The sequence below is a fragment of the Sorex fumeus genome, unplaced genomic scaffold (assembly GCF_029834395.1).
Source record: "Sorex fumeus unplaced genomic scaffold, SorFum_2.1 ptg000122l, whole genome shotgun sequence".
Taxonomy (NCBI): domain Eukaryota; kingdom Metazoa; phylum Chordata; class Mammalia; order Eulipotyphla; family Soricidae; genus Sorex; species Sorex fumeus.
Window position 1 is genome coordinate 18586647 of NW_026606179.1, and position 137085 is coordinate 18723731.

The following is a 137085-nucleotide window of genomic DNA, read 5'->3' on the forward strand; positions in this document are numbered from 1 at the left end:
CAAACTCGAGAAATGGGACAAAGGGATCAGATGTGGGTGGTCATAAGAACTGGAATATTCATGAGCATGAAGTGGGGCGTGGCTGCCAATAGAAATCAGTCCATGGTGGTGCAAAACGCTTCCCAGAACCGCCAACTTAATCTGTTCCAGTGTTAGCCTTAAACTTTGTCGCAAGTTTCATAGAGCCAAAAACCCAGAAGAATCCCAGGAAGGGATGGGCGGAAATTAAGAGGGGGTTAGAAGACCGCGTGTGTGTTGTGTGTGTGTGTGTGTGTGTGAGAGAGAGAGGGGGGGGGTACTTGAGATGTAATGGTAATGACTAGATAGGATAATATGAAGGGACAGGTGGACGCATGGAAGGGTGAGGACAGTGAGTGGGGCTGACAGAATGGAAGCTAAATGGGGGGGTGGGGGGTCTGGATGATGGATAAATGGGTTAGCAATATGATGAAGAAAGTCAGGCAGACGGGTGGGATAAGAGAAAAAAAGGCCAGTTACACTTGCCTTGCACCCTGCCAACTCCAGTTTGAATAATACTGGCTCTGCACAGGGTCCCCTGAAAACTGCCAGGAGTGATCCCTGAGCACAAATCTAAGACTAAGCCCCAGGGTACCACTGGGTATGTGCCTGCTCCACGACCCCCCTTCCCCCCCCGACTTGTTCCAGAACGGTACAAGAGACATAAATCTAAATCCTTGAGATTCATTAACAAAATATTAATGACATCCCCTTCCCCATCCTGCTGGCTATCAGGGGCCACTCACCAAGCTGAGCCTGGGCACTGGACAGCTACTGCTGTTTTCAGGCTGGGGCTCAGTTTTGGGGGGGTGATGTTCTGAGAGTTGGTGGCATCTCGCAGAAGTCTTTGCTCTCCGAAAGACCTGGCATCCCGGCTCACGTGTGAAACGGGGCATCGGGAGGCCCCTGGGCCCGACGAAGGCCCACTGAGTCCTGGGCAGGGGCCAAGAGGGCAGGATGGTTCAGTCTGACCTGGGCCTTGGCTGGCCGAAGCCGCCCCCCACCCCCCACGTGGATGCTGACTGTGGTGGCATAGCTGAGACGCCGGGCGGGGGGTGGAGGGGGCTGAGGCTGTGGTGGAGGCGAAGGTGCCCGTGAAGTGGGGGCTGAGGACCAGGGGCCCCGGGGGGCTGGAGGGGCATCTCCCCCAGGGCCTTGCCGCCGTGCCAGGCTCTGGCTGATGTAAGAAGCTGCCAGGTATCTTGAGAGCGCGGCTGCACTGGGACCCAGAAGCTGACGGGTGGGCAGCGGGGGGCTGTGAGGAGGGGTCAAATCTGAAGACTCTGACCTGGCAACAGGAGAAGGCAAGTGACACCCAGGTGTGGACAAAACCAAGGAGGGGGCCACTGGGCTAGAGGCCAGACCCTGAGTGTCCCGGGAGCCTCCTTGCCCAGGTAGCGATATGGTGGTCCCTGGCCCATGGGCATTCATGAGGCCACCCTGATCTGACAAAGAGGACAGGTTAGGACCATGGAGCTCTGTGGGGCTTTGCTCCTGAGGGAGAGGGTCGGCAGCTGAACCCTGGCTCTCTGGGAGGTGTCTCTCCTTGGGCAGAGGTGGGGATGCTGGGACCCTAATGTCCATGAGGCCTGGTGGTGGGGACACAGGTGTGGCAGCTAGAAGTGGACCGTCCGGGGGGTCCCGGGGCAAAGGGAGCGGGGCACTGGCTGGGGTCAGACAGTCTAGAGGGTCTCTGTGTGCAAGTAAAGGACAAACAGCTGAAACCGGGGTGTCCGGGAGGTCATGTCCTAGCAGTGGGCTATTGGCTGCGATCTGAGGGTCCTGGCTATTTCCGGTCTCATATAAAGGGCTGCTGGGGTGGCCACACATAGTGGCCGGAAGCTTGCGGTCCCCAGGTCCTACATGCTGCATTACTAATGATGGGTGAGTTGGGCTCTGGCTGTCTGGGGGCCCTTCATGACGGAGCCCAGGAGTGGGGGACAAAACCGGGACATCAGCACTTTCAGGCGTGGGCACAGCAGGGGCTGTTGGGGCCTGGAAGTCCGCAGGGCACCTTTGTTCGGGAGCGGGGGCAGCACCAGATGCCTGCGCCTCCCCTCGGTCTCTGTGCTCAGGTGGAGAGGCAGCCGCAGGACCCTTGATTTCCATGTGGTCTCCTTGCTCGGTGACAGTTGTCACAGTTGGACCCTGGACATCCGGGGGTCCCTTCTGCGCAGGCCAGGGTGTGGCAGTGGGAATGCCAGCACCGCACATATGTCTTTGCTCAGGCACGGGGACAGCAGCTGGAGCCTGTGGGCAACCCCAGTCTTGCTCAGGCCGACTTGGAACTCTTGGCCGTGGGTTCCCCTGGCAGCCTCCCAGATTAGACAAAGGTACAGCAGCTTGAAGGCGGACAGCAGGACCCAGGTGCACGGACGCCTGAGCGCAGGCCAGCGGGAAGGCCAGCTCACACACCAGCACGTGTCCAAAGGCAGGCAGGGGTCCTGGGTGCAGAGAGAGGGAAAGGTGGCTCAAGACAGACACCCCAGCGGGGACCCCTCCCCTGACCACACACACCTGGACCTTACCTGGCTCGGCCTGCTCTGGCGTCAGGCAGGGCACGAGCTGGGGCTGCGCCAAGGCCCGAGGCCGGCGGCGCGGTGCATTGGCCGAGGCCCGGGTCTCGGCCCGCTGCATCTGCTGGATCCGCTCGCTGTAGAGCCGGGCCAGCTCCCGGACACGGGAGCTTGAGGCTCCCACCTTCCCGCTCCCGCCACTGCCCCCCAGATCCGAATCTTCCAGGATCAGCAGTGGCTCCGGGAAGCCAGGCCTGGCCAGCTGCCCCTGCTCCAGCGCCCGCCAGGCGCTCCGGATTTCCGAGCAAGAACGGAACTCCAGCTCCTCCGGGAATCCCTCATCGCGGGCGCCATCCTGGAGCTCGAATGCGGGGAAAGACACCCCTTCTTCTCCTTCCTCACACCTGGCCCCATCTCCCGAGGAAGGCTCGGCCCGTTTTCCAGAGCCACTTTCAGGGAATGGGTCTCCCCTGCTGGCTAGTGCCTCCCCGGGCTCCTGCAGGGGGTCCTGAAGCCAGGAATCTCGGGGCTGGGCGGGAATGCTGGAAAGTTCGGGAATGTCAGCTGCAAGGCGGGGCATTGGGGGAATCTCAGCCAGGCCAGGAATGTCGGGGAGGCTGGGAATGTCGGGCACTTCAGCGGCACCTGAACTGTCCAGCCCCTCCAGGACATGGAGTGGGGAAGGCTCCCGTTCGTCCAGCTCTTCCTCCTCCTCCTCCTCCTCCTCCTCTGAAGAGTCTCGATCCTGCAGGCCTTGGAATGGGAGGGCACCGCCTGTGCCGGGTGCTGGGGGCTCTCCGAGCAACTTGGGGAGGTCGTGGGGAGACGATGGCTGGGGACTCTGGGAAGAGATACACAGTCAGGGTGCGGGATCCCAACTTCTTGGTCTGTGCCTGCCCAAGCTGAGCGTCCCAAGGACAGCAGAGACAGTGTAGTGGGGAAGGTGTGGGCTTGCATGCAACTGACCCTGGTTCAATCCCAGGGAGCATGGAGGGTCCCTTGAGCACTGCCAGAAATGACCTCCAAGCAGAGCCCTAAGCACTGCCAAGTGTGGCCCAGACCCCCACTTCTCCCCTTACAAAAAGGAAAAAAGAACAGGGTGATAGAACCCCCAGCTCACCCCCGGATCCCGGAGACCTCGCTGGTTCAGCAGCTCAAGGATTTCTTCTGTGATGGATGTTCCAGAGGGGTCGAGCGAGGGGGGGGCCGTGTCTTCCAGGTCTTCGGAGGGGCCAGAAGCTGCAGCTGTTGGCTGAGGACCCAGTGGCGGGTACAGTTCCCCGTCACTGCCAGCATGCTGGGAGAAGCAAAGAGTACTGTGGGCGTGAGTTGACAGTCCTGGATCCTTGTTTCCTCCTAGGCCCGGGAGGTCAGCCCTAGCCCCTGCGCTTCCTGGTCCTCAGACCTTAGGCCCAGGGAATGGGACTCCAGGCCCCTCCTCCCTCAGATCTTAAAGCACAGGGCTGCCCATCCCAGGGCCCATTTTGCTCTTTTACTTAATATTCTTGATTTTGGGCCACATCTGGTGACGCTCAGGGGTTACTCCTGCACATAGGAATCATTCCTGGCAGTGCTTGGGACCAATATGGGGTGCTGAAGATCGATCCTGGGTCATCATATGCAAGCAAGCGCCCTCCCCACTGTGCTCTCCAGTCCCTGACATAGCTTACTCTTCTTTTTTTTTCTCTTTGAGTCACATCTGGTGATGCTCAGGGGTTATTCCTAGCTCTGCACTCACTCCTGGTGGTGCTCAGGGTACCATATAGGATGCTGGGAATCAAACCTGGGTTGACCTTGTGCAAAGCAAACACCCTAACTATTGCTCCAGCCCATACATAAATTACTCTTACCTTAAGCCTCTGCTTGGCTGGAGATGGAGATGTGAGGAAGAGAAAAAGATCAAGTGGAACAAGTGTTACTGTTATTATTATTATTTCTTTTTGCAGAGGGAGGAACATGAGCTACACCCAACTTGGTGCTCGTGGACCATGCAGTGCTGAAGATAACCTGGACCTCCAGCATGCAAAGCATGCACTCAGCCCTTCGAACCCTCTCCCAGGACCCCCAGTATTACTGAGTGTTGCTGAGGAGCTGCTACTGTTCCCCCTGCCCCATAAGACACTGGACACCCCAAGACGTGAGACAGACGGACATGGACCAGGCTGGGCCAAGTGGTCACTTACTGTTCGGAGGAAAAATGACAAAAGGGTCTTTTACTGGCTCTGGGGGGTGGGGGAAAGGACATAGTGATGTCAGGGGCCCAGCTCCCAGCCTAATGTCTGCCTTTTGTTTTTTTTTGCTTTTTGGGTCACACCCGGGGATGCACAGGGGTTATTTCTGGCTCATGTACTCAGAAATTACTCCTGGCAGTGCTCAGGGGACCATATGGGATGCTGGGAATTGAACCTGGGTTGGCTGCATGCAAGGCAAATCCCTACATGCTGTGCTATTGCTCCAGCCCCTCCCTACCTTTTATTTGCTATTTATTTTTATTTGGGGGGGGGGTAAACCCAGCTGTACTCAGAAAACTCTAGGTAATGCCAGGGATACTATATAGACTGTTAGGGATTGAACCACTGTCAGCTGCGGGCAAGGGCCTAAACCCTTGTACTATCTCTCAGGTGCTGCAGTTGTTTTAGGGGCGATCCCCACACCTTGCTTGGAAGAACAAGCAGTGATAGGGATTAAGCCCGGGGTTCCCAGTATGTGGACCCTGAAACACCTCCCTGCCCCACCTGGTTCACCCCTAGGTAGTGAGGGCTCACCAGATTGTCTGCGGCCGCGGCGGATGGAAGAGGGTCCCGGTGATGGAGCTGGGGGACAGGCAGGTCAGGATCCCATTACAAAGGCTGGTTTTAGACTCCAGAAGGGGAGGAAGGGGGTACTGGGAGGGGTTCTACCTCCTCTACCTGTGTTCCTTCGTCCAGGGGTGAAACTTCTAGCATCTCGAGGTCGGGGAGACCCAAGTGGGGGTGTCAGGGGCTCCGGGAGGGGTTTGCTCTTAGGAGCACCTTCAAGGAGAGATTTGGGATCAACAACTTACTCTCTTTTGGGGGTACCTGGCTTCCAAACCCTCCAAACCTAAGGTTTCACTCACAGTGAAGGCTGTTTTCAAGAAGAACTTGTTTTGCCTGAAAGACACAAAGATGAGCGTTGGGGGCAGGTATCTGAGCACCCCACCCCAGTCCGAGTCCCAAAGTGACAAGGTGGGGAGGGGTGAAGTAGGCGAGAGTCAAATCCAGTAAGTCTAATACTGCAATTTTTTTGATTTTGGGGCCACACCTGGCTGTACTCAGGGTTCACTTGCTGGCAGGGTTCTGGGAACCCTGGGAAATGCAGGGATCAAACCTAGGTCAGCTGCATGCAAGGCATGATAATTCCCTACCCTACCATCGTTCCACCCCTTAGCACTGCAACTTTTCTGAGTTCTACCCTCAGGATATTCCAAGGCTGTGGTAGGGCTTTCTGCACTCCAAGGAGCCTCCGCCTTCTGTCCTTTCCTCCCCCACAACCCCCACCCCAGCCCTTGTTACCTGTCCCTGCTGTGGCAGGAACTGTACCTTGGCAGGGATGGAAGCGGGGTGGTTCTCAAAGAAGAGGCGCTGCAGACAGTGGATCCAAATCCTCTTCTCCTCTTGGTTCTTGGCCTGGGCGTGGGGTGGAACCAGAAGCAGACGTGAAGTCTGGGAGCTGGGGAGCCCCCACTAGCCAACTACCCAGTTCCCCCACCCCCATCCCTGCTCACCTGAAACAGGTGTCTGTGTTTGGGAATGGTCAGATCAGACACCTTGAAGCCCAGAGGGTCGCGCGGGTTCTCACTCACACTGAGGTTGCAACACTGGATGGGGGGGCACAAGAGCTCTTAGGCTGCAACATGTCCATGGTGTGTGTCTGGGCCCTCCCCACTAGGAAGCAGTGCCCAATGAGGATCTATGGTGGGCTTCCCTCCCCCAATGGTCCTCCCGTGATTCCCCACGAACACACCCCCACCCCCAACCCACCATCCTAATTGTTCAGTGCTCAGGAATCACACCTGATAGGGCTTGTGGGGATCAAGTAGGGGTTGGTAGCACACAAGGCAAGCACCTTAACCCTGCACTATCTCTTGGGCCTACTGTGACCCTTTTATGGTTTGCTTTTTGGGCCACACCCAGTGATGCTCAGGGGTTAAACCGGGCTCTGCACTCAGGAATTACTCAGGAGACCCTATGAGATGCCGAGGATGGAACTTGGATCTTCCGGGTGCACGGCAAATGTGCTCCCTGAGATTCTACCTCTCCAGCCCCCCACGGTGGCCCTTGTAAGCGGGGTTGCACTGCTTTGCAGACCTTGGCCTCCCCCACCATCCCCTAACTCACAAAGATGTGGCCCTTGTAGGTGTATTCCGGTCCACGGCGCTTGGCCACCAGCAGCATCCGGGAGAAGAGAAAGAGTAGCCTCTCACCGCCTCGAAGTCGGGGGCCGCCCCCTCCGCCCCCTCGGAACGCTCCCTCCAGCACCAGCTCCCCGAAAGCACTGAGCTCCGGCCCGGTCCAGCCACAGAGCCGCCGCTGCACTTCCTGCTGGGGAATCCGCCGGGCGCAAACCCGTGGGTCGAGACGGGGGTGGGGTCAACAATGGCTTGCAGGTGAGCCCACCCTCCAAGGCTGCTCTTTAGCGTGGTTCCCCCAGTCCCACGCCCACGCGGCGGCCTCAGCCCATCCCAGGTCACCTGGAGGCGTGCCGCATGCTCCTGCTTGCGCTTCATGTCATTGATGTACCAGGCCACCGCGGTCATGGACACGATGGCCTCCTCCACCATCTCGCGGCCCCCCGCACCTGGGCCCTCTGCCCAGTGTTTGCCCAACTCCTGCCAGACGGTCCCGGGGTGGTCCAGGTGCACGAAGCCAGGAGAACGAGAGAAACACAAAGGAAAACGCTAATAAGACTCAGAAACAGAGCAGGAGGAGGAATCAATCCATTGGGGTAGCCCCAGCCACAACCAAGAACCCACCCCCAGGGCAGCCCATTTCCAGTCACCTGGTGTCACGTGACCCGCAGTGCTCCCTGGATTCATGAGCCAGAGGCTGCTTACCCAGGCCCCGCCCCCAAAACCCACGTGACCACAGCCCCGCCCCGGCCCCGCCCAGGGCTCAGGCTGACCTGCAGCAGCAGGTGGTACTTGAGGATGCGCTGCACAGGTTTCAGCAGGAAGCTCTGCAGAGGCAGCGAGTGCTGAAGCTGGGCCTGGCGATCCTGCAGCCACAGGGCTGCTGACGGAGACAGCGACAGTTCTCGGAGCAGGGCCAGGGAACTGCGGGAACAGCACAGGTCAGGGGGCGGTGGACGGGATACAGGCTAGGGGCGGTCAGTGGCTGTCAGTCACCTGGGCCAGGGCCCTCAAACCTCACCTCGGGTAGTTCATGCAGTACAACGTGTAGATGTCAAACTCCTCACTCTGCAGGTGACACGGGAGTCAGGGGGGCAGCGAGCCGGAAGTCCACAACGCGGACCCCCCCACGCCTGCTCCCCTCCCTGCCCCAGGCCTCTCGCCCTGGTCTCACCCACCCTCAGCACGAAGCACTCGGCAATGCCCCCAGCACCGCTGCTGCCCTCCAGGTCCTCCAGGAGTTCACTGTGGGGAGAGCGCAGGGATAAGGGCACGCCCTGCCCCTGCAAAGCCCCCATTCCATCAGGTATCCTAGCAGTACTGGCTGTCCTGTCTAGGGGAGGGTCCTCCCATCACTCCAGAGTGAGGTCAAAGGTGCACTTCCCATCCCTTCTGAGCATAGGATTGGGTCCCCTGGGAATGGTGGCGCCATGCCTCTCTGAGGGGGGATGGCACCAGATCCCACTGGCACCCCCAAGCTAGCCCCCACTCTCAGACCTCCTCCATCACCTCCATCCCCAACTGTGTCCGACATGATCCTCCTCCTGGCTGACCCAGTTTGTCCAGGACAAGCTGCCTCACCGAGGCACTCTCACACCTGCCCTGTCACAGCACAGAGGTCCTGTCCCCAGACCCCACCCCTGTCTCGGTCCTCAGCGACCTCACTCTATGAAGTGCTCAGCCCTCGTCAAGACCCGTGCCCCATGATCCCACGTTCCACAATCTGCACAGAGCATTCTGGGGCCCAAAGCTTGGGTCAGGACACAGCCACCTCCTGCCCCCAACAGCCAGCGCCCCTGACCTGCTGAACTGGTAGATGTCTTCGATGTTGGCAAAGAGTGTGCCCACCTGCTCCGTGCTCAGCCCCAGGACCCCACCATCCAGCAAAGGACCCAGGTAGTCCTGTGGGGGTGATTGGGGTTAGGGGGGTGTGGGGCGTCCCCCTAGGTCCCCCTGGGAGGCCAACCGCCCAGCCTTACCTCCACGATGCTACGCAGGTCCCGCACATAGGCCCGCTCCGTCTCCACAATCTCCCGGGCCACTCGCTCCAACCGCGAGGGTTTTGCTGAGCCCTGGGTCCCCATGGGTGACAGATGCAGGCGGATGGGGGGTCCAGGCAGAGGCTCTGGTCTGGAGGCTGAGCAGGTTGGGGTGGGTGCGGGGGCTGGGTCCCCCTCAGAGCCCACAGTGCTCAAGGAGGTGGAGCTCCCAGAACCTCGGGGGGAGGCCATGGCCGCTGTGGCAGGGGCTGCTGGGGGCAGGAGGCAGGAGGTCAGGGATCTGTCCTGTGGGGGGAAGTGCTCAGCCCCCCCACTCGCCCATGACCGTCATCGTCTTCCCACAAGCTCCCTTCTCTCCTCAGCACAAGTTCGCTCCAGTCCTGTGCTCATCCGCCAGGGTGCTCTGTGCTTCAGGCCCCTAATCCACCTCCAGTGGTAAGCCCAGGAGATCTTTATTAACATGCCCGCCTGCCTTGCTCACTGCCCTTCATGCCCTCAGGATGAGAGTCCAGACTTCTTGGGCCACAGACCCTCTGGCAAGGTGGTCATCAGGGCCATTCTTGTCACTTCTCCCACTGCCACACCATCTGTCACCCTTCTTCAGCACCCCTGCCAGTTGCTTAAATAAAACAGTAGCTTCCTCTCATTTCTGGGCCTTTGCACATCCTGCTCTCTCTGTGTAGAAGTCCTCCCTTCCCCCTTCTCCCCCCACTCATTCCTAATCTTTCCCTTCTCCAGTTAAAACGATGAAGCCTACTCCAGGAAGCCTCCCTGGGGAATCTCCCAGATTAGGCTTCCACCCACTCCACCCCCACCGTTTTAACTGGTCCTGGGTCAGACATCCCCCACGGGCTGGGGTTGTCACCATCTGGGAATGGGCTCCTCTCTCCCACGGGACTTGAAGCTGGGTGGGGTGGGAGAGGGGTGCCTGGGGCTTCTAGGTCATCCCCGTGTTGCCAGCGTTGCGGGCACCCGGCTGGCCCCAGAGTGGGTGGGTGGGGTAGAGCAGGCTCCACCCCTCCCGGGCAAACTCACCTGTCCGAGTGGCACCCACGGTGGGGCAGTCACACGCCGGACCTCTGCGGCCACGCCCAGGGCTGAGTTTGCACAGGCTCAGTCCACGGGCGCCCTCGGGCATGGCTGGGTGGCAGGCAGCGGTCTGTAGAGAGAGGCCCTGCTGGGATCCCGGGACCCCTCCCGCCGGAGGCCTCTGCCGCCCAAACGCACAGATGGGGTTGGGGGGGGGGGGCGGCTGAGAATTCCAAGTAGGTTCTTAATCCCGCGGGGGTGGGGTGGGGGGCGGCGGGTGTCCCTGGAACTAACCCCTGGGAGACACGGAAGCGAAGTGCGAGAAAGAGAGGTGCGGGACAAGGCGAGCCCGAAGAGAAGAGGAGCTGGGAAGGTGGAGACAAAGAGAAGCGAGGGGCGCAGGGGGGTCGCGGCGGCGAGGCGGCGGCGGATCGGGGGCCGGCGGCACCGGGGTCCTGGGAACGTCGGAGCTCGGGCTGCCGCGCCGGCCGCGGGGCCGGGCTGGGAACTGCCGTGGGCGGGAGGCCGCGGGGTCCCAGGGGAGGGCGGAGGAGGTCGGGGGACCGGATGCCAGGGTCCTGCAGACGGAGCCCTACCCCCCCGGCAAAGGCTGCGACTCGGGGCGCCGGCCCGAAGCGCTCGGGACCCCCGGCCCGGGCTCGCTCGGTCGCTGCGCGGCCCCCAGCCCCGCTGCAGCCCCCGACTCCCGCCGGCGCCTGGGCGAGCCCCCCGCCGGCACGCCCCCTCATTGTTCCGCGGCCGCGGCGCCGCCCCCTCCCCCAGCCCATCGGGGCCCCTCGCTTCCCTTCTCACCTCCCAGGGAGTCGCCAGCCCCAAAGCGGGGCCCGCCCGGAGGCGCTTCGCCCCTAACGCGGTCCCCCGGGAGGCGCGGAGCGGGACTCCCCGGTCTCTGCAAGTCAGGGGTGCGAACTTCGGGCTCCGGAAAGCGGAATCCGGGTCCCTTGAAGAAGGGGTGCAGCGGCCCGAATTTCTTGATCCTCTAGGAGGGAAATGCTGGGAGCCTGGACTGAAGCCCGGGGCGGGGGGGGGGGCGGGTTCGCTAGGAACCCGAATTCCTGAGTCTCCTAACTAGGGTCCGGGGCTCCGGATTCCTGAGTTTCTCTAACTCCAAGGGCAGGGGATAAACCGAGCGTCCCAAATTTCTGGGGCCCCTGGAAGTGGTGGCCGCTTCGCCTCCTGAATGGTTGGGGCACTACGAATCCATCTCTCAGGTCCGCTACTCCGGGAGTCTTGGATTCGAATTTCGAGGAACCCTTGGAAAAGTATCTCCAGTCTGGGGTCCTGAGTTCTTCTAACCGGGTGCAGAAGGCAGTGCCTGCGGGGTCGTGCGGGGCTGAAGCCCGGGATTCCCGGCTCTCCGGGAGGGGGCGCTGGCACCTGGCTATCTGGGGTCCTCTAGCCTGGACTTCGGGGTCTCAGGGCGCGGTGCAGAGAGCCGGAACGCCGGAGTCTAAGACTCTGGTGGACCCCTCCAGCACCGGATGACTCGGGGCTCCGGTGGCGCCACATCTGTGGAAAGATTGTCGGGTCCCAGCTGTGGGGCGGGGGGCGGTCGTCTGGGGCTCCCCTCCCCCCATCGCCACTCGGGCTCATATCCTGTTCCCGCCCGCGGGGGTGGGGAAGGGCCGCCTTCCGGCAGCATGCCAAGAAAGGGTTAAGGCCCCGCCTCCCGGATACTGAATATTCATGAACGGTAGAGCACACCCCCTGTATTCCAAATGCCTCGCTGCTTTCCTTTTACAGCAAGAGTCTCGGAGGCGTGAGAATCAGCAAGTGACAATACTCTCTCCTATTGGCTAGCGGAAAGATTTTATTTGCATATTCAAATCCAGGACGGAGCTGCCGGAAGAAGTCACGTGGCTAGAAACAACTGAAGGACCCCGCGGAGCAGGGGTGCGGCCGGAGCTCCAGTGGCGCAATCGGTTAGCGCGCGGTACTTATATGGCAGTGCGAGCGGAGCGATGCCGAGGTTGTGAGTTCGATCCTCACCTGGAGCACTTTTGGTTTTTACTTTCCTGGTGTTTGAACAGTTTCTAAATCATCGCAAACAACTACATAATTTTAGTGGAATAACAACAGTCTTTGGAATGTTCAGATTGTAAAGACCTGTGAGACTGGAGAATTATTTTCGAAGGGTTGTTTGGTGGTAGGTGCTGTTTCCATTTAAACCACCAGGGGGTAGTATCGCCCCTTAGATGCTTGGGCAACTAATTGGGTCTGCAAATCTCGGTTTAGGACCTGTGGATGTGTCAAGTTGTGTCCTAGGCAAACTATGTATGACGCTACCTCTTTGTAGTTTTCTTAGCCTTGGCGCTCCTCCTCCTCCTCCTCCTCCTCCTCCTCCTCCTGTTTTATTGAGATGTAAATTGGCAGGCAACAGTAGTCTAAGGTAGAACTATAATGATTTGTGTATATTGAGAAATGATAACTGTAAATTAACAGCAATGACCTCATTCATTTTTCTTTCACGTCTTTAAGTTTTTAACTCTCTTGCCCTCGCCTTTTCTGAATTGTCCCTCTCCCCCCCCAACGTAACTTTTTCCTCGTCGTTTCTATATATTTTTTCCGATAAATATTTTTTAAGACAATGTGAACAGTTTAAACTTTGTTTAAAGTTTAGGGATGAGTACACAGTAAGAAAACAAAGCAGAGACACTGCCCCTGAGGATTTGACAGTCTAATCAAAAGGGAGGTCGGTTGTGAGAAACATGAAATACTCTTAGGTGTTAGCTGGTAATAAAGGTCATGGAAATAGTAGAGCAGGGTAGGAAGGACGGGGGAGTGGGAGGTGGGGTGTGGGTTGTATTAACAGTAGTCCGGGACCATCTATCTAAAGAGACATTTGAACAGATCCCGAGAGGGGTTGTGAGTCATGGGGACACCTGGGGGAGTGTTCCAGTCAGTGCAAAGGCCCTGTAGCTGAAGCCAGTCAGCTGTATTAGGGGAAAGAACTAGGAAGCTTGTGTGACTAGAACAGAGTGACTAAAGGTGGGAGCCAGGCTAGGTAGGAAGTTGGCTTTTATGGAAACTGACTCAGGCTGTGTGATAACAGGTTCTCTGGGGCTGTCAGGTGTTGGCATCACTGCTCAGGGCCCTGAGACCAGGGAGGAGCCACCAAGATGATTCAGGTGGGAGAGGAGCTCAAGAGGACCGGTGGGGGCCAGAAGCGGGGCAGGGTGATTATAGGTCTGTTTTTGTTCAGGGGACAACCAGTGGTGCTCCTGGGCAAATCCAGGGCTGTAGGTGTTTGTGCCTGGTGGTGCTGGGGGACCACACAGTGGTGGGACAGGGTTGGGGGGAGGGGTCCTTCCAGCCTGTAGCATGCTCTCCCATCCTAAAGCGAGACATTTTTGTTTTGGGGTCACATCCAACGATACTCAGGGGTTACTCCTGGCACTCAGAAATCACTCCTAGTAGTGCTAGTACTACTAGTACTAGGGGACCATATGGAATGCCAGCGATCGAACCCGGGTTGGATATGCTATTATCTGCTATTATTATATGGAATGCTGGTAGTAGGGGACCATATGGAATGCCAGCGATCGAAACCGGGTTGGCCCCGTGCAAGGAAAACCCCCTACCCGGCTGTGCTATTGCTCTGGTCCTAGACTTTCCTTTTTTTTTTTTTAGAAAAAAAGAGGAAGAAAAGGAGTGATAAGACTTATTTTGCAAAGGGCCAGTGTCCTGTTCTTGCAGCAGTGTAAATGTTTCTGTGGTGTGTAAATATCTCCAGCCCCGACCAATCAATGTCTTGGGGCTCTTGAGTTTCCTTCTCCAGAGTCCTTTTCCCACAAATGGGGCTGCGGGGGAGGGGGGGGAGTAGTTTCTTGGAAGAAAGCCAAGGGTAGGGCCGGCTAGTGGGCAAAGGGCAGGGGCCCAAGAGGTGTGGGAGGGCCAAAGGCCTGCGGAGGAGGGAGAGGGAACCCAGGGGAGCAGGAGGAAAGGGGAGTAAGAGGGGGAGGGGAAGTGGGGAACTAGAAGGGAGAAGTGAGCTGAGACGGCTGGCTAGGAGCTGGCTAGAAAAAGGGGAAGGGGAGTGGGGTAGAGCGGCCGAAGCGGGGGGGGGGGTGAGTTGGCAGGAAAGGGTCGAAAAGGGGGTGACCGGGAAGAGTTGGGAGAGGGGGCGGGGGCGCGGAGAGGCCAGGAGAGGAGGAACCGAGGGGCGAGCGGGGGCGCACTAGCAGAGGGGTCGAGGGGGAGGAGGCCGTGGCGGAAGGGGGCGGGGCGGCTTCCGGGCGCGGGGCGCCGGGCTCCCCCCGCCGCAGGGTGGTTCCCGCCGCCACTTGCCATGTTTGGTCCGAGGACGCGGCTCCGTGGGGGGGGGGGGGGGCCGCCCCGACGCGCCCGCGCCCCACGCGGCCCGGCCCGGCCCCGCCTGGGACGCAACCCCTCGGGCGGCCCCGGCTCGGAAAAGCCCGGGTGCCGTCCATCGGAGCTTCTCGAAGGCCCAGCTCGCGCGCTTCCGCCGCTCGGGGGTCCCGGAAAAGGCCGCGATCCCGCAAGGTCCTGCGCGGCCGGGCCCGGGGTTCGACGTCCCCCACCCAGAGCCGGGCTGAGATTCCAAGGGGCCGAGATTCTCGGATCTGCGCGCACAAGCCGGCGGGCCCCTTCCCCACCCCGGACGCCCCCACGCTCTGAGCCCCCGGAGGGCGGTCCGCGAAGGCAGGCGGCTGGCACTCCCCGCTCCCGGGCCGTCCCCGCTTCCGGGGCGCCCCCTCCTCCCGCACACCCCCGCCGCGCCGGACCCGCCCCCGCCGCCCTGGGCCTGCGCCCGGGCACATTCCGTCCTCCCCGCCCCGCCCGCTCGGCCCCGTGGGGACGGAAACATGCCGTCCCCGCCCGCGCGCTGGGTCAGGGAGCCCGGCGAGACGGGCGCGCCGGCGCCCCCCACGCCCCGCGAACTGGCTCTCCCGGTTCCTACCGGTGACCTCACCTGGCCCCGCCCCCTCAGGTGAACGACCGGGGCCGGTGACGTCACTTCCTGCCAGGTAAGCGCGGCGCGGCGGCTGGGCTGCGCGCACGTTTGCAGGGTCCTGCCTCAGGTGGACTCTGCACCGGCCGCGTCTCTCCCTTACACTCCACCCTCCAGCCCGTCTTCCCACTCCCTCCTCCCCGCAACCGCCGCAAGACCAAGAGACCGACTTTCTACGCAGTTTTTATTTAAAAATTCCAAGCACACAAAAATAAATTTCTGAATATATATTACTTAATATATTATACCACATAGAATAATTACTTCATCGTTTGCAATATTACAAAAAAGGGAAGGAGAAAAATACAATGGAGACAGACGACCCAATATATATAAATACTATAAAATTTTTTTAGAATAAATAAAAGTCGTCATAAATAAAGGGTCTAGTGGCTGGGGCAAAGGACGGGGAAAAGACTTGGCAAAGGCTTTGGCTACTTGATTTCGGAGGGAAATTTGAGCACCAGGATTCTGCATTCTGGGAGGCTCAGGCCTTCTGACTGCGGATCCTCGGGGGCACGGAGGCGGGGGCCTCGGGAAAATTGGGGGGAGGGTTGGGGACAGTGAGGGCCTTTATTCACAGCATTGGGCAAGGAGAGTTCTGGTGCAGGGAGAGAGAAGGTTCACTGCCACCCTGGAAACTTGCTACATTTTCCTCAAAAGGACCCCAAGAAAGATTCCCGTGAACACTGCAGGAGGGACCACGCTGGGGGCCTGCCCCAGTGTGGGCGAGGAGAGGGCTAATGCATGGGGGAGGGGAGGCTGCCTGCTTCTGAGCTCCTAAATCCAAGATCTCGGAGTGCAAGAGATGCCTCCCCCCTCCTCCTCGAGCTCCAACTGCTCAGTGGTGGGCAGGCTCCCGTTCACTCAGAGACAGAGATCCGGTTGAAGATGGGGAGCCGCCGGGCCGCGGGGGTCTGCGATGGCCCGAACACCCCAGCCTCGAAGACGGGCGAGTCGGAGCCGCCCAGGCTGCTGCCGCTGCTGCCGTAGTCATCGGGATCCGAACCCAGGGAGTGTGCGGAGGGGCTGCGAGGCAGGTCGCCCACGGGTCCCCAGACGCTGGTAGTGGCGGCCCTTCGGCAGGAGGGGCAACAGGCTGAAACAGGGTCCCTCCGGGTCACGGGGGTGCCGGGGGCGGCAGAGAAGGCAGAGGGGGAGAGGGGTAGGTCCCCGGGGGGTGGAGGCGGGGAGCTGGGGGGCGAGATGGACAGGCCCGAGGGCGGCGGCGAGCCCCTGCGGACAGAGGGCAGGCCCGAGAAGCTGACGCTCTGGCGCAGCACATGGGGGTGGCCGGGGGCCGCCAGGTCCTCGCTGGGGTTGTGGATGAAGTGGCAGCGGGAACCATAGGGGCAGCGACCCTGGAGGTAGAACTTGTGGCAGAGCTCCGTCTTGTACTTGGGGTGGCGGTTGGCCTGGCGCAGCTCCCCCAGGCCGTGGGCGAACTGACACTTGGACCCGTAGCGGCAGCGACCGCTCTCTGAGAAGGTTCGGCAAAGCTCCGTCTTGTAGCGGGAGGAGGTGGTGGGGGTCGAGGTCGGCGAGGTGGGCGAGGGCGACAGCTCAGGGCCCGGGCGGGGAGCCAAGGGTTTAAAGCCCGGGGGAGGGGGCACCCAGATGCAGCTTCGGCCTTCCACCAGGCTGGTGGAGCGGCCGGGAAGGCGGGGGTTGACCCCCGAAGCGCTGGAGTCGACCGAGCTCCAGGGTCCCGAGTTTGCCCACGTCACTGCACTGGGCTCCGTGTCCCCGCTGTCCGATGGCAGGCCAGGGCTCAGGGACAGAAGGCTCTGTGGGAAAAGGGATGGGGTTAAGACACCGAAAATGCAGGGGTGACGCTCCGCCCCAGCTGCAGGGCACCTAGCAGCTTGCCAGTCCGGTTTGTGGGTTCCGGGCCTGAGCCCCACCCGCCGGCCAGAGAGAAGGGAAAAAAAAAAGCCCCCAAAGAAAACATCGCTGGGTGCCGAATCACCGGGAGCCTGATCTGGCTGGGGGTTCTGGCTTAATTAACAAGTGTAACGTATCCCCTAGGGATCCCGGCGACCCGGATAAGGCCGAGGACCCCAATGTCCGGGCACCACCACTGCCCTCGGCTTTGGAGCGTCGGGATCCGATCCCGGGTTTCCAGTTTCACAACTATCGGAGCGTGCAAAAAAGTTCAAGCGAGGAGTCCGGATCGCTCGGGTGGACGACGTCCCGGGAACTTCCTCTGCGCGGGGAGCCCAGGGGCACCTTCCCCTCACCCTCCTCGCGCCCCAGAAACGCCTCGGCGCAAAACCGCGCCCTCGGCAACTGGGGGGTAAAAGCCAGGTGCGGGGCCACTTCCGCCTGCGCTTGCGAACACACAGACCGCCAGTGTTCCAAGCCCCAGAGCCGCCCCCCCCCCCCGCCCTGGCCTCGCGCTGGCAAACTGCGGGCGCCCCTTGCACCTCCCCCGAGCGGCACCCGGGTTTGAGAGGGGCAGCGGGGAGCCCCCGACTGGCTAAGTGGCCAGTTTCAAGAATGTGAACGGGGGAGCCTAGAAGTGGGGTGGGGTGGAGGGTCCCGTCCGGGGCCGGAGTTCGCAGCCCCAGAGCTCTCCCAAGTTTGAGAAGGAAATCGGGGTGCGCGGACCCCGGGGTGCCTGCCGGCGGGGACTCACCTCGTAGATGGCGGCGAGATCCATGGCGGCACGGACGGCCGGCAGGCAGACGGGGGTCGCCGAAAGTGGGAGCGCAGGACGCAGGCTGCAGCGGCAGCGCCCAGACGGCGTTTTTATAGCGGCTGGGACCGGGGCCTCGGGGCGTTCCCGGGGCGGGGCCAAGAGGGGCACTTCCCAGTCCTGCTCCTACCGCTCCGGGCCCGCCCTTTCTCCCCCTCCCCACGCCCAGTTCCCCACTCCCACCCTAGCTCCGACGTGCAGGAACCCGGCCCACGGGTGACCGCGGCCCGGCGGGGCGGGCCCGGGGTTGGGGTGTCGGCCAGTTTCAAAGTTGGAAACGGAGACCGAGGAGAAGGGAACTGGGACGGAGGTGGGGGCAGGGCCCCCGGGGGAATTGACAAGGGCAGAGGCCGAGAGGGCGCGCGCTGGGGAGGCCGGCCGGGCCAGGCGGGGGTGGAGGGCGGGGCAGAGACGTAGAGGGCTCTGGGGACAGGAATGGAGTGAGCGCCCGAGAAAAATAGACACACACACACACACACACACACACACGGCGGGGCGTGGGGGGGGGGAAGACCGGGTGAGCAGTGTCAGAAGGGGTGACTGGGAGTTAGATGAGAGGAGAGTGGCCCAGAACGGGGCATTTGGCAGCGGAAAAGGCTGGGGAGAGAGAAAAAGGAGAAAAAGAAGCAAGGAACACCCAGGGTAGATTAACAGGCGCGAGAGGTAGGCTGGGGAATCTCTTCTGGCGAGATTCCCACCTAGTCTGGTGGGTCTAAAGAGACCTAATCACCCACCTAGTCTGGTGGGTCTAAAGAGTCTGGAATCACCCACCTGGTCTGGTGGGTCTAAAGAGACCTAATCAATCCAGATCTCAAGACCTAGCTGCCCCTTAGTGTGTTTTGGGGGTTTTATTTTGGGACACACCGTTGCAGTGCTCAGGCTACCCCCAGCTCAGGGTGTTCAGAGGCGGGTGCAGGGAGGACCCGGAGGCCTGCAAAGCATGCACTCACTCCAGCCCTTAGCACCCTCTCAAGCCTGCCCCTCATCACCTCATTTCCCCTTCACCCCCCAATCCTGAGATTGGGGTGCCAGATACCTGGAGAGACTGTGAAGAGGCCTCATTTCCCAATTCCTGGGCTACCTACAGTCCCTGTATCTCCTGCAACACCCTTGACGTTGCTTCCCAGACATTAGCTGGTGTTCTGTGAAACCCTGTTCCAGAATGAACCCAGGAGGTGGTACTGGCCAGTTTGATATGAGAAAACCCAGGCTTGGATGGAGTCAGTGACTCTCCTAGTTCCCGTTAGGAAATGCAGCTGCCTGTTGACACCAACAGGCCCTTACAGGCCCGTAAGACTCTGCTGTTTGCCCTCCAAGAAAAATTCAGCCCCGAAAGGGGACATTTTATGGTGGTGGAGAGCTGCCTTGTTAGAAAGCAATTATGAGATGGAAGAAACGGGGTGGAGGATTAGGTCCCTTACAGAGGAATGTTTTTATCCAGAGAACTCTGTGAATGTGTTGGGTTCTGGCCCACCTGGGTTCATCTCTTATTGTCCTAGGCTTGCCCTGTGTGAATCTAGTGGGAAATGTGGTAAGAAAACTTACTTCTACCGACTCCTTAGCTGCTCGGAGCAAAAATTATGGGGGCAGGGGGGCAAGAAATCATGAGCACAGAAGCGTTGCAGTTAGTTGTAAAAGTGGAAAGTTCACTCTTGCCGTGGCTGTGGGCTTGCACTGAGGTGGGGAGATTCTCCCAGGCATGCAGACCTGCCTCGCTGCCCTCTGACAGAGCAAAGGGGAATCCCTAGTGCGACGCTTTCTGGGGCCGGGCCGAGGGGCCTTCCCGGCGGTCCCGTGAGCCGGGCGACCGCAGGCGGCTCTGGCACGGTCGCAGCCTCCCGCTCGCCCGTGACTCACCCGCACGGGGCGGGGGAGGGGAGGCTTCCTGGAAGCCGTGACGAGGAGGCGAAGCCGGGACGCCCGGGGTTCCTCTCCAGTAACCAGGGCTCCGGTCGTCTGTAAACAGAGGCTCGAGGACTTGGGGGGGCAGACGGGGGAAAGGGGCGGAGCCTGCTCCCGCCTCCCGGCAGCGCTCGCGGTTCGCCTGCCACGCAGTGGGCTGAGCCGGCGGGAACTGTGGGAGGTGGAGTAGGGCCACCCCAGGGTCCCGGGAGTCCGGGTCGGCTGCGATCCCGAAGGAAGGTGGGGGCGGGGGGGTCCCAGTTTCGATTCCCAGCGGCCTGGGAGCGTTTCCCATCCCTGAGTCAGGCCGACCCCGTCCCCTTTCCCATGTGCTGAGTCATCGCGCCTGGCCTCGGCGGATCGGGACTCGCGATCGGGGGCCTGGGGGCGCACTCACGGGGAGGCGGGCGGGGGGAACGCACACAAGGGCCGACCACCCTCTGAAACAGACGCTGCACCCGGACGCCCGGGCCCAGCCCCTTCCAGGTCTCAGGGTCCGGAGTCCACACACCCACTTCTATTTGGAGACTACGCCGGATCCCGGAGTCGGGGTCCCGCCCCGCCCGGCTCTCCCCGCTCCCCTAGAGAGGCTGTGTACCCCACCCCTCCCCCCAGTCCTGGCCGCGGGCATCCCAGCCGAGGAGGAAGTTCGGGGCGCGGACTCCTCCCAGCTCCCCACGTAGCCAGCGGGAAAATCCGCGGTCCGGGCGGCGGCCGGGAATCCCCTCTGGAATGATCGCGGGGCCGGGGCCGTGCGGGGTCCTCGGAGCCGGGCGGGGGGCCGGGATCCGGCGGGCGACGGGCGGGGGTAAAGGGGCGGAAACCCGAGAAGCTAAAAATACGGCGGGCACTTCCGGCGGGGGGGAGGGGCCCCAGTGCAGTTTCCAGAAAAACAAGCGGGGACGGGAAACGCGGGGGTGTGGGAGCCGCTGGAGCCCGGTCGCCGCGGCACGTGCGCGCGGAGCGGGGCGCGCCGGGGCCGCGCTGCGGGGGCCCGGGCCGGGTGGGGGCGGGGCGGGGGGCGCAGAGGGGGACAGTTGAGGATCCGCTTGTGCCCGGCTTCCTGTGTGGATGCATGTGCGAAACCGCCCGTGCCGGCCGGCCTCGCCTGTGTTTACTTGCATACATCTGCGTGTGGGAGTGTGGGCGCCACTGGAAAGGGACTTTGAGGTGGCCTTCGACAGAACGTGTGACTTACACCCCGAACTGCTGGCGGTGTCCTGCCAACCGCGGTGGCATCTGCAGTGACTCAGGGCGAGTGAGGCCTGCAGGGACTGGGGAGGGGTCCGTGCCCTGGGGGCAAGTTTGAGAGTTGCGTGTGTGTTGCCACGCGTGCAGCTGGGGACTGGTGCTCAGCAGTCACTGTGTGTGTGTGTACGCGCCCACACGCGCGCCCAGCTCAGTGCTGAGTTGTCACTAGGAGTGTGAGTGAAAGTGTGTTGGGGCCGGAACTGTAGTACAGCGGGTAGGGCGCTTGACTTGCACTCAGCCAAACTGGGTTCTGTCCCAGCACCCTTACATGCTCCCCTGAGCATTGTCGAAGTGATCCCTGAGCAGAGAACCAAAAGGAACCCGGGAGCAGCGCAGGGTGTGGCCTCCCAAAATGTGCGCGTGCGCACTTGCCCGGGATCCTGTGCGGTCATCATGTGGGCACTACTGTGAGTTTGGGTGTGTGCATGCACAATGGGACTCAAGAGACTCAAGCCTTGTCACCAGGTGTGTGGTGCGTGTTCCCTTGTCTGTGGCCTTGTCTGAGGTGTCCCTGGGAGGCGGGCGTCTGGACGCGGTGCCTTTGTGGGCTGGTCACAAGGCACTGTGGCTGTGAACTTTGGTTCCTGACGTCTGGGAGCTGGAGGAGGAGGTGCAGGCGGCTGCCCCCCCCCCCCCCGCCCCCCGCTGCGGTCTGTGTGCCTGAGACACATGCAGAGAGCCCCAGCTCACACCTGAAGGGCTTATCTCCTGTAAGTTGTGATAATCAGGTTGGGCTGAGTCAGCCAGGATGGGCAAAGTCTGATGGGGCCAGAGATAGCGGGCTAAGTGGTGGTTGGCTGGAGGGCTGTTTGATTTACATCGTAGGGTCCAGGATCCTAGGAGGGGGTGGTGTTTGTGCAGTTCCCGCAGAGGGGGCAGTGTGTCCACGAGCCACTGTCCCTTTGACCCCATGAGGCTGGGCCATGTCTGAGTTTGTGTATGTGCTCAAGACTGTCCAATATTCCTTTGGGTCTTAGTATCTTGAAAAAAAAAATGCTCCCTGAGGGCCAGAGAGTATTTTCCTTGCAAATACTGACTGACCCATATTCAATCCCTGGCACCACCTAGGGTCCCCCAGCAGGAAGCCATTACACTGAAGGTGTGGCCCAAAAATCAAGCAAAGAGAAGGAAAAAAAGGCTCTTAAGATGACTTGCTCCCACGTCTTTATTTTTTGGGGGGCCGCACCAAGTCTTGCTCAAAGGGCTGACTTCTCTGCACTCAGGAATCACTCCTGACAGTGCTTGGGACCATATGGGATGCGTGGGATCAAACGCAGGTCAGCTGCGTGCAAGGCAACTGCTCTACCCACTGTACTATCTTTCTGGCCTCTGCTCCCCCCCCCTTTTTTTTTGGTCACACCCGGCGATGCACAGGGATTACTCCTGGCTTTGCACTCAGGAATTACTACTCCTGGCAGTGCTCAGGGAACCATATGGGATGCTGGGAATCAAACCCGGGACGGCTGCGTGCAAGGCAAATGCCCTACCCGCTGTACTATTACTTCAGCCCCCTGCTCCCACATCTTGACCCACCTCTGGTTCTCCAAGTTATCCTCTAAATGTCTGTGGGCCCTGGAAATCCCTAAAACCGAACACCTCTCCTTCAAAGCAATCTCTTAATCCTACCTTCTCCCAATTCCCATCTCTGTGACCTTGGAGCATGATTTTGGGCTACACCCGGAGATGCTCAGGAACCTGGGTTGGCCACGTGCAAGGCAAGCACCCTTCCTTGCATGCAAAGCATGTGCCCCAGTCTTTGATCCATTTCCCTGAGCTCCCCTTATAATTTTTTAAAAAATCATATTTCTGAGGTTGAAGAGAATAGCACAGAGGGTATGGTTTTGGCTTTGCTTGATGCCAACCCTGGTTTGCATCCTTGACACCATACATGGTCTCCACCAAGCACTGCCAGGGGTCAGAAATGGAGAGATACTAAGGAGGAAAGGCTGATTCAGAAAGATGGAATACAAAAGGAACGTTTTCATCTAGATAATGGTTGAAAAATTCCAACTCCCTGAGCACAGAACCAGGTACAATACTGGGTGTGGCCCCCAAACCAACATCACCCTTCACCATCATCTATAGAATAATGTAGAGACAAGACAAAGGAATAGAAGGTGTTGAACAAAATACATACCCCTGGGGCCTTGAATTTCTTCTTTTTTTTTTTTTCTCTCTTTTTTTTTTTTATTGAATCACTGTGGGAAAGGTTACAAAGCTTTCAGATTTAGGTCTCAGTCATGCAAATATCAAACACATTTCCCTTTACCAATACTTATTTTTTACCATGAAGAACCCCAATAAAACCCCACCCCCCCACCCCTCTCTGTCCCTGTGAGGCAGATGAATTCTAGTTAACACTCTATCTGCTTTGATTAGATTCATTGTTTCAATAAAAGATTCACCACTATTATTTAGAGTTTACCCCCCCCCCCAAATCAGACATGCTGAAAAAGCATTGTGAAGTGATTTGCTTCCTACAGCTGGGTTCAAGAATTAAATGTTGGTTTTGGATTTCTGCTATTTTACCTATTGACCCTGGAAGTATTTCTACTGAAAGTCAGATAGTTAAGAAATTGGTTTCTGTGTTCTGGAGTCGTGGCCGTGCTGGAGAGCCGAGGAGCCTTGAATTTCTAAACTGATTAGTGATCTGTGAGCAGAGTGTGTGTGTGGTGGGGGGGAGTGGGGAGGATGATGATGATGGGATTGGAAGTGCCATAAGGCAGTGGAGAAGTTCATGTGGTACTTTGGGGGTGGTAGGATACAGTGACTTTGTAATACCAAAAACTGTCAACACTGTTAAACCTCATTACCTAACCTACAGTGATAAGTTTAAAAAGAATCTTGTCTGATTTGCCAGTATTTTTAAACCATGTTACCTTGGGCCAGAAGGTATACAGCAGGTATAGTATATAGCAGGTATAGTATACAGCTGTACAGTATACAGCAAGTATAGTGTACCCCTGCCAGACCAGTGCAGACTAGTACACCCTGAGCACAGCTAGACTGAATTCCCTTTACTACCCAACCTAAGGGCTGGAGCGATAGCACAGTGGGTAGGGCGTTTGCCTTGCACGTGGCTAACCCGGGCTAGATTCCTCCGCCCCTCTCGGAGAGCCCAGCAAGCTACCGAGAGTATCTCGCCTGCACGGCAAAGCCTGGCAAGCTCCCCGTGGCATATTCGATATGCCAAAAACAGTAACAAGTCTCACAATGGAGGCGTTACTGGTGCCCACTCGAGCAAATCAATGAACTATGGGAGGACAGTGCTACAGTGCTACCCAACCTAAACTCTGTGGGGTGATGTTGGGGTTGGAACTTTTTTTTTTAACTTTTTTAACTTTTTTAATCACCATGAGATAGACCATTACAAAGCTGTTCATGATTGGATTTCAGTCATACAGTATTCCAGGGAGTTGGAATTTTTCAACCATTATCTAGATGAAAACCTTCCTTTTGTATTCCATCTTTCTGAATCAGCCTTTCCTCCTTAGTATCTCTCCATTTTTGGTTTGGTTTGGGGCCACACCCGCGGAGATAGGGGCTACTCACAGTTCAGTTAACCTAGCAACCAGTCCCAGCAAGTCCCCTCCCCCAATGGCCCAGGGACATGCAGTTCTGACCCTTTGGTGGCCTATGCCTTAACCCTAGTACTGGAGATGAGACCTAGAGGCTTGAGGGAAGTGGCAGGGTGAGATTAGAAAGATAATGGCCTAAACAAAGTCTCTAGATGGGATATTCTGAATGGGAGAATAGGCCCAGGATATGCTGCAGACAGTCCAATGGGCAGGGGTATGCACAGGATAAACTGAGTTCCTGTTCTCTCCCTACACCAGACCCCTCCTTTGTCTCACCACCTTGGGTGCCTTAACCCAGTGCGAAGTGCTCGCCCAGGCCCTAATTAAGACACTTTATAAGGATGAGGGTTCTCTTCCCAGGAACCCCCAGACCCCAGCTTCCCTTCTTTAGCTAGTTTATGTTGAATTTGGTGATGTCGCTTTGTCCTCTGCTTTCTTCTTTTGGTTTCTGGGCCACACCCAGTGGGGCTCGGGGCTTACTCTTGGCTCTGAGTTCAGGGATCACTCCTGGCAGTGCTTAGGGGGCCATACGGGGTGCTAGTGGGTGTGTGTGTGGGGGGAACGACATACTCTTAGCTCTGAGCTCAGGGATGGCTCCTGGCAGGGCTTTGGACCACATGGGGTGTCAGGCTCCAACTCAGTTCAGCCATCACATGTTAAGGCAGTGCAAGTTGAGCCCCTCCCCTCTCCTCGCTTTCGATCCAGTGGATGAGAACCTGAGCGCTTTGGAACGTTCTCTCGGGTTCTCTCAGTTTCTGATCTGGTCAGCTTTCTTTTTCTTTCTTCGTGGACCTTGTTACCTGACACACTTTTCTTCATACTCTGCTGTCTTTCATCGGGATGCTGGCTCTGGACAAGGTCTGACCTCATGGGCTCTTCAGTGAAAGTGGAACAGGTTCAGGGGCTGCATCTTCCTGTGTGCGTGTCCCTTAAACTATGCCGCTGTCACCCCAGCACCCAGCCAGTGTCTCCCTTGATGTAGACCCCAGTACTACTGGGCGCTATGTCACAGGTGCTGGGGTGTCAAGCTCCACTGCACCATGCTGTAAAGGCCACAGGGCCAACTGCACCTTTTGTCTGTGCCCAGGCTCAAGGTGGGTGCCTGGGGCAGGAGGAGGTGACTTTTTTGTTATCTCTAATCTTTTCTTTTTTTGGGGGGGTCCACACCTGGTGGTGCTCAGAGCCACTCCCGAGTCTGCACTCAGTAATCACTCCTGGCAAGCTCAGGGAACCTTATGGGAGATGCTATTGCTTGGTCCCTGGTTAGCTGATCATTGAGCCCGTTGGCAGGCAATAGCTTGGGCTTTATCTGGAGATTATGTCTGAAAGTATGGAGGATTGCAGCAGGGCTGACCACACCTCTGCAAACCTCACTAGACTTTAGGCCCTAGTGAGTCCGGCAATCTGGAATCTGATGAAGTTATTCAGTAGGTGTGATTCAAGTCCCTATCCATGGCCCTAAAGGTGGGGCAGTCAGTAGGGAAAATGGACAGAGACAAGGGCAGAAGGCTGGAGGGCTCAAGGCCTGGGACTTTGTCTGGAGTGATAGTACAGCGGGTAAGGTGCTTGCCTTGCATGCAGCTGACCCGGGTTCAATCCCCAGCACCCCATATGGTCCCTGAGCCTGTCACGATGGATCCCTTAGCTCAGAGACAGACAGAAACCCCATGCACTGGGTGTGGCCCAAAAACCAAAAGTGGGAGGCCCTGGTTTGATTCCCAGCCCTGCATGGTCCCTGGAGCACCGCTGGGAGCAAACCCTGAGCAGGAAGCCAGGAGTAGCCTCCAAAGCTGAAGCGTGGATGCAGCAGTGCTTGGGCTTCTGGGAAGTAGCAGCCCCACGTGTGAGTCCTGCACCATGTGCTGGCACTTCAAGGAATGCACCCCCAGCCGGGCAGGTGGGAGCGTGGGCTCGATGGGCCTGGGGCCCAACGCCGCGGGGTGCTGACTTGGGAACCCCGCACAGAGGTGCAGGGGTGTTCATCCCCCCTACCAGGTTGAGTCACCAGCTGCTCTCAGCCAACAGCTGGGCCGTGGCTCCGCCCTTCACTTGCCCAGGCCTGAAGGCCCAGGCTGTGCACCTAAGGGGATGCTGGCTCCAGGCAGCCAGGAGCCTGATGCAGTCTCCTGCTCCCCAAGGTTAGCTTCCCGTAACTGAGGCCCAGGCCCACTGGGGTTCTTCCCCAGGAATGATGATTCACCCTGGCCGGTGGCCTTTTCACTTCTCTTTTGGGGCTAAAAATACAGGGACCCAGGCACCCGGCTGGGCCTGGCTTCACCCACTGATTACACAATGCCCCAAGTCTGAAAGCTGCTGACGCAGGCGCAGGGCATGAAGGGGGCCTGGCTTGTTCCCTACCAGGGTGCTGAGGTCAGGGCCTTGGTCCCCTGCACTTCCCCTTTCCTGGGTCAAGGGAGACAAGGAGTTTGCAGAAGATCCTGGGGTTTAGCAGAGCCTTCTGAAAAATAGAGCTCCTTCCCCTAGTTGCAGGCAAGTCAGGGTTTTTGGTTCCCAGAACCCGCTCCTTCACATACAAAATGTCCTAGTGAGGACATGCGTGCGGAAGGCAGCAAGAGGCTGGAACGTGTGCCTGGCATGCACAAAGCTGAGTTAGATCCTTACCATTGCCTCCCTCCCGTCCCTCTCACCCCCCCTCCCCGACCCAGCACCACCTCACTGGAGTTCCCCTAGCACTTCAGGGCCAGGCGGTGAACCATCAGGCCCACACAGCTGGGCCAACTACCCTGGGAGTGCCCTCAGCACCCCCTAAGCACAGCTCGGGGCACTCCCCAAGAAGAGAAATATTACTGGCAGAGATGACCCAAGAGAGGGCATACAGGTGCGGGTGTGTGTGTGTGTGTGTGTGTGTGTGTGTGAGAGAGAGAGACAGGGCCAGAAAGAAAGCTGATGGGCAACAGCAGTGAGCAAGTGCCAGAGAGGGGCTTGAGAAGCAGTCAACCCCACTCCCCTCAAAAAAAAAACAAAAACTAAAAAACAACTAGGCAGAATCTGAAAAGGACTGGGGGAAGGGCCCTAGTGGTGTCCACACCCAGGTCAGGTGGGGGAAAACCCTGGAACAGAGGTCAACAACAGTCAAGGTTCAAGGTCCACCCAAGGCAGCCAAGTGGGGAGCAGCAGGGCGGGGCCACACCCTGGAATTCCCTGCGGGCCTCTGCTGCCCCCTGGTGGAGCTGGCCATAGCACGCAGACAGGAGGCCAAGCAAAGTTTTGAGGTCCTTTATTCCCCTCTCTTCGCCAGCCCACACCCCACCCAGTCCCGTCCCTCACAGGGTGCCCCCAGGGCCGCTTGGTGGCACAGGAGTCTTGCCCGTGACCTTGTTGGCACACTCCAGCAGGGCCGTGTGAATGTCCTTGGCGCAGGCGATCTGGGTTTTGATGACCGCCAGATACTGTGGGTAGGGTAGGCTGTCCGGTTGTACTGCGTCGGGTTTGGTGGCAGTGGGCACCAGCGTTGGGGAGTGCTTGGCACTGTCGCAGCTCTGTGACAGGCACTCGTGTGCCAGGCGCTGTGGGGAGATGGGTAAAGTATGTGCTCCTTCAGCCTCGCTGGTGCGCTACCTTCTATCGCCGCCTGAGGTCAGTGAAGGCAGCTGCTTAGGCCCTGAGAAATGCGCGCGCGCATGTGTTTCGAGGCTAGCCTCCTGGATGTGTGTGCCTGTCTGCCTGCCATGTGGTGGGAGCCTGGCCTGGTGCCCGCCAGTAGCAGGGCGCCTCAAGTACTGCTTGTTCCATCCCAGACCTGTCTCCTCCTTAGAAAACTGGGCCTGGAGGTACGGACCGCGTTTGCTCTCATTCTGTGGACGCTTATCACTTCAGCTAACTGAGCAATGTCACTACTATTATTACTTTGGGGGCACTCAGGAGGTCTGGGGTCCCCCACAAGTGATTCTCACCAACTGGGCCCATCAGTCCAGCACAAGGGCCCGACGAGGCACTGAAGCTCAGGCCTGGTGGTGCCAGGGACGCCTAGGCCCCCCCAGTGGTGCTTACACCCAGCAATGCTCAGGGGATCCTGAAGTGCCAAGTATGGAACACAAGTTCGATTCCTGGCGTGGGCCCCAACAGCAGTACCATCTCTCACCCTTCTGGCAATGACTTTTGAAGTGCCAGGTGTGCACGCACGGTACTTTACCCAAGTCACATCCTCCACTTCACTCATCAGGGTCATCATCCCAGACTACAAGTACTCCTCCCTTGTTTTTTCTCTGATAGCAATTTCTAGGCCTTTCTTTGGGAGGTGGGTGGACACTGAGTCCAGGGCTTCCAGCTCCAGGGCCTGCACCTAGGTGCTCTGGCTCTGCCCAGGCCTTGGTTGTACCCATTTCCGAGACTGGCTCCTTCCTCTCGGGCTTCATTCTGAGGTCCTGGGGCTGTACCCCCCACACAGTTCAGTTCTCCCCTCTGAATTAAGGATACCACATCTGCATCCCCAGGCTCCCCTGAAGTTCTGAAGCTCTCATCCACCCCTCACCTCAGGGAGCTCCACCCCCACACGCCCATCAGTGCCCCGGGTGCACACAGCCTCCTAGGACTCTGTCTATTCCAAACCATCCTCGGGGAAGCTTAGCCTATCTTGATCACCAGCCCCCTAGCTCTGAGCCCTGAATGTTGGGCCAAAGAGTATTACTGGGAGAGGTCCTTAGGCCTTCTGAGCACTGCTTGGGAGACTAAAATCCAAAATTCTCCCCTGTGAAAAAGTGCTGCAAGACTCTTTTTCAGATCTGAGTCACACCCTGGCCAGACTTTTATACTGTTCCCAAAGGAACAAAAAACAGTCATAAAGGGGGGCTGGAGCGATAGTACAGTGGGTAGGACGTTTGCTTTGCACGCGGCCAACCCAGGTTCGATTCGCAGCATCCCATATGGTTCCCTGAGCACCGCAGGAGTAATTATTGAGTGCAAAAGCCAGAAGTAACCTCTGTGCATCACCGGGTGTGACCCAGAAGGAAAAAAAAAAGATAAAAAAAAAAAAAACAGTCATAAAGGACCAGGGAAAATACAGAAGGGAAGGTGCAATCATGGGTACTGCATAGTTCCCCCAAGAACCGCCAGGGGTCACTCCTGGCACAGAACCAGGAATAACCTTTGAACTATGTGGTCCCAATCTCCACCCTCCAAAATAAAGGGATATTTTTAAATTGTTCCTTCTGAAATACTTTTTTATTATTATTATTTTTTTGCTTTTTGGGTCACACCTGGCAATGCACAGGGGTTACTCCTGGCGGTGCTCGGGGGTCCATATGGGATGCTGGGAATTGAACCCGGGTCGGCCATGTTGGCTGCATGCAAGGCAAATGCCCTACCCTCTGTGCTATTGCTCCAGCCCCCTAAAAAGCATACTTCTTTATTATTATTATTATTTTTTGCTTTTTGAGTCACACCTGGCGATGCACAGGGGTTATTCCTGGCTCTGCACTCAGGAGTTACTCCTGGCAGTGCTCAGAGGACCATATGGGATGCTGGGAATCGAACTCAGTTCAGCCGCGTGCAAGGCAAACGCCTTACCCGCTGTGCTATCTCTCCAGCTCCTCTTTATTATTTTTTAAAAATCTTATTTGTTTTGGGCCCACACCTGGCTGTGCTAAGTGCTTATTCCTGGCTCTGCACTCAGGGATCACTTCTGATGGAGTTTGGGGGACCAAATGAGAGTGCTAGGGAATGAACTAAGGCCGGCCACGTGTAAGAGCTTCACCTGTCTTACTATTTCTTCAGTCCTGGAATCTTTAAAACTTTAATTTTCCAGTTCCAGGAGTCGAATCAAGGCTGGCCGACCACAAGACAAACTCCTTACCTGCTGTAGTATCTCTCTAGCCCCGAAACACTATTTTGACCTATAACTGAGCTTTCTGTTGTTTATTTTTTTCCTTTTTGGCTTTTTGAGTCACACCCATAAATGCACAGGGGTTACTCCTGGTGGTGCTTGGGGGACCATATGGGATGCTGAGGATCGAACCCAGGTCAGCCGTTTACAAGGCAAACTGCCTTACCCGCTGTACTACTGTTCCAGGCCCACTACTGCGTTCTTGTACTCAGTTCCTGTGCTATCTCTCTGGCCCATAATGACATTACAGGAAATATATGTCATGTCTGTAGTTTACATCACTGGTTTTTGTTTTGGGGTTGTACCCAGTGGTACTCAGCATCAGGGGATTATATGTGCTGCCAGGGATGGAACGATGTAAGTTCTGTCCTATTTTGTCCTGTCTCTTGGGCGAAGTGTCAGTGGTCTAACCATGCATCAACCATTCACACCTGCACAGCTCCATGCACTAGTACCTGGAAACCACTGGTTTACTTGTTTACATTTAGGATTTTTATTTTTTGGGGGGAGACCACACCCAGTGATGCTCAAGGGACCTTAAGTGGTACCAAGGATTGAACTTGGGTTTGCTGCCTGCAAGGCAAGCTCCCTACCTGCTGTACTGTGGCTCTGGCCTACACGTCAATCTTGCAGCCTCTATGCAGAAACCCCGTTTTCCAAAAAAGAGATGCAGAGTTGACAGCAGGGGCTGGTGGTGTAGGTCGCCTCAGTTGCTGTGCCCTTAGTACTGCCCTCTTCCATTTCCCACGCAGGCCTAGCTCAAATGTGCTCACCACTAATGGTCTTCCTGAGTCCTCACCCACCAACCCCACTTTCCGCAGGATCAGGTGCTCTCATGGGGTTTCCTGGGAGTCAATCCTGACTTTGCAGCCTGTGTTTGCCCCAGGCAACGGTAGAATACATCTACCGTGAACAGATGTATTTGTCTCATTCTAGCAAACTGGAAGGTCAGCAAGGACCGGAGGATCAGAGTCTTCGACCATCCGGTGAAACACAGATCTATTTTGTTTATTGGGGATGGGGGGGGGGGGTCACATCCAGTGGTGCGGGGTGTGGGTACTCCCTGTTCGGGGGACCATGTGGAGGAACCCAGGCCTCCCACATGCAAGGCCTGCTGACTTCGCCTTTGAGCCTTATCCCCCAACCCAGGGAAACACGGGTGTAGCCTGCAGGAGTGTCTGACTGGTGTGTGGAGAGACTGAATGAGGTGCTGGAAGACCCCGGTGACTATGGCAGGCATGTAACCACACACCCCTCTGAATGTCTAACAAGGCTCTTACCAGGCAGAGTTCCATCTGGTCACAGAGTGCGTAAAACTCCTCCAGACACTTGTCAAAGCGCTGGATGGGTCCATCACTGCTCTTTCTAAATGCCGGGAGAAGAAGGTGACTGGGGATGGATCTCCCACCTCTGGGACATCAGTGTTTATCTAACCAAGAACCTGTCAGGAACCAGGCAAGGGCTTAGCAGGCAGGGTCTGAGTGTGGTTAGGGAGCTAAGAGGCAAGGTAGGAAAAGACTGGGCGTGAGGTGACAAGTTTGAAAATCAAGGAAAACTGGGAGGGAGGGTAAGGGAGGCGACAGGTTTCTGAGTGGGGTGGACAGGATGATATTTGAAGCACTACACTTACTGTCCATTGTCAATGTTAGTGTTCTGAATCAAGTTCTGGGCAGCAACCTTCATTAAGGTCTAGTGAAAAAGAAAAAAGTGATGAGAAAGGGAAGTGGGGAGACTTTTGGTAAACCTGTATGCTTAAAATCCACCCAATCGGAAGAAACCCTGTCTTCACCTCACGTTCCTTCTCCTGTCACTCCAGAAGTGACAGTCACCTACAGCAATAACCTATATTTCCCCCAGAGGCTTGCTCTCCCAATGGCTTCTAACGGTTATAACTTTATGAACATTCCTTAGGGTCCTCCCTCACGCACTAAATCACGACCAGATCTCTACAAAGTGCCTCTTTTCAGGCTACAACGACGAGGGCTTGGTTTTTCCCTCGAACTCTCGCACCCACAGCTCCGCTCAACTCCATCAGCACTGATCCCTCCTCGCACGGCCAACCCTGGGGCTTCGCTTCCGCCTCAAGAAAGAGGCCCGTAACCCCTTCGTCTTCTCTAGCTCCCTGACCCCTCTTACTCTCTCCCTGGCTAGACAAGACCGTCACCCGCGCTGGCGTCAGAAGCCAGATCCTGCTCGCTCGCCTTCGAATTACCTGTAGGCTCTCCTTCAGCTGCGGGATGAGCATCTTATAGCGCTGCACAGGATCGAAGTCCTGTTGCTGTTGTTGTAAGAGTCCGCTCTGGGCAGGCCCCACCAGTTGTGTCGGCGGTTGCGGTTGCTGCTGGGTACTCGGACCCCCAGCCGAGCCCGGACCCGACATGCCAGCAGCAGCGGCGCTGGTTGAAGGCTGTGGCTGGGATGCAGCCATCTTCTCCACTTCGCGCACCGGAAGCACGTCACGCCAGTGTCTTAGCAGACTTCAGCTTCTTCAGTTTTAGGCCCGGTTTACAGGTTAGCCCCGCCTCCCGTCGCATTCCACCAATGGAAGGGAAGAAGGCCCTCGTGATTCGCGCTCCGCCATGAGACCGATCCACCAATCACAAAGTAGTTTTTCCCTCTTGCCCCGCCCTTTACCAGCCGCCCACCAATCCAGGGGCAGCCTCTATTCGGACTATATTTCCCCGAAGCCCTCGCGGCGTGAGGCGGCTCGTCCGCGTCCTCCGCTGCTTCGCGGCAGTCGGTGCCGCCTGAGGGTTTACCGGAGTGTCTCTCTCAGAGCTCTTCTCGGTAACCCACTTCATCCTGCCCTTATCTCCGCGGAAAGGGCCCCGAACCGTGCCTCGGAGCGAGCGTCCACCGGAGTTGGCACGCCCCTCCGCACCCCGCTGAGGCTCGGCGAGGACCCGGCCGGAGCTGCCGTCGCCTCGTCGCCATGGCGCCCACCATCCAGACTCAGGCCCAGCGGGAGGATGGCCACAGGTAGGCGCCACGCCGCGTGACCGCCTTGCCCTCATGGAGCTTTGCCCAGGTATAGGCGAGGCGGGGGGTTGGACGCGGGTGTCTGCTTACGACGTCATCAGCGACCCCCCCCCGCCAGTTCATGACGTCAAGCCCTAACGCCGTAACATCTGAGCAAAGGGGCAGGTTCAGGACGAAGCCCTTTGGCAACTCTTTGGAAGGTATTGCATGTTGATCCCTCCACACACGTATTTTTCGGGACCCTTTCCAAAAAGCCCAGCGAGGTGGAGGATTTGATAAAAGCACCTGAAACTGTCCCCCCGCTCCAGCTTTTTTTTTTTTAAGCGATTGAGCGTTTGGCTTGCTTCATTAACGCGGTTTGGAAAACTTCCTCCAAGAGGAACTCTCCGTTTCCCCCAAAGCACTCGGCGCACCCCGACAGAGGGGGATTAACTTGTCACCGGCTCCCTTTTTAAGGCTCTGGAGAGGTCATGCTCTCTCTCTTTCCTCCCCGCAGGCCCAATTCCCACCGCACTCTGCCTGAGAGGTGAGTGAGCCCCAAGCGCATGGGTCTTGGAGGGGTGCTGGGAGAGGTTGCAGCAGGGCCGGGTTTTGAGCCTCTGTTCCCAGGTCTGGAGTGGTCTGCCGAGTCAAGTACTGCAACAGCCTCCCTGACATCCCCTTTGATCCCAAGTTCATCACCTACCCCTTCGACCAGAACAGGTGAGCCAGAGATCCCTGATGAGGGGCAGGGCATAAACAACAGCCAACAACTGCCTTGGGGAATGTGCAGGCCCTGAGGTCAAGTACTTACTGGCTGAGTGCTCTGGAGGGTCTAGGACTGACCCTCACACACAGTGGGTGTCTAACACGGTGTTCATGAGTGTTCTGTGTTCACGACACTTGGTGAGTGTTCCCGTCCCTTTCCACCTGAGTGTGGCTCCAGCCTGGGGACAGTATTGTGTTCTCATGGAGTTTAAGTGGTGGGGACTCAAGGAACCCGAGGGGTGAAACCCTAGTGGCTGCCTCTCCACTCAGGTTTGTCCAGTACAAAGCAACGTCTCTGGAGAAGCAGCACAAACATGATCTTCTGACTGAGCCAGACCTGGGGGTCACCATCGACCTCATCAACCCTGATACCTATCGCATCGACCCCAATGGTGCGTGGGGAGGCGGGGAGGTCAGGTCAGGTCTGACATGCCACATGTCAGGCCAGGTCTCCTTCATGGACTTTGTGTCCCCACTGCTCTCCTCTAGTACTCCTAGATCCAGCTGACGAGAAGCTTCTGGAAGAGGAGATTCAGGCCCCTACCAGCTCTAAGAGGTGAGGGGATGCCAAGTGAGGATTTGATCAGATCGCTCTCAAAGCAGGGGAGTGGTGGGGTCCTGAGGTGCCTGATCCTTCTGGCTAGATCCCAGCAGCACGCGAAAGTGGTTCCATGGATGCGAAAGACAGAATACATCTCCACTGAGTTCAATCGTTACGGCATTTCCAATGAGAAGCCTGAGGTCAAGTAAGTTGTAGCAGGAGGAGGGAAGGAAGGTGACTGCAGGTGTATCCACTGGTCCCTAAAAGCTTTTCTTTTCCCTCCTAGGATTGGGGTTTCTGTGAAGCAGCAGTTCACGGAGGAAGAAATCTACAAAGACCGGGATAGCCAGATTACGGCAATCGAGAAGACTTTTGAGGATGCCCAGAAATCAGTAATGAGGGCTTTGCTTGGGAGCAGGCAGAAGTGTGGCTCAGAGCTTTATGTCCTGCCCCTCATCCTATTTTTGTTCCCTCCAGATATCCCAGCATTATAGCAAGCCCCGCGTAACACCTGTGGAAGTCATGCCTGTCTTCCCAGACTTTAAGGTCAGGGCCCAGGGCAGGAGGTGCAGGGAGATCACTTAGAGTCTCTGCCAGTTTCAGTCTAACCTGTGCCGTGTATCCTCCCACCCCCCGCAGATGTGGATTAACCCATGTGCTCAAGTCATCTTTGACTCAGACCCAGCCCCTAAGGACACAAGTGGAGCTGCTGCACTGGAAATGATGTCTCAGGCCATGATCAGGTAAGTGGCTGTATTGGTCCATCCTGCCCACTTGCTCATGGGCCCTTTGTCTTCACCACACCTCCCTTCACCATCCAGGGGCATGATGGATGAGGAGGGCAATCAGTTTGTGGCCTACTTCCTGCCGGTGGATGAGACACTGAAGAAGCGAAAGCGGGACCAAGAGGAAGAGATGGACTATGCCCCAGATGATGTGTGCGTGTGGGGTGTTTTTGTTCTGGGGGATTGGGAAGTCTTCTTCCTCATGGAGAGAAGTGAGGCTAATCCTATTACACTCCTCATTCTCAGGTATGACTACAAGATTGCTCGGGAGTACAACTGGAATGTGAAGAACAAAGCTAGCAAGGGCTATGAGGAAAACTACTTCTTCATCTTCCGAGAGGGCGATGGGGTTTACTACAACGAGCTGGAGACCAGGTGCTCAGTGCGCGCCAATCTGAGAGTAGTTTGGGCCATAGCCTCAGGATCCAGACCCTATTTGAGAGCCAACTTGGAGGTTATTTATGCTTAAGGTGATCACTGTCACATGCGTTTCTAAGCAAGAACAGTGTAAACTTGCTTCTGCACCTAGTTTTTTTTTTTTTTTTTTTGCTTTTTGGGTCACACCTGGTGATGCACAGGGGTTACTCCTAGCTCTGCACTCAAGAGTTACTCCTGGTGGTGCTCAGGGGACCATATGGGATGCTGGGAATCGAACCTGGGTCAGCCACGTGCAAGGCAAACGCCTTACCCGCTGTGCTATCTCTCCAGTCCCTGGACCTAGTTTCAATACAAAAATCCACAAAGAAAATCCTTGTTGCTAGAGAACATTTTTGGGGAGTTTTTTTTTGGGTCACAGCCAGCATTGCTGGATACAATGTGAACCAGGGTGCCAGGGATCAAGTGGTACTTACTCTGATCCTACAAAACACTTTTTTAGGTACAGTTTTTCCCATTATTAAAAGACTTCACTGAGGTGTGGAGAGCAGAATGTAAATTTAAAAAAAAAAAACATCTTTTTCAGTGAGCGTCTAGGTGCCCAGTTTAAAAAAATGTGAGCCTCCTGGGGCTGGAGAGTGGAGAGTAGAAACCCTGGCCTTATGTCCCAATGACTGACTCTAGGTCAAGCCTCCCACACCATGTGTTCTTTTGGGCACTGCCAGGAATATCTGCACCCACCTCCAAAAGAAGGGGGAAATGTGACCCTGTAAATGTGACTGCTTAATCTCATGATAGATACAAGTTTACTGCTCTCTTGGCCTTTTGCTGTTAAGGGTTGCAAAGTGACCCTGAGATTTTTTTTTTTTTTTTTTGGGTGAGGCCTGGCAATGCACAGGGGTACTCCTGGCTCTGCACTCAGGAATTACTCCTGGCAGTGCTCAGGGGACCATATGGGATGCTGGGAATCAAATCTGGGTTGGCCGCGTGCAAGGCAAATGCCCTACCCGCTGTGCTATCATTCAGCCCGACCCTGAGGTTTTTTTAAAGCAGAACTCACAAATTGGCCTAAGTCAAGCAGGAAATGTAAAAGGTGGTCCAGTGGGCTATTGTTTTTAAGCCAGTGTTTCTGGACCTTTTTCCAACCATGGTCCCCTTCTGACCTTGTTTTTCCTTTTTGCATTCCCATCCTCCTGCCCCAGTCCTACTAGTTGGACCCTTCGCCTTTTTTCTGAGCCCCGCACCATGTATGTGATTTTCACGTGTGGCCCTAGGTTGAGAACTGCCTAGTGGGTCAAAGTCTAGTTCTTCAATATGTAGAAACCCAGAAATACATGTTTTGTGGGTTTTGTTTGGGGGCTTAAAGGACACTGCAGTGCCAGAGCTCCTGTGTGGCCCTCCCACTTAACAAAGACGTGCACCCACCTTCTGGGCCATCTCCCTGCTCTATTTTTTTTTTTTTTTTTGCTTTCTGCTCATATCTGGCAATGCACAGGGCTTACTCTTGGCTCCATTCAGGAATTAATCCTGGCATTGCTCAGGGGACCATATGGGATCCTGGGGATCAAAACTGGGTTGGCTGCGTGAAAGGCAAATGCCCTACCCACTGTGCTATCGCTCTAGCCTCTCAGTGGTGTTCTTAAGTAATGGTGACCAGCTCACGTTAAAATACACATTCTCCATATGTGTGTACGTGACAGAGATAAGCTATATGAAGTGTGGGACAGCTAAGCAACTCTTATTTGGGGGCCATACCTGGCTGTATTCGAGGCTCTGTGTTCAAGGATCACTCCTTGGGGTGAGCATATGCCATGCTGAGGGAACTTGAGTTAGCTGTGTGTAGAGCAAGGCACTTATTAGGTATGTGTCCCCTACTCCTGCCCCAGTTCTTAAAAGTTGTGCCAACACTACCTCTGCAATGCCCCCAGTGTTGTAGTCACCCTCATTTACTTGACAACCTAGTTGGTTCCAGCGTAAACACGGATGTAGGGAAAAACAGACCAAGTCAGACCAGTTCATCCCACTGGACATCTTTAACTGTATTCCCACTCCCACCACAGGGTCCGCCTGAGTAAGCGCCGGGCCAAGGCTGGAGTTCAGTCGGGTACGAATGCTCTGCTTGTGGTCAAACATCGGGATATGAATGAGAAAGAACTGGAAGCCCAGGTAACTAGCAGTATTGGCTAGCATGGAGGGTGGTCTGTGAGGGGGGAGGGAAATCGCCAACTCCTGTCCCCCTACTCTGCTCTCAGGAGGCACGGAAGGCCCAGCTAGAGAACCACGAGCCAGAGGAAGAAGAGGAAGAGGAGATGGAGACAGAGGAGAAAGAAGCTGGGGGCTCAGGTAACAAGGGCAGGTGGCCACACCCTGGAGTGGGGAGGCTGGGCAGGCAGACAGGAACTGAGTTTCACGTCTCGGCTTCTGCACAGATGAAGAACGAGAGAAGAGCAGCAGTGAGAAGGAGGCCAGTGAGGACGAGCGCTCAGAGCACTCTGGCAGTGAGAGTGAGCGTGAGGAAGGTGACAGGGAAGAGGCAAGCGACAAGAGCGTGAGTGGCGAGGAGGAAAGCAGTGAGGATGAGGCGCGAGCCGCCCGGGACAAGGAGGAAATCTTCGGCAGCGATGCAGATTCGGAGGAGGATGCGGACTCGGATGAGGAGGACAGAGGACAGGCCCGTGGCAGCGACAATGATTCTGATAGTGGCAGTGATGGGGGTGGCCAGCGCAGCCGCAGTGCCAGCCCTTTCCCCAGTGGCAGCGAGCACTCGGCCCAGGATGGCAGCGAGGCGGCAGCGTCCGAGTCCAGCGAGGCTGACAGTGACAGTGACTGAGTCCCAGGCTGTAGGCTGGCACCCATGCAGGAAGGCACTTTGCCAGTTACTTGCTTGCCAGCCCTCGGTGGCATCTGTTTCCCTCCCCTGAGCCTTTGTTAATAAACTACACTTTCCCTCCTGACCCCCAGTGCTCATTCCAGGGGCCATTAGCCTGGAACCCCTTCCCCATATCCCACCCCCAAGCCACCGCAGGTGGCCTAGGCTCAAGACGAACCGCAAGACAACAGACGCAAGGTCAGCAGGTTTTCCATGAAATGCAGCATAACAAAGGTCAGAATTGGTTTTTTTTTTTTTTTTCCAAAATAAGCCCAGACCATTAAACAGTGAAACTCCAACAAATAAGTCTTCTCCAACAGCGAGAAAAACTGTACAGTTACTCAAAGCTGATTCTGCCAGTGGGGCTGGGGCCAGAGGGATAGGCGAGACCATGGCGAGAGGCCAGGGGCTGGAGAGGGAGAAGGTGGGAGTCCTGCCCATCAGAGTGGGGCCGCCTGCGTCCTGCACACTCTGCTGTCAGGGGGTGGGGGTGGCCCTGGCCTCCCGCTGTATGGCGGGTGCCCCTCACCACCTCCGGCGCCAGGCCACAGCCACTGATGGGGAGTGAAGATGGGGCTGGCTGGGAGGTGGTGAGGGTCCCCAAGACGGGACACCCTGCTGATTCCAAAGGAGGTGGCCCCTGTCCGTCCCACTTCCTGGGGGCTGAGGGGAATGAGCAAAGGCACAGAAACATGGGGGCCGGGGCGGGGGACTTGCATAGGTTGATGAGTGTGCAAGAGGTACATAAATAAACCTGACACCCCACCCAGCCCGGCACTGGGGGAGGAGGGGACCTAGAGCGTGCCCCCGGCCCCCCCATCCCCTGGTTGCCTCCCCTCCCTGGGCTGAGAGCTGAGGGAGGTCCAGACCAGGAGAGCAGAGGCAAGATGGTCTGGGAAATGGGCGGAGTGCGGGGAGGGCGGTGGTTTTCAATTTTTTTTTTTGGTTTTTTGTTTTTTCCCAACATTTTGTATCTTTAATAACATACACAATGGTTACCAGCCATATTCATAACAAAAGTTATTCATAAAATGTATCTAAAAATAACATTTTTTTCCTTTTCGGTGTGAAAAGCTTGAGAATGTCCCAGTGAGGTGGAGGGGGAAGAGGGGTTGGAATAAGGAACCCTGGCTCCCCCACCACGGCCTGAACCCCCAGGGCCTCTCCACTACTTGGACCCAGCACAAGCCCTCTAGGGTCACGGGGACCAGCAGGGTTTGACTCTGGGCTGGGATGAGTCTCTGGGTTATGCTATAGTGTTCAACTTAGTGAGGTCGTGACAGCATGGGGTAGAAGGGGAGGCTGAAAGAAAAGGGGAGGAAACCCCAAAACCAAACAATCCCCTTTCCCTTATTCCTAACCCCCAAGCCTTGGCAAGCAGACCTGGGGGTGGAGAAGGGTGTGTTGGTGGGGGGAAGGGGACGTTAAGGCAACAGACTTGACCTCACGGGCTGCCCTGACTCCCCACCTTTAACCTCTGCATCAGGGGAGCCAGGGCTGGGGGAGAAGGGAAGGGCTAGGGTTTAGGGAAGGGGGCTCTGCCCACTCCCCTTGGAAAAGTCAGGCTCCCCCAGCCACTTGGTCGGCTCAGAGAGAGGCCTGGGGATTCTAAAAATGAGAGGGAATGATCAAGAGAAAAACCGTTAAGAACTATATAAATATGTATCTTAAATAGGCCTAAGAAATTAATTGTAGAGAGCCTCTGATAACAGGGCGAGGGGAGGGCTGGGCAGGGGCTCCTGTCCTGGGGAATGACGGGGAGGGCAGGTGGCCGCACGCTTCCTCCCTCGGACACTCGGCAGAGCAGAGCAAATCCCGAGTTGGCGCTACCAACATCAGAAGGTTGGGAGCAGACCCCATGAGACAGAGTCCCCGAGTCTCGGGGGAGGCTGCGCCCTAGGGAGGGACAGGTGGCCAGGCAGGCTCAAGGGCCGTAGAGGGGCAGGTAGGGGATGGGGATGGGAAGGAGAGGGGCAGGCCGTCTGGCCGCTTCCTGCCCCCTTTGTCCTGGTTGCCCCCTACTGCCCTGGGCCTCAGCAGCCCCCTCGACGGGCCAGGGAGTGAGCAAGGCATGTGCCAATGTTAAACAAAAGTTAAGAGGGTGAGAGAGTAGAAAAATATTAGAATGTATAGCTGAGCCAGCCCACCCTCTCACTGTCGCGGAGAAGCCCGTTGGGGGTTTGTCCCAGCCCGCCGCCCAGGGAGCCTATGGGTGCGCTGGGCTGTGGGTCCCGTCAGATGGTGGAGGTTTTGTCTGTCCCATCTGTGGTGAGAAAGGAAGGGAGCAAGATCAGGAGCTGATGGGCAGCCCGAGAGAAGGCGCTTAGTAGCCTGTCATCCCAGCCAGGCCCTCCCTGGAGGCCGGCCTCCCCTGGGGACCCCTTAGGAGGACCCGGGAGTTGCTTGGTTCCAAGGTGGAGATGCTGCTGGGTCAGGGAAAGAGGAAATGCTCACCCCCCAAGGCGTGTTCTGTCATGCTCAGACACAGAGATTCCAGAGTGGGGTTGATCTCCAGGTCAGGCCCAGGGACCGGGCAGTCTGGGTGAGAGAGAGGAAGGCCGTGAGGACAGGGCTGGGGCGGAGCGCAGAGCTGGAAGGGCTGCGTGGGGGAGACGGAAGCGCAGGGTGAGAGCAGCAGAGCACAGGAGGGTGTGCGGGAGAGAAACAGGCGGACTTGGCAGGCAGAGAAAGCCGAGAGGCACAGAGGAAGTGGGGGAGCAGCGGAGGGAGCGAGCATCCTGGAGGCCACACAGGCTGCGACTATTTGGGACGCACACTGCACGTTGCCTTGGGCACAGTCTGGGCATCTGCCTGGGCACTGGGCAGCCCTGTGCTCCTTGACTGGTGGTCCACTTTGTAGCTGGAGCAGAAGCTAATGAGAACCTCCTGAACAGGAAGGCCTGAACTTGCTGCTGGGGGCAGGATGTGATCCGACAGGCCTCAAGAGCGGAAAGCTAGGACAACAGCCATGGGACTTGTCCTCAGACCTCCTTTCCCGAGGCCTCCTGGATGGCCTCTGGAAAGCAGCCTCCCTTCCTGACTAATCTGATGCCTCTTCCCAGCACCTTTCTCATGGTCCTGGGTCTAGGAGATGCTGCTCCCACTTCCACTCTAGACAATGAGCTCAAACCTCATCACTTAACAAAACTTGTCTTTGAACTTGCTCTGAGTCTGCCTTGACCTGAGTCTGCCTCTTGACAAATGAGGCGAGACCCACACCAGTTCCTCATGTACGTATGGAAGGAGCTGGTTTAAATGCACTGCCAGGAAAGCTGTATGACAGTTCAGCTCACAGCAGACTGGCGCAAAAAACTCTAATCTTCTGTTCCTGTACACCCAATTCCTACCACGTGCTAAGGCCTATGTAAGGATGCACGTGAGCTCTGGGCTCCCCGCCTGTGATAGGTGCAGCCCTAATAAGCTCATAAACAATGGCTCCCTGGGCCAAGGATGTGGTTTTGGACATAGGTACAGGCCTCACATGTATGAGGTGCTAGGATCCATCCCTGGCACCACAAAAACACATCAGACAAAAATCCCTGGCCAGGGAGATGGATCAAAGGCTTGGAGTGCACGCTTTGCATGCCTGGGTTTGGTCCCTGACAAAGTGTTCTCCAGGGCATCACCAAGAACACCTGAGCACTGCCAGAGGTGAGAATGAAAAAGAATCATCACCAATCTGACTCAAAACCTCAAGGTCAAATCCGAGTTCCTTCCAGATCCCCTACTCCAAATCTAATCCATCCCGGTGGTCTCATGAGCAGGGGCATGGGGTCCAAGAACTGCACCCCTGCTTGCTGAGAAGGCGGGCCAGTGCCCCTCTCTCTGCCCCTGGCCCACCCTGCCCAGTCTTTATCTCTGGGCAGACCTGTGAGCAAAGGGGAAAAACTCTTGCACCACAAACACCCTTCAGCATAGGCACCCAATCAAAGGGCTGGAATCAGAGTCAGCCCTTGGATGGAGGAAGGAGCAGGGATGGAGAGGGGAGACAGGACTCCCTTCCATGGCAACACTGCCTCCCCACTCAACCCCTTCTCAATGGGACATGTGATGAGTCTTCAGAGAGGTGACAGACACCAGCAGGGACACTAGAAGCATGAGAGGGGGCAAGGGAGGAGTGCCAGAGCACGTACATATAAAGGCAGGACCCAAGAGAGAAGCGGAAGTGGGAATGTGGGAGAAGGGCACGCATTTGTGGAGAAGGGCGTGGGGGGCGTCATCTGCCTCTCCATGAGCGTGCATACAGACAGGATGGTAGCAGGAGGGCAGAAGAGAAGGGAAAAGTCAGCGAAGTGTTTTGTCGAGGCCCCAAGACAGGGCCACTGTACCTGGAGGAAACATGAGAACAGCTTGGGGTGCCGAGTGGACCGGGAGCGAGTGGGTGCGCTGGACAGAGCTGCGGCTCTGGCTGGGCATGCTGTTGCTGCCTCCGGGATTGGCAGACCACAGGTTCTGTAGGGGCAGGAGAAGTGAGTTAGGGGGCCCTGGAGAGCACTCAGGGGCTGAGTGCAAAGGGCCAGAGCACCCTATACTGCACGGTCCCCAGCATCCATTAGAGCAACTTGGGGGCACTGTGCCAGGAAGAGCCCCTAAGCACTACTGTATGTGACCCCCACAACAAACAACCAGAAGCACCACAGAATCAAAAGGTGAGTGTTCTACCATTGAGTTATATCCCACGCCCAAAGCCAACCAAATTCAAGAAGCAAGCAGAGGACAGAGGGGAGAGGCTGAGGTCCAGATGTGAACATGCAGACCAACTCCCAGCATGACTGTCCCAGCCCCATGTCCACCTGCCTCTCTACTTCTGGTCGGCTCACCTGTCGGCCCTGGCCCCCAAGGCTGGGGCTGGTGAGGGCATGTCGAGGGGAGATGCCCCCAATGCCTGAGGGGCTCAGAAGGCCTATCCTGCTGGGCGGGAGGGCCCGGGGAGGCATTGGGAACTGTCGCTGGGTCCGCCGGACTACCCCCATCCCCACAGAGCCAGCTATGGGAAGTGAGTTGGAGCCGAACGCCCAGCTGTAAGAGAACAGAAAGGGCACATCAGTTTTTGGGGTGGGGAGAAACTCCTTCCATCTCTGTCCTAACAGGCAATACAGAACAATCTGAGTGAGTTCCCTGTCTGCAGCGTCCCAGCTCAATCCATCTGCCCCCTAGATGGAGACAGAGTAGGGAACACAGAGGTTTCCCTTAGGGCTGTCAAAGCAATTCTGGAGTCTTTGCTGTCTGGGATAAGAAGGGAGTCCTCAGCCTACTGCATACCGTGGGATGGGAAGGCCCTGTAGCTGATTTTGACGTACTTAACCTCCTAGAAAGAACATCCCGATTTTCTTCTGGGAAAGTCTTCATGAGTGACTTTCTCACTGAGGACACCAGGGTTCCCAGCCCATGGAGCAGTCAGATCTCAAGCACGGTGTCCCCAGCAGGGCTGTGGTAGCCTACCCTTTCTGCTGCCGGTAGCTCTGCATCTCCAGCGCCGCCTTGCGCGGGAAGGTTCGGAGCAGCTTCAGCACCTGCTGTTTCCAGGACAGCAGCCGTTTCTTCTGGGTCTCCGTGAAAGCCTAGATTGGGGAGAGGTGGTAGCTATCAGATACTCAGCTCACGAAGGAGGTGAACTGGGCACAAGGGGCCTATAGCATGGTGGGGTGCAGACAGACATCAAACCGTAACCAATCAGCACCATGAGGTGGAAGCAAAGGGAAGCCCCTGGCACCAGACAAGGGGGTGCGGAACGGACATGTGTTTGCTGAGAGGGGAACTGTATGAAGGCCCCGAGGAGCAGCAGCAGCAATGCTCAGGGCCTCGCTGCTGTCAGCACAGTGGGAAGAGTCTGGAGGACAGGAAGGGGCTCTCGGGTCCAGAGTGGGGTAGTGGGGGGCCCATTTTCAGGGAGCTTGGAACTAAGCTCACCTCATGAGTCAGGCACTTTTCGATGAGCTGGAGGTAACTGGTGATGTTCTCCTCGTCTGGCCGGGACACCAGCAACTGGGTGCACACTGGGGGACACAGGAGATAGGAGATGAGTCCCTGCCAGACGTCTACATTCTGCAGGTATCCTGGCCTCAGTCCGAATGGCATAGGAGGAACTACCAGGCTGGCTGAGTCTGATGCTATGCCAGGCCCAGCATCTGGCACAGGGTGGACATGGTGCCTGGCTGAGAGAAGTGGAAAGCTGCCTACTGTGGACCCTTCCCATGGTGTCCTCTGTCACAACACCTTCTGCTGAGACTCCCAAGGCAGTAAGGCACCATCCAGCCTCACTATCAGACACTCTTACAGACCCTGTATGTCCCAGGGACTTCTAGAAGCCCTGTTCCCACCATCAGATCCTGCAACTCAGTTCTGATCCTTAAAGCCGAGGTGCACCTGGCTCCAGACATTCCTGTTCTGAGACTCACCTTTGCCCATCACCCGTGTAAACTGGCTGGGGATGTCCCCGTCAGCGACGGGAGCTGGGGCCGGCTCACTGCCATCTGTGGGAGCCGGAGCTGGTGGAGGGGGATAACTCTCTGCGGCTGGAGGGTCCTTGGCCTCAGTGCCCTTGTCTGCACTGGAGTGAGCCAGGGAAGGCTCAGCGCCCGGCAGCGGGGGCTCCCCCCGGCCCCCATCCTTGGCAGCAGGGCTGGCAGCAGCGGCCACAGTGGCCTGGAGCACACTGTAGGCCTTGATGGGGGTGATGATGATCTGCTGGAGCTCCTGCAGAGCGCTGCGCAGATTCCCGCCTTCCAGCACATCCTGTGGGAGGACAGGGCCAGGGTCACAGGCCAACCTCCCCAGGAGAAGGCCTGACAAATGGGGTGAGGTGAGGCTTCAGAACAGGCAGAGCCCTGGGGTCCAGCTCAAAGAAGGCAGATGACGGTACAGAATGTGTATATTTCGAGACACATGTATGTATATATGCACACAAAAATTCCTTCTTCCCTCTTCCAGGTGAGGTCTCAAAGGCATTCATGAGCCTGAGAAGACAGTGCAGTGGGCAGGGAAGGAACTTGCCTTGCAGGTGGCTGACCCAGGCTCAATCCCCAGAAACCTACAGTCCCTGGAGCCCCATCAGGAGTGACCCCTGAGTACAGAGCCAGGAGGAAGTCCTGAGCAGCTCCAGGTATGGTCCCAAAACAACAACAAATTAAGTGTTTTACTAGGACAGAACCAGAGACTCATCTCCAGACAGTGAGGGGACAAGAAAGATCAAGCATCAAGCACTGAACAAATGGAGGCAGGTAGGTGATCTAAGCAGGGAGAGAGGTGACGCACACAGAACATGCTGCTGTCCTAGCAAGGGCAGTCAGTAAGGAACCAGATGGGGTGAGAAGGAACTCAGTCCCAGAGAAGTCCTGAGATTGACCAAGACAGGCAGGGAGAGGAACTTCTGTGCCACAGGCAGCTAGCCCTGGGATGGAACCTGTTTTGGTCCCTGGGGCTGGGGAGGGCCATAAGGAGAGGCCAGCCCAGGATCGAGGAGTCATCGGGCACCAGAGGAGAAACCAGGGTCTCACCTTCTCCAGGGACTTGAGGACACTTTGTCTCTCACGCAACTTCTGGATGCTCAGGGCTATCTTGTGGCGGGCACCTTTGGTGACATTCTGAAGGGGAAGAAGGGACAAGCAGCTGAAAATAGGAGACTGAGGTACCTAGGGGCGCACCAACAAGGCCAACAAAACAGGCAGCTTGGGTTGCCAGGGCCATCTGCGCCAGCTCCCCCCAGGCTCCCTGGGCGTCACCTGAGACTCCAGGTGCTGCTCCGTCAGCGTCATCATCTCCTCATAGCTCATCTGGGAGAAGAGGGCTGCGTACTTATGTAAGCGGAGGCTTTTGAGCCACGTAGGGACATCTGCGGGGGAGAGGCATCTAGTCAGGGACGTGGGGACATGCAGGGGAGGGGATAGCCCAGGCGTCCCTCTGGGGGTGGGAAGCAGCTGCACATTCCCTTTGACCCTCAAGCCCTGCAGAAGCCTTCCTCTAGAGCAATTCCAGGCTGATTTAACCTACCACCTTTGCAGAAAGAGGTTGCTGTGTCCCCCAGAAACTTCCCTTCTGTAAGCAGACAAAGAAGTATCCCCCCACCCTCCAACTGCACCAAGACCTCCTCCTTCTACTCCCTGGGATCATTCCAGCGACTCCCAGAAGCACCGTAGAGGGTACCTTTCATGCCACTGCCATCCTCCTGGAAAGTGTTCCGGCTGGAGCCCTGCTCCTCCGTCTGCTCACTGCCAGAGGAGGCCACGCTGCTCTGGGGTGAGAGGGGTGCGTGGTCGGGCGTGGTGAAAGCAGCCCGGGCCCCAAGCTCCTCTGGACTTGGCCACTCGCCAGGGGCCTGGGGGCTTGTGGGGATAAGTGACATGGAGCGCTTCAGCGGGCTGGGGTGGATTTGGCAGGGGAGACCTGGCCAGAGGGGGAGAGAGGCAAGAGGTCAGGCGTGGGCCAATGATGATGTAAGATCAGGCATACCCCCACCCGCCCTCATTTGGTGTCCCAGAATCCAACAAGGTCAAAGAACCCTGAGATGCCAGGGGATGCGCCCACCAGATGTTTCTCATTCCCTACTCATCACCCCATCTCAAGCCTCTGGCTATGTCTCTGAACTTCTCCATTTCCTCTGTGGGGCCCTGGTTCTGGTGACCCCTTCCTCAGCCTCCTTCCATTCTTCCTCCTACAGTTACCCCACCTCACAAAAACCACACAGATCCCTCTAAAAATGGAGACGGACCCAGTCATCACCTGCTTAACCTACCTGTGGCTTCTCTTCATTTTGAGGGCAAACTTATAACTCTTGGTTGAGGATGTGGCTCTGTGGCCAAGTCTGCTTTACAGGCAGAGGAACTGGGCTTGGACCCCGACACTGCAAAATACCCTATCCCTAACCCTTCCCCGTACACCTTCAAGGCCCAGCAGGACCTGACCCTGTTCGTACTTCACCTCTCCTCTCTGACAAATGATCCTTCAGTTCAAGTCGTCACAGACTTTGTCAACGCCCGTCTCCCCAAATGGCTCACCTTAGCAGCCTGTTCTCATTTTGGTCCTTGCTTCCTTCTTCCTGATCTTAGCTAATGTTTCCTTCCTGTCTCATCTCAATCAAGTGTTGCCTCTTTTGAGGCCTTCCCAGAATCCTCCACCAGACACTGCTGCCCCTACCCCAATCCTGGCCACTCTATCTGATCAATGTTCTTGTTTTGTTTTGTGGCCTTCTGGGTCACAGCCAGCAGTGGCTTCTGGCTCTGCACTCAGGAATCACTCTTGGCAGTGCTTGGGGGACCCTATGGAGCGCTGGGACTGATTCTGGGTCTGTGTGCAAGGCAGAAGCCCTATCCAACATGCTTCTCTTCAGCACCCTGATATCGTCTTATCTTGCTCATGGCACCTATCACTACCTGACTCTCCAATCTCAGTCCCTGCTGACCTGATGCTTACTCCTGCAGCAGTAGACAGTACAGTACCACCTCAGGTCCCACACTGCTGTACCCTGAGCAATCACCGTGGGTCCATTCATACTCATTCAGTCAATGGACCAACTACATAAATTACCTCCTTACCTTCCCTGGCAACAGGCTGCAGATTCCTTCTCTAATGTGCCCAAATCAGGGTGGATCCCAGCCCTTTTCTCCAGGACGGCTGGCAGGCACCATTACACACTCCACTCCCAAGGGGTACAAATTACCCCACTTGATTTGGAACCATTCTTGGCGTACACAGGTGCCCACCAGTTCCCTGAACTTTCCATGTTCTATTCCCTGTCTGCTGGCTGCTTCAGCCTGCCTGCCTGTGCAGCATTCTCTCATGGCTCCTGCCTTACATTACCAGGATTCAATGCTGTTGCCCCCAGTTTGCTGCTCACTGACTCTCCCAGCCTGTTTTCTCCTGCACTGGACCCTGGGCAAGTCTTCACAGTCATTTCTGCCTGCCCTGGATCAGGTACAAGGCAAGAGACCCAGGAACCACCAGTTTCATTATGGTTTTTGGTACTCCCCAATTCTAATGGGGGCTGGAGCTGGGCATCTGTGTGTGTCTGAGCTTGACAAAGGGCACCCACAAACATCCCGAGTCAGAGAAGAGAAGGAACAAGGCTTTAAGTCTTCTTGGGTAGGTGAGAACATCAAGGTTCCAGGAGGGAATCCCTTTGCCCCAGTTCCCACAGGGAGCTGGGAGGAAGCCATAGCAGCTCCTAGCCTTGTCTCTGCTGGGAAGGACAGATTCCTGCCGTGCGCCACTGACCCCAACCTAGGCCAGACCCCAAGGAGCTTCACTTCATCTGCATGATCTATGCTCTTGGATGGGAGACATCTGCCAGGGAGGACCAACTTCCAACCTGCTGGTGGCATCTGGGGTCCTCAGGGACTTTTCCAAATCTCTGCATTACCAGAAAGCTCAATTGAGGCTTTAGGGAGTTGGGGGATCCTTAATAACAGTCTGTCTTGCCCCTTTTGAGCCAACAGGCAAAAGTGACTGACAAGGCAGGACATTATCTGGATTGGAGTGACGGGGCAGCTCCTGTGGAGCCCAGCGTGGCCCGGCACTGGGGTGGAGGCAACAACAGCCTGAGAACTTAAAAACAGGAATGCTGGCAGTGATCCGGGATTTCACACTCTCCAAGAAACCCTGGTCTGTCCTTGGCAGCACCCCAAACCCACCCTGCTTGCCTTTATAGGCCAATCCTTTCTCCCCACTCAAAACTATTTTAATGGTTTCCTGTTTCCTGCAACTGCTTGAAACTGAAAGGCGTCATTCTACAGTTCAAAGCCCCTCGACCGCCAAATGTGATCCTGAGACACTGCGATCTGAGAGTCAAGGCGGCTCCAAGTCAAACTGGGGCTCTGTTGCCCATTCACTGTATGATCCTGGGTGAGTTGTTCATCTACCACCCTCTCCGTTTCATGGGAAACACAAGCAGCTGTGACTGTTACTACTCATTTAGACCCTTGTACTTTTTTTTTTTGTCATACCCTGCAGTGCTCAGGGATTACTCTCAGGTGATGCTCAAAGGACCATTTCGGAGGCCGGGGATCGAACTGTGGTCAGCCACGTGCAAAGCAAGTGCCCTACCAGCTGTATTCTCCTGCCCCATCAAATGCCCTTCTGCAGCTCCCTGCCTTTACATATATACTTTATCGTCTGCCGAAGTCCAGTTCCTTTCTTGCTTCTGGTTCAAAGCCCCATATGACATATTTGTGATCGGGGACTGAAGCCAGAGCTCTCACATTCAAAGCAAGCACTCCAGCACCTAAGTCATCTTCCTGGCCCCAGATCAGTCCTTCAGGAGCTGCTGCTGCCTTTATAGGGAGCACTGAAGGTGTGGAGAGGGAAGAAACATCTGGGTGAACTATACTGCTAACTCCTATCCCTTGCAGAGGTCTTTACAGAGCACCTGCAGGAGGGTCACTTTTAGATGGTTACAAGTAGGAGCTGGGGACCCCGATATCACTGGATTTCAGTTCTGACAACTCCATTTAGGCAAGCGGCAATTTTGTAACTCCATCAACAATTTAGAGGTATAAAGTTCTCAGAACAGTTCTCAGCAGAGACTGGAATCTCAATGTATTTTAATAGAACTGCCATTAATAAATCTATCCTCCAAACTGGAAGCCGGAAAGTGTGGTGCTTTAAGACTTAAAGATATGAGGGGCTGGAGCATAGCACAGTGGGTAGGGCCTTGCACGTGGCTGACACGGGTTCAATTCCCAGCATCCCTATTGTCCCCTGAGCAACGCCAGGAGTAATTCCTGAGTGCAGAGCCAGGATAAGCCCTGTGTATCGCCAGGTGTGACCCAGAAAGAAAAAAAAAAAAAGAAAAAAAGATATGAGCTTGCAGGGTCAGGGAGAAAGTTCACAGGGCTCAATTACATGCCTGGCAGGCACTAGACCTTAGGTTCCATTCCAGAATCACATGGTCTGTAGGTTCCTCCAGCATCGCTGAGGAGGCTCCTCCGCCCAGCCCAAGTCCCTAAACAGAGGATCTCAATTGCTGTTGCCATAGTTCTTGCAATGCCCACAGCCTCTGCCTCTCTATTCTGATCCTTGCCAGTGCCAAGATGGAGGAGGTGACCAGGACAGCTATAGTACTTGGGGAAGAAACAGCTGCCCAGGACAGCTGATGCATATATACACAGTGCCAAGGCAGGCATCACAAATCCAGGACCACCCTTACCCACCCACATAAGATGCTGTTTCACCACCACCCGGAGGTTCTATCCTGGAAAACTCTTTCCTTGAGTCAGGGCATTCCACTGTAGCCAGTCCTGGGAGAGCCACTTTTTATCCAGTTCATTTCAGCCAACATTCAAGAAGTCATAAGAAAGGCTGGGAGGCAGAACAGTGGTAGAAAGCACTTTCTTCCCATGCACGTGTGCAGCCCTGAGTTCAAATCTGCACACAGAAAACAATAGGTACCAGAATACCAGCTCTTCTAGAGCATCACAGCCTCCAACGTGCTTACAAGAAAGCCCTTTTGAAACCAATTATTTGACAGGATGGTTTAGTGATCAGAGCGTCAGAATGCTGAGGTCGGCACCCTACTCAGTTCTTCCCTTGTTCCATGTGACCAGAAGGTATGACCTTGCTTTTTTAGGTATCTTCATCTGTGGCAGGAGCCCAAGAAGCATGACAACAATTAGGAGGAGGATTAACTGAAACCATGCCTGAAAAGTGCTTACAGTAGAGTCCTCAGTATGGTCAACACTGAATAATGTCAGTGACTATTACTAAGCTCTTGCAGCGGGTATTAGGCCTTCTAGGCTCAGTCAGATTTCTCAGAAGTCCATAAGCTGAGGCCAGACATAAAACTTCAGAAAAGGGAGGGGGAGGTGGTTTAAAGGACTGGAGCGTCAAGCTTGATCCCTAAGTGTTTGTTCCACCCCAAACCACTGGGATAACTCTGGAGGCCCATAGCACTTTGAATCTAATTTCTAACCCAAAAATATGAAGTTTTTTTTTGTTTTGGGGGGGGTACACACCCAGTGGTGTTCATGGTTTACTTCTGGCTCTGTGCTCAGGGAACCATATGGAATGCTGGGGACTGAACCCATGTCAGACATGTGCATAGCAAGTGCCTTACCTGCTATACTATCTTTTCAATCCTTTCACTTTTATTTTAAATGCAACAAAAAAACTTGTTGACTTTGGGATCTACCAATTATGCCTGTTAAGTGAAGGCTCTCTGCATGCCAGATCATCCCCTCAATGTGCCCCCAGAAGCTGGGGCCCATAATGCCCTGCCTGGACCTTTCCCCAGAAGCATAGCCTCCTTGTACCCACCCTCTCACCTGCATTGGCGTTGCTCCCAATACTGTTGATGGCTGGCGGCACCGAGCTAGGTGGGTGAAAGGGCACATGTCCATTTTCCCGGGGTGGCTTGTCCTGCCAGCCTGGCCCAGCCTCCCCAGGGCCCAGCTCTGCAGGACCCCCCCACTCGTCAGAGCCCTGGCGTGAGTGGTAGGTGGGCTCGGGCCGGGAGCGGAATCCACTAGCCAGTCGCTCTTCAAGGTGGCTCAGCCAGAGGGCAAGTGCATTGCGGTCCTCCAGCGTGGTGGCTGGGTGGATGAGGGCATAGGAGAGCAGCTGGCGGCTCTCCTCAATGAAGGCATTGCTCTCGATGGAGTAAGCCAGCACCTTCTGCAGCAACCTCATGTACTCCGACTTGGCTTCCGTGTTGCCTGGCTGAAGGAGGGGCAGGTGGGACAATAGGAGAGACACCACTTTCTCTTTGGACTCCTGTTGCCACTGGCTGACGATGGCTGTGGAGAGGATAACAGAAAATGTTAGGGGCCAGGCTGGGACCTCCTGGCAGCCAAAAACTGCCTACAGTCTGCTCCCTCAGCCTCCCTTTCTCCTCTTATAAACTGCTGACCTTGCCCTCCACACAAAGGTGAGCAAACATACCTTGCTTTGGGTCCTTCTTCCTGGTTCTATCCTCTTCCTCTCCCCCCCCCCCCCCTTTTTGGGACACCCAGCAATGCTCAGGGGATACTCCTGGCTCTGCACTCAAGGAATTACTCCTGCTGGTGCTCAGGGAACTATATGGGGTGCTGGGGATCAAACCTGGGTTGGCCTCGTGCAAGGCAAATGCCCTACCTCTTAAATTATTACTCGGGACCCTATCCTCCCCCTCCTCTCAAACCCAAACCTGCGGTGACTTCCCCTCAACCCAGCTTGTTGATCTGCAACCTGAGCTCTTCCTGTTGTCCCCATCCCTCATTATCTGGCTTCAAAGCCTCACTATCCCTTTTCTTCCAAGATTCTGAACTAACCAGCCTCCTTCCTGATTTGGAGAAAAACAGTGAAATATAGCAGTTAGTAAAACAGTCTCTGGGGCCTGGGGGTGGCTCAAAAGCAAAAAGCACTGCCTTGTATGAATGAGGTCTCAAATTTGATCTGGCGATTGCCGTGACGTACCTAGGACCCCTGTAGCCAACTAGAGTGTGTAGTCTTGGAGGCTGGAGCAATAGCACAGTGGGTAGAGCATTTGCCTTGCACATGGTTAACACGGGTTCAATTCCCAGCATCCCATATGGTCCCCTGAGCACTGTGAGAAGTAACCCCTGTGCATCACTGGGTATGACCCAAAAAGCAAAAAAGCAAAAAAGCAAAAAAAAAAAAGAAAAAAGTATAGTCTTTAGCATGTATGTATGTGAGCCCTGATGTGGGAGTTAAGTCGGGGAGGTAGTGCAAAGGCCTGGAGTGCACATTTTGCACTGGGGAAGCCAAAGTTAGTTCCCCAACACCACATGGTCCCCCAAGTGCCTGCCTCTGTTTGTGGCCTCAAAACAAAACTTAACAAGAACGTAATTAAGAATCTGGGTCTGCAAGCCCAAGTGTGACCCACAGCCGTCCCTGTGAGCATGCTTGTGAGCCCAGAGATCTCTGGAGAGGACCACAACCCAAATGTGTGTGAGCACAATGAACCGAATGTAACTACAGCCAGGGCGCATGTGAACACTGCCACTAAGGGTGGCTGAACCCTTGTGCTTGCAACAGCAACAAAGGGGAGAAGAGGCTGGGGTCCAAGAACCAGATGGTCTAGATCTCCCTCAAATTTATTTTGGGGGGATTGTGTTTGAGCCACACATGGCAGCGCTCAAAGAATATTCCTGCCAGTGCTGGGGGATCATATGGTGTTGGAGATCAAACTGGGCCTGGCCACATACAAGGCCAGTACATTAATCTCTACTCTCTCAGCTGCCTGGACCCACCCCCCCCCCAAGCTTTTTGGCTGGACCTTGGGCAATCAATCACCTTGAACCTGCTCAACTACTGAGCCACATCCCCAACTACTGCTATTAATTTTTGCTTTTTTGTATCACAGCCTACAGTGCTCAGGGTTTACTACTGGCTCGGTGCACAAGGATAAGGCTCAGGGGACCATATTGTCCAGGGGATCAAAGCCAGGTTTCTTGCATTCAAGGAAACTGCCTTAGCCGCTACACTAACTCTCTGCCTCCATCCTCCCTATTGCTATTTTTTGTTTGTTTGTTTTTTGTGTCACACCCGGGTGTTGCACAGGGGTTACTCCTGGCTCATGCACTCAGGAATTACTCCTGGTGGTGCTCAGGGGATCATATGGGATGCTGTGTTGGCCACGTGCAAGGCAAAACGCCCTATCCGCTGTGCTATCGCTCTAGCCCCGTTGCTAATTTTAAACCGGTCTGGTTCTCAATTCTTTCCTCCAATCTGTCCCAGTCACCCAAATGGATTTTTCTTTCCATAGAAAACCAGTATGGCATATCCTGACGAGGACTTTCAACCGCAACCAGTAAAACATAGTAGATGTAGGTTCCATAACTCCGAGACCAATGTCACTTTGATTTCTAGTGCATTCCCTACCTCCCATGCCCCAGGTAAAGATTCAGCTTAGGAAACCCCCATCTTCTCTGGGCCTCTAACTTTCAACAATCTGGCTGAGAGCCAAGGCTATAAACGGCAATGACCTCTTTTCTCCTATCTAAATCCTGCCTTTAGGAATGCCTGAACCCATTCCCCTTTGGGGACAGGTCAGTCCATGATGGGTGAGGTGATGGTAACTCTTTCCCACCCCATGGTCTGCAGACCTGGTTTCCTTTCAACAACCTCAAGAAATGAGGTCCCAAGAGTAAGGTTTCAGGTTGGCCACATAAAGGTAGCCTTGAAAAAGAGCAGGCAAAGGTCTAATTGTACTCCTTGAAAAGCTTGTTACAGTGTATGATGGGGAAAACCTGACAGGGATCAAGGGCTGAGGCCAAACCTGCCTTTACTGTTGGCTAGTTAAGCTCATGCCTGAGTCACAGCAGTGACCTGTAGACACCCACAGTGTCTTGCATGCTCACTGAGAGGAAGCTGTGTTATCTTTAAGACACTCTTGCATGCAAGAGTTAGTATAAGAGCTTAGGCAGTATCCTTGCATGCAAGAAACCTGGCTTTGATCCCCTGAACCCAATATAGTCCCCTGAGCCCTATTCTCGAGCAGAGCCAGGAGTAAACCCTGAGCACTGCAGGCTATGAAACAAAAAAGCAAAAATTAATAGCAGTAGTCTGGGGATGTGGCTCAGTAGTAGAGCAGGTTCAAGGTGATTGCCCAACACATTGTTCTCCAGGAGGAGCTGCTGCGGGACTGGTGTGGTCCTGATGGGGGAGAAAGGAGCTAGTCCTGAGCAGACAGAGCGAGTACCCCACACAGGTGGGTGTGAAAAATCACACAGCTACCTCTCACTCAGCATGTGATTCTGAGCAATTGAGACTGTATCACTCAGCTCCACTTGTACTATCTGTGAAGTGGGGCTCAGAAATCCTTCTATCTAGTGTGGCCATTATGAATTAAGAGGGACCAGAGGTCCAAATCAGTTCTCAGTAAACATAAGTTGCTATTTCTAGCACTAAGGTTATTATGTCTTACGGCAACTCCTTCCTTTCAAATACCAGAGATTCTAAAGGCATAAGCCAACACCCCACCCAGAAAACAGAGAGCCTGGGAAGGGGGATATGTTGAAGGAGAGTCTCAGAATTTCAGGCATGAAGGTTTCAAGTGAACCCCAATCTGGTCCCTCTGTATCTGATGGTGTCAACCCAATCTCTTTGGGACTAAAGATTCCAAGGTCCTCTGGTCAACCTCCAGTCACATGAGCTGTGCATGAAACCCTTCTGCACACATTTTCTCATCACCTGTTTGGAAATTTTTGCTCAACATAAACATCTACTTCTGCAAGTTTGGTGGCTCTAAGATATAGACTGCATCCAACTTACAACTCTTGCTCACAGAGCCCACATACACTTGGCCCAGGGTCTCCCAGAAAAACTGTTTTAGGGGTCCGCAACTTGTGGGCCAGCAGTAGGGAGTCTGCCTTCCATGAGTGAGCCCTGGATTCCAACACGGCATGTGCACACACATGCATAGTGAAAAAGAAAAACAAAATACTATTTAAGTATTCAGCAATGTATCCACTTACTCAGTTACCTGAAATTTATGACCTGCCCACAGTACTGGCCAAAACGAACACTACTGTACATTGACAGTAATGGTACTGGTCATACTAGCTGGGTTACCATTTCCTGAGCATTTGCCATGTGCCAGCAACCTTGCTAAAAACACAGTCATTTTTCATCCTCATCTCAAACTTGGAGATCCCAGTCTTGAAGAGGAAGAAAAGATTTGGGAAGATGAAGTCACTTTACCAGAGTGAAAGAGACAAGCTCCTGGATATGCCTGCCTCCGAAGTCATGAGAAATGAACTCTCAATCCTCTACTACCTCTCCTTTCTTGCCCTGGATTTCAAGATCCCCTTTGGGAATTGCACCGAGGTCAGGCCACCTCCCTCTTCCAGCTGTTTTCCCTCCACACAGCTCTCAAGGACCAGGGAGCTGTTTCTTTGGTCACTTCTGATCCAAGACCTTTCCCAGATGGGCGAGGCCTTCCTGACTGCAGGAAATTCACCTCTCCCACTCCATCAGGCACTGAATCCCAGGGAAAAGAATTCCCTGGTTCCCAGACTCCGTCCCAGATGTGACCATGCTTGGACTCTGCTTCCTGCACCATCAAACGGATTACGGGCTGCTGGGGAGATTTGGGGGAGACAATGCACACAAAGCACCTGACAGAGGCAATCTGGAGCAATTCCTTAGTGGCTTATGACTCAGTGGTTACTAGTTTTCTTCTTCCTCCTGAGGCAGAGTCAGCCTAGACCTTCAGTCAGACCCCAATATTCTCAGTCACTGCTGTTTGGGCCACGCAGGGTAACCAGAGGCATCTGGGACAGAGAGAAGCCTTGTCTAGTCCCTCCCCCACCTCAGAGTACTGCCAGGACCCCACGGCCAAGGGACACAGCTTCTCCTCTGGTACTGCCAGGGGATGCGACAGAACAGCCCCAAGGGTTGGACTCAATGAAGGACCTTGTTATAGAGCAGAGAAAGGGGAGACTGATTTTGGCCCACTGGAGGCTGCACTCGGGGAAGCATGTATTTGTGTGTCTGAGAGACAACTGGGGTGGGGAGGATGGGCCTCCCATGACTGGGAAGCATCAGCAAGCACTGGAACTGCTCCAAGGAATTCGTGGAGCCTCCGGCTCCTTGGGGTGAGCCCAGCTGGGGCTGCAGATGACGGGTGGGGATGGAACTTGAGTTTCCTGCCCAAATCAGAAAAGTCTGGCGCAGAGCTAAGACACAGCGGGGGCCCACTGAATACCTGCACAATTGAACCCAGATGCTGCTCTGGAAGGTGGCAGTGTCTGAGGGTGGGGGTGGGGGTGACACAGTACACCCTCTCCATGATCCCCCGACTCACTGCACCCTGTTGCAAGGCCTGACACAGCATACAGAGTAGGAGCATAACTTCACATGCAATCTAACCCAATTTGAATCCAGCCCTGCCTCCAACACCTGGGCAGCAGCACAGTGGGCTACTTCTTTCTTCTGTCTTGGTGCCAGGGAAGGAACCTGAGGCCTTCCAAGTGGGAGACAGCACTGTCCTTCTCCCAGGGTCTGTCCCTTAACCTCGTCTCCTCTTACAGACAATGCAGGTAAGTAAAAGCCCCACCTTATGGCAGTGTTATCAGGATTCAACTAGGCAACCATACACAGGCCCTGGCATATGGGAAGGGACCCACGCTTCCCCCCTTACCCCCAGGGGCCACACTGGGCGATGCTCAGGGCTTACTCCTGGCTCTGTGCGCAGGGATCACCACTGGTGGGGCTCAGGGGACCACACGGGGTGCTGGGGACAGAACCTGGAGCATACAAGAAAAGCACCCAAACTCTGTACTATCACCCCACTCCATAGACCCCATACACCCCACTGAACTACCAACTGTGGCTCCCTTACTGAAAATCTAGAGACAAGTCCATTTCAGGGCTGGGGAAGGCAATTCGGTCAGCTGGGCACATGTGGGCCTTCCCCTCAAGATTCCCGACAGGGGTGGGAATTTCACAGCAATTTACCAAAAACAGACACTTCCTTGGCTCCTCTGAACCAGAGGCACACCAAGGAATGATGAAATTCTGGGGATAGTGGCTCGGGAGAAGGGCTGGGAACATGCTGTGACGCCAGTGGCTGTGTCTCACCCACGAAGTCCGGAACCCTAAAGGCTGAGAGGATGAGGGAAGCTAGGGGAGGGCCTTCCTTGGCCAGGTGACCAGAGCTAAGTAGGTCATGACCCTGAGGCCTGGCAAACCGCAGGAGCCAAATATATCTCAGAGCCTGGCCAAGCAAACCCATTTTTATGTGCTGCGCTGTTGCAACAATTGTGGCAGCCTCAGGCATCCGGCAGAGAAACTGGGGTTTGGCTTCGAACATACCCTTCTCTGCCTCACCCCAGCTCACACAGAAATAGGGAGGGGAGGGGGCGCGCTCACATTTTTGTTGGATGAACTGTGTCAGTAGAGCTTGAAAAAGGAGGGTGGAGGCCTCCAAGCTGAGTCCGGGTGACTCAGCCCCGTCCACCTCCTGACCTCAGTTTCCCCACCCAGGGTCAGTAAGCCAGGGAGGGAGGGGCTTAAACCTGCGGGACCCTCTGAGTAAGAGGCCAGGAGGAGAAATGTAGGGAAGAGGGCCCAGGAAGCTCAGAGGCAGGGAGGGGAGGGAGCCTTAACTCCCCCAGCCCCAACCTGCTAGTCTGAGCAGGCAGCAAGGCCAGCAGCTCTAGCTCTGGCTCTGGCTCTGGCTCCTAAAAGGGAAGGACCCACAAGATGAATGCACAGGGGCAACAACCAGGATAAATCTGGGATTCCACTTTTCCAATTCCAGAAATCTGTATGTGTGTGTTGGGGTGCTTTTCTGTTCCTGGGTTTGTCTCAGATTCTGCTTCCATAAAACCAACCATCTGGTTAGATTCTCAAGAGGAAGGGCAGAACCCCAGCCCAGAATGCAGAGAACCCGTTCTACAGAGCCCCTCTCCACTCCACAGTGTCTAAATGCAAACAAGCAGTTGTCCCTTGGATGCACATAAGAGTCACTTAAAAACTGCCTGTCTCTGGGGATGGAACCCAGGCAGCTGATATGTTTTAGAAACTCCCTGGCTTTTCTGACACGCAGCCCAGAGTGGAACCCACTCACCCAGGTCAAGTCCTTGGCACCCCCTGCCCTTTTGGAGGAGAAGGGTGGAAGACCAGCTCTACCCCAAACCCAAACCTGAATGAACCCAGAGTCTTTCTGGGAGAACTGGAGGAACAGGGCTGTTGGGGTGAACAGAGAAGACAGAGACAGAGAGGAGGTGCCTCACAGTTCACAATCTGAGAATCCAAAAACCTTTGGCTGCTCTAATAGGTGGTTTGGATGTAGGGGCTGGGCAGATTCTTTTTGGGGAATGGGCAGGGAAGGGAGTCTGTCCCATAAAATACTAAGAATTACTGCTTTAGAACAATATGCTGGTAAGCACCATGGCTGTGATGTTGGTTGACTCTATACATTCCTCCAGAGCACCAATCCCCCACTGTCCACATCCCAAATCTTCAGGCCCAATAGGGTCGTGGTTAGTCCAGGTGCCAAGTGGGATTGGTGGCAGAATTGGTCCTAGACCTCCCTGGTGTCCTGCTTCCTACTGTCACAGCCCGATAAATGACTCATCCAACAGAGCACCTCTCAAACTGCCTGCCAGCACAAGAAACCAGGGGCTTGTCCCCAGGATTCTGGTTCAGTGGGTCTGGGTGCAATCTGGCTTTTAGTGGCACCTCTGAGTCCAGGGGACTAGGAAGTGCTGCCAGGCTGGGTACCCCAGGGAATGAGGAGGTGGAGGCGAAACTATGGGAGGATGCCCCAAGCCCAGGAAGAAGTGTCCTTCTTCACAAAGATGGAAGGAGAACAACTCTACTTGAGACTGGGCCAGCCTGGAGCAACCCAACTCCTCAGTTCTGGAGCCTCCATGCCTGCGAGGAAGGACCGCGGTTCTTAAGCTATCTTCTCGCTATCCGACATGGGCTGGGCATCATGGGCATCACTGATTCAGAGACTCACTCATCAGTCAATTCATTTCAAAAAAATTCTCCACCCTGATTAGGTGCTACTCCCAACACGTCAGTGCAAACCATCTGGGAAGGACCTCAGGACTTTCTTACCAGTGTACTGTGTCTAAGGCACACGAACTCTTCGGCCAACCGCAGGGGAATCTCTGGCACCAAATATGGTCCCCTCAGCACAGCTAGGGTTCACCACTCCTGAACACATATGGGTATGGCCCAACCCTCTTTCCCATGAATAAAAAATAAAAACAAAGTATACCACGTTTTTCAAGTGCAATGCAGTAAAACCAAACATTTTGATTAAAATTTTTATCTGGGGCTGGAGCCAAGAGCACAGCAGTTAAGGTACTTGCCTTGCACACACCTGACCTGGTTTCAATCCCCAGCAATTCATATGGTCGTCTGAACACCACCAGGAAAAATTCCTGAGTGCAGAACCAGGTGTGACCCAGAAACAAGACACAACAAAAAAAAATTTTTTTCCTATTCACTTACTTGTTTGAGGGTCACACTCAGTGATGCTCAGGGTCTACTCTTGGTACAATACATCAGGGTGCTCCAAGGGCCCATGGATGACTAGAGATAAGATCTGAGGCCTCACACATGCAATAAGGGCTCTAGTACTGAGCTATGCCCCTAGCCCCAATGACAAACCACTTAAAACTTCACACTAGCAGTTCTGAGAATCCTAGGAATGTATTCTAGATATGCTTAAAGGCACCCATGACAGCACTGCTTAGAAGAACAAGACCAGACCACCATGGGACGAGAGCCTGCTGGACAGGAGGCAAGAGCTCTAAAGTCAAACTCCAGCTCCACCGCCAACCAGTCACATGATCCAGGGAAGTGCTCAGTCCCTTCCAGTGAGCAATGTGGGAACAGCAGGATCTACTTTATGAGGCCCTGGGATTCATCTCTAGCACCCCCCATCCCCCAAGTAAAGCACTGCATGGTATATAAGAAGGGCTCTGTAATACTACTCCCCGTTCTTCCAATGATTAATGATTAAACAATGAACTAGAATGATTTTCAAGCTAAGTGAAAAATGTAAATTGGCTAATGGCCATGTATTTCTGCTTTGCTCTCTGTTTTTTATTTGTTTTGCTGGGGGGGGGGGTACATCCAGTGGTGCTCAAAGATTAGTCCTGGCTTAACACTCAGGAACCACTCCTGGCAGGCTTGGGGGACCAGGCGGGGTGCTGGGGATTGAACCTAGATGCGCTGTGTGCAAGACAGGTGCCTTATCCTCTCTACTATTTCTCTGGCCCTCTGCTCAAATAACTACAATGCTTAAGAGCTGGACAGAGAACATGAATGCACAGATTAGACCAAGAAACACACACAAATTGGAAATGCTGTCTGGGAGATTTCACTTTCCATCTTTCATATGATTTGATCGTATAAGCTTTGAAAACTAAAGCAAAAATGAGAACACTATAATATACAGAAATCACCTGGCATCTCTGTGATTCTGCTATGTATGTACCCAAGATGGCACCCAGCACTTATCCCACCTGTGCTTAGGATGGGATGGTGGGAATGACACTGGCCTATCCCCAAATGAGTCCCTGTTTTGGAGACAGAGTCATACCACAACCTTGGACTCCCACAACGAGGGTCAAAATAGACCCTGGTGCCCTTCCTGGGCCCAGGTGAGTTCTAACTGTTCACTGTCTGCCAGATTGGGACTTGAGCCAATGCAACTTCCAGCCTGAAGAACTTTCTCTACAACTACCTCTCTGGATTGTACAGCAACACCTAGTACAATAAAGGCATTACCAAGACAGGTTGGCCAAAGGAGGAGAGAAGCCAGGTAGTACTGTAGCACCCCATATCCCAATCCTAGCAGCCTAATAAGGGCTGGAGCGATAGCACAGCGGGTAGGGCGTTTGCCTTGCACGCAGCCAACATGGCCGACCCGAGTTCGATTCCTCCGCCCCTCTCGGAGAGCCCGGCAAGCTACCGAGAGTATTCGATATGCCAGACACAGTAACAACAAAGTCTCCAATGGAGACATTACTGGGCCCGCTCGAGCAAATCGATGATCAACGGGAGGGCCTTTACCTTTACCTTTACCACCTATAAAATGAAGATATTAATAGTTCCTATCTCTTTGGGGTTGTTGTGAGGACTAAGTGTGTAACCAGTAATAAAAACATTTGAGGGGAGCCAGAGCAAGGCCTCAAAGGGCTAGGTTTTGTTTTGGGTCATACCTGGTTATACTCAGGTGGGGGCCCATATGGGGTGCTGAAGATCAAACCCAGTTGGCTGCATACAAGGCAAATACCCTACTCTCTGTACTATTTCACTCTCCAGCTCTAGAATGTGTACTTGATACATGGGAGTTCTGGGTTCAATTTCATGTATCACATGATGTCCCTGAATATTGTCAGATGCAGCCCTAGAGGTCCCCAGTGCTGCCAAGATGGCCTGGGTAAGCCCTGGCACAGTCAGGCCTGAGCAACACCACATCCTCAGGTCCTCTTACGACCCGTTTACTACAGGCATTATCCTGAGAATTTACCCTAGAAGAGATAATACTAGGGATTTTATTTTGGGGGATTTTCTTTTTAATTTGGGGACACACTCAGAGATGCTCAGGGGTTATTCCTGGCTCTGCATTCAGGAATTATTCCTGGAACTGCTTGGGGGATGATATGGGATCCTGGGGATCAAACTGGGGTTGGCCACGTGCAAGCATGTACTATTTCTCTGGCCCAATACTTGGGATATTAAAAATAAAGAAACCAAGGCACAGAATAGCTGTTCCTTGGTTAAAATGCAACTGGAGTTAAACCAAGACAATCTCACTAGAGAGACCAAAGCTCGTTGCTTCCACACTTCCTCGACAAGTAAAGCCAGGGCTTGGCTAGTTGGAAGGTTTGGGTGTGATTAAGGCACACACTGCATGGAACCCTGGGGTCTCCCTCCCTTGTTAATTTTCAGGTATGTTCCATTCTCCTCTAGCCTTAAACTCTCCCACCTGTCCAGAGGCCTGAATGGCTTCATTGGTGCCTGAATGTATGTTTCAGGAATGCAGTTTCTGTCCTGACTCCTGCCACAGATCAGGGTCTAGGGAGAGGTTCTAGAAAAGCTGGGTTCACCCACCCAAAGCAACATCACTGATCAGAGGCAATGCTGTGCTGAGTGCTCAGTGAACTCATGAGATAAGAGTATGTATAAACTCAAAACTCCCCAAGTTGTTTCTGGGAGCCATAGTACAGTGGGTAGGGTTTTACTTTACACACGATCAACCTGGGTTTGATCTCCAGCATCCCATAAGGTGCCCCAATTACTGAACCAGCAGTAATTCCTGAATGCAGAGCCAGGAGTGACCCCTGAGCACCACTGTGTGTGGCTCTAAAACAAACAAACAAGAAACAAATCAGTTGTTTCTGCTTTTACTTTTTTTTTTTTTTTGGTTAAAAGGGCCAGGTTCAATCCCTGGCCCCCCTTGGTCCTCTTAGCACCTCGAGGAGTGATCCCCCAAACACCAAGCTGAGAGGAGCCCTTGAGCACTACCGTGTGTGGCCCCAATCCCACACCCAAACAAAACAGTGTAAGGTAATTTGTGAGATGTAATATTCTTATCTACCTCCACTGTCCTGGAGCTTGAGAAACAAATCAACAAATGCTCACATTCCCTCTTGTAAGGGATGGCAATTCTCCCTCTATCTAAACACTATGCACCACTCCCCTCTAACCTTAAGCCTAACCCAACCCTAACCCTCCTCCCCCCCTCAATTTCCCCATTGTATGCCTGGGGCTATCTGGCAACACAGCCCTAGGAAGACAGCTTGAGAGGTCGGGATGCTCCCCCCGCCCCATGCTAAGCTGAACCCTCCAAGCCCCATTTCTGGCACCACTGCTGGGCTGGTGTCCCTAGCCATCTATTCTCTGTTCTCTTCCAGGTCTCCCTTGGGCAGCGCCCATCTCCAGGGAAAGGAGACTCACCAGCACTGTTGGCCTCCGACTCCAGCAGGTGGATGTCATTGCAGTCCGCCAGAGAGTGCTCCAGGCAGAGCTGCAGGAAGCGAGCCTGGGTACGGGTGACCCGCTTCAGAAGCGACAGCAGGGCCACAGTCTGCTCACATTCATTCCAGCCCTTGAACCAGCCAGCGAGGATGCCCACCTGGTCTCGGAACATCATGGTGCCAGGCCTGGGGCCAGGGTGGGGGGGACGGCGGTGGCGAAGGCCAGCGCCGTCACATGGTCTCGGCTCCGGGCTCCTGTTACCTCTCCTCTGAGGGCCAGGGCTTGAGGACGCTCCCTGGCGCAGTAGCAATGGGTGGTGGGGGGAGGAGGAAACCGGCTCACATCGGGGGAGGTCTGGGTCCAGCCACGCCTCTCCAGGCTCCTGGAAAAGAAAGCAAGGGAGTGAGGACAGGAGGGACAGACCTAGCCTGGTGGGTGGAGGTCAAGGGACCAGATGGCCTCATGCCATCCTTGTGCCTCTCTCACTTCTCTGCCAAGCTCCTGAGAAAATGAGGAAGTCAATGGCAGATGTAAACTTAACTTTTCCTCCAGCCTCCAAATCCAGAGAAAAGGTGTGGCTGAGCTAAGTCCCACACCAGCAGATACTGTCCCTGAGGCTGTGCTGCCAGGGGGCTTAAGGGAGTGGACTTTCCAGAAAAGGGAGCAAGGAGGCTATCCACTACGGGAAATAATCTGCGTTAATGGAGATGTGGCCTCAGGTGACATGACTAAGCAGATGCTTGACCCTAGCACACAGTCTGACCTTGCTAGTCTCTGGTCACCTCTGGGAGCTGGAGCATGACTGCTCACCTGCTAAGAACCCCAGTGCACTCTATTTCCTAACACCGGAGCTTTCAGGGTGGAGAAGTGGCATGAAAGGTTGAACTCGGACACTGCATGCTGAGTTCAATTCTTGGCACTGCATGGTTCACACAGAACCAGGAGTAGCCACCCTCCCCATAAACCACTGGGTGTGGCCCCAAAACAAAACAAATTTTATTATTCCTAAAACGCAGAGATGGGGGCTGGGGACTTGATGCAGTGGTAGGACACTTGCCTTGTATACATGTGTGAGGCTCTGGGTTGAACCTGAGACTGCCTGGTGCCCGAGCACTGCTGGGAACAACCCCTCCCGCCCCCCAGCACTGCCAGGTATGGACAAAAGCTTAAAAAAATAAAAAAAGGGGAGGGGTTCTACCAGTGCCTGAGCCAAATTCAATCCCAGCACTAGACGGCCTCCCAAGCATCACTGGGGTGTCTAGGGTGTTTTCTAGACTATAGAGCCCAAACAGTGCATCCTCAAGCCCTAGCATTGAATCACTGACTCAGTTGGCTGGCCAAGAGAGTGGAAATGGGCCCCACGCACCACTTGGGTGGCTGACCACTCCCCAAAAAGTCAGGCTAGGATGTAGGTGGGTGGAACTGTGACAACTCTGAGGACTGCATACATGTGAACTACCTGACCAGTGATTTTCTGGTGCCTAGGGGTAGAGGTGTGGACAGAGGACTTGTCCTTTTGCAACAGGTGAGGAAGCCCATTCATCCACCCCAGTTCACACAAGGAAATCTCTAAAATCCTGCCCATCTCTACTCTGTGTCAATTGCTCCATGCTTCTTTCCCTGAGCCAACCTCTCTGGGTTAGGAGGTTCCCCTGGCAGCCTGTCATCAGACTCCTGAGCCAAGAGACTACCAACCTGAGCAGGAGATACCTCAAAAGCCACAAGCTCCCAAGGGAAAATTAGTACCACTTCCTCTTGGGGACAGGAATCCTGCAGGACCTCTCCACCGGTAGACAACAGGCCCATTCTTTGGTATGCTGCTTTCTGGCCACTCCTCTGTAGCCTTCTTAGTGTCTTAAGCCCCAGGTCTCCCCTGACACCTCCCGTCTGTCATGCTTGTGACCAGAGCCTTTGACTCCATCCCCCTCTAGCTTCCAAGACCAAGAACTGTGTACAAAGACCCACTGAACCTACTGGGCTCTGGTCTCAGTTAAGGAATCACAGCCAGCTCCCTAAACTTCCATGCTAAGGAGGGTGGTGGGGACCCCTAACAATGGCTGGGACTCCCCTAGCAGATCCGGTGGGACTTGGAACAGAACAAACCGGCCCATCCCTCAACCCAGGATACAAGTTGAAGGATATAGATATGAAGCGGCAAGGAGAAGAGAATAAAATGAAACCTTGCTCCAAGTTAAAAAAAGGTTTTCCAGAATTTTTTTTCTGGGGGGTGGGGCCACACCCATCAGTATTCAGGGGTTAATCCTGGCTTTTGTTCACGGATCACTCCTGCTGGGCTCAAGAGGGCCATATGAGGTGCCAGGGATCAAACCTGGGTCAGTAGTATGCAAGACAAGCACCTTACACACTGTATTATTGCTCCAGCCCTCCCAGAAATTTTTTAAATTGTTATTAGACCATGGCCCACAGTGCTCAGGGAATACTTTGAGTTTAGTGCCTGGGAATGACTCCTGGTGGTGCTTAGGAGATCATATGTAGTGCTGGGGAAATCAAACCCAGGTTTCCTGCATTCAAAGCATAAGTTTTAACCTACTGAGCTCTCTCTCCAGCCCCCAGAAAATATTTCTGTAAGAAACACTGCTTCCAGGGGCCAGAGAGATAGTACAGTGGGTAAGGCTCTTGCCTTGTACACAGCCAACCCAGGTTCAATCCCCAGCATTCCCTAGAGTTCCCCAGAACACTGACAGGAGTGATTCCTGAGTGCAGAGCCAGGAGTAAGCCCTAAGTATTGCCCAGTGCAGCCCCACAAAAAAAAAAAAAGAGAGAGAGAGAGAAAGAAAAATAATAATAAAAAAAAGGGGACTGGAGCGATAGCACAGTGGGTAGGGCGTTTGCCTTGCACGTGGCTGACCCGGGTTTGATTCCCAGCATCCCATATGGTCCCCTGAGCACCGCCAGAACTGATTCCTGAGTGCAAAGCCAAGAGTAACCCCTCTGGGTGTGAATCCCCCCCCAAAAAAAGAGAACGAGCTACTGCTTCCCTGACTTAAAATCCTTCCCCAAATCCACCCTCCCCCCCAAACACATATCCCATCCCTACTTTTGGATAACACCTGGTGGTACTCAGAGCTTACTCCTGCCTCTGAACTCTAATTACTCCTAGTGGTGTTTGGGGGGAAATTTATGGGATGCAGAGAATTGAACTTCAAGAGATCTGATTATCCAATCAATGTAATGAGTCTTCATTATAGTAATCTTGTTGTATATATTTTTTTCTTATGCATTTGGTACCCACTGATACTGCTAATGTCATACAACGTCCAGAACAATTATTAGCAAGTAAAGGTGGTAAATCCCTGTTTTTTTAAAGAAAAAATAGCAGAAGGAGGTGAGAGCAGCATCACACTAAGATTACTACAAGTCAGGGGAGGAGGTAAGTGAAGGCACAGTGTGCAGTATGGAAATGGGATTTGGAACCATCCTAAGAGAAAAAACTGTAAGGCACTGAAGAAATTTTCCCCAGGCACAAGAAGTCTCCAGGGAAAGGCAGAAGTGACTCTTAATACCTGAAGGGGCAAGCCCAAAGATGACTGTGAGATTTGTTCTTTGCCTCCAGATGAGAATCAGGGGAGAACAAGACCAAGTGAGGAGCAACATAGGAAGTGAGAAATACTGAAGGTAAAAACAATTCCCTTCTAGAAAGTGAATTGGGGTGAGGGGTGGGGTGGTGTGTTGGGGGATGGTGGTTGGGAAACAGAGGACACTGATGATGAGAAATGTACACTGGTGGAGGGATGGGGGCCAGATCACTGTATGATTGAAACCCAATTATGAACAGCTTTGTCATGGTCTATCTCATAGATAATGTGGAATTCATGCCCAATTCAATCAGTTTAATCAATGACTGAATAAATAGCATTACTCCTACATAATAAAAAAATAAAAAAGTTAATTAAAAAAATTTCTCATTGTATAACTGAAACCCAAGAATGAAAGTTTGTAAGTCTGCAACTGTACCTCATGGTGTTTCACTAATTAAAAAAAAAAAATTCCCTTCTAGTATTGTCCCAGTCACTAGGTCACTTTGCTCTTTCAATCAACTTCCCTTCTTTGATAGTGTGAGGTAAGAAACTGGATGGACATAATCATGATAAAAGGGCAAGACCATAGGCTGAAAACAACTGATGGGTAAAGACTGCTTTCAGGTAATGCAGACTCTGAAGGAATGAAACACTGGGAAGACATCAATCGGAGGTGATGAATAAACTGGGGGCATACAGTATATAAGGGTTATCTTACAGAGAAGGAATTAAATTTTTTGGGGGGGTGCGTCACACACAGCGATGCTCAGGGGTTACTCCTGACTCTGCACTCAGGAATTACTCCTGGTGGTGCTTGGGGAAGCATATGGGATGCGGGAATTGAACCTGAGTCGGCTACTTACAAAGCAAATGCCCTACCTGCTGTCCTATCACTAGCTGTACTATCAAATTAACAATTTAGTACCTGCTATACTATCAAATTAACAATTCTTCATATAACTCTGTGCTCTTTCAGTAGTTCCAAGTGAATATATATACCCCCCCATTTTTTTTTTCGCTCTTTCAGGTCTCCCACACAGCACTTAGAGGACCCAGAGATCACTTCTGCTAACATATGGACTGATGCTACTCTGGGGCACCTCACTGATGCTCATGGGATCATGTGATACTGGAAATTGAATCAAGGCCTATGCCTAGACTCAATATAATATTCTGTTCATTTTTTAAGTGAAGCAAATAGTGGGTTGGTTCTCTTTTTTGAGGGATGGGGAGCACATCCAGCGGTGCTCAGGGCTTATTCCTGGCTTTGCACTCAGGGATCACTCCGTGGTGCTGAGGACTGAACCAAGGTCAGCTGGGTGCAAGGGAAGCACCCTACCCACTGTACTATCACTCTGGTCCTTGAAGCAAAAGTGTTTTAGCTTTTGGGTCGCACCCAGAGTCTTCTAGGCTGGGATTTCTCCTGAATCTGCAAGCAGGGATTACTCCTGGCAGTACTCAGGGGATTCAGGATTAAAACTGGGTCATCCGTGCACAAGGCACGGCTACTTACCTACCCACTGTATTATCTCTCCAGCCCCCCCGCCCCCAAAGCAAAAGTGTTTATTTAAAGTTACTTAGAAATATGAGAGGGGAGAGAGAGAAAATATGTGTTCAAGAAAGAAATCAGGATTTTCCAGTGTTAAAATCAGCAAGCAAAAACAGACAAGGGCTGGAGCAATAGTACAGCGGGTAGGGCTTTTGTCTTGCACATGGCCAACCTGGGTTCGATCCCTGGCATCCCATATGGTCCCCCAATCACCACCAGGAGTAATTCCTGAGAGCAGAGCCAGGAGTACCCTTAGCATCACTGGGTGTGACCCAAAAAGCAAAAAAAAAAAAAAAAAAAAAAAAAAAAGAGACAGACAAGTGAGATATGTCTAAAAGGGAGAACACAGATGTGAAGAGCAAGTCTGTCATTTGTGTGTGTGTTTGGGGCGGGGGGGGGGGGGTACTCCAGTGTCCAAGGTGCCCAAAGTCCCTCCTGGTGATATTCAGTCAACCAGGTACAAGATTCAGTGACAGAGCCCAAGTGTGCCTTCCAGGTTTTGAGGTACTGGGGGCCTGCAGAACCATGCCAGGCAATGCTCCTGGGCCAAGTGGTACAGCGGACTGACTGAACCTGAGTCACAGGGTCCTAACCCCCTGTACTGTTTCTTCAACCCTACTTTCTGGCTCAGTGAGAAAAGACCACCCAAGATTATTGATGTTTGCCCTGGATGCAGGATGTTTGAGTGGTAGCTCATGTGCCTGAACAAATCAGTTCCCCTTCCCAGCCCCTGCATTTTATGGCTTTCGGTCCTGAGGAGAGAGCAGCTGCCTCAACATAAGGAAGGATTTTAAAATAATCTATCTGTCCAAGAATGGAACTGGATGCCAGGGGAGGAGGTAATGAGCTCCCTTGGCTGCTGGAAGTGGTCAAGCGGAGGCTGATGAACATCCCTGGGAGTGGGAGGGATTCCTTCACTGGGTGGCACTCACAAGAGGACAAGTTACTATTTCTGAGGGAATGCTGGTATAGGGGCTTTGAGATGCCAACAGCATTTACAGCAACAAGATGACCAAATCCACACACAGACCAGTAGAGAGCACATACTTTCTCATTAACTCTTTTACTGGGCTGTTAAATGTCCTAAGCAATAGCCTGCATGCCTCCTCCCCGCCCTCCACCCCACCCCCATTCACTAGTGACTAAAGGATCAAAGTCGATCCTTAGAATGGGAGGGGGGCACAAAGAGGAGGATGAGAGAGGAAAGGGGACAAGAAGGGCAGAGGAGGGAAGGGAAAGGAGAGAGATGAAAGAGAACGGGAGAAGGCAAGAGAGCTATCAGTCTCTATTTAGCTCTGATTAACCATTACCACGCAGATTATGGTCTAGTATTTTTAGTTCTGGGGTTGCTTTTTTTGGGGGGGAAGGTGGAAGAGTTGTGCTCAGAGGTGCTCAGAGCTTACTTCTGGCTCTGCATTTCAGGATCACTCCTAGCGGGGCTTGAGGTGTGGTGCCAGGGATCGAACCCGGGTCAGAGGTGTACAAGTCAAGTGCCCTATCCACTGAACTATCACTCTGGCCCCTGTTTGGTCTCTTTTTTAAGCTGTTATTTTGGTTTGGGGGCTCTGCAATCTGGAATCACTCCCAGCAGTGCTGACAGGATCATATGGGATGCCAGGGATCAAATCTGGGTCAGCTGCGTGCAAGGCAATCACTTTACCCACTGTACTATCTCTCTTACCCCATAATTTTTTTGTTTGCTTTTGGGTCACACTCAAGGGATGCTCAGGGCTTACCCCTAGCTCTGCACTCAGGAATTACTCCTGGCAGTATTCAAGGGACCATATGGAATGCCAGGGATGGAATCCTAGTCAACCGCATGCTATCTCTGCGGCCTCCAATCTCATCTTATAGAGGAACCACAAATCTGGATATTAGAATAAATATCCCTATTTTTATTTTATTTTGGTATCTTGGCTATACCTGGTACTGGCAGGGGTCACTATAGGCTTAGTACTCAGAAATTGCTCCTGGTGTACTCAGGAGACCAAGAGGTGCCAGAGATTAAACTTTATCAAAGCATGTGTTCAGCCTTTTGAGCTATTTCTCTGGCCCAATCCTCCTACTTTTTAATTTTTTAATTTTTATTTCTTGGTTTGGGGTCACAACTGGAGGTCCATGGGAGCCGAGGATCCAACCTGGACCTCTCACATGCAAAGCTTGTGCTTAGCCCACTGACTAACTCTCTGACCCATTTTTTAAACGTTGGAAATAAGTTCATACTGAATTAGCAATACTGACCCACTATCCAGAACAAACCCTGGTGGTCCTCGGACCGAACAGACAAAAACAGCGAAAAACCCGAAGTCAGGCAACTATCCTTCCCTCAGGATTTTCTGATAAACACACCTATAAGCTAACCCAGTACACAGAGGTAATCATTATAGAGAAACCTGGTGCATAAAGAAGGACTCAGATAGGGGCTGGAGCAATAGCACAGTGGGTAGGGCGTTTGCCTTGCACGCGGCCGACCCGGGTTTGATTCCCAACATCCCATTCAGTCCCCTGAGCACCGCCAGGAGTAATTCCTCAGTGCAGAGCCAGGAGTAACCCCCTGTGCATTGCCAGGTGTGAGAGCATCCCGGGGGCTAAGATGTGCCTCAACAGCAGATCACATGCAATGCCCTGGGTTCAATCCCAGGTACCACGGGATGGGAAATCATCCCTAAAGAAAGAGTTCCAAGGACTTCTGGACAAAAGGACGCTGAGTCTGGACAGTTAACTAGTGAGGAGAACTGAAGGGCCAGAAGCCTCCAGTTCAGTCCTCGTGACAGGTTGTGGTGGACCTGCTTGCCAAATGTTCTGTCTTCTGGCCACAACTCAGAGGTCCTCTGGCCAATCAACCATCATTCTTGGCCCTAGGAGCACACATAGTATCAAGCCTGGCCTAGGAAAGTCTTCTCTAGATGTCTGTTGGAACTACTGAGGAAGAGAAGTTCTCAGGGTTACTTTATTGATACCATCTCTTCTGATGCTACAGGCTGCCACTTCTGCCACCTCACAGAGAGCCCATCTCAAAATGCCATCTGTGCTAATGAGAGTGGCCAGAGTAATATAGTACAGCAGGCAGGACACGTGCCTTACATAGGGCCTACCTGGGTTTGATCCCTGACACCCCATATAGTCTCATGAGCCCTGCTAGAAACCGGGAAAAAGAAAGGAGTAAGTCCTGAGCACTGCTGGGTGTGGCCCCAAAGAAAAAAGGTAAAAAAGGAAAGATAAGCCTATTTACATCACTTAAGGCCTGGACTCCATCTCACCCCAGCCTCTGCAGTTCCAAGGACCAATAAACTATTTTTCTTTTGGGGGGAAGTACGAAAAGGGGAAAACCACACCTGTCAATGCTCAGGGTTACTCCCAGTTATGGGCTGGAGCGATAGCACAGCGGGTAGGGCGTTTGCCTTGCAAGCGGCCAACATGGCCGACCCGAGTTCGATTCCTCCGCCCCTCTCGGAGAGCCCGGCAAGCTACCGAGAGTATTCGATATGCCAGACACAGTAACAACAAAGTCTCCAATGGAGACGTTACTGGGCCCGCTCGAGCAAATCGACGATCAACGGGAGGGCCTTTACCTTTACCTTTATGTGCTCCTAGATCCCTCCTGATGATGCTCTAGGGATCACATGTGGTGCCAGGGATTGAACTGGTGTCAGCTGCATTTAAAGCAACTGCTTTATCTGCTGTAGTACCTCTCTGACCCAATAAATGTTAGGCTTGAATTTGAGTTTGGTTTCAGCATGCCAAGTTGAAAAATCTGGGGCCAGAGTACAGTGGGTAGGTCATTTGCCTTGCACGTGGCTGACCTCAATTTGATCCCCAGCACTCCATATGGTCCCCAGAGCAAAGCCAGGAGTAATTCCTGAATGCAAAGCCCTTGCGAGCATCGTGGGGTATGAGCCAAAAAAGAAAAAAAAAAAAAGTCGAAAAATCTTGACAATTCCCATTCTGTTTTGTAGAGAATTCCAGTCTCTTCACCATGTTACTTCAAATTATTCCCTGACTTTGAGTAAAGTAACCAGAAGGGGTCTCTTACGGCAAAAGTGTCTCAAATAGGGCTGAGGAAATAGCACAAGTGGTAGAAAGGTGTCTAATGAGTTTGATTCCTGGTACCACATGGCCCCCTAAGCATGGAGAGGCCGGAACATCAAACCTTCAGGCTGCACAGTTGGATCAGGTGAGATGCTGGGGACCTCAGCAGTAAAGCTCTTGCCTTGAATGTGTGAGGACCTGGATTTCATCTCCAGCTCAAGGGGGGAAAAAGAAGTTTCCAACAGCCCACCAGTACTGCTATTATATTTGAGGGGGACAAGAAACCTTTCTGAGAAGAAAGGTGGGATAAGAAACCAAAAAAAGGAAAAACTGGGGGCTAGAGCCATAGTACAGTAGACAGGGCTTTTACCTTGCATGCAGAAGACCTGGGTCAGAACCCTGGCAACCCCTGAGCACTGCCAGGAGTAAGTCCTGAGCGTAGAGCCAGGAATAACCCCTTAGCACTGCCAAGTGTTGTCCCAAAAAGCAAAAAAAAAAAAAAAAAAAACAGGAAAAACTACTGCCCAGGGCATGCTCCTTCCTTGGCCCCAAGCAGCAGGAAGGTGCCCCAGTCAGGTGCTGATGGAAGTCAGCTCTCAGCTCCCATTCAGAAGCAGCCAGTGAGTATGTATGACCTGCTTGGAATTTGGGCTGATACTTACTTGCTGTGTTGACCTCTGGCAAGTAACTCAGTTTCTTCCACAGTGAAACTTACAGTAAGAATGAAACAATGTACATAAAAATGCCTGACATGACTACATACATCATGTAATGTCATGCACCATGCCTCATAAGCTCATTTGATCTTACGATTCTAAAAATTATACCCCCCCCAAAAAAAAAAAAACTAAAAGGGACTGGATACATAGTACAGTGGGTAGGGCACTTGACTTGTAAGCAACCATCTGGGCTCAATTCCTGGCACTCTTGGATGGTTCACCAACCCCCTCCAGGAGTGATTCTGAATGGGAGCTAGGAGCACCACTGGGTGTGGCCCCAAAACAAAAGTAAAAGCAAACAAAAAAACCTGGAAACAAACAAACAAAAAACTTTACAACCCCCACCATAATCTATTTTACATATATGGATATATTATCCTCATTTTATAGATAAGGAAGTTGAAGCACAGAGGATAAGTCACCTATCCAAGACAGCACACAGCTCAGATTTACAAGGCCAGGCAATCAGGCTTTACAGCTCATTTGTTCCTGAGAATAAGGATGCAGTCTCCAGTTAGCTCCCCTGTCACTGAGTAAATTGGGTCTAAGGATATACCATTCTCAAGAATGCCAACATCTCAGGACACATAGGGGGTCCTATTGGCTTTTTTATTCATTCCTAAATACTCTACAGCCCCCTGCACCCTGATTTTGAGGAAATCACACTTCCAAGAACAAGACAATAGGCTAGTAAACTAAGTTTAATTCATTACCCTGCCCAAAGGAGCAGAAACCACAGGAGTCCCATTTCTCTATTGTAGAAACCATTATTTTCAGAAACTGCCTCCAAACATACACAGAATACGAATACTATTGCCTCAACAAAGGAAGAGGCTTGTGTATGAATGGGGAGGGGAAAGGAGCAGGAAAAGCTGAGGACCTCCTGGTAGTAAGCACTGCCTGGGGAGCCTGGGAAAGCAGGGTTAGAGGAAGCTGGTGTTCCTTCCCTCACCCCTCCCTAAATGTCCATCTGGTTTGTATTCTCTACTCTGAAATGCTAACCTCCCTTTCTATTACTGCTAGAGATCTCCCGCTCTCTCTTCTCTATATCCATCCTTATCCTCTCACCTGGAGATAAAATAAACTCCTGTAGATTCAACTATCAACTTCACGAAAGCCTAAAAAAAGTTTTCTTTTAGTTCTTTTTTGGCCACACCTGAAAGTGTTCAGTCTACTCTTGGCTCTGTGCTTGGGGGTCACTCCCAGAGATGCTCAAGGGACCTGGGACTAAAGCTAAGCCTTCCACACACAAAATTTATACTCAGTCCCTGAGTTTCCAGGCTTGACAACTCAATTTTCAAAGTTATCCTTTGACTCTTTCTCTCCCATTAAGATACACTTGTCTGGTCTTATGTTTTTGAGCAACATCCAGTGGTGCTCAGGGCTTAGTCCTGGCTCTGTGCTCAGGGATCACGCTACGGGGTGCTGACTTATGGGGTGCTGGAAATCAAATCCGGGTGGCCACCACACTATCGCTCAGGCCTCTCATTCTTTTTTCTTAATGTCAGCTACCTGTCCTTTTTCTTTCTCAAAATTCAAGTGGCTCCAGGACCAGACTGTCCTGGGTGGAGACAGAGCTCTACCACTTATCACCTGCGTAATTTGGGGCACATAATTCCACTCGCTGTGCCTGTTTCCTCGTTTGTAAAATAGGCTTCATAACAGTACGTACTCAAGAGCTGTGAGCTACAGAAGCTTTCATTCAGTTGTTAGTCTTTAGCATTAGCCTGATTCCTCTCTTTTTTGAATCCCATCACCAAATCCTGTTCTATCAAAACTCCAAATGTGTCCATTTTTTGAGTGGTACCCCATATTTAAGTCATATCCTTTCTCATCTGGAAACTGTACTGTTCCCAAACTTGCTTCCTCTTCCCATGCTTGCCCATTTTCCTTATACAAACCAGTGAAGTATTTTTTAAAATCGCTGCTGCTACTTCTCTCTCTCTCTCTCTCTCTCTCTCTCTCTCTCTCTCTCTCTCTCTCCATTTTGGTTTGGTTTAGGACCACGTCTGGCAATGCTCAGGGCTTACTCCTAGCTCTTAACTCAGCGATCACTCCTAGTGGTGCCTGGTAGATCACATGGGACACCAGGAATCGAACTCAAGTTGGCCACAAGCAAAGCAAGTACTCTCCTGGCTGTACTACTGTTCCAGCCCCAGGAAGGTCTTTGGCCTGATATCATCAGACCCTTCACAGGCAGCAAATCATCCAAAAACACCCAAATTGTAAAATGCATGAAGGAAAAAAGAAGATGGTGGCTTATTTATGGGTACACCTCCCATTCCTGGCACAGCACCCAAAGGGAAAAAGCCCCCCATCTCTATTGGAGGACCATCCCCACCTTGCAGCAGTCCTATCCCCGAACACAACAGTGCTAAGATCAGAACTCCCCACTCTCCTATCCTCCTAATCCTTAGGTTATCAGACTCAACTGTCATCTCTTCAGAGGGACCTGATCTCAATACCAGTGTACACTGGCTGCATCTCGTCTCGCTTTCACACTATTTACTGCTTTAATTCCTTCACAACCATATGACCATCTGGTTTCTTTTATTTGTTTCCATAACCTCTTCATAAGAAGATCATAAGCCCCAAGAGTTCCATGACCTTGCCTTATTACATTTATGCTTGTATTACCACTCCTTAAATTGTTGAATTGCTGGACATATTTCAGAAAAGCATACTCAAGGGCCAGAGTGATAGCCCAGTAGGTAGGGCATTTGCCTTGCACACAGTCACACCGGGTTCGATCCTCAGAACACCTATGGTCCCCTGAGCACTGCCAAGAGTAATTTATGAGTGGAAAGCCAAGTGTAATCCCTAAGCACTACCACATGTGACTCTTCCAACAACCAAAAAAAAAAAAAATAGCATACTCTGTATACAACAGAATAGCATACTCTGTGTACTGCTGTTGTGACTTGTCCTTGATTAGACTAGTCAACAAATTTGCAAACCAAAAACAAAACACTGCAATCTAGCATTTAACTTTCTCCCAAAGTTCTGAGCTCTGGCCATCATTAATTTAAAAAATACATATTTTCTTTGTTCTATGGCGCCAGAGGATCAAATCCAGGGCCTTCCACATGCAAAGAAATTAAGTAACTTGCCACAGGTCACAAAACTGGTAAATGATAAGGTGGAAAGCATAAGCCTCTGTAGGCTGAGTCTTCACAGCCACTGCATTACAATGTGCTATTGCACTCAACCCTGTCTGAAGAGAAGATCCACCTCTGATTCATTGCATCAGCATCCTGGGATGCACAGGGCCCAGAGCCCTTATATTTCTGTCATCTGTCTTCAGTTTCATCATCTGTAAAATGGATATAATGGTAGTTTACCATCCTAATCAGGTTCCTGTGAATATGACCAGACAACCCCTGTGAAGCATTTAAACAGAGAGTGGCATATAATAGTTACACAATGAGTTGTACTTGTTAATAGTATTACTGTGTGGATCACTAAAGAACAGCTGATGTGCTTCCTCTGTTCTGTCCTTTAGGCGAAAAGAGTGATCAGGGAATGAGAGGTGAAGGGTTCTTGCTCTGACCTACAACAGCTGTTGTTTCCTTTGCCTGCAAAGCTATGCCCACTGCCCCAACTCCTGTGGACCACTACCTTGCCCAATTATCACCTTTTCCAAGAAGTCTTTCCACATAAGGGGCTCCTTCTCTCAATGTAGAACTCCACAACACATGATCTGCACCTGTATTCTCCTCCACATACTGGACTAGAGACTCCCTGAAGGCACGGTCCAGTCTGGGATTTGTTTCGTGTTCTCAACCTGACAGAAACAGAATCCCCTGAAGAAAATGGTGAGCCACGAGGATGCCCCAAACTTATAAAGGCTGGGGGGCAAAGGCGGGGGGGGGGGCGGTATGAAGCTGACCAGGATAAGATAAAGCAGGTCACCCAGGATAGGCCCTGACATAGGTTTGAATCAGGAGACAGCACAAAATCCCACAAAAAAGAGCAGCAGGTGGGGCAAGCAGCCTCTCCTGAGGGCAGGCAAAGGGAGCTGGGGGAGAAGATGATGATGTAGTGAATTAGACATATTCCTAGCACTTCCTCAATGCCCAGTCAGTGTAGATGAGAGTGTAGTACATGAAAAACTTCCTGGGAGGAACAAGGGGCACTTAGAGAAACAGAGTGGAGGGGCTGGAGCAATAGTTCAGCGAACAGGGTATTTGCCTTGCATGTGACAGACCAGGGTTCGATCCCCAGCAACCCATATGGTCTTCTGAGCTCTGCCAGATGCACTCCCTGAGCGCAGTCGTGAGTAAGCCCTGAGCAGAGCCAGGTAAGTGTGTCCCCCACAAAAAAAAAAAAAAAAAAAAAAGGAAAAAGAAAAAGAAACAATGGGCAGAGCTCTGGGCAGAAAGTCACAGAGCATAAAGACTGGAGACTGCCTCAGGGGGACCATTCCCATGTGGAGATAGGGACCACAGAGATGCTGTGTTCTAGCACTGGGGGCACAGGGTGGAGGGGAAATCAGCAGGAAGAAGCTCCGTGGAGGATCTGAAAGGGAACCATTCAAAAATAGAAAGTGAAGCAATTGCTCCAAGGGTGGATAATGATATAGAAGTCAAGAATCCCTCCAAAGAGGCTAAGGAAGGGACAGAGAGATGGTATAGAAGTTAGCATGGTTGCCTGACTGACCACCGACCCTGGTTTGATCTCCAATATTGCATATGCGCCCCCCCCCCCAACACTGCCAGGAATGACCTCTGAGCCAGGAAGAAGCCCTGAGCACCCAAACCAGAACCACCAAAAAGAGGCCAGGAATCTTCCTCACAAAGGAACTTCCCAGAAAATGAGGCCACAGGTACACCCTGAGGAAACTTGCGGTGGCTTTCAGGAGAGAAAGGGATTTCTCTCCCAAAAGTCCAAATCAGAGTTCCAGTGAGAGCTGGCCCCCCGTGCCAGGCCAACCTGGCCACTCCCAAAGCCCAGTGATGCGCTGGCTGTGCACACTGGTCAAGGAGTCACACTTGCTGCCACGCTCCAGAGGAAGTACCGAGCCCACTAAGGAGAAACTGAAGGCGGTTTCTGAAAGGAAATGCGGGAAGCCCTCAAGTCTCTAGGGAGGGTGTTGTGGGTCGCTATCTGAATGGAAAAGTTGGCCCTTTTAAGGAGGACGGTGTCTCTCAAGCATCTTTTGTGGGGAGCCGGTGATGCAATGCTTCTCAGGTCCCCACCAGAGTTATGTATACCTGCTGGGGGATTCTGTGGCACTGAGGATAGAACTCGGGGCCTTGAGGAGAGAGCTCAAAGGGCTGGAATGCATGCTTTGCATGTGGAAGTCCAGGGTTTGATCCCTGGCACTGCATGGTCCCCCAGCATCACTGGGAGCGATACCCAAAGCCTTACTATTCAGAGTGGCCCCCAAAACAAAGAAGAACGTGGGGCTGGTGAAACTACAAAGCCTCACATGCACTAACCCCAGTTTGATTCCCAGAACCAAGTGGTCCCCTAAATATTGTGAGGTACATCTCTGAATGCCCCTGAGCACCACCGAGGTGGCCTGGCTAGTCCCCAATACCACAGGGCCCTGACAAAACCACGTCCTTAGGCCCTTAAACTGAGCCGATGACCTGATTGGCCAATGCCAGAAGGAGCTCCCGGCCTTCTGAGGTGTGGATGGGGGTGTGTGGGACCCTTCGCTGAGCCCCTACAGTGTGAGCAGGGGTTGAAGACTGCCTCTCCCTGGGGCTTGAGAGGAACTGAAGAGTTCCCAGAAGTGGGGAGCAGGAGATTTGGCAACATCACCTCTATGTAGGTCTAAAAGGTGCACCACTTGAGACACTGAAAGAACTTCCAAATAAAGAACTTGGGGCCTCTGTACCTGAGCTTTCCCCTGATCCTCTCCAGTACCCTTGTGTATTAAGACATAGGACCCCGGAACCCTGCCCAGTGGCACTGCAGGTCCTGAGCAGCACTGCACCACTGAGCCTCACGCTGAACCACTGAGTCTGGTTGGCCAAGTACTCCTGGAAGTGGCCTGGGGGCTGCAAGCGCTGCCTCAACGCCCCCCCCCCCCAAAAAACATTTTAATTTAAAAGGGATTATGAAAGTTTTCATGGTGGAGTGAGTCAAGAATATTGGGGGTTTTGGGGGGGAAGCCAGCTCAGATTTGAGAAGAAAATCCACCCAGACTTCAATGAAGGTGAGACATAAACAGGGGGTCTGAGAGGGCCCTGGGTAGGTACTGATCTGGTGGAATGGGAGGAAAGTCTCAGGCAGGGCGGGGCAATGGAGTTATGGATGAAGCATGGGTTGGGAGAAAATTTTCCAAAGGGCTCTGAGGGAGGTATGGCTGGGAGCGGGGTGACAGAGGAGAAAAAGGTGAGAAAGGGGGGCCCTCCAAAGGGAACATGAGAACACCAGGGCAAGGCGGCTTAGCAAGCAGGGGCCAGGTCCTGAAAGAAAGGTGGAAGCAGGGGTTCGTCGCGTATTAGAGGGTTGTCAGGAATTTGAGAAAATCTCTAGGAAAATCGTGGAGTAAGGCAGGAAAGGGGTTCAGGAGGTTCTGAGGTTGCTGCATTTCTGGAAGGAATTTGTCCAGACCATCTCAAAAAAGCCTGAGGTGGGGATGGGAATGTGTGGGACCCCTCGCTGAGCCTCTGGGGGAAAGAAAACAGGGGTTGAAAATCGCCTCTCCCTGGGGTGTGAGAGGGACTGAGGGGTCCCCAGAGGTGGGGAGCAGGAGGTTTGGTAACACCACCTCCAAGCAGGTCTAAAAGAGGGGGTCTGTAGGGTTATCGAAGGTGGGGGAGCCACCTAGAAACTGACAGAGAGAGCAACATGGATGGAACCTTTTGAAATCCTGAAGAAATTTCTGGAACATGTAGTGAGGTGACTGGCAAGGAGTCTTTTTTTTTTTTTTAAAGGGAACTGGTAGATGCTTTTGGACTACAGGAAGGTTCAGAGATTTCCAGGGAATTTCTGGATGAGTTATTTGGAACAAGGGGGTCTCCAGGGAAGATTTAGGGTCTCTGGGAGGCACATTTTTAGGTGATGGTGTTTAGAGACACCAAAGGGCTTGGTGAAGGGAAATCTGGGGTAATCTGTGGAAGGGGCCAAAAGGATGACTATGGGGACCTGAGGAAGGGGGTGACAGAGGGCATTTTGGGGTGGGGATGGGAGAAGATGGTTGGGGCCCCTGGCCGCATTCTCCAGGATCTGGACGGGAAGGGTTCTGAGATGGGGGGACCAGGAGCAAAAAGGCTGCAAGGCGATGTCTGGTATGATGGGGGGGGGGGGGGCGCGAAGGAGGGGAAATTCTGGGGCTCCGCGACGGGGAGGACTGGGTGGGTGCTGCCAGGCGGGTGTCTGGGGGAGATTTCTGGAATGTCCCAGGGGCCTCGGCGGGGGCTCGGCCATACAGCCGAGTGGCCTGGGGGGGGGGGGGAATCCCTCGGGCGGGAGGGGCGGGAGGCGGAGGATGGGGGTTCGGACCAGAGGCGGGGTGCGCTGGGGCTGCCATTTCCCAGACACGGGGCGGCCTCTGGAGGCCGGGGGCGATGGAAGGGGCGGTGGGGCCGCCGGAGAGGGCCCTCGGTGGGGCTGCCCCGCAGGGAGGTGCCCCGGGGCGATCGGCGGGCGGCGCGAGGGAAAGGCCCCCGCCCGGGGCCCCCGGCGACCCCCGGGCAGTGAGGGGGCCTGGGAGGGAGGCGCGGGAGCGGCCCGAGGGGCCGATTCGGGGGGCTCGGCCGGGCGGGATTCTCCAGAGGGCCGGGACCCCGCGCCCCCGCCCCGCCAGGCCCGCTCTCGGCGCCCGCCGCCTCCCCGCGGCTCGGGGTCCCTGAGGGGGCGGGGCCGCCCGCGCGGCCTGGGGCGCCCTGAGGTGAGCCCCGCGCGCCCCGACCCGCCGCCGCCCCGCGTCCGCCCAGCCCGGCCCGGCCCGGCCCGCGACTCACCGCCTCGGCCTCGGCCTCCGCCGCCGCCGCCGCCGCCCGGGCCTCCTCAGGCCAGCGCCGCCACCGTCGCCCCCTCTCGGGCCCGCGAGCTCCCCTCCCTCCTCCCGCACCGACCACCGCCGCCGCCGCCGCCGCCGTCGCGCTGCGTCACCGCGCCGTGCGTCACCGCCCCTGGCCCCTCCCCGCCGGGGCCGCCGCGCGCCGGCATTAGCTCAGGCCGCGGTGACGAACGGCGCGCCCGCCAACGGGCGGCGAGGGCAGCCCGAAGGGCGGGAGGTGTGCGCGGAGCCAGGCGGGGTCCCGGCCGCGACGGGAGCGCCGGGGGTTGAGCGAGGCCCCCGAGGCCCGCCCCCCGCGCCGCGGGATTGGTCGGCCGCGGGGCTGACGGACAATCGGCGCGGCTGGCGCCCGGGGGCCGGCGGAGGGGCGGGGCGCGCGCGGCGTTGCTAGGGGCAACGGGCCCGGCGGAGCCTGGGATTGGACCTCCCGTCCCGCAGAGGGCAGTCGCGCCTGCGTCTCCCTCCGCGACGCGGAGCTAAGTCACAATTTCTAATTCTGGCGTTCGAGGCCCGGCACCCCGCCCCTCCGGCGGGTCCCACCTAAGCCCCGGGCGCCGCAGTGCCACCCCCCCATCCCCCGCCCACTCCCCAGTCGGTCCCGCGGGCGAGTCGGCTGCTGGAATCTCCGCTTTCTGACGGCAGCGCTCCCTGCCTCCGTCTTGGCTCTGCCGAGTAGATCCAGGACGGAATTCGAGGCGATGCCTGGGGGAGGCAAGCGCTGGGCCCACGGAGGCCTTCAATAAATGGGAGTGGTCATCTGTTGGCTCCAAAGACTGCTGGATTAGAGCGAGGGGTCCTCGCTCGAGGGGTGCTCAGATGATTCGGTCACGTCCCTGTCCACGCTGTGACAGGCAGGGATGGAGGGTGGCGTGCGAGGCTGGGTGTGGTGGGAGGTGAACGCGACCCAGACGGTGGGATCCTTGCGGGAACTTGGACCTGACCTGAAGGCTTTAGGAAACCCGGGCAACGGCTTGCCCCCGGGGAGTTGTGATTTGAGGATTTGGCGAGATGCCTTTAACTCCTACTTGGACACGTTGGAGGCAATTAGAACTAGGTGGGCCTCGGGGAAGGGGAGGGTTTGAGGGACTTTTGCACTGGGGTGGATTTGGGGAAGAGGTGGCTGGTCCCAGAAGGGGAGAGGAGAATTTAAGATGAAATGGGGCCAGGGAGATAGTACAGTGGGTAGGGCATTTGCCTTCACAGGATCCACCTAGTTTCCCTTCCCCCCTGCACACCTGGAGTCCCCTAATCACCAGGAGTGGTCCCTGAGCACATCTGGGCGTGGCTCTAAAATGAAACAAAACCCCAAAAAGCCCTTGCAATATGTGGGGAAGAGGTTGGTGGGATGCTCCTGAGGAGACACAGTGTGGACCACTGGTCTGTAGGAATTCAGAACACTGGATACCCCCTGGGGCTGGGGTTGGAGAAATGTTGGGGCAGGAAAGCAAGATTTAAGGAATCTTCAGTGAACAGCTGTGGGATTGAGTGTCTCTGCCTAGTTTAGGAAAAAGGCCCATGCACAGACCACTGAGGAAAGACATCACAGAAGATTTGCGCTGGGGAATTGGCCCCCTGTATCGAGACTGAGAAGAAGCAACAGAAAAAAGGCAGAGGGGAGATGGTGTCCTGTCCATTGTGAGGGAAACCAGCTCTGCCCCAGGGGTCTGCATGGATCCCAGCTCCTACACCTCATTATTCAGGGAAAAACTTTCACACTACCCCATAGTCATAGATCCGGGTTCATGGTGAAAAGTTTGTGGGCCAGAGAGATAGTCAGGTAAGGTGTTTCCTTGCATATTTCCCACCCTGATTCCATCCCAGGCATCTCATATGGTCCGCCCAGTGCCTCTAGGAGTGATCCCTGAATGCAGAGCCAAGAGTAAGCCCTGACCACTGCCGGTGTGGCCCAAAATCCACTCAGCAGTGCTGTGGACTCATCTGTCAGTTCTGTCATATTTCTTCAGCACCTACTTCATGTTAGAAATTAAACAACACATGAGGACAACCAAAAAAGGGGCTATTGAAAGATACCTCGAAAGGCTAGTGTGCATGCTCTGCTTACAAGAGCTCTGAGTTGAACCCCTAGCACCACGATTCCTGGAGCACCTTGGGGGCAGTCCCTGAGCAACACTAGATATTGCCCCCAAGCAAAACAAAAAATGTAGGCTTCAAGTTCACATTCTAGTTGAGCACATGAAACAGAAATAGACAGGGCCTGAGAGAGTTAACAGGTGGGTAGGGCTCTTGCTCATGGCCGATCTAGGTTTGATGCCCAGCACCCCATAAGGTCTCCTGAACCCCATTAGGAGTGATCCCTGAGCACAGAGTCATTAGAGAATCCTGATGTACCCCTACCTGCATTTAAAAAAAATCCAGAAGAGCATCCTACCCACTCTGGTCCCGGCAATGAACAGGGGTTACTCCTGGCTCGTGCACTCAGGAATTATCCTGGTGGTGCTTGGGGGAACCATATGGGATACTGGGAATCGAACCTGGATTGGCCACGTGCAAGGCAAAAGCCCTACCCACTGTGCTATCGTTCCAGCCCCTCCAGCCCTGTAACTTGGTTTTCTAGTGAAACCTCTGACTGATAAGTTGAGAATAGTGCAGGGAGTGGGGTAAAAACAGAGGAGCATGGGAAGGCTGCAGGGGAAATGGAAGCAGGAGATGAAGGTGGACAGGGGCAGGCACTGGGAAGATCTGGGTTCCATGGTGAAAAGTTTGTGGGCCAGAGAGATAGTCAGGTAAGGTGTTTCCTTGCATATTTCCCACCCTGATTCCATCCCAGGCATCTCATATGGTCCGCCCAGCGCCTCTAGGAGTGATCCCTGAACGCAGAGCCAAGAGTAAGCCCTGACCACTGCCGGTGTGGCCCAAAATCCAAAGAGGGGGAACAAAAAGTACAGAGCTGTCCAATTGCAAAATCCATGGCTGGGGAAAGAGAAAGATTCAGGATGTCAGGAAGGCACACAGGAGGAGCTTTCAAATGGCTGTTCAGGAGCCCAATCCATAGTACAGTGAGAAGGGTGCTTGCCTTGCACGCGGCCAACTCGGGTTCAATTCCCAGCATCCCATATGGTCCCCCAGCAGTGCCAGGAGTAATTCCTTAATGCAGAGTCAGGAGTAACTCCTGAGGATCAGGTGTGGTCCCCAAACAAAACAAAAAGATGGCTGTTGAGTAGACAAGTCTGGAGCTAAGTGAAGGCTGGAGAATGCAAAATTTGAATGTGTAATGAAATTTGAATTCAAGATCAGGAAGGGAGGTAGAAAGGAGAAGGTGACCAAGTGCTCAATGCCTGGGAATTGACCCCTCTCACACCCACTGTTAAAAGGCAGAGTCAGGGCTGTACACAGCGGGAAAGCCACTTGCCTTGCATGTAGTTGATCCCGGTTCAATCCTTGACACTGCATAGGGTCCCCTGATCAGCCGTGATCCCTGAACATAGAACTAGGAATAGCCCCTGAGCACCACTAGGTGTGGCCTCTAACCCCCCAAAATGCAGAATCATCAAAGCAGTGGGGAAGGAGCATCCAGCAGGGAGGAACATCATTGGGGTGGGGGTGGGCACCTGGAGCAAGGGCCAGAGTGTCAGCATCAGCGGACTGGCATTTGGGAGGTGACAGGTTTGGAGCTGAGTGCAGTATCGGGGCAAGGGGCTGGCATGAGTCTGCCAGCAGAGGGCTGCAGAGAGCACTGTCTGAGAGAGCTCAGAGGCTTTCAGGAAGCTTTGCTGCAAAGCGAAGGAAACGAATAGGACCGGGGGACCAAAGGAGGGGTGTGGTGGCTGCACAAGTCTTATGGTTCAATGTTGGGGTGACGGTGGCAGTGGAGGGCTGCAGTTGGGGAGCAGCCTCTGGTTCCTATGCATGCAAGGCCTGTCCCCTGGCCCCTAAGCTGTCTGAGGCCCGCAGTGATGGCTTTGAAGAGGGCCAGTGGGTGGAATAGTGCCATGAGGAGTTGGGGAGAGGTTTGTCCTGTATTGTGTCTCCTGCCTGCCCCCAGTCCCCAGAGGACGAGCCCGAGCGGACTGGGAGCTATGAATACTGTCTTGTTTGCTCGGATGTCCACATGAAAATACCTCAGTTTCGGGGCTGGAGTGATAGCACAGCGGGTGGGCTGATCCGGGTTCGATTCCCAGCATCCCATATGGTCCCTGAGCACCGACAGGAGTAATTCCTGAGTGCAGAGCCAGGAGTAAGCCCTGATCGCCGGGTGTGATCCAAAAAGAAAAAGAAAAAAGAAAATACCTCAGTTTCCAACACATTTCTCCCCCTGCATTTCTCCTTCATATAACGGTTAGGTTGGGATATTGACTTGGGGGTGGGGGTGAGGAATGTATGTGTTTAAGGAGGTTTCATAATCTAGAAGTTTCATTCCAGGATGGGAAAGGAGCAGATCTAGATGTTCTTTTTTTTTTTTTTTTTTTTTTTTTGCTTTTTGGGTCACACCCGGCAATGCACAGGGGTTACTCCTGGCTCTGCACTCAGGAATTACTCCTGGTGGTGCTCAGGGGACCATATGGGATGCTGGGAATCGAACCTGGGTCAGCCCCCTGCAAGGCAAACGCCCTACCTGCTGAGCTATAGCTCTAGCCCCAGATCAAGATGTTCTTAATGGGAAAAAGGAAACCAGAATGTAGGGGGTTGGGTGTGGGGGGTGGGGAACGTTCTGACAGGACTGACCAGGTCTGGGTTAGGGTCTCTGGGATAATCTAGCATACAGATTATCCTCTGTCCATCAGCATAATGAGGAGCAGCTTGATTTGCAAGTGCCCCTTTCAGCTCTGTAATTCAAATTGCCTTGATGCAGAAAGGGTGTGAATGCAGAAAGTTTTCCTAGCTGAGTGGGGGTTGGCAGAGCTGAAAAAACTCATGACTCTGTACTGGATTTTTTTTTTTTTTTTGCAGGGCAGGTCACATCCGGCAATGCTCAGGGGCTACTCCTGGCAATGCTCAGGGGACCATATGAGATGCCAGGACCGAACCAGGGTAGACCACGTGCAAGGCACACGTCCTCCCCGCTGTGCTATCACTCCAGCCCCTCTGTACTATAACCTGATCATGGCCACAGGAATCATGCAACCATTCAGTTCCATCCCTGCTCCCAACACTCTTGTTTCTGCTTTGGAGGCCACACCCAGCTGTCCTAAGGGCTGACTCCTGATGGCTCTGCGCCCAGGGGTCATTCCTGGTGGGCTCTAGAAATCAGGGGCTTGAACCTGGGTCAACATCATGGAAGCAAATGCCCTATCTGCTGTGATATTGCTCTGTCCACCCCCCTCCCCACATACACACACTCCCCCCCATCAGGTTTTTGGGCCACACTCAGTGATGCTCAGGGGGTTATTTCTGGTCCTTTATTCAGGAATCACTTGTCTGGTGATCTCAGGGACCAAATGGTGCTCTAGGGATCAAACCAGAGTCAGCCGTGTGCAAGGCAAGTGCCCTACCCACTGTACTATCTCTCTGGCCCAGGCTGTTGCTCCTGCCACTTACTCTTGAATCAGGAAGGTGAGGACCCTTAGACCAGGCTGCACAGCAAGGCAGACTCAGAGTGGGGGGTCTGTGACTGTGAGCCTGGGTGGTGCTGGCCCATGAGGGGGAAGGAAGCAGGGGGAGGAGCCCCGGGTGACAGTTGTCCTGGAATGGGCATAAACAGGATGTGGTGTTCATGAAACCTTTCCCCTCTCCCCACCCCCACTCAGCCCGGGCCCCCAACCCGAGGAGACAGCAGAACCCAGAAAAGAAGCCTGTGGACAGAAGAACCATGGTCAGGAGGCCAGGACGGGAGAGGGCAGCTGGGGCTGGGAGGGCACCTGGGGGTGGTCAGTGGGGGAACAGGACCTGAAGGTGGCGGGAGAGAAGGGTGGTTCCCAGCTTAGACCCTTGAGAAGATCCTGAGTCTCCCTGGGGGTGGTCCCAGAGTCCCTGCTGAGTGTCCAGCCTTGCTCTGCCCCCTAAACTGGGTAGCAGGGTACAGCAGTGACCTTCAGCTAGGAGATGCTTCCTCTTGGGGAAATGGAGGCAGGGAAGGGGCTGGGCCTGGACCGGAGCTCACTTCTCCGGCCCCGCTGCATCCAGTCCGACTCCCTGGTGGTGTGCGAGGTGGACCCGGAGCTGAAGGAAAAGCTGCGGAAATTCCGCTTCCGAAAAGAGACGGACAATGCGGCCATAATAAGTGAGTTGAGTGTCCGCTCTGCGCCCCACCCCACCTCACTGCCCCGTGCAGCGGCCTGGGACTGCACTGCCGTCCTCCGCCGCTGGGGGGCCCTCTCACCCCCCTGTCCACCGCCCCCCTCTCTCTACAGTGAAGGTGGACAGAGAGCGGCAGATGGTGGTGCTGGAGGAGGAATTCCAGGTGAGGGGCAGGAGGCACCCAGGAAGTGCCGGGCGGGAGGGGGAGGCGCATGGAGCTGGACCGGAAGCGGAACTGAGCTAGAAAGGTCTGGAGAGCAAGTCTCAGCCCAGATGGTCGCCCTAGGTCCCCAGGCCCAAGACCTGAGTGTCCAGGTCTCTTTCCTCATCAGTGATGGGACATTGTGGATTCAGTGATGTAGTCCTTGGAACAGGGTTACACCCAGGTCCCCTCTGCTGGCATAGTACATGCTCAATAAAATGATGCTGCTGGGGCCAGAGCAATAGTACAGCTGGTAGGGCAGCCTAGCTGGGTTTGATCCCCGTCACCCCAGATCGTCCTCCAAGCCTACCAGGAGTGATTTCTGAGCGCAGAGCCAGGAGTAAGGCCTGAGCAGTGTGGTCTAAAAACAGAAAACAAAAACAAACTAACAAAAACAGACGCTGATGGCTGGGAGTGTAGGTGAAGTAAGCATGTTCTTCCCAAGTATAAGGCCTTGTGTTTCCCTCCCCAAATGGTGGTGGTAATGATGATGATAATTATACATTATTGATACTAAAATGAAAGGGAGTCCAATGAATAAAAGCCAGGGGAAGGCCTTTCTGAAGGGGCAGGCTTCTCTGGGCTGGAGCTATAGGACAGTGGGGAGGGCCCTTGCCTTCTGTGTGACCAGCCAATCCAGGTTCGATCCCCATCATCTCATATGGTTCCTCAAGTCCACCAGCAGTGATTTTTTTTATTTTTTTGGTCACACCTGGTGATGCTCAGGGGTCACTCCAACTGGCTCTGAACTCAGGAATTACTCCTGGCGGTACTCTGGGGACCACATGGGATTCCTGGGATCGAACCCAGCGTCGGCCACATGCAAGGAATATGTCCTACCCTTTGTACTATCACTGGCTCAGAAGTGATTCTTGAGAGCAGAGCCAGGAGTAACTCCTGAGCACTGCTAGATGTGACCCCAAAACCAAAATTTAAAAAATAAAAAAAAATAAAGGATAGACCTTTTTTCCCCTCCTTGGTCTGAACTCTCTTTTCTCAGTAACAGCTGGGGGATGAGTCTAAGGCCTACTTTATAGGGTGGGGGGAAGATGGGTGGCGGTTATCCTTGGAAGTGAGGCCTTGGGGCGCCCTGCCGTCTTGGAAAGGAAGTTCAGTGAAGTGATTATAATCTTTACCTGGATTCAAATCGGAGCACCCTCCATCCTCACATCTGTGTATCTCTGGGCCTCAATTTCCTCACCTGAAAAGTGGGGAGAATGTTAGGGGGAGCTTAATGTGGTAGGTTTTTGACCAGTGCTTTGTCATATAAGAAGAGCCTCACTCACTCTCTCTCTCCCCCACTTCTCTTCACTCTTCCTCTTCCTCCCCCACACCGCTCTCTCATTCCCAACCAGAACATTTCTCCAGAGGAACTGAAATCAGAATTGCCAGAAAGACAGCCCAGGTATGGTGGGGTGCTGAGAGTGGATTGGGGTGTTGGTGGAAAGGGACTTGGGTTCCCTCTCTTGGCTCTGGATTTCCATGCTTGAGCCGAGAGTGTATCCAGCCAAGAGTGCATTTTGTTTGCTAACCTTGTACCGAATTTTTCCTGAATGGTCAGAAGTGATACTTGGAGTTTGCTTTTTGAGGTATAAACTTGGTTAAGTTTCAGCCTCAGCACTGGACTTGCTATATTACAGAAAGAATTCGCAGGGCGGGGAGATGAGTCAAATGGCTACAGCACATGCTTTGCATGTAGCAGGGCTGTGTGTATCCCCCTAGCACTGCCAGGAGTAGCCCTTGAACACTGCTGGGAGTGGCCCAGTCATTCCCCCTAAAAAAAAAAAAGAAAGAAAAGAAGGGGCTGGAGCGATAGTATAGCGGGTAAGACTTTTGCCTTGCATGTGGCCGACCTGGGTTCGATTCCCAGCATCCCATATGGTCCTCCAAGCACCGCCAGGAGTAATTTCTGAGTGCAAAGCCAGGAGTAACTCCTGTGCATCGCCAGACATGACCCAAAGAAGCAAAAAAAAAAAAAAAATGAGAAGCAGGGAGATAGCTCAAAGAGTTGGAGTGAGTTTGATCCCCAACACCGGTTGCAGTGACCCTCATCCCCACAATGCACCTGGTAGCCCCCAGCTCTGGTGGGCCTGAGCAGTAGTGCATGGCTAGACCCAAGTACTGACCCATCCGGCCTGGCCCAAGTATCATGGGAAGTCGCCCCCAGGACCCTTGGACACTGCTTGTGAGGCTCCCAAAATGAGGTGGCAAAACTTCCTCCTTTATTTATTTTTGCTTTTGGGTCACACCTGGAAATGCACAGGGCTTACTCTTGGCTCTGCACTCAGGAATTACTCCTGGCGGTGCTGGGGGGACCCTATGGGATGCTGGGAATCGAACCTGGGTCGGCTGTGTGCAAGACAAACTCCCTACCCGCTGTGCTATTGCTCCAGCCTCTATTTATTTATTTTTGGATATTTTTGGATTGGAGTTTGTTTTTTGGCCACACCTAGCAGTGCTCAGGATTGTGCTGCTGGGGAACAAACCCAGGTTTGTTCCGCATGCAAAGCAAGTGCGGTACCCTCTGTACTATCACTTTGGCTCCTCAATGATTAACTTATAATGCTCTCCTGCCCCCTTCCATTTGTTGTCATAGTTGGGAGTTGCATGCACATCTGGCTATGGGCTTGGAGTGGGGCTTGAGGGGTGGACTTCTAGTATGTGCGCACAGTTGTGGTTGCAGGGGGGTGAGGGATACTTGTGGGTGGGAGGCACAGGGAGTTGCTTCAGAACTCACCCCACTTTTTTGTTCGTTTTTGGGCCATGCCTGGTGTTGTTCAGGGCTTACTCCTGGTAAGGGATCACTTCCGGTAGGGCTTGAGGGACCATGTGGGATGTCAGGAATTGTACCCGGATCTGCCCTGTGCAAGGCAGATACCCTACCACTGTATTATCTCTACTCTCCCTCCAGCTCCAACACTCACCCTGTGTTTAATCACTGACTGAGGCCAGGACTTGGGTCTCAGACTTGCGTGTGAGGGAATCTCAGGCCTCTCGGCACTGAGGTCCAGGCCCCTGGGTCGGGATCCCTGCAAGGAGCCCTGATGGGGAACCCTCTTTCCTGGGGCAGGTTTGTGGTTTACAGCTACAAGTATGAGCACGAGGATGGCCGGGTGTCCTACCCCCTGTGCTTCATCTTCTCCAGCCCTGTGGGTGAGTCCAGGCTCCCCCATCCTGAGGCGAGGGGTGGAGAGCCAGAGGTGGGTGGGTGTTTGGCATTATCGGCCAGGCTGGGACTGGGGGCTGCGTATGAGTGTGTGTGACTGAGTTAGTGTGTGTGGATGTGTGGAGGCCAGTGAGCAGGAGTGGGGGGAGGCTCATGTTCCTTCAGGGCTCATACAAGTCTCTCCCTTTTCTGTTTTGTTTTGTTTTTACTTTGGGGCCACACTTGGCAATACTCAGCCTGGCAATGCTCAGGGGTTACTCCTGGCTCTGCACTCAGGAATCACTTCTGGCAGTGCTTGGGGGACCACAGGGGATGCCGGGACCAAACCCGGGTTGATTGCATTCGAGGCAAACACCCTACCCACTATACTATTGCTCCTGTCCTAAGCGCCTCTTCCTTTCACCCGGAGGTCGCTCTCTGGCCTCTAAGGCACATATAGGAATGCCCCCTCCCCAAACAAACAAAAACAAAAACAACTGAGGAGAATTCCAGGGACGCCCTGAAAGCAGTAAAAAAAGTAGGAAACTCCAGGGCCTTCAAGAACAATCTGGGGTCCCCTTTTATGCTTTTCTCTTCGTATGCTTCCCATGCAGGCTGCAAACCTGAGCAGCAAATGATGTACGCTGGGAGCAAGAACCGGCTGGTGCAGACGGCGGAACTCACAAAGGTCCGGCGACTTAGGAAGCAGTGTGGGGGGTCTGGGCTTCCACTCAGCGGTGGTGGTGGTCAGGGCTTACTTCTGGTTCTGTCTTAAGGGAATCACTCCTAGCGGTGCTGGGGATCGAACCTGAATCAGCTGTGCTAGACAAGCGCCTCATCTGCTGTGCTATGGCTCCAGCAGCCCCTCTTGGCTTCTGTGCCTGAGCAGATCCTAACGCTGACGCCTCTCCCATCCAGGTGTTCGAAATCCGCACCACCGACGACCTCACAGAAGCCTGGCTCCAAGAGAAGCTGTCTTTCTTTCGTTGACTTCTGAGCTGGAACCGGAATTCCCGATGTCTGAGTCCTGAAAGGAACTGTGGCTTCAGACCCCTAGGATCTGCACTTCAGAGTGACGCTGTAGAAATTAAAACGCCAGAATGTAGAATCCGCCTGTGGCCATTTCTGGTCTTGTCTGTGGGCGCTAGCCTACAGTGGCTGTTGTACCCATTTATGGCCAGCAGAGGGCAGGCGGACCCCAGCTTGTCCCCTAGGACAAGCTCAGCGTCCTGAAGGGAAGGGCGGCAGTGTTCTCAGTGCCAGGGTGGGTGTGCGGGGGCTCTGCAGGATGAGTGGGGGGTACTATATCCCTGCAGAGACTGTTCCCAAGGAGAATGAAGGACACTCGAGTTCCCAGAAAGTCAAGTATGCAGAGCCCATCTTCTCTGTCCCCTCCGTGAACCTCTACCCCAACCAGCCCCAGGCTCCAGTTTGCCCCAGGGGACATACGTTTCCCCGGCAATCCCCTTCCCCAGGACGGGTGGGAAGAATTCAATGGCTGGGAAGTTGCTGACGAGTCCCTTTGCCTCAGGGTTGTATGAGTTGCCAGGGTGGGAGGGAGGTCTGTGGAGTGAGGCTTGCCTGAGGTGTGGGGGGCAGGGTGCCCATGGGCTTCTTTGAGTGCTTGATCTCACAGGTGCGCAGATATGAGGCCGCCATCGAAGGTGCACCCGCAGTGGAGCAGGTGCTGGGAAGCCCTGGATGGGCAAGCCCTCACAGACAGGAAACGGTTTTTCTCTCTTCTCCTCCATGTCTCTGATTGTTTTCTCTGTCCCCAGACTCAGGGACCTGGGATCTCCCTCCCCTCCCCCCTGTTCAGGTTCCCTGTAGTGAGGTGGCTGTTGCCATGGTAACAATGACACAGTGACCTTGGGCCAGGGCTCCCCTCCTCCAGCCCTGCCATTTTGGAGGGGAGGGTACACTAACCCAGCTCCAACCCTTTCCCCTCCAGCCCAGCCAAAACATATTTTCTCATCATCCCATGCTGCCCAGTCCCTAACCCTCTTTGTCCCCAGTCAGGATAAGTCCTTTGACAGAGAGTCAGGATAGAAGTATTTGACAGGAGGCCATCGTGGGAACTCTTCCCTGGCCCCACTTTGTGTGAGGAGTGCCTGGAGTTGAGCTCTTCTCTGATACCTCCTTGCTGTCTCCAATCCCTACCTCCCAGCCCCCTTTACGCTCCCTACCCAGGGTATCTCTACCCCTCCTCCTCATCACAGCCTCCACCCCCCATGACTAGAAATGGAAGAAAGGCTGGGGCAGGAGGGCATCATTCCATGAAGAAGTCAAGCAACTCCTGGCTTGCAGAGGTCAGAGAGGCGAAAGGACTAGCCCAAGTTCATGCATTTACAAGATCAAATGAATAATAATAGCTAACCTTCTGAGTGAAGGTGTCCTATATGCCGGGTACTTCACTAAGCACTTTACCCGGATTAGCTCAATGAATTGTTACAAGGCCCCCATGAAAAAGGTACCATTATTATCCCCAGTTTAGATGAAGAAACGGAGGCACAGAAGAAGCCAAAAATAATTGCCCAAAGCCACACAGCTAGTGGTGACCCAAGACTCTCCCGTTTTTCCTTTTAGGCAGGGGATTTCAGGAACTAGGTTCTTTTCCTCCTTGCCCCTTCCTGCTGCCTCCCTCTTCCCCTTCTCAGTAGAATTTTTTGTTTGTTTTTGGGGCCACATCCAGTCGTGCTCAGGGCTGACTCCTGGCTTTGCACTCGGGAATTACTCCTGAACACCATGTGGATGACAGGGATCAAACCCGGATGGGCTAGATGCCGGGCAAACGCCCTACCCATTATACTATACTACCCTTACGTAACTGAACTCTCTGTATCCAGGCTCATGATTGGTAATAGAAAGAACCATGCACAGGGCTTGCCCAATCAAGAGAAGGGAGTTTAATTGCGTGTGATGTGTGTGTTGGGGACGCACCGGGAGATGCTCAGGACGTACTGGTGACTCTGCTCAGGGATCAACCCCGGAGGTCTGGGGGAAAACCATATATGCAGGAACCGGAATAGCCAAAGCCCAGGATAGCATCACGCAAAGAACGCTCCCTACCTACACTAGTCTCTCCTGTCTCAAGAGCAGGGCGTTTGAAAAACAGGGACCAATCAGAGGAGATGACTCTGACGGACAGTCCAATGCTGAATAAGATTGGTGTAGAGCCCCGCACGCTGGCCAATGAGGTGTGAGCATGGGTGGGCGTGGCTTGAGGCTCGGGCCACGCCCCTGAGGTGGTTCTACTGATGCCTCTAACCTAACTCTGGGCTCCAGCTCCCTGATTTTGGAATCAAATCCTCGCCTGCCTGGACACTTCTCCCTGCTAACCTTGAATGTGAGCCAGTTAGAAAGGCAAAGACCAAGCTTCAGAACCTGAGAAAGACGAGAGGGTCAGCGCCTCAACAGGAAAGCTGAGACAGAAGGGAAGAAGTTGAGGCTGGAGCAATATAACACAGTGATTAGTGCGTTTACCTTGCGGCAGACCTAAGTTCGATCCCCGGAGTCCCACATTGTCCCCTACCCCCAGGAATAATTTCTGAGTGCAGAGCCAGGAGTAGCCCCTGAGCATCAGTGAGTGTGGCCCCAAAGCCAAAAGACAGAAAAAGAAAAGGCCAGACCATTTGGAGAGTAAGGGTAAAAGGCAAAGGAGGGTACCTATGCTTGAGGTGGAATCTAGGCTTGAAAAAGTGTTAAAGTGTGTGTGGTATTGGGTAATATTTTAGAGGGGTGGGTTTTGGACTATGGGGGTGGGTTCTCCCTAGGCTTGAGGGAGCTATATCAGATTTTTGTTTTATTTACTTTTTGTTTTTGGGCCACACTTGGTGGTGCTCAGGGCTTACTCCTGACACTGCACTCAGGGATCATTTCTGATGGGTTAGGGGTACAGTATGGCTTACCGGGGATTGAATTTGGTAGGCCACTTGCAAGGCATACACACTACCAGCTATTTCTCTCTCTCTCTCTCTCTCTCTCTCTCTCTCTCTCTCCCCCCTCCCTTCCTCTATCTCTCTCTTCCCCTCTCTCTCTCACTCTCTCTCTTTTCCTCTCTCTCCTCTCTCTTTCTTTTCCCTCTCCCCCCTGTCTTTTGAATTTGATTTTGGTTTGTTTTTATTTTGGGACCACATCCAGTGGTCACCCCTGGACCACATTGTTCATGGTCCACATGCAGTGCAAGGCAAATGCTTTACCTGCTGTTCTATCTCTCTGGTCCCTGTTTGAGTTTTGTAGGGGACAGTGAGTGAAATTGTTGTTTTTGTTTTTGTTGTTGGAGTGCCAGAAATTGAGCCTTCTTCCTCTCCCTCCCTCTCTCCCTCTCTCCCTCTCTCTCTCTCTCTCTCTCTCTTGCCTTCCCTCTCTCTCTCCTTCCCTCTCTCTCCCTCTCTTTTTCTCTACCTCTCTCTCTGTTTGGGGGTGGAGTCTTTGATACAGAGGGTGGGGCCTGGATTTGGGAGCAGACTACTCAGTGGCTGGGGAAGATTGTGGAAAGGTAAAATAGGTCTTCTTTATTCTTTTGTTTTTTGGGCCACACCCAGTGATGTTCAGGGATTATTCAATTACTCCTGGTGGTGCTCAGGGGACCATCTGGGATGTTGGAATTTGAACCCAGGTTGGTCACATGCAAGACAAACGCCCAGCATGCTGTTTGTCTTTCTGCCCCAAGATAGGTCTTTTTTAGGTCTGTAGCAGGAATTAGGGCCCCACGAAATAATCCCATCATCTGCTTTCACCCACTGCTCTCTACTTCAGACCAGCACCCATACCTTGACCTCACGTGGTATTCCCTAACTACTGAGGTGTTCCCCTCTCCTCACAGAAACCCCCTCTGGGAGATGGTGCTCATTCCTGAGAATGACCCCTTCAGGGAATCTACAGGGGACAGAACCCCCAGGCCCTGTTCCCCCACACCCATGCCCAAAAAGCAGGGACCAATCACAAGTTTACTGGTGGTCTACTGGGGGCTGGTTGCTATTTTTTTGCGGGGGGGTTACACCCAGCAATGCTCAGGGGTTACTCCTGGCTCTGCACTCAGGAATTACTCCTGGCAGTGCTTGGGGAACCATATAGGACGCTGGAGATTGCACCCAGGTCGGCTGCGTGCAAGGCAAACACCCTACCCGCTAGAAGAAAGTTAGTGGCTGACCACTCCCTTCAGTTATAACTCAACAACAAGCAGCAAGTTGATCAATAAGTAAACAGCCTTAGGTAGACCAATAAATAAATGAAATGGTGATTTTGCAGCTATGAAGGCAATGAAACGAGGTGACAAAAATGGTGGGATCTGTTTATGGCCTTTTCATTTTGGGGGAGATTTGGGGGCCACACCTGGAGGTGCTCAGGGCTTACTCCTGGCTCTGTGCTCAGGAATCACTCCTGGCAGGGGTTGGGGGGCCATGTGGGATGCTAACGATGGAACCTGGGTTGACCACAAACAAGGCAAGAGCCTAACATTGCTCCAGTCCCTATTATGAAAGTGATAAAACATGTAGGCAAGATGAAAGAATTTTGCAGAGGATATTCCAGTCCCCTCAGTATTTGACCATCCATCCATCTATTCATCTCCCCACTCCCCCTTATTTCTCATGTGTTTCAAGATGATTTGCACACATCAAGACCATTGGTGGAGTAGCAACTGGGGGAAGAAGAGGGATGACCTGGGAAAAAAAATTACACTGGAACTAAGACTTGAATGATGGGGCCGGAGAGATAGTCCAGTGAGTTTGGCGCTTGCCTTGCATGTGGCCAAGCCTGGTTGGATTCCCGGCACCACATATGGTCCCTCAGGCACTGTTAGGTGTCATTCCTCAGCACAGAGCCAGGAGTAAGATCTGAATACTGTCATGTGTGCCCACCCCACCTCCCTCCCCGCCCTGCACCGAAAGACTGGAATGAAGAGGACATAGCCAAACCCAGGGATGCCATGAGCACCGCTGAGGGAGCATGGAAAGAGAAATGCTCATTGAGGCAGGAGCCTGGAGTGGTTGTTCTCTGTGGGGGACTATTGGGACTGGTATCCTTCATGCCTTCCCTTCTGTATCTCTCTCCTTGTGGCTCCCACTCATGGCCACCTGCCATCCTGACAGCGGACCCACAGATGCATTCCCTGCACCAGGGGCAGAAGATAACCAGAATCCCACCCCATCCCTCTCCCAGCCTTCCCTTTGCAGTTCCAACTCCTCCCACCTGCCTTTCAGTCTGGTACTTGGAAGTACCAGGAACTGGTGGTGGGTTGGGATGGTGCAGTCTTGGGTGGGGGTGTCCTGTGAACTTCCTCTGGAGGTATCTGTTGGTTGGGAGTGAGTCTTAGGGTTCACAGGAGGGAAGTTCTGCAGAGATATTCTTGATCTGGGGGCCAGGACAGGCCAGGAAGGATTTAGGGGAGGGGTTAAGGGGAGGATCTTGATGCAGGAAGATGCAGAATGGTAAGGTTTGGGACATGGCACATTTTGTGGTGAGACCTTGCCGATCTGGGGAACTTGGGGAGTAGGCAGAAAGAGGTGGAAAGTGGCCTAAGACAGTAGGGTTTGGGGGAGCCGCAAGGGGTCAGTTATTAGGTCAGCTGGCCAAAGATCTTGACAAGGAAGAAGCAAGGCATTCCAGGCTCACAGGAAGAGAGGAATGCATCTGAGAGAGAGAGAGAGAGAGAGAGAGAGAGAGAGAGAGAGAGAGAGAGAGAGAGAGAGAGATGGAACAGAGAGAAAGGCAGAAAAAGTCTGGGACTGATGACATTGGGGTGGGGGGTCATAGGGGAAAACAAGGGGTGCATTGGAGGGAGGATGGTTCAGGGTCTAAGGAGCATAGAGGAAAAAAATTTAGGGTCTCCCATGGGGATAAGCGATCTGTAAGGACCCCTAGATGTTGGTAGACATGGTCTAATCTGGAATCTCTAGGTAGGGGTCTGGAAGTAGCTTGAGATCCTTGAGGGTAAGAGGCCATAGCTGGGGGAGGCGGGGGACAAGAAGTGGGGTATGTTCGTTGCCTTGGGTCTGGATCCCCCAAGTGACTAAGTCATGATCTAGGGTGACCCTGTGAGTTGACACATGGTCTGGGTCCCCTCTGGAGGTTGAAGTATGGTGGGTCTGGGAGTCCTGAGGGTTAGGGTGTGGTCTAGCAAGTTCCTGGAGGTTGGGGTACACTTTCAGGTTCCCGGTGGGGAGGTGTTCTGAATCCCTTGGACACTGGGATGTGGTCTGGGATCCCCTGGATCGTGGGGGCTGTGGTGTGGGGGTCCTGGTTGGGCGTGGGGCCGTGTCTGAGGTCGTCCAGGAGAGCAGGGCACGGTTTGTGATGCTGAGTGGCGCCAGAACACGGTCTGAATCCCCCAAGGAGCTGAGGCAGGCTCTGGGGTCCCCCGGGGAATTGGGACAAGATGCCCAGCAGTGTCCGCGGGGCGACCGGCGTCCCCAGGCCAGGCGGGGCGTGGTCTGGGGGGGTCCGCGGGGCGGGCGGGGGGGAGCCGGCGGGGCTGGAGGTGGGGCTGGGGAGGGGTCGGGGGCGGGGCGGCGGCTCCGCAGTGGCGAGGGGTCCGGCGAGAGCGGCGCCCCCGCCCGGCCCCTCGGGTCGGCGCCCCCTCCCCCCTTGCGGCGGCGGGGCTGGGGCGGCGGGCGGCGCGGAGGGCGGAGTCGGCGGCGGCTCGGGAGGGAGGGCGGGAGGCGTGCGGGAGGCGGCCCCGCGGCCCCGCGCCCCCTCCCCCGGCCCTCCCCCCACCATGGCGCGGAGCGCGGCGGCGGCGGCGGCGGCGGGGCCGGGCCCGGGGCCCCCCCGGGCGGGGTGAGCGCGGCCCGCAGCGGCCCGGGCGCGGCGGGGGGCGCGGGTGCGAGCGCGGGTGCGAGCGTGCGGGTGTGTGTCCGCGGCGCTGCGGCGGGGCCCGGCGTGCGCCCGCGCGGCCCTGTGTGTGCCCGGCGCCGGCGTGTGCGGCGCCCGCCGGGGTGGCCATCCGGGCGTGTGCCGGGGGGCGCCGAGCCCGCGGGCCGCTCCCCGAGGGGCCGCCCCGCGGGCCGCGTGTGTGCCGGGGGCTGTCGCGCGCCCCAGCGGAGGGGCCGTGTGCAGGTGTGTGTGCGTGGGCTGTGCGCCCAGGTGTGGGGCGCCCCCCGCCCCCCGCGAGTGTGTGCGCGCCGCTCGCTGCCGGGGGGGGGGGGGTTCGTGTCCGGGCTGGCCGAGCCTCCCGGGGTCCGCGGCGCCGGGTGTGCCCGCCCCGGTGTCCATCGGCGTGCGCGCGCGCGCGCGTGTGTGTGTGTGTCTGCGGGTTGTGTGGCTGCGAGGGTGTGTGTGCTCAAGGCAGGTTCCCGGCCGGGGTGCGGGGGGTGGGGTGGGGGCGCCGGGGCTCGGCATCTCGTGTGGGTCCAGGCCTCCGTGTCGGTGGGGGGGGAGGGACTTTGCCGCTCTTCCTCCCGGTCCCTTCAGCTGGGGGGTCCTCGGCGGTCCTTGGGGGAGACGGCCATGTCTTCCCCTACCCGGTGGCTGCGTGTGTGGGGGGGATGGGCTGCCGGTAGGTGGACAGATGGAGGGATGAGAGGCCGAGGGATGGACAGATGGGCCCGAGGGGAGGGACGCGGACCCGGCCCTTCCCCACCCACCCCACCCCAGGCCCCCCACCCGCCAGAGCTCCCGCAGATGGTGCCGGAGCACCGGGGCCGTCCCGATGACCGAGCCCAGGGACCTTTGGGCAGCTGGTGGGAGGACTCGGCCGGGAAAGGGGGCTCGAGGGCTCAGCCCCCGGGAAACCTAAGAGGTTGACTTGCCGAACTCTGACCTCTGGCCCTGGCCGGTGCCCTGGTGGGTGGCCACTGGGGGTGGGGGTGTGCGGGTGGAGAGATGCTGGGTTTCTTTGGGTCTGGGAAGTAGGTAGGGCGAGGGCGCCTGGGGGCGGGGAGAGCGCTGGGCCAGGACTGTGAGTGTGGGTCGGCAGCTCTGTCGACTGCCCCCTGCGCTGCAGTGCCGTATCTGTGTGCATTTGTAGGTGTGTAAATCCCTCCCAGGCCTATCCTGGGAGCATGTGTCCACTTGGAGCTCCGGGGGCCTAAAAAGGGGACCAACCGTGGGGGAGTGTCAGTGTCCCCGCGGGTGGAGGCGTGAACTGGCTCGGTGACCCGGCTTATCTGTGAAGTTCCGGGAGTTTGCTTGGTCTCTGTGCCTGGGTGTGTGCTGAGGTCTCTGAGTTTCACCCGGCTTGTGTGTCTGCCTCTGTCTCTGTGTGTGTGTGTGTGTGTGTGTGTGTGTATGTATGGCTGTGTGCAGTGGCAGGGTGTGGGTCTGTGTTGTGAGTCCATTTCTGTGCTTGGGAGCTGGGGGTGCATGTTCTGTGCATGTTCAGAACTTGTGCCTGCCTCCCGGGCGCTGGACAGAGCCCACTTCGGAAGATTGGGGGCTGGGGTGAAGACCTGTGCTATGCTGAGGTCCAGTCTCGGGACCTAGTCATGACAGTGTCCACATCCTGGGACCCCCCCCCCCCCCAGGAGAGCCAGGGGCACATGGGTGTTGGTGATAGGGTGCATGGATGTGGGGGGTGGGTGGAGGCTGGGTGTGGGCCCAATGTGAGGTGACAGTAGTGTGATGGGGGACATGGGAGCTTTGGTCCCTTTCCTCAGCCCCTGGTTTCTGTTCAGGTCTTAAATCTGGGGGGCTGGTATGTGAATCCGGGAAAGAAGATGCAGGGAGCCTAGGATTCTGGACCTGCGGGGGCAGTGGGGCACCCTCAGATCCCTGGGATATTGAGAAATCCAGGGGCCAAGTTGTGGACTCTTTTTAAACTTTTAAATTTTTTTTTTGGGGGGGAACTCATGGCCTAAGGTGCTTGGGGCTCACTCCTGGCCCTGTGCTCAGAGATCTCTCTTGGCAGGGCTTGGGGGACCATGTAGGAGTGCCAGGGATTGAATCCAGGTTGGCCTCATGCAAGGCAAGTGCCCTCCCCGCGGAACTAGAGCTCTGGTCACTTGAGTCAGAGGGAAGGGAAGGCAGGTCTTAGAGAGGGGCTTGGGGTCCTTGACCTTTGGGAACCGAAGGACCCAGGGATCCAGTCCTGGACTCGCAGAGGGTGACAGTCCTGGGGCCTAGACTCCCCGGGATGGTCCCCTGGAGACTATGGAACCTTATCACTGGGAAGCAGAGAGCAGGGCATCCCAGGGTCTCCAGACAGGAACTGATGGGGTGTACTGACCGGGTCATTTTGTTTTTCGGCAGGTACTGGCCCAGGCCCTGACTTCCTGGAGAGAGGTGAGTGTGGTTCCCCAGGCTGGGAGGGAGGTGTGGGAGTCCGGGGCCCTATGGCCTGTCTGTCAGTGCGGGCTAGGACAGTGCCCCAGGCTTGTGGCAGGGCCAGGGTCATTGCGCATGGGGTACAGGGCTTGTGATAGAGCGGGGGCATAGGTGGCAGGGGGTGGGGCACCCTTTCTCTGGCGGGTAAGGGAGGTGTCCACGCACTTTGGTCTTGGTCAGCATGAGGGCTTCCATATTTGGAGAGTGACCTGGACATGGCTCCCTGCTCTGTGTGTCTGTGGGAAGGTGCTCCAGCCGGCCTGAGTGAGCCACTGGGAAAATTAATAATGATGATAGTAATAGTAGTATCTGACCCTTCTGTAGCATTCACTCTAGAACATTCTAAACACACAAAGGTGCCTTCGCCCCTTTTATATTCACAACCCACCCTCAGAGGTAGGTACTACCCTTGTCCCCATTTCACAGATGAGAGCACTGATCCCGAGAGGGGAGGTCACTTGGGGGAAAGGTGCCGGCAGGGGGTTGGGTTGTGGCCCGAAAGCGAGGTCCTGACTGCCACCACCACTCCATACTATCCCTAGGTCATGGTGCTCTCCACCCGGCTGTTCCTGTTTGTTCCACATGAGGTCCCCCCAGCAGACGGAGGCAGAGGTCTGGCCTTGCCTTTCCTAGATGGAGGTTCTGAGCCCCAAAGATCCCATAGCTGTGTGGGTGCTGAGCGGGACCTCCTGACTCAGGAGCTCTGCCTGCCAGGCCGGGCATAGCCGCCCAGAAGAAGGGGAAGTGGGTTAGTGTGTGTGTGGGGGGCAGCATGTCTCAGAAAAGGGAGACCCTCTGGCCCTGCCCCCTCCTCCCCTCCGTCCAGTCTTTCCCTCTGGCCCCCCTCCCCCCTGTCCAGTGTCCCCTCTCCATGAAAGATGGGCCCCTCTCTCTGCTCTGTTCCACTGTGATTCTCCTATTTTCCATCTAGCTACTTGCTGGCTTGTGCCCTTCCTCTTTTTCTTTTTTGGAAGGGGCCACACCGGGTGGTGTCCAGGGTTTACCCCTGGCTCGGCACTTAGGAATCACTACTGGTGGGCTCCAGGGACTGTGTTCTGGGATTGACCCGAGTTGGCCCGTGCAAGGCTAGTGCCTGCCCCCTGTGCTCGACTCCAACCCTCCTTCTCCCATTTCTGTCCACTTTTCCTCTCTGTTTCTCACAGTCTCTCCCTCCCACTGTCTCCCTGTCCCCCTCTCTCTGACTGTCTGGGTTCCCCTCCCCAGGGATGAAAGGTCAGAGACACATCAGGCCACAGCCCCTGGGCAGCTTTGGGGGCAGGCAGGTGTGTGTGTGTGTGTGTGTGTGTGTGTGTGTGTGTTTGTGTATGGGGTTCAGTGGGAGTGAAAACAGTTTCAGGGACGCCCCCTTCCCATCCTTTCCTCTCCCCCCCACCCACCCTGTGTTGTGATGGGAGGTGACACGTCGTGGGCCGCTATCGCCCTAGGGGGAATCCCGCTGGAAGGTTCTACTTGGAGCAGAGGCATCGTGTGTGAATGTCTCTGCATGTGACTATGTTTGTGTCTCTGTGTCTGCGTGTGTGTCTGTCTGTCTCTGTGTGTGTGAATATGTCTGTGTGTCTGTGAATGTGTCTCTGTGTGTGTTTGTATTTGTGAATGTGTGTGGATGTGTTTGTCTGTGTGAATATGTCTGTGAGAATTCTTTTTGTGTGTGTGAATATGTCTGTGTGTAAATGTGTCTGTATGTGTGAATGTGTGTGTGAATGTATCTCTGTGTGAATGTGTCTGTGTGTGAATGTGCTTGTGTGTCTATGTGTGTAATGTCTGTGTGTGTGAATATGTCTGTGTCTGTCTGTGTGAATGTGTGTGTGTGCGTGTCTGCCTGTGTGTGTGGCTGTGTGAGTGGAGGCCTCTCTGGGACCTTATATGTGCCACTGAAGTGACACATCCGCCATCTGCCCCTGCCTGGATCCTGGCTGACTCAGGATGAAACCTGGCCGGAGAAGCTTCCCGAGGCTGAGCAGGGCATGTTTGCCTCCCCACTCCCTGCTCTGGACACCCTCAGCCACTTCCCGAGTTGTGGAAGTGGGAGGAGGTTTCACCCTTAGCATTTGTGTGCTGGGGCCTGTGTTCGGGGGTCCCCAGGAACTAAGCGCACTGCAGCTGTGCGAGAGCTCAGAGCAGGCCGCGCATCTCATCAGATCAGGGGATGAGCCGGCATGTGGGGAAGCCAGGACTCGAACCTGAGTCCGTTCCATTTCTAAATTTACTCTCAAGTTCTGCACACGCCCTTGTGCCTGGCACTTGAGGGACACCAAAGAGCAGGTGGAGGATGATGATGGCAGTTACTCACATGGATTAAACTCAGTGTAGGCGTAGACACGGATCTCAGTGCAGCATGCTCCTTTGGCCACCGGCTCCTCCTCAACGTCAGTAAGGCCTGTTTTTATCTCCCCTTTTCAGATGAAGAGACCGAGATTCAGAGAGGTTCAGACACTTGCCCGAGGTCACACAGCTAGTAAGTGTCAGAGCTGGTGCTCGAACTCAGGGAGCATGACTCTGAAATCCACGCCTTCCACCTGAGGCAGCAGTGATGTTGCAAACGATGGAATGGGTACTGGCAGGCCCAGGCTGGGCCAGATGTCACCCAGGTTGGGAGATGGGGAGATTTGGGCGGTGATGGTCCTTGTGGGCAGGATAGGGCATTTGGGAAGGGGCAGGGCTGTGGTCTTTGAAACATTTTCTGTTCACCAAGGTTAGTGAAGCAAGGTTCACACCAGTTGAACAGTTTTTTTTTTCTGGCCACACCCAGCAATACTCGGGTTATTCCAACGCTCAGAAATCCCTCCTTGCTGTGTGCAGGGAATCCTATGGGATGCTGGGGATTGAACCCAATTGGCCATTCAAGTACAAGGCAGGCACCTGACCTGCTGTACTATTTCCCCGGCCCCTGATGAGCAATATTTTTGTTTGTACTTGTTTGTTTTGTTTTGTTTTGTTTTGGGATGAGACCTGGCTGTCTCAGGGCTTACTCTTGATGCTGCTCTTTTTTTTTTCTTTTTGGGTCACACCAGGCGATGCACAGGGGTTACTCCTTGCTCATGCACTCAGGAATTACTCCTGGCGGTGCTCAGGGGACCATATGTGATGCTGGGAATTGAACCCGGGTCAGCCGCATGCAAGGCAAACACCCTACCTGCTGTGCTATTGCAGCTTCTTATTTATTTGTTAATTCATTTATTTTGCTTTTTGGCTCACACCCAGCGATGCTCAGGGGTTACTCCTGACTCTGGACTCAGGAATTACTCCTGGCGGTGCTTGGGGGACTTATATGGGATGCTGGGAATCGAACCTGGGTCAGCTGCAAGCAAGGCAAGCGCTCTACCTGCTGTGCTATCACAGCTTCTTATTTATTTTGCTTTTTGGGTCACACCCAGCGATGTTCAGGGGTTACTTCTGACTCTGCACTCAGGAATTAACTCCTGGCGGTGCTTGGGGGACCATATGGGATGCTGTGACTTGAATCCGGGTCAGCCACGTGCAAGGCAAATGCACTACCCACTGTGCTATTGCTCCAGCCCCTATTGCAGCTTTTGGTGCTGCTCTTAAGGATCACTCCTGGCAGGTCCTGGGGACCATATATGATGCATATGTGATCAAACCTGGGTCAGATGCGTGTAAAGCAATTGCCCTACCTATGGTACTGTCTCTCTGGCCTGTGATGAACAATCTTGGCACTGGGCTGTCAGGCTGGCTGTCAGGAAGGGGTATCTGGATCACCAAGTGGGGCATTCCAGGACTGCCCAACTGGCATCTGGCCTCTTACCCCTGGGTGTCCTGTTTTCTTTCCTTTCCTTTTTTTTTTTTTTTTTGCTTTTTGGGTCACACTTGGCAATTCACAGGGGTTACTCCTGGCTCTGCACTCAGGAGTTACTCCTGGCAGTGCTCAGGGGACCATATGGGATGCTGGGAATCAAACTCGGGTCGACCGCGTGCAAGGCAAACGCCCTACCAGCTGTGCTATCTCTCCAGCCCCTCCTTTCCTTTTCTTTGCATTCTTTTTAAAAAAAAAAAAATTGGGCCATACCCAATGGTGCTTAGGATTCATCCCTAGCTCTGTGCTCAGGGATCACCCTTAGTGATACTTGGGTTATGTGGTACTGGGATTCAAACCCAGGTTGGCCGAATGCAATACTGTACTATCTCTGAAACCTTTTTTCTTTGTTTTTTTGGGTCACATTCGGTGATGCACAGGGGCTACTCCTGGCTCTGCACTCAGGAATCACTCCTGGCGGTGCATGGGGGATCATATGGATGCTGGGAATCGAACCCGGGTCGTCTATGTGCAAGGCAAATGCCCTACCCCCCTGTGCTATCACTCCAGCCCTTGGCCCCCATGAACTTTTATGTTTTGTTTTTTTGGCCACACCCAGTGATACTCAGGGTTTTCTCCTGGCTCTGCTCAGGGATCACTCCTGGTGGTACTCAGGGGACCATATGTTTGCTGGGTGGAGGGAGTGAAACCCAGATTGACTGAGTACAAGGCAAGCACCTTACCCGCTGAGCTGCATGAATTAAAAAAAAAAAATTGGGGCCACACCCACTGGTGGGCAGGGCTTACACCTGGCTCTGTGCTCAGGGATCACTCCTGGTGGTGCTCAGGAAACCCTTTGGGAAGGCTGGGATCAAAACAGGTGGGCAGCACAAGGCAAATACCTTATCTTTTTTTTGGGGGGGCGGGGGTGGGAGAGGGGTGCATGTGCCAGGGATAGAAGCCTGGGGCCTCACTCATGCGAGGCAAGGGCAGCACCCCAGAGCCCGTCCTGGTAACGTCTTGTTGCCCGCAGGTCTCACTTCCCGCTGCTCCCGCCCTCGCCCCGCACCATGGCTCCAGGCTCCTCCCCCTGGGCGCTCCTCCCGCCGCCACCGGCTGCTCTGCCCTTCCTGCTGCTTCTCTGGGCCGGGGCCTCTCGGGGCCAGCCGTGCCCGGGCCGCTGCATCTGCCAGAACGTGGCGCCCACGCTGACCATGCTGTGTGCCAAGACGGGCCTGCTCTTCGTGCCGCCCGCCATCGACCGGCGCGTGGTGGAGCTGCGGCTCACCGACAACTTCATCGCCGCCGTGCGCCGGCGGGACTTCGCCAACATGACCAGCCTGGTGCACCTCACCCTGTCCCGCAACACCATCGGCCAGGTGGCCGCCGGCGCCTTCGCCGACCTCCGCGCCCTGCGCGCGCTGCACCTGGACAGCAACCGGCTGGCCGAGGTGCGCGGCGACCAGCTCCGCGGCCTGGGCAACCTGCGCCACCTCATCCTGGGCAACAACCAGATCCGCCGCGTGGACGCGGCCGCCTTCGACGCCTTCCTGGCCACCGTGGAGGACCTGGATCTGTCCTACAACAACCTGGAGGCCCTGCCGTGGGAGGCGGTCGGGCAGATGGTGAACCTCAACACCCTCACGCTGGACCACAACCTCATCGACCACATCGCCGAGGGCACCTTCGTGCAGCTCCACAAACTCGTCCGCCTGGACATGACCTCCAACCGCCTGCATAAACTGCCCCCCGACGGGCTCTTCCTGCGGTCCCAGGGCACGGGGCCCAAGCCCCCCACGCCGCTCACCGTCAGCTTCGGGGGCAACCCGCTGCACTGCAACTGCGAGCTGCTCTGGCTGCGCCGCCTGACCCGCGAGGACGACCTGGAGACGTGCGCCACGCCCGAGCACCTCACTGACCGCTACTTCTGGTCCATCCCCGAGGAGGAGTTCCTGTGCGAGCCGCCGCTCATCACGCGGCAGGCCGGCGGCCGCGCCCTGGTGGTGGAGGGCCAGGCGGTCAGCCTGCGCTGCCGCGCCGTGGGCGACCCCGAGCCCGTGGTGCACTGGGTGGCGCCCGACGGCCGCCTGCTGGGCAACTCCAGCCGGACCCGGGTCCGGGGCGACGGGACGCTGGATGTCACCATCACCACCTTGCGGGACAGCGGCACCTTCACTTGCATCGCGTCCAACGCGGCGGGGGAGGCCACGGCCCCCGTGGAGGTGTGCGTGGTGCCCCTGCCGCTGATGGCGCCCCCGCCCGCCGCGCCCCCGCCGCTCACCGAGCCGGGCTCCTCGGACATCGCCACGCCCGGCCGACCCGGTGCCAACGAGTCCGCCGCCGAGCGCCGCCTTGTGGCGGCGGAGCTCACCTCGAACTCGGTGCTCATCCGCTGGCCGGTGCAGAGGCCCGTGCCGGGCATCCGCATGTACCAGGTCCAGTACAACAGCTCGGCAGATGACTCCCTCGTCTACAGGTGCGTACCCAGCACCCCTTCCCGTGGGCTCCTCCCTCCCATCTGCTCAGCCAGGGGTTTAGATGCGTGCTCCTTTGCCCCCCTTCCTTCCTTCCTTCCTTCCTTCCTTCCTTCCTTCCTTCCTTCCTTCCTTCCTTCCTTCCTCTCTTCCCCTGTCCCTTGTTCTTTCCTCCCCCGCCCCTCTTCTTTCTTCTTTTGCTTTTTGGGCCACACCCTTCAATTCTCGGGTCTTACTCCTGACTCTGCACTCAGGAGTTACTCCTGGTGATGGTCGGCGACCATTTGAGATGTTGGGGATCAAACCTGGGTTGACCACGTGCAAGGCAATCACCTTCCCCACTGTGCTGAGGCTTGGGCCCTGGAGGCATTTGTATACCTTGTGAGTGAAGCATTTTGGAACCTACAGCACACACATAATACAGATAGTGGAGTGCCTTTGTGCACGCACACCTATATTTACAGCTGCCTTTGTATTTATTATGCATCTACCAGTTACTGCATCTACACAGCAGGGTACATTATAGAAGCACAATCCAAAAGCGTGAGAGAAAGCTATGAAAGTCAGTAACTTCCACCCTTCCCTGAGTTAGCTGCCATGGCCCTGGCATAGATAGACATGGAGGTATGTAACAGATGTAACAACTCCTTTCTCCCTGCCATCTCCATGACTCTGCTGCCTTCACAGCCCATCCTGCCCCTCTTTGCCGCCTCATCAAGGCCTCACTCCCTGCTCAACCTGAGCTGGGCACTGGGGACCCCTGGGGGCCCCCCTCAGGGAGCTCCTGGTCTCGCTTGAGGAGGTGGGTGGTGCAAGATGAATTATTACCCGGGCCTGGCACTGTCACTGTCTCTGGAGTCTTTGGACACTGGCACGTGGCCACCAGCCTGGCACACAGGAGGCAACTGAGAAATGACTGTTTGCATGTTGTGCCCTCACCCCGTGAACATCGTAGGGCACTTTGTCCTCGATTTCATATGGCAGTGCCAGAGGCGTGGAGCCATTGCCCCATCTTCAGGGAACCCCAGTTTTGGGGGGTACTCAGAGATGCCTGGGGAAGCGGCCCAACCCCACTGTTTTCTTGCCCACAGGGCTGGCACAGAAGCAGGCACGTTCCTGGCTTTGGGGGAATATCTGCTTCTGCTTCCACCACTTTTTTGGGGGGGGACCACACCCGACATTGCTCACTCCTGGCTCTGTGCTCAGAGACTTCTCCAGGTGGTGCTTGGAGGACTGTATGAGGTGCTGGGCTTGAGTAGGCGAGCTAATAGGTGAGCTAATAGGCGAGGCAGGCACCTAAACCCCTATACTAGCTCTTCAACTCTTCCCTTGGTCTTCCTCATGCTCTTTTTTTTTTTTTTTTTTGCTTTTTGGGTCACACCCAGCAATGCTCAGGGGTTACTTCTGGCTCTGCACTCAGGAATCACTCCTGGCAGTGCTGGGGGAACCATATGGGATGCTGGGGATCGAACCTGGGTCTGCCGTGTGCAAGGCAAATGCCCTACCCGCTGTACTATCGCTCCAGCCCCTCCTCATGTTCTTTTTCTTTTTGATTCCAGCCCCCAAATACTGAGTGGGCGCTGCCTGTGTACCAGAGTCCGGACTGGGCCCTGAGTCTCCCCAGCCCCTGACTGAGCAGACACTGGCCCCAGACGACCTTTCTAAACTGGTCCCGGGGGAGCAACCTACTTGTTTTTTCCCACCGCTGCTAGGAAGCAGGGATGATGTTCCCTCTTATGTGATAATTGGGGAAATTGAGGCCCAGTGCGGTGGGAGTCCCACGGCCAATGTCATAGAGAGAGGTGCAGAGCCCTTGCCAACATTTCCCTCTTAATCTTGCCTTTTCTCATCGACTAAACACGAAGCAGGTCCTGTGGGCCAGGCAGGCTGGAAGGAGATGGCTAAGACAAGTCTAGAAATAACTAGTTCTGCTGTCAATACCGTGGCCCTTTTTCCTTCTCTTCCTAACCGTTGGTCTCCACAGGGCAGGGTGGGCCCCAGACCATGCCTGTCAGCACCGCTTGGTGACCCTCTGTCCCCTGCTGGGCATCAGAGCCCAGCCTCTTCCTTTCTTCTAGGGCCACCATTCCAGACCTCTGTCCCCCATTGCAGACACCTGGGCCTTGGTGATGCAGGAGTTAATCTCCTCTCAGCTGCCATGGGCGGAGGTGCCAGCCAATCAGAAGCCCGCTCAGCGGCTGGCTTGGACCTTGTGGCCAATCAGAGACACAGGGGCTGCCGGTGTTCTTAAGGAGCCAGCCTCTGTCCTTGAAAAGGGGGAGGACCTAGCAACTGGTTATTTGGTGGGGTGGGAGCATGAGGAATTCAAGGCTTTGGGAAAGGGAAGGTGTGAGAAAAAGGAAGATAGATAGGCAGGAGCTGGGGGCCCCAGAGAAAGTTGGCTCTGGCATGGGAATTGGCAGTCTGGGGGGCAATTAAAGAAGTGAGTGGTCCCTAATAAGGGGGTGGGGCCTTACTTTACATCCTTTTGGGTTGTCTGGTGGCTCCTGGTGGTGAGGGAAACTTCTGGAAATAGGGCAGTGGAGGTTAGGGGACAAGACCAGAAGGGGCCCAGCTTGGCAGGAGGGAAGGGAAGAGGCCTGGGGAGGGGGTGTGGCCTCTCTGCAGAGTCAGGGTTCCAGCTGTATCATGGGCCAGATGAGGAAGCAGCTCCAGGCACTGGTGACCTACTCGGTGCTCAGCAGAAGAGAGCTGGTGAGTGCCAGGCATGCAAATATAGGTGGATGTGGCTGTCCTGGGTTGGTCAGGTTGGACATGGCCAACAGCCTGAAGGGACAGGCCCCTCAGAAGAGGGACAGGCATCAAGGAAATGCTCTGACCACCGGCGGAGGAGGCAGTGCAACCCAGGTCACGGGCTAATAGGCATGAAATGATTAAATGCCAGGTTTTGGGGGTGTTGACTCATCATGCTTCACACCATCTCTGATAGAGGATTTGAGGACTTTTTTTTTTTTGCGGGGGTGGGGAGTTGGGGCCACACCTGATTCTGAGCTCTGTGCTTAAGAATCGCTCCTGGTGATGTATGGGAGAATCACGTGGGGGCTGGAGTGGGGGGCAGGGATCCAACCTGGATCAGCTACATGCAAAGCAAGTGTCTTTCCCACTGTACTATCTTTCCAGCCCTGATAGAGGAATTCCTGTGTCCTCATTTGGGGGGCTAGGCATAGAGAGGTTAAGAAACTTGCTTAAGGTTGCAGAGCTAGCAAATGGACAAGAACTCAGACGCAGGCAGTCTGATCCCCCCAGGCAGTTGGTTCCTGCTCTTCTCTCCCTGAGGGATAGGCTTCCTTGGAGTTTCCTGACCCAGTTGTGGGGGAAACTTACAGGGTTCGGGGTTACTTGATGACTTCCAGCAGAAATAAGATAGGGCAGGCACGTAGCCACTGAGGTCTGTCTTTGCCTCTGGCAGAGTGGACAAAGCCAGGAGGGGAACCACTTCTGGTGGGCCACTGTGGAGTGTTGGCTTAGAAGTCACCTGTCAATCAGAAGGGGGGAGGGTAGCTCAGAGTCCCTTCTGAGTGGAAAAAGGTAGTTGAGAGGCTTGGAAACAGCTTGGGGAAGGAGATGGCTGTAGTAAGGAGAGGTGGGACGAACAGATGAGGGGGAGTGGCCTGGAGCATGTTTCCTAAGATGGACATGAATATATATAGAGAGAAACTAGAGGCTGGGGAGGTAGCATGTGCATGCTTTGCCATGCAGGGGGCCTAGGTTTGATCCCCTAACTGACAATCCCCAGGAGCCAGTAGTTCCTCACTACAGGGTTGGGCCCTACACCTTCACCCCCAATACAAACAAAACAATAAGGGAACTAGGGACAGAGAAATAAATGTGGGACCCCGGCATGACATGGCTCCCCTGAGCTCTGAACCAAGAGTCGCCCCAGCACTCCCAGATATGGCTTGAAAACCAAAAAGGAAGGAAAGAAAAACTAGACAAGCAGTTATTGACCCAGTGGAAGAGGAGATGTGAGCTCACTTGTGCCCACTGAGTCGGGTGGGACTTTCAGGGAGGGGGCGTAGCCCTTGAAGGGTGGACATTCATAGACCTGTAAGAAAGAGCTGGAGGGCGGGTGTGGGGGGTGGTGTGCTCATGCCTTGCACGCAGCCAACCTGGGTTCAATCCCTGGCACCCCATAATGGTCTCTGGAGCCCCGCCAGGAGTGATGCCCAAGCACAGAGCCAGGAGTAAGCCCCGAGCACGGCAGGGAGTGACCCCAAAACAAAAGCAAACAAAGGAAAAGAGCTCGAGTGACCCTCAAGAGTAGGCTCTTGTAGAGAGCATGTAGAGAGCATCTTAAAACTCAAGAGTACAATGGCTGTGGTGGGTGGGGGGCTGGATCCCTCCATGATAGATGAGGTTGGCAGATGCCGGCAGTAGCTGATGAGAAAGACGAGTGGTGGGCGTGGAGCGCGGAGCCACACACGAGGGGTCTGCTGCAGGGGTCCCGCTAGGGCGGGAAGTCACTGCTTGCTCGGTGAGACACGTGGCTCCGTCCCCACGCTTCTCCGCGGGTGGGGTCGGTCTGCACGCGGAGGTTCCGCGCAGCGCTAACAGGCACCCATCCCGCCCCTTCCCCGCAGGATGATCCCGTCCACCAGTCAGACCTTCCTGGTGAACGATTTGGCAGCGGGCCGCGCCTACGACCTGTGCGTGCTGGCCGTCTACGACGACGGGGCCACGACGCTGCCGGCCACCCGGGTGGTGGGCTGTGTGCAGTTCACCACGGCCGGGGACCCGGCGCCCTGCCGCCCGCTGCGGGCCCACTTCCTGGGCGGCACCATGATCATCGCCATCGGCGGCGTCATCGTCGCCTCGGTCCTCGTCTTCATCGTCCTGCTCATGATCCGCTACAAAGTCTACGGCGACGGGGACGGGCGCCGCGCCAAGGGCACGTCGCGGTCGCCCCCGCGGGTCAGCCACGTGTGCTCGCAGACCAACGGCGCGGGCGCCGCCCAGGCCCCGCCGGCGGCGCCCGACCGCTACGAGGCGCTGCGGGAGGTGGTGACCCCGGGCGCCGCGGCCGTGGCCGTGGAGGCCAAGGGCGCCGCGGGCGAGCCGGCCCGCAGCGAGCCCGAGGCGGCCCTGGGACGCGCCCTGGGCGGCTCGGCCACCTCGCTGTGCCTGCTGCCGTCCGAGGAGACCTCCGGGGAGGAGCGCCGGGGCGCGGCGGGCCCCCCGCGGAGGAGCCGCTCCGGGGCGCTGGGGCCGCCCGCCTCGGCGCCCCCGACGCTCGCCCTGGTCCCCGGGGGGGCCCGGCCGAGGCCGCAGCAGCGCTACTCGTTCGACGGGGACTACGGGGCGCTCTTCCAGAGCCACAGTTACCCGCGCCGCGCCCGCCGGACAAAGCGCCACCGCTCCACGCCGCACTTGGACGGGGCCGGAGGGGGCGCGGCCGGGGAGGACGGAGACCTGGGGCTGGGCTCCGCCAGGGCGCGCCTGGCCTTCACCAGCACCGAGTGGATGCTGGAGAGTACCGTGTGAGCGGCGGGCGGGCGGGCGAGCGGGCGCCGTGGACACTGCCCAGCCGCCCGGACGCTGGGGCGAGGACTCGGGGAGAAGATGCAACGCCGAGACGCGGGGTTCGGAGCGGAGACGCGCCCTCTCCTCCTCCACCTCCTCCTCCTCCTCCTCTTCCTCCTCCTCCTCCCCGGAGGGGGCGGGGCTGCCTCAGGCCGGGTGGAGGCCACGCCCCGGGGCGGGGCCCGGACACGCCCCTCCCGTGACTCCTCCCACTCCTGCCCCTCCCCCCGCGCGCTCGCGGACCTCGCTGGAGCCGGTGCCTTACACAGCGAAGCGCGGGGAGGGGCAGGGCCCCCCCGACACTGCAGCACTGAGACACGAGCCCCCTCCTCCCGCCCGGGACCCGGGCCAGGGCCGGGGGGGGGCCCATTCCTTGTATCTGGCTGGACTAGATCCTATTCTGTCCCGCGGCGGCCTCCAAAGCCCCCAACCCCATCCCGTTCAATTTCCCTGGTCCCGTCGGGTCTGGCTTGGGGTTCCCTTTCTTTGCTCCTCTGTCTGTCTCTGTGCCGCCCTCCATCCGTCTCTGTCTTATGTCTCTGTCACTCCCTCTTGGTGTCCTTTTTCTGTAGCGTCCAGACACCCCCATTTCGTCCAGTCTCTCAAGATTACCTCTCCCCCTCCGCCCCACAACGCATCTCCCGGGCAGGTCCCACCGGAAGGACCAGATTATCTTCCTCTTTCCCCCCTCCAAATAAATCCCCACATGAACAAAGTCCAAAACCAAATCCTCCTCCCTCGCCGGAGCCGGGACCCTCCGCCGCAGCAGAATTAAAATTTTTTCTGTGTCCGAGGCCGCTCTGCTGACCTCTGTGTGTGTCCGTATGTCTTGGGGGGCTGGGGGTGGGAGAGGGTGACCTAGATCTCAGCATCAGGACTCCTAAGGGAGGTGGGAAGAAGGAAGGACGGCTAGCCGGGCCCGGGGAGGCTGGCAGAAAGGCTCCTCTCTTCTGAGTGCCTCAGAGGTGGGGAATAATAAAAATAAACTGGAAACTAGCTAACATGTAGTGAGTGCTTACTAGGTGCAAAACACTGAAGTTCATTGAATTCGCACCACCATTTCCGGGACATCAGAACTGTAAGCCCGTTTGACAGGTGGGGAAATTGACGCCGGGAAAACTAACTTTGTCCGCGGTCCACCTCAAAAGAAGGTGGCAGAAAGGGGGATCCCGAAGGGCTTGGCAGTCCCGGAGGTTCAGTACAGCGCCACCTGCTGGCTGGTGAGTGCACGTCTCCTTGGTGCAGGGACCGGGAGATGCAGTCTCGCCCTGGTCAGACCCCGGCTGGGAGGGAGATTCCTTTGGTCCCATTTTACAGAGTGGAATGCGGTGGAGCTGGCTTTTTGACACAGCACCCCTGCCTCACCAGAACACCATGGCGAAATGCCTGAAAGTGGGGGATTAACCCAGTGCGCTCAGTTGACATGATTGTCTCCAAGAGCCTCTTGGCCACTCTGGAATCTGAGGGATGTGCTGGGGGTACCCTGGGTGGTGTGAGGAGAGCAGCATCTCAGGGGAGGCAGAGGGGCTGGACTGGGCAGGGGAAGGTATTGGAAGGGGGGGTGCCCCAGACCTTACAGCAGGTGAGATGCAGTGAAATATTGTTCCTGATCTGAGGAAGAAGGCAGAAGGCCTCATGCCAGCCAGGGGCCCCCCTGAGGCCTGGGAAGGAGGAGAGACCAAAATAGATATGGAGCAAGAGGGAGGGGCAGGGTCTGCCGTGGGAGGCAGCAAGGACAGGTTTGAGATTCCCAGACCAGGAGGCTGCTTTCCTGGAGATCTGGATGTACCTGAGGACCTCAATGATCTGGACTCCTGCTTCCAGGAGCTCCCTACAGCCCTGTACAATCTGTGCATACACAACTGAGTGCACAGAGACGCGTGGGGGCTGTGCACTCCTCTTTCTAGATGAGCAAACCCAAGAGAGAGGTTTAGAAGCTGGCCCTGAATCACACAGCCCGCATAGGGCTGCCTTCCATCCGTTTCACGTTGTTATCAGATTCTTTTTTTTTCTCTTTTTTTCTTTTTTGTTTTGGGGCCACACCCTGGAAGTGCTCAGGGGACCATAGAGGATCCGGGGAATCAAATCCATTTCGACCACTTGCAAGGCAAACGCCTTACCCACTGTACTATAGCTCCAGGCCCTGTCTTTTTGTTTTTAATTTTGTGAGGGTCTCCCAAGTATACCCAGGAAACCCTGGGGACCCCTCTGGCAATTCTCAGCCATCATTCATTGTTCCAAGGGCTCAAGAATGCAGGACTGCTGGGGCCCTGCTGTGCCAGGGAGAGCCCAGGCGCCCCCGCAGGGCTGGGGGTGGAGGCCTACTTTCCATTGGAGAGTTGAGGGAGGCAATGCTAGAGCTGGAGAAATGGACTGTGGAAAGTGCCAGGAAACAGCCTGCCTGATGGGGTGAGGGTGTGGGCTGAGCTGGCATGCCCTTGAAGGGTGAGGGCGGGGATCTGGCCTGAGTGAGGCCAACATGGCCTGCAGAGAATGGGGGGGAGGGTGGGCTATGACCAAAGGTCAAGGTGTGGGGCAAAGGGCTGACAAGGTGGTTCAGTGTCAGAGCACATCATGACATGTGTAAATGTTTAATCCCTGACACTGAAGAAAAAAATAGGGGTGGGGGTGGGGCCAAGATTACTAATGGTAGGGGCTGGAGCAGTAGCACAGTGGGTAGGGGGTTTGCCTTGCACGTGGCAGATCCCGGTTCGATTCCCAGCATCACATATTGTCCCCCGAGCACCGCCAGGAGTAAATCCTGAGTGCACGAGCCAGGAGTAACTCCTGTGCATCGCCGGGTGTGACAAAAAAAAAAAAAAGATTACTAATGGTAGAGTGCTTGTGTCATAGGTATGAGGCTCCAGGTGCCAATTTTTTTTCTCTTTTCTGAGTTGTGGGGTGCCTGGGGAGGGTTTTGGCAGGGATGACCTATTGTCTGATTTGTGGGAGGACTCCAGACTTTGGGGGTGGGCTTACCTTCAAAACAAAATACAGGACCTGCCATCTCAGAGTTTGGGATCCACACATGGATCTATTTGAGGCCCAAACCTTTGGGGTGACACTCACCCCTTCCTTTCGCAGTAGCCTCCAGGTGCTGCGTTGTGTAGAGAGGTGTGTGGGTGTCTGCTCAGGAGCAGAGCAAATGCCTGGACTGTCTAAGGCCCTATTTTTTTTTTTTAATTCAGGGGGGCCACAACTGGCGGTGTTCAGGGTTTACTCCTAGCTCTGAGCTCAGGGGTCACTCCTAGTGAGCTTGGGGGACCACATGGGTGGTGGGATCAAACCCTGGTTGACCTCATGTAAGGCAAGTACCCAGCCCACTGGGTACTGACTCTCCAGGCCCCATGCCCCGTCTTTATAGCCCGATAGCCTGGAGGTAAAATGGAACTCATCCTAAATTAAAAAAAAATTCAGGGAAGGGTTCTGATTGGCTGGATCATAGTCACATGGTACTTCAGTGTTGGTGCAGGGAGCAGGAAGTCTTTAAGTAGAAGGGTCACATGCCAGGTTATGTGCCTGAAAAGGGGGGGGATTGTTAAAAATGTGATGTCTCGGGAGATAGTACAGCGGGTAAGGCTCTTGTCTTGCACGTGACCAACTTGGTTTTGATCCTCAGTTTCCCATATGGTTCCCAGAGCCTGCAAGGTGTGATTCCTGAGCACAGAGTCTGGAGTAAGCCATGTGCACAAGTGGGTATGGCCCACCCCTCCCCCCGACACACCCTTCACAAAAGATTCACTTTATGTCAGAAAGCAAGTGTGATCTTAATAGGATTCCAGATTCTTTGGGTCAGGCTCTTGCAGAGCATTGCACTGCCAGAATTTGTGCTGGTATTGGTGGCTTCTCCCTGTAGTTCTGGCTACTTGAGACATGGAGAGTGGGTTCCAAGAGGGGCAGTCCTGAGACCATGCATTCTAAGAGAATGAAAAGACCTTAGGTATTGGCAAACCACATGGCTTTATTTATTATTCTAATTATTATTCTTATTTTGTTTTTTTGAGTCACACCCAGCGATGCATAGGGGTTACTCCTGGGTCATACACTCAGGAATTACTTTGGCGGTGCTTGGGGGACCATATGGCATGCTGGGAATCGAACCTGGGTCGATCACGTGCAAGGCAAACACCCTACCTGCTATCACTCCAGCTCACCACATGGCTTTATAACCACAGAGTTCTGTGGACTAAGGAAGTCACAAGTCCAGGTTGGATGTGAGGAAAAGCAATCAGTTTTAGCTCATGAAGACAAAGAATGTATTTATATATGTATTATTTTGGGGCCAACCCAGTGGTACGCAAGGCTTACTACTGGCTCTGTGCTCAGGAATCACTCCTGGTGATACTTATGGGACCATATGGGATCCTGGGGATCACATTTGAATTTTTGGTTTATGTATTTTTGGGCTTTGCTGATGACATCGTTCTAATAACACCAAACATTAGCCAAGTGGCACAAATGCTGGCCAACTTCAACCGTGAGTGTGGAAAGGTCGGACTCCAGCTGAATCTCACGAAGACAATGTTTATGAGAAACAGTCTTGTTCCTGACATTCCATTTGCTCTCAACGAAATGAACATCTTCGAATGCAACAGTTAATGTGTACCTAGGTTGAGAAGTCAACATGACGATTGACCTGGCACCTGAGTTGCGCAGGATCGATGAGAGTGGCTTGGAATACCTTCAAGAGCGTTGAAGAAATAGCTAAGAGGACGAAGAACCTCTGACTCTGGGCACATCTCTTCGATTCCACTGTTCTTCCTGCATTAACATATTCCTCAGAAACCTGGGCCCTATGAAAACAGGATGAGAACGCTATTCAGGTCTCCCAAAGAGGAATCAAAAGGGCTATGTCTGAAGTACCACACTTCACTCAAATGAGAGAAAGAATCCAGAGTTCCGACCTCCATCTACAGTAAAAAATCAGGGATGCTGTCTCATTTGCCAAGGCGTCGAAAATCAGATGGGTTGAACACGTAATGAGATTTGGAGACAACCGCTGGACTAGAGCCGTTACCGACTGGATTCCATGGGACATCAAAAGACCGTGTGGCCGCCCACTTACGAGATGGTCAGACTTTTTCGTCAAGACCCTGAACGATCGGTTTGAGGCTCTTCGTGTTCCCAAACAGGCAGATGCTATTGGGCTACACTAGCACGCGACAGGGACGAATGGAGATGTTACTGGCGCCTGCTCGAGCAAATCGATTAGTAATGGGATGTCAAGTGATCAAGTGATCAAGTTATTTTTGGGCTACACCCAGTAGTGCTCAGGACTTACTACTTAACGTGTGCTCAGGGATCTCTCCTGGCAACCTCGGGGACCACATGGGGTGCCAGGGGTCAGACCCAGTTTGACTGTGTGTAAGACAAGCACCTGACTCACCATACTTTTGCTCCAGTCCCTGAACCCAGATTGGCTGTGTGCAAAGCAAGTGCCTTAACCCTTTTACTATGTCTCCAGCCCCAAGGCAAAAAAAATTTTTTTGGGGGGGGGGCTACAACCACCTGTGCTCAAAACTGGTTCTGTGCTCAGGGATTATTTCTGGCAGTGCCTGGGGGACCACATGTGTTGTCAGAGATTGAACCTAGGTTGGGTGCATGCAATGCCAGCTCCTGGCCCCCTGTATTCTCTCTCTGAACCTATGGCAGCCTTTAGAACCATGTACAAACTGGTGATGTCAATACACGAATGGATTCGTGGCATTGTTGTTGGAATCAGAATGATAATGAGACGCACTGGAGTAGTCCTGGAAGAACTTCTCTCCTTGGCCTCATCAGGTACAAATTCTTCTGGAATTGTTGGGGTGTTCTAGAAGTTCCCAGGGGAAGGTTGGATGGGGTAGATTTACTTAGGGGAATCTTGGGGGAAATTTGCTGACTGGCATGAAAGTCTTTCAATATTTGAAGAGCACAAACAGTGCCACCACTCAAGGACTCACTTGGATCTCAACCTCCCATCCTTGGTTCCTCCTTATGCTGGTTTAGGATGCTGCCCAAGACTGTGTCCCACCTTCTTCCTCACTGGTGTACTGTAAGTTGATTTTGGTATGACATTCTCAGTGGTGAGGATGTTTTGTTTTGTTTTGTTTTGTTTGTTTTGTTTTTTGATTTTTGGGCCATACTGGTTGTTGCTTAGGGCTTACTCCTGGATCTGCATTCAGGAATCACTTCTGGTGGTGCTTGGGGACCATATGGGATGACAGGGACTGAACCCAAGTGGGTCACATGCAGGGCAAACGCCTTACCCGCTATACTATTGCTCCAGCCCCAGTGTTTTTTTTTTTTTTTTTTTTTTTTTTTTTTTTTTTTTAAGGAAAGTGAGCTTCCTCAGCCACAGAGGCCAGTATGTATTAGCCTAACACTCTAATTACATCTTTGTTGGATTAGACTTAGTCATTGCCTGCAGCCAGTGCACAATCAGACAGCCTCTAGGGAGTTCCTCTCAAAGGGTTTTCCTTGCCATTAGAACTATAAAAGATGGGCTGAGAGTGGGGGCCAGGAGGTGGCTCAGCAGCCAAGTGCATGCCTTGCATCCATGAGATCTGGGTTTGATTCCCTGTGCTGATGGACAGAGAGACAGCACAGGGAGCAGGACACTGGCCTTGCACGCAGAAGACCTGGACTCGATCCTGGATACCCCATAAGATCCCCTGAGCATCCTTGAGCACAAATTCAGGAGTAAACAATGAGTACTTCTGGGTGTAGCCCCCAAACCAAACTAACAAACAAAAATGATCCCTTGCGTTGCAAAAAGAAAAAAAAAAAAGAGAAAGAGAGGGTTTCTTTGTACAGCAAGTAAAGGGCTTCTTTGCATACGGCCAACTTCTTTGATGCCCTAAATCCAATATGGTACTTCAAGCTCCACAAGGAAAGACCCCGGGGCACAGAGCCAGGAGCAAGTCCCGAATATCACCAGTTGTGACCCTAAATCCTTTAAACCCACCCAATCACGACATCACGACCATCCTGTTGTTCATCGATTCCCTCGAGCAGGCCCCAGTAACCTCTCCTTCATCCTAGCCTTGAGATTTTTTAAAAAAGTGCCACATTCAAGGCTCTTTCAGGGTTAGGAGAATGAGACCCATCATTGTTACTGGTGTTTGGCATATTGGGTACGCCACGGGGAGTTTGCCAGACTCTGCCATGTGGGCAGGTTACATTCGATAGCCTGCCAGTTTGTCCAAAGTAGGAATGAGATAATAAGATGTTGCGGCCGCTCGGTTCCGGGAGCTGGGTTTTATAATCTCTGAGTCTTGGCCGTGATGGGATTACACGGCGCCAGGGGGCCAGTTGGTGGGTGTGACCCCTGCCTACTGGAATTTGGAGGATCTGGGTGGAGGATGCTCAGCCCCATCCACCCAATCATTCCCCAAAAGAATGTGGCTCAAGTGGGAGGCCTAGGCTTGATCCCCCATACCATATGATTCCCCCAAACATTGCTAGGAGCAACCCTTATAGCTGGGAGCAGATTCCTAGCCCCACTTGGTGGGCCTTCTGCATCTCCTAAAAAACAAACAAACAAAAGCTAATAGTATATAAGAATCAAGGTTCTAGGTCTGGCTTAGCAGAGGCAAGCTTACCCTACTTGTCTAATCTCCTGACCCACAAAATCTGTGCGTTTACAAGTTAGATTTGGTTAGGATTGTTATTTAGGTTGGGAGATTTGTTAGGGCCGTTACTGTTTTTGTGTGATAGCTGGAGCAATCAATAGCTGCCATCGGAGACCCTGAGGTAGCCTGAGGAAGAATCAGTCAAAAGAATTGGAAAGCACCAGGCCCTCACATTTTTGAATGAACAAACCAACTCCAGAACGCTTATGACCACGGACTTTTGGCAATGTGTACTAATAAACACATTTTCACTTTCCCTGTCTGACCTGGGTTTCTGACTATTATGACAGGACAAAGCATCCTAACTGATGTTGGCCCCAGCATCCTAGGTGATGCACTGAATATATGACAGGTCAGTGGGCTCCAGATTCAGTTTAGGAGTGGAGTAGTTCCTGCCCTCAAGCTGACTGATGCGTTTCTCACAATGTTTCCCCCTGAGAAGTAAGGGGCGGGGCTGGAGTGATAGCACAGCGGGTAGGGTGTTTGCCTTGCATGCGGCCGACCCGGGCTCGATTCCCAGCATCCCATATGGGTCCCCCGAGCACTGCCAAGAGTAATTCCTGAGTGCATGAGCCAGGAGTAACCCCATGTGCATCACCGGGTGTGACCCAAAAAAAAGGAAAAAAAAGAGGGGTGTATACCTGGGAAAGAGAAATCCGCAGTCATACAGACAGGGGGTGCTAGAGAGACATAAGCAGGTACCAGAAAGGCAGGGACTGGTTGAGCCGCAGAACCCTTGCCCTGCAGTTCAGTCTGATTTAATCTCCAGAAGTGCATGCGCAAACACACACACACACACACACACACACACACACACACACACACACACCATTGAACATATCTATGTACTTTCTCTAAAATTTCTTTTTATATATATGGTTTTGAGGCCACACCTGACAATGCTGCAGTATTCCTGGATCTGTACTCAGGGAACACATCTGGCAGGCTCAGGGGAACCACATCGGATGCTGGGGATTGAACCTGGGTCAGCTGCGTTCAAGGCAACCTACTGACTGTGCTTTTTCTCCAGCCCCACTATGCACTTTTTGCTGGGTTCTGACTCAGGCAGACACAGGGCCCCACACTCTCAGCAGTCCAAGAAGTCAGGCACATTCAGGTGTGTACCTCCAGCCAGTTATTATTTTTTTTAGGGGGGTGGAATGAGGTTTTGGGCCACACGTGGCATTGTTCAAGGTTTACTCCCAACTCTGGGCTCAGAGGTCACTCCTGGTGGTCCTTGGGGGATCATTTGCAATGCTGGGAATTGAACCCAGGTCAGCCATGTAGAGAGCAAGCGCTATCCCATTGTCCTGTCACTTGGCCCCTGACCACCCTCTTGAAATATCACCACTTATGGTGGCTATCATGATTGGGTATCAATCAGACAATGTTCCAACACCAGTCCCTTCACCAGTGTACATTTCCCATCACCAATGTCCCCAGTTTCCCTCCCTCCTCTTGTGACTTTGTGTCTATTGTAGTAGAAAAATATTATGGCAGGGTAGAAAAATAAACACAACTTCTGGATTGGACTCAAGGCTGCGGATTCATAAATGAGGCGAATAACTTAAGGCAGAGGTGGGGTGGGTGCATCATTACTAAGGTTTGGGGGCTCCTGACAGTGGGTTGCGGGGGCCCCAGGTGCTCAGATTCACAGGGCTCTGATGCCCACACATTTCAGGTCCTTGATGAACATGTGGAAGAGGTGGAAGGTGACCGAGGCCTCCAGGCAGCCAGGGGACTCCTAAGGAGAGAGGGGAGAGTGAGGGAGCATGTCCTGGGGTACTGCTGCCCCCCTCCAGAGAGCCCCTAGAGTTGGTCCAGCCAGCGATGAAGGTGGCCCTGGGATTGGGGGTTCGCTGAGGTTTGACTGGGGAGCTATGGGCAGAGGGAGACCTAGGGGGCAGGGCCTGGGCCAGAGAGGGAAGATCTCTTATCTCCAGCGCCCACAGACGGTGGCCAGTGGCCCACACTCAGCAGGTCTAGAGCTGGGAGTGAGTGTGATACAGTGTGCAGAGGGGCCGGGCCAGGACAGGCCCCAGGGAGGGGTCAGCCACGGCCCCCAGGACCTGCAGGGTCAGGGCCAGCTCGACCTGTAGGGCCCTGGGATGCTTCCACACCTAAAGGGGAATGGCAGGAGAAGGAACAGGTGAGATGAGAGGCGAGGAAGGAGGAGAGGCCAATCAGTGGACATAGGTAGGGAGTGGAAAGACGGTGAGGTCGACTTGGGGCTGGAGTGAGGGGGAGGCTGTACTTGAGTGGGGAGGGCACTTATTTGCCTGTGGTCAAGTCAGGTTCAATCCCTGGCATTCTTTATGGACCCCCGAGCACCGCCAGTAGCGATCCCTGAGTGCAGAGCCAGAAGTAAACCCTGAGCATCACCGAACATTTCCCAAGAAACAAAACCCAAACAAGCAAGCAAAAAAGATGAGGGCAAGCATGGAAGGTGACCTGGGGGTTGTGGAGGAGGTCTGGGGAGATGGTTGGGGGTTGGGAGAGCAGCGAGGCTGACAGGGAAGACATGGAGGTGAGCAATGGAGAGGAAGCAGGAGGTGAGAGAGGCCAGCTGAGGGGGGACCAGGAGTGGCATTTTGGGAAGAACAGCAAGGAGGGGACAGTGACATGCTGGGCTGTGCTGGGGCAGAGCCCCGAGAGATCAGAAAAGAGAAATAAAAAGGAAGTAGCTGAGAGTGGAGTGAGAGCCATGGGAGGGGGTGGGGTAAGAGAGAGCGAGAGAGAGAGAGAGAGAGAGAGAGAGAGAGAGAGAGAGAGAGAGAGAGAGAGAGAAGAGGGGTGGTAGGAGAAGGTACCTGTTTCACATGTGGTTGACCCTGATTTGATTCCTGGTTTGATCCCTGGCACCACATAGCATCCCCCAAACCCCGCCAGGAGTGATACTGAACACAGAGTCAGGAGTCAGCCCTGAGCATTGCTGAGTGTGGCCTCAAAACAAACATACCCAAAGTGGAGTTGAGAGTTGGGTTAAGGCTCTGGCCACGGGGGATAGACAGGGGCCCCATGGCAGGGACAAGGTCAGGGAGCAGCTGAAGAAGGATGGGGCCTGAGAGAGGTGTGGGGACATTGGCGCAGGGGGAAGAACCAGGTGGGATGGGAGGTGAGGGGAAAAGGGAGAGGGTGGATGTGGGCCCCCTGCTCCCCACAGCTGCCTCAGGTCCCGGGTCCTGGGGAACAGGCGGGCATTACAGTCCAGGCCTTCTGCAGGATTGTGTCCTCCTGGAGAGAGCCGGGTCAGCCCTGCAGGGTATAGGCTCGCCCACTACCGCAACAGTGAAGGCTGGTGGAGGAGGGCTTGAGTTCAGGGGGAAGAGAAAGGGTAAAGGCCAACCTGGCCAAACAGTCAGAGGCTAGCACAGAGTATAGGTTTGAGGCTGGCCCGCAGCAGAGGTTCAAGGCTGGCCCAGGGGTTGGAGTGATAACACAGAGGGCATTTGCCTCACACGCGGCCGACCCGGGTTTGATTCCCATCATCCCATATGGTCCCTTGAGCACCACCAGGACTAATTCCTGAGTGCAGAGCCAGGAGTAACCCCTGAGTGTTGCCGGGTGTGACCCCCCTCCCCCCCCAAAAAAAAAGTCTGGCCCAAAGCAGAGGTTCAAGGCTGGTCCGCAGCAGAGGTTCAAGGCTGGCCCAGAGTAGAGGTTCGAGGCTAGCCCGCTGCAGGAAAGAGAGGAGCAACAGCAGAGCCTTCGAATTCAAAGGAGGCACCGTGTCAGCTCACTGGTGCATCCTTGATCTTCTTAAAGGCCTCCAGCACGCTGGAGAACAGAGACTTGAGTCTACCCATGCCACAGGCCTATTTGATTGTCAGGGGCTTGGAAGTGGAGATGGGGCTGGCTTCAGCCAAATCATGTCCCACCACCACCAGCAGAAAGAAGCCTGGTGCAGCCACAGCCACACGGCGCGCACCCACTGGCGGCAGAGTCGGTTTTTGAAGCAGGCTAGCTGAGCAATCCTGGCTCATGAGTGGAGAGAGGCCAGCCGGAAACCCCACAGTCCCTCATCAGCCTTTAGTCTGCAGCGGGGGTGGGGCTGCCTTCTGAGCCAGGTGAGCTCACAGGTGTGGGTGGAGCTAGGTGAGCCGGGAAAGAACTCACCTAAAAAGAAAGGGAAACTGAAAGCAAATCTCAGGAGGGAGCGGGCTGTGTTTTTGTTTTAGGCCAGCCCCCGCTGTGATCAGGACATTCTCCTGGCTTTGTGCTCAGGGATCCCTCCTAGCGGGGCTCAGAGGACCATTTGGGATGTTGGGGATGGAATGGGTGTAGGGTGGTGAGGTGGTGGTGGTGGGGGGGGGGCCCATGCAAGGCAGACGCCCTACCTGCTGTACCCCCAGTGCTGAACCTGCTCTGCTCCCCCAGCGTTTGGGGTACTCCCTGAGACTTCTGGGGGGGGGGCGGGGAGTCTCTCACTGAGGCTGGCAGGAAGGCATTGGGAGGGTAGGAGGCTATTACCATGGAGTGGGGCTGGATGGGCAGGAAAGTGAGGGACACTGGATATGTGGCAGAGAAATTTCTCGATGGGTCATGAACTCACACATGTTAGGCCCCGAACATGTCTGGGAGGACTTGCTTTTACGATCAGCCTCATTTTACTGATGGGGAAACTGAGGCACATTGCATTGCTTGAGGGCCCTCCACAGCTGGCTAATGGCAGAGCTGGGGTTTGAGCAGAGTTCTAGGCAGACCCCCCCCCCCCCCCATTCTGTCCTCAGCCTCAGAAGAAGAGGTGGGTGCTCTATGTCAGCCACGGACTCCTGGCTCTCCTCTGTTCCCCTCACAAGCAGTCAGAGCTTGCCTTCTGGGTCCAGGGACAGGGGCCTAACTGGGGGGGGCGAAGGCAGAGTGGAGGTGCAGACGCCCTGCAGACTAGTGCTGCTCTCATCATAGCCTCCGGTGATCATACGGGGGTGCGGCAGGAAGGAAAATGTAGATTTCATGCCTTTAATTTTTTTTTTTGGCCCCGAGGTGCAGAGAGTTATTAATCATAGTCGTCAGCTCCTAACACTCTCAACTGGCTCATGAAACCCCTCTAAGCTTTTACAGCACCCTCACACCTCCCGCCTCTACCTCTGCACCTCGCAAACAGGGTCCTCAATGCATTTGAGGTCTAGGCTAAAGATGCGTCTTTAGAATTTGTGATTTTGTGTGTGGAAATTGTTTCCAATTTACATAATGGGATTATGTTCTCAGTCTTCTATTTCTCCTCCTCTCTCCTATTATCAAGCTTGCCACTGTGTTTCAGATATTCCGTTCCATAAAGCCGTGTCTACCACGTGCCCCAGTCTCTAACTGCTGATGGTGCCCACGTACCAGATTTACCAGTTCATCAAGTGATGGAGTTGGGGGTTGCTTTTAGTCCCTGTCACTCTAAGGGTGACCAATGTCTTCTCCAGTTGAAATTGTCTACACCTGTGCTTCCTGTCCTCCTACTGGTTGGACCCTTATCTCATGTCCTGGTCCCCCACTTATGGGACTTCCACCTGTGGCCCCTTGGAATGTCCTGGGAGCCTTTGGGGGCATGCCCTCTAGCTGAGAAATGCCAAAGCCCCAGGTCGGGGCTGGAGCGATAGTACAGCGGATAGGGCGTTTGCCTTGCATGCAGTCAACATGGCCAACACGGGTTCGATTCCCAGCATCCCATATGGTCCCCTGAGCACCGCGAGGAGTAATTCCTGAGTGCATGAGCCAGGAGTAACCCCTGAGCATCGCTGCGTGTGACCCAAAAAGCAAAATAAATGAATAAATAAATAAAGCCCCAGTGTCTCTGCTTGCCCTGCACACTGCTGACTCAGGTTTTATTCCTGGCACCCGTATGGTCCACCGAGTTCCTCCATGAGTGATCCTTAATCACAGAGCCAGTAGTAAACCCTAAACACTTCCAGTGTGGCTCGAAAACTGAATAATTTTTTTGTTCTTATTAGTGCACTGCAGGCACTGAATTTTTGGTTTCTTTCATTTTCCTTTAATTTAAGCTTAATTACCCATATGTGTTTGGTGGGTACCCTAATGGGCTGTGCTGTTCTAAATACACATCAATTGGTCTACAAAGAGTTGCACTCGTTTCTCTCCCTCTGGAAATGCTGCAGAGTGCATATATCCCCCAACACAGCCATCCAACTCCAGGGTCTGGTTTAGATGGCGGGCTACTGGACCTTGACTGACAGCCAGGTGCAAAATAGATGAGACATCTGAGGTTGTAGAAAGAGAGGAGTGAATTTTTCATGCGGAAGGAATGTAAATACTTTGTGGCCAAAAGGTCTAATGCAGTGGGTAAAAAAATAATAAATAAAAATGGTGGGCTGGGGCTGGAGCACAGTGGGTAGGGCGTTTGCCTTGCATGTGGCTGACCTGGGTTCGATTCCCAGCATTCCATATGGTTCCCCGAGCACCACCAGGAATAATTCCTGAGTGCATGAGCCAGGAGTAACCCATGTGCATCGCTGGGTGTGACCCAAAAAGCAAAATAAAATAAAAAATTTAAAAATGGCGGGGGCCAAAGAGATAGCATAGTTGGTAAAGACACTGGTCTTGAGCATAGCTGATGGTCATCCAGTCCCTGGTGTCCCATATGGTTCCCCAGTCTCCCTCAGAGTGATCCCTGAGGACAGAATCAGGAGCAAGCCCCTAGCACAGCAGGGGGCAGCTCCTGAAGCGTTCCCTCCCCCCCCCCTCAAATAATAAAAGGGAAAGAAAAGAAAGAAAAAAAAGTTTGGGGCCAGAGATATTAGTCAATGAATTGAGGGGTCTTTGCAGGCAGGGGATCAGGGCTGGAAATCTGGGCTCGTTCACAGGGCATCTCTCGGAGAGACACCTCTCCCAGAGTACTGAGCCTGGGGTAGCCAGGCACCACCAGGAGTAACCCCCAAACAAACAAAAAGTAGTTCGAAGACATAGTACAGTGGGTAGGGCGTTTGCATGGAACTGACCCGTGTTCAATCCCCAGCATCCCATATGGTTTCCTGAGCACCTCCAGGAGTAATACCTAAGTACAGATCCAGAGTTAACCCCTGAGTATTAGCAGGTAAGGCCCCCAAACAATCAACTGTGAGGACCATATCTGGTGATGCTTGGGACACTAGTGCCAGACTCAGCACTGCTGGGAGGAGGAGAGGCAGTGTTCGTGAAACTGGATGAAGCCCAGGGCCCTGCAGCACTTGAGTCATGGCCCAACCCTGGATTATTGAGGGGTTTTATTTTCGTTTGTTTGTTTTATTTATTTAGTTCGTTTGTTTTCTTTTTTGAGTCACACCTGGCTGTACTCAGGGGTCACTCCTGGCTTTGCACTCAGGAATCACTCCTGGTGGTGCTCGGTGGACCCTATGGGATGCCGGGGATCGAACTCGAGTTGGCTGCATGCAAGGCAAACACCCTTCCCTCTGTACTGTCATTCTAGCCCCTGTTGGAGGATTTTAAATTTTTGTTTGTTTTGAGCATACCTGATGGTGCTCAGGGCTTACTCCTGGCTTTGTACTTTGGATCACTACTGATGGGGCTCCAGGGATTACATGGGGTGCCAGGGATCAAGCCCAGGTCAGCTACATGCAAGGCAAGTTCCTTACTCAATGTCCTATCTCTCCAGCTCCTGTTGGAGCCTTTTTGTTGTTTTTCTCTTTTGGCTTTTGGGTCACACTCAACTGTGCTCAGGACTTTCTCCTATGCTCAGGGATAACTCCCGGTGCGGTCTGGGGGACCATACGGGGTGTTGGAGATGGAATCCAAGTCACCTGCTCTTGTACTATCACTCTGGTCTGAGACTATTATGGTTTGATTCTATTTTGGTTTGGGGGCCACACCTGGATATGTGCAGGCTTTACTCCTGGCAGGGCTCAGAGTACCATATGGGATGCTGGGGATCGACCCCAGGTCAGCTATATACAAGGCAAATGCCCTCTCTGCTGTACCCTTGCACTGGCCCCAACTATGCGATTTTTAAAACATTTCTTCAAAGTCAAAAACATTTCTTCAAAGTCTGGCTGTCCTCGCCGGGGCCCCTTGGAGGGGAACGGGTTGAGCTTTCCTCCCCGCCCCGACCAGGGCTCTGGCAGCCGAAGACCTCCAGGACCAGCCACCACCATGCTGAGACCACTCTCCGCATACCTGAAGGTACCGGCAGAGGAACAAAGGCAAGCGGGTCCCGGGGCTGAGATCTCCAAGCCTACTTGGATCGGGGCTGAGCATCCTCCACCCAGATCCTCCGAATTCCAGTAGACGGGGGTCACACCCACCAACTGGCCCCCTGGCGCCGTGTAATCCCATCAACGGCCAAGACTCAGAGACTATAAAAACCAGCTCCCGGAACTGTGCGGCGCAAATGCGGCCGCGTGACATCTTATTATGACATCTTATTATCTCATTCCTACTTTGGGCAAACTGGCAGGCTACTGAATGTAACCTGCCCACACGGCAGAGTCTGGCAAACTCCCCGTGGCATACCCAATATGCCAAATACCAGTAACAATGATGGGTCTCCTTCTCCTAAAGAGCCTTGAATATAGCACTTTCTTAAAAATCTCAGGGCTAGGATGAAGGAGACGTTACTGGGGCCTGCTCGAGGCAATCGATGAATAACAGGATGGTCGTGATTCGTGATTCGTGATTCTTCAAAGTATTTGATCCTGGGAACTGGAGCGATAGCATAGCAGATAGGGCCTTTGCCTTGCACGTGGCCAACCCGGGTTTGATTCCCAGCAACCCATATGGTCCCCTGAGCACCACCAGAAGTAATCCCTGAGTGCAGAGCCAGAAGTAACCCCTGTGCATTGCCGGGTGTGACCCAAAAAGCAAAAAACAAAACAAAACAGAACAGAAAAAAAGCAAAGTCTTTGATCCTTTCCCTACTCAAAGTGGGTTCACCCCCCTCCCCTTAAATTTGGGACAGGGGACTTAGAGGTGAAAGCTTAGCTTTCTGGATGTCAAATTGAGTGGGTGCCGGTTGCTCATGACCTTCAGGACTAATTCAGCGAAGGCATCTTCTGCTTGGTCCTCTTGAGGCTGTCACTCTGGAGGGTGACAATCCTGAGACCCCCAGGCACCCACCCTCACTTGAAGGGAACTGCCAGCCTTTGGAGGCACCAGCCCCACTCCCAGATCCCAAACTTGATTGGGGCCCTCCCACCTTTCATCCTCACTCACCAAGTCATTTTCCCCACCACCCTCAAGGTTCTGGGACCAGAAGAAATAAAGGAAGTAGGGATTAGAGTGATAGTACAGTGGGTAAGGCATTTTCCTTGCACATGGTCAGCCTGAGTTGGATCTCCGGCACATCCCATATGACTCCCGAGCACCGCTGGCAGTTTCGGGATGGCCCCAAAACAAAACAATAAATAAAAGAATTATATCCATATCCATAGGTTCATATAATCTCCTTCTTATAGTAAATGTTTTAATTATATTACGTATGCACATATTCGTATTGAAGCATGGCATACAGATACATGTAGATACTATGTGTACTGTGAATGGTTAGTAACTATAGAACAAATAACCATGGACTCTTTTTTCTTTTTTTTTGCTTTTTGGGTCACACCCGGCGATGCACAGGAGTAACTCCTGGTTCATGCACTCAGGAATCACAGCTGGCGGTGCTCAGGGGACCATATGGGATGCTGGGAATCAAACCCGGGTCGGCTGCATGCAAGGCAAACGCCCTACCCGCTGTGCTATCGCTCCAGCCCCAACCATGGACTCTTGATCATGTAATTTAGATGTGGTTATCTTGGTAGAGACACATCTATCACTGTCACTGTCCTTCCATTGTTCATCTATTTGCTCGAGTGGGCCCAGTAACGTCTCCATTGTGACAATTGTTACTGTGTTTGGCATATCGAATACACCATGGGGAGCTTGCCAGGCTTTGCCGTGCGGGTGAGATACTCTCGGTAGCTTACCGGGCTCTCCGAGAGGAGTGGAGGAATCAAACTCGGGTTGGCCATGATGGCCGCTTGCAAGGCAAACGCCCTACCCACTGTGCTATCTCTCCATCCCAGAGACACATCTACTAATGTATTTTCTATGTTTTTTTTTCTTTTTGGGTTATACACCATACATGCTCAGGGGTTATTCCTGGTTCTGAACCCAAGAATTACTCCTGGTGGTGCTCAGGGGACCATATATGATGCCAGAGATTCCAGCATGGGTCTCTGCCATCACAGTCACAGATAAGGCAAGTGACATTACCTCTTGTACTCTCTGGCGCTTCATATTAATAGTTTGTAACATCCCCAAACTAGAAGCAATCCATAGCAAGCAAATGACTCAATATTTTGTTGCTGGCACATCCAGCAGGGGAATATTACTCAGCAATAAATAGGAATATGTACAAATTGGATGGATTTTAAAGGTATTGTGTTTTAATGGTGGAAAAAAGTCAGTTTCAAAGGTTACATGCTCCTGATTCCCTTTATATAACTTTCTTAACACGATGAATTATAGAGCTGGAGAACAGATCTGTAGTTGTCAAGGGTAACGGAAGAAGAGGGAGGGTGGATAAAGAGGTGCACGGGGCATTTCCTTGTGGTAAGGAAACAATTCTGTAGCTTGATTGTGGCATTTATATGTATGATCAAATGTCACCAAATTATACACAAAGACGTGAGAAAGGGGAAGCGAGCGGAGGAAGCTGGCAAAGGCCCAGAGCTCTGTCATTTAGGTTTTTGGATTGTCACAATGTCACTTTCCCAGTTTTGAGAACAACCTGCAATTGCTAATGTGGGATAGAAAAACTCTTTTCTGTAGAGTTTTTGCAATTTCCTGTAAGGCTATCATATTAAAACGAATAAACAAACAACTGGGCTGGAGTGAGAGTATAGTGGGGAGGGCCTTTCCCTTGCATCCTGCAGACCCTGGTTGAATCCCCGGCATTCCATATGGTCCCCCATGTATCGCCAGAAGTGATGAGTCCTGAGTGCAGAGACAGGAGTAACCCCTGAGCATCGTGGGTGTGCCCCCCCCCCCCCAAAAAGAAGAAAAAAAAATTAACTTGAGGATCCAAGGAAGAAATAGTATAGTGAGTAAGGCATTTGCCTTACATGTGGCTTAGCCAGGTTCAGTTCCTGGCACTGTATCGTGTACCCTGAGCACTGTTAGCAGTGATCTCTGAGCACATAGCCAGGAATAAGCTCTGAGTACAGGAGATTGTGACCCCCAAAACCCCACACCCTCATAAGTTCAATTTTATGGGAAATAGTACAACAGGTAGGACACATACCTAGCATGCACCTGACATGGATTCAATTCCTGGCATAACAGGGTCCATACAATGTTTGGTCCCCTGAGCATTGCAGGGTACAGCCTTGGAGGCTGCCAGGACAGCAGCAGTGACTCCGCTAATGTCCATCACTGCAGGAGTGACCCCAGTATTGCCCAACACTGCAATAGTGACCTCGGTAATGGCCAGTACTGCAGGAGTGACCCCAGTAATACTCAGCACGGCAGGGTCCAAACAACTTGGCATTCTTGGGCTCTTGCATTGAACTGATGACCTGGTGGGGCCCCAGAAAATTTCTGAGAACCACTTGAGAGGCCAAAAAATTCTTTAAGGCTGGAGAGATAGCTCAGAGGGCTGGAGTGCATGCGAGTCAGGCATAGAGCATGGATCACATCCTCAGCACCACACAACTGCCTGTGCATGCAGGATGCAGACCCAAGGCCCCTGTAACTGCTGGGGAGGATCCCTTGGGGTAGGGAGGGCTCTCACCTGCCCCACAGCCTGTTGTGGAGTCTGGTGGCATGCTTCTGGGAGCCTCCTTTTATACTCCCATCTGGGAAGAGCATCTGTGAGTTCTGGAGGGTGGCCAAGGAGGAGATTATCTGGTGCCGGCAGGGTGTGGCTTATGGGTGTGATCCCTGAGTCACAAAAGACTGGGGGAAGCAGACAGAAGATCTCTGTTCTGGTCCGTTGAGTCCAGAGTCCAAGGTCACAAAGTTCCGCATTATCTGGGTTCCATGGGACTTCATTCTTGAGTGAGGCTAAGCCTGAGAGTTCAGAAAGTGGCCTGGAGCGTGGTGGTGGTTGGGCAGTGGAGGTTGGCTGCTGGGACTGGGTCCCTTGTGGTGGAGAAAGCTCTAACTCGCCCCACAGCCTGGCGCGGAGTCCCCAGCCCCCAGTAAGTTGATAAAAATGTATTGAAAAGATCACAGCAGCATTTTAGCATTTTCCCATTCTGTTCAGTCGCTCCTCCCCTCCCTCTCTCTCCCCAGCCACACCCGACAATGCCATTATTTTCAGGCAATTTCCTTTCTACATCCAAATCAACCACACAGGTTCTTGTTGATTTTACGAAAGTGGCGTCAATCATCCTGAATGCATTTTCCTGCAATTAACTTTTTTCTCCTTGTAACACTCCTGAAAAATGTGTAACTAGTCAGAGGGGGTTGTGGTGAGAGGGGCAGACTTGGGGACCTCAAGTGGGGGGTTTCAACTACCCTTTCTGTATGACACCCCTGAATTCTCCCAAGAGCCCTACAGCAGGATGAGGGTTGGGGGGTTACGGGGAGCTAATGGCAATCACAGGACCACTTCCTCAAGGGCAGAAAGTGAGGGGAGGAAAGAAAAGAGACATCGGTTCCTTAGAGGTCCAGGAAAATGGTTCGGTTCATCCTGCAGCAGCTCAGACTCCACGCCCAGATCCCAACCTCATTGGCCCTGCATCTCCTCCATGCTCACTTCCCTATCTTGCCAACACCTGCAGAACAGGTGTGAGACATTCCCTCTCCCTACAGCCCTTCCCGGCCCATCCCTACGCCCAGAAAGTCAAGAGGTATTCTGGACTAGAAGCTGGAAGCTGGCACTGGTTAAATGGATCTGAATCCAGAAGAGGGAAAACATAGCAGATAGAGGTGAAGGGTTAAAGGTGAAAGGGGAGATCAGTGAGGAGAGATGTACAAGGGCACAGGTGGGCAGGGCTGGAGGCGAGGGAGGCATCCACTGAAAGAGCAAGAGTTGAGGGGCCGGAGCGATAGCACAGCGGGTAGGGCGTTTGCCTTGCACGTGACTGACCCGGGTTCGATTCCCAGCATCCCATATGGTCCCCCGAGCACCGCAAGGAGTAATTCCTTAGTGCAGAGCCAGGAGTAACCCCTGTGAATCAGCGGGTGTGACCCAAAAAGCAAAAAAAAAAAAAGAGTTGAGATGGCGTTGGTGTGACAGGAGAACAGCCTGCAGGAAGGTGCTGGCCACTAACCTAGCTGAGAAAGCATCTGAAAAGTTGACCCCCAATGGAAAAACATTCCCTTGTGTAGACATTGCCAAGCAGAACAGGACAATGCTCTGTGATTCCCTTAAGCAAACATCTTTTATTCTTTTCTTTAATTTTTTAAAATTTTTATTAGTGAAACACCATGAGGTACAGTTGTAGACTTACAAATTTTTGTGCTTGGGTTTCAATTATACAATGATCAAGTACCCATCCCTCCTTCTTCAATTTTTTTTTAAACTTTGGGACCACACCCAGCAATGTTCAGGGGTTACTCCTGCACTCAGGAATGAATTACTACTGGTGGGCTCAGGGGACCATATGGGATGCTGGGAATCAAACTCAGGTTGGCTACATGCAAGGTAAACACCTTGCCCGCTGTATTATCGCTCCTTCCTCCCTCTTCTCTGGTATCTCTGTATCTTTTATACCTACCCGGCCCTTGTTAATGAACCCCGTCTCTGTACCAACACAGCTTAGAAAAGCGCGAGGGACGGGCATTCCTCGCTGGGTTGTGCCCATACTCCGCCCCTCTGAGGGCGCACTCTCGCTTTTCCTAAATTTCCTGTCTCACTCAGAAGCACACAACTTGCTCTTCGGGTAAACCTGCATGTCACTTGAGGGTGTCCAGGGCTCCCCCAAAACCGTTTCTCTATTTTGTATTTCTCTCAGTTCCTTCCTCTGTGGTTCAAAAGGGCCTGGAGCAGGGTCCTGAAGGATCAGGGCCTAAAGGAGCAGGGCCTAAAGGATTTTTTGTCTTTTGGGGTCACAACTATCAGGTTTACTCCTACTTCCTGGGGTTCAGGGGACCATATGTGTTGTCAGGAATTGAACCCTGCATGTAAGGAAAGCACCCTACCCACTGTACTATTGCTTCAACAATAGGCCCTAAAGGCTTTAACCCTGATGGGTCTTTGCCTGCAACATTGGGATGGGGGAGAGAGATTTGAAGGGAAGACAGAAGAGCAGGGGACGGGTTAGAGAGACTGGAGAGGCGAGTCCCATGAAAGTTCAGGTGAGCAGGTGAATTACGACGTTCAGTGGCTGGACCTCCTCCTGACTTGCTCCTTGCCTGCCTCTCCCTCCTCAGGAGAGGCCCCAGGTCTCTCAGGAATGTCTCCTCACATGTCTCCTTTCAAATCTGACCTGTGGGTCTCCTCTTCACCTCACCCCCCAAACCAGCCCGCTCTCTTTTGCTCCGCAAAAGATGCAGCCTTGACACCCCTCACCTTTCTTTTTTTTCATTTTGGGTTGCACCTGGCGATGCACAGGGGTCTCCTGGCTTTGCACTCAGGAATCACTCCTGGTGGTGCTCAGGGGACCATATGGGATGCTGGGAATCGAACCCAGGTCAGCCGTGTGCAAGGCAAATGTCCTACCCGCTGTGCTATCGCTCCAGTCCCACCCCCCAACTTTTTATGGACTACTATAGGCAAGAGGTCCCCCTGTGTGCCTGGCCTGAGGGAGTGTCGTCTGTCTGGGTTCGTCAGTGGGAGAGCATCTCTGGGAAGGGCAGGAAGGGGTGTCAGCCCACAGTCTGAGGGGCATGGGGGAAAGGCTTCCCTGGAAGAGCAGCCTTCATATCTCCCAATGAGGGAGGAGCAACGAGAGGAGAGGCAGGTTAGAGGGAAGCCTCAAGCTGGACAGGTGGACAATGAGAGCCATGGGGGTTATTTGCGAATGTTCCCCCCCCCTCCACAGGCTCTACAGGGTGTATTTTCCACAGTCTAGACACATGTGTCGAGGCTGGAGCAATAATAAAGCAGATAGGGCATTTGCCTTGCATGCGGCCAACCTGGGTTTGATTCCCAGCATCCCATATGGTCCCCTGAGCACTGCCAGGAATAAATCCTGAGTGAAGAGCCAGGAGTAACCCCTGAACATCGCTGGGTGTAGCCCAAAAAGCAAAAAAACAAAAACAAACAAACAAAAAAAAACAAAAACAAAAAAATAATAGACACATGTGTCAATATGCTGACCTCCTGGGTCTTCAGGGTAGTCATGGGTAGTCAAGGTCTTTTTCCCATTCTCCAGAGGAGGAAACAGGCACAGAGAAACCATCTACCTAGAGCACAGCTGGGTCTTGGATCCCAGTCAAACCCAGACCAGCCTGACTCCTAAGAGCTCACCAACTCCTAAAAAGCTCTTCCTTTTCCCCTTCTTGATCCCATTCTTGTTCTTGTTCTTGTTTTCATTCTCATTCTCATTATTCTCCTTCTCTTTTTCCTTCTTCTCCTCCTTTCTTGTCTTTCTCTTTCACAGCCCCAGCTATGCTTGGGGGCTGCTCCCTGCTTAGTGCTTAGGGGCTGCTTCTGGCTTAGTGCTTGAGGGACCATGCATTGCAGGGATTGAACCTAGGACTCTGACAAGAAAAGCCTGCTGTCAAGCCCTCAGAGCCATCTACTCTGTCCGGAGCTTACCTTCTCAGCAGAGCAGGTAGACTCACCAAGGCAGTGGTCCCTGCTTTCTCTGATGTCTGGTCACTCACAATGCAGCAGTTTCTACCAGGCTCCTGAGAATGTCTCCAGGGTCAGGACTGGATCATTGTCCTACCTGCTGAATGAATAAACTAGAAGAATAGGATACACATGAAAAGAGGAGTTAGGGCTGGGCTTTGAATGGGATGGATGTGGATGGATGGATAGGTGGATGGATGTATAGGTGGGTGGGTGAATGAGTGGACGAAAGGGTGGGTGAATGATGGATGGACAGATGGATGGATGGATGAATGAATGGGTGTGTGGGTGAATGGACAGATGGACCAACCAATGGGTGGATGAATGAATGGATTGATGGGTGGGTGGGTGGATGGACAGATGGATTAATGGGTGTATGGATGGATGAATAGATGGCTGGGTGGGTGGATGGATGGATGGATGATGAGTAAGTGGATGGATGGATGATGAGTGAGTTGGTAGATGGGTGATGGGTGAGTGGATGGCTGGATAATTGGATGATGGATGGGTAGATGAATGGGTAAATG

The 137085-nt window shown here is 54.3% G+C and overlaps 8 protein-coding genes and 1 non-coding gene across 11 annotated transcripts; 4 read left to right on the forward strand and 5 right to left on the reverse strand.

The window, feature by feature from the left end:
• Window positions 1-773: 773 nt before the first annotated feature.
• Window positions 774-1449, reverse strand: LOC130043390 (pleckstrin homology domain-containing family G member 2-like). The gene has a single exon (XM_056135645.1). The coding sequence runs from the start codon at window positions 1447-1449 to the stop codon at window positions 895-897; it is 555 nt and encodes a 184-aa protein (XP_055991620.1). The 3' UTR covers window positions 774-894.
• Window positions 1450-1981: 532 nt separating this feature from the next.
• PLEKHG2 (pleckstrin homology and RhoGEF domain containing G2) lies at window positions 1982-11545 on the reverse strand. The gene is made up of 19 exons (XM_056135646.1): window positions 10746-11545; window positions 9939-10062; window positions 8883-9154; window positions 8705-8805; window positions 8082-8148; window positions 7925-7971; window positions 7677-7827; window positions 7246-7383; window positions 6893-7093; window positions 6280-6372; window positions 6095-6181; window positions 5632-5665; window positions 5444-5545; window positions 5300-5347; window positions 4385-4401; window positions 3655-3831; window positions 2547-3375; window positions 2058-2462; window positions 1982-2013 (listed from the first exon to the last, which is right to left on the reverse strand). The coding sequence occupies exons 2-19, from the start codon at window positions 10039-10041 to the stop codon at window positions 1982-1984; spliced, it is 2904 nt and encodes a 967-aa protein (XP_055991621.1). The 5' UTR covers window positions 10042-10062; window positions 10746-11545.
• A 312-nt stretch (window positions 11546-11857) lies between these two features.
• Window positions 11858-11950, forward strand: TRNAI-UAU (transfer RNA isoleucine (anticodon UAU)). Its single transcript is given in 2 exon segments — window positions 11858-11895; window positions 11915-11950. It is a non-coding gene; the product is annotated as a tRNA-Ile (tRNA).
• Window positions 11951-15091: 3141 nt separating this feature from the next.
• Window positions 15092-17656, reverse strand: ZFP36 (ZFP36 ring finger protein). Its single transcript, XM_056136303.1, has 2 exons — window positions 17564-17656; window positions 15092-16712 (listed from the first exon to the last, which is right to left on the reverse strand). The coding sequence occupies exons 1-2, from the start codon at window positions 17585-17587 to the stop codon at window positions 15789-15791; spliced, it is 948 nt and encodes a 315-aa protein (XP_055992278.1). The 5' UTR covers window positions 17588-17656; the 3' UTR covers window positions 15092-15788.
• A 9921-nt stretch (window positions 17657-27577) lies between these two features.
• On the reverse strand, window positions 27578-32673 carry MED29 (mediator complex subunit 29). The gene is made up of 4 exons (XM_056137193.1): window positions 32409-32673; window positions 31827-31885; window positions 31477-31561; window positions 27578-27881 (listed from the first exon to the last, which is right to left on the reverse strand). Exons 1-4 carry the CDS (start codon window positions 32622-32624, stop codon window positions 27639-27641), a joined length of 603 nt encoding a protein of 200 aa, XP_055993168.1. The 5' UTR covers window positions 32625-32673; the 3' UTR covers window positions 27578-27638.
• Window positions 32674-32947: 274 nt separating this feature from the next.
• PAF1 (PAF1 homolog, Paf1/RNA polymerase II complex component) lies at window positions 32948-38577 on the forward strand. Its single transcript, XM_056137192.1, has 14 exons — window positions 32948-33175; window positions 33672-33701; window positions 33785-33877; window positions 34193-34314; window positions 34412-34478; window positions 34567-34668; window positions 34750-34855; window positions 34941-35009; window positions 35103-35206; window positions 35285-35401; window positions 35495-35623; window positions 37684-37789; window positions 37876-37966; window positions 38053-38577. Exons 1-14 carry the CDS (start codon window positions 33129-33131, stop codon window positions 38451-38453), a joined length of 1584 nt encoding a protein of 527 aa, XP_055993167.1. The 5' UTR covers window positions 32948-33128; the 3' UTR covers window positions 38454-38577.
• Window positions 38578-39438: 861 nt separating this feature from the next.
• On the reverse strand, window positions 39439-81774 carry SAMD4B (sterile alpha motif domain containing 4B). Its single transcript, XM_056137191.1, has 13 exons — window positions 81628-81774; window positions 63852-64251; window positions 51746-52216; window positions 46635-46874; window positions 46214-46323; window positions 45989-46075; window positions 44891-45227; window positions 44403-44488; window positions 43935-44053; window positions 43313-43511; window positions 42821-42944; window positions 40947-41030; window positions 39439-40755 (listed from the first exon to the last, which is right to left on the reverse strand). The coding sequence occupies exons 2-13, from the start codon at window positions 64045-64047 to the stop codon at window positions 40727-40729; spliced, it is 2082 nt and encodes a 693-aa protein (XP_055993166.1). The 5' UTR covers window positions 64048-64251; window positions 81628-81774; the 3' UTR covers window positions 39439-40726.
• A 5576-nt stretch (window positions 81775-87350) lies between these two features.
• Window positions 87351-92327, forward strand: GMFG (glia maturation factor gamma). The gene is made up of 7 exons (XM_056136733.1): window positions 87351-87456; window positions 87768-87864; window positions 87995-88044; window positions 89439-89488; window positions 91154-91236; window positions 91843-91916; window positions 92147-92327. The coding sequence occupies exons 1-7, from the start codon at window positions 87358-87360 to the stop codon at window positions 92216-92218; spliced, it is 525 nt and encodes a 174-aa protein (XP_055992708.1). The 5' UTR covers window positions 87351-87357; the 3' UTR covers window positions 92219-92327.
• Window positions 92328-98881: 6554 nt separating this feature from the next.
• LRFN1 (leucine rich repeat and fibronectin type III domain containing 1) lies at window positions 98882-114074 on the forward strand. 3 transcript variants are annotated; one of them, XM_056136214.1, is made up of 5 exons: window positions 98882-99007; window positions 101417-101449; window positions 103913-103967; window positions 106297-107739; window positions 112339-114074. In XM_056136214.1, the coding sequence occupies exons 4-5, from the start codon at window positions 106334-106336 to the stop codon at window positions 113237-113239; spliced, it is 2307 nt and encodes a 768-aa protein (XP_055992189.1). In that variant the 5' UTR covers window positions 98882-99007; window positions 101417-101449; window positions 103913-103967; window positions 106297-106333; the 3' UTR covers window positions 113240-114074. The 3 variants fall into 3 exon arrangements, with proteins under 3 accessions (XP_055992189.1, XP_055992190.1, XP_055992191.1); XM_056136215.1 differs by lacking the exon at window positions 98882-99007 and adding an exon at window positions 99135-99286; XM_056136216.1 differs by lacking the exon at window positions 98882-99007 and adding an exon at window positions 100135-100196.
• The last annotated feature ends 23011 nt before the right edge of the window (window positions 114075-137085 follow it).

Bases quoted from the DNA above. Each gene is read 5' to 3' on its own strand.
- PAF1 (XM_056137192.1), top strand. From the start codon at position 33,129: ATGGCGCCCACCATCCAGACTCAGGCCCAGCGGGAGGATGGCCACAG. The intron at 35,402-35,494 runs GTGCGTGTGGGG...CCTCATTCTCAG, and splicing joins GACTATGCCCCAGATGATGT to GTATGACTACAAGATTGCTC. The intron at 35,624-37,683 runs GTGCTCAGTGCG...CTCCCACCACAG, and splicing joins TACAACGAGCTGGAGACCAG to GGTCCGCCTGAGTAAGCGCC.
- PLEKHG2 (XM_056135646.1), bottom strand. From the start codon at position 10,041: ATGCCCGAGGGCGCCCGTGGACTGAGCCTGTGCAAACTCAGCCCTGGG. The intron at 8,149-8,704 runs GTCAGGGGCGCT...CTCTCCCCACAG, and splicing joins GACATCTACCAGTTCAGCAG to TGAACTCCTGGAGGACCTGG. The intron at 2,463-2,546 runs GTAAGGTCCAGG...CTCTGCACCCAG, and splicing joins GCCAGAGCAGGCCGAGCCAG to GACCCCTGCCTGCCTTTGGA.
- LOC130043390 (XM_056135645.1), bottom strand. From the start codon at position 1,449: ATGAATGCCCATGGGCCAGGGACCACCATATCGCTACCTGGGCAAGGA.
- ZFP36 (XM_056136303.1), bottom strand. From the start codon at position 17,587: ATGGATCTCGCCGCCATCTACGAG. The intron at 16,713-17,563 runs GTGAGTCCCCGC...CTTTTCCCACAG, and splicing joins ATCTCGCCGCCATCTACGAG to AGCCTTCTGTCCCTGAGCCC.
- SAMD4B (XM_056137191.1), bottom strand. From the start codon at position 64,047: ATGATGTTCCGAGACCAGGTGGGCATCCTCGCTGGCTGGTTCAAGGGC. The intron at 46,875-51,745 runs GTGAGAGGGTGG...CCCTCTGGCCAG, and splicing joins TGGGAGCAACGCCAATGCAG to GTCTCCCCTGCCAAATCCAC. The intron at 40,756-40,946 runs GTGAGCATTTCC...TTCTCACCACAG, and splicing joins GACAGAACACGCCTTGGGGG to ATGGGACAGACAAAACCTCC.
- LRFN1 (XM_056136214.1), top strand. From the start codon at position 106,334: ATGGCTCCAGGCTCCTCCCCCTGGGCGCTCCTCCCGCCGCCACCGGCT. The intron at 107,740-112,338 runs GTGCGTACCCAG...CCTTCCCCGCAG, and splicing joins GATGACTCCCTCGTCTACAG to GATGATCCCGTCCACCAGTC.
- MED29 (XM_056137193.1), bottom strand. From the start codon at position 32,624: ATGGCTGCATCCCAGCCACAGCCTTCAACCAGCGCCGCTGCTGCTGGC. The intron at 31,562-31,826 runs GTAAGTGTAGTG...CCCGGCATTTAG, and splicing joins ACTAACATTGACAATGGACA to AAAGAGCAGTGATGGACCCA. The intron at 27,882-31,476 runs GTAAGAGCCTTG...ATCTCCCCACAG, and splicing joins ACCAGATGGAACTCTGCCTG to CGCCTGGCACACGAGTGCCT.
- GMFG (XM_056136733.1), top strand. From the start codon at position 87,358: ATGAAACCTTTCCCCTCTCCCCACCCCCACTCAGCCCGGGCCCCCAAC. The intron at 88,045-89,438 runs GTGAGGGGCAGG...ATTCCCAACCAG, and splicing joins TGCTGGAGGAGGAATTCCAG to AACATTTCTCCAGAGGAACT. The intron at 91,917-92,146 runs GTCCGGCGACTT...TCTCCCATCCAG, and splicing joins AGACGGCGGAACTCACAAAG to GTGTTCGAAATCCGCACCAC.